The following is a 139,496-nucleotide window of genomic DNA, read 5'->3' as shown; positions in this document are numbered from 1 at the left end:
TCAGCATATAGAACTTGCACAGATGTTGGATACATACCAGAGTTTTTCATGGTTTTTTTGGTTTGGTTTGTTTTTCGGCGCTATTGTAAATTGTAGTGTTTCTAAAACTTTGACTTCTTATTGTTCATTGTTAGCATAGTTGAGTTTTGTATATTGACCTTGTATCCTGCAACCTTGCTAAACTCACTTATGATAAGTTCTGGTAGTCTGTAGATTTCCTTTATGTTTTGTATATAGACAGTCATGCCATCTGCAAATAGAGACAATTTTATTTTTCCCTCTTCAGTCTGTCTCTATTTTTATTTTCTTGCCATATTACACCATCTACGATCTCCAGTATGACATTGAATGGAAGTGGTAAGAAAAGACACCTTTGCTTTGTTCCCAATTTAGGGGAAGGATATTGAGTGTTCTTGCCATTAAGTATGATGGTACCTATAAGTTTTTCGTAAATGCCCTTTATTGGATTGAGGCCATTTCTTTCTCTTACCAGTTTGCTGAGAGTTCATCATGAATGAATGTTGAATTTTGTCGAATGTTTTTTCTGTATCAATTAAGATGTTTACATGTTTTTTCTGTATCTGCTGATATGATGGATTACATTGGCTGAATTTCTCATGTTGAACCAGCCTTGCCTTCAGGATAAACCTTCCTTGGTTGTGATGTATTATCCTTTTTTATATTTTGCCAGAGTTGATTTGAGAATGTTTTGTTGAGCTTTATTTTTTCATTTAGGTTCATAAGCAATATTGGCCTATGGTTTTCTTTTCTTGTGGTATCTTTTGTATTAGGATAATGCTAGCCTTATAAAATGACTTAGGAAATGTTCCCTCCTTTCCTGTTTTCTAGAAAAGTTTGTGTAGAATTAGGACTATTTCTTCCTTGAATGGTGGTATTTACCAGTGAAGGCACCTAGTCTGGTGTTTTCCTTATTAGAAAGTTGTAGGGGTGCCTGAGTGGCTCAGTTGGTTAGCGTCTGACTTCGGCTCAGGTCATGATCTCACACTTCATGGGTTCAAGCCCTGCTTCGGGCTCTGTGCTGTAAGCTCGGAGCCTGGAGCCTGCTTTGGATTCTGTGTCTCCCTCTATCTCTGTCTGTCCCCTCCTTGTGCTCTGTCTGTCTCTCTCTCAAAAGTTAACATTAAAAAATTAAAAAAAAAAAAAAAAGCCGTAACTGTGAATTCCATTTCTTTGATAACTATGAGATTATTCAGGTTATCTATTCTTTCTTTTCTTTTTTTTTCCCCAGCCCATCCCCCCACCCATCTCCCCTCTGGCAACCACCGGTTTGTTCTCTGTATTTAAGAGTCTTTTTTGTTTCTCTCTCTCTTTTTTTTTTTTTTTTTTTTGTCTCTTTCATTTGTTTGTTTCTTAAATTCCACATACAAGTGAAATCATATGGCGCGGTCGGTCCGGCTAGGCGTTTATCAATTTTGTTGATCTTTTCAAATAACCAGTTTTTTCTTTCATTAATTTTCTTTGTCATTTTCTGGATTTTAATTTTGTTGACTTCTGCTCTTATCTTTATAATTGCATTCCTTCAGTTTACATGTGCCGTTCTTTTTCCTGGTTTCCTCAGGTAGAAGCTTGGGTAACTCACTTGAGACCATTTTCATTTTCTAACGCTTGATGTTATAAAATTCCCTATGGGCACCACTTTATTTGCATTTTATAAATCTTGAGATGTTGTATTTTTATTTTTAGTCAGCTCAAAATAATTTCCACTTTCCCTTGAGATTCCCACTTGGATCCCTGGGTTATTTAGAAGTATGTTTAACTTTCAAATATTTGGGAATTTCCCAGATACCTTTCTGTTGGTGATTTCCAGATTTATTACATTATGATCGGAGAAGGGACTTTGTCTGATAGCATTTCTCTGAAATTTGTCAGGGTTTGTTTTATTGTCCAGAGTAAGGTCTACCTTGGAGAATGTTCTGTGTGCCCTTGAGAAAAATGTGTATCCTGCCGTTGGGTGGAATGTTCTGAAATGTCAGGTCAAGTTGATAGTATTGGCCAGGTCTTTTATATCTTTACTGATTTTCTGTCTTTTTGTTCTTTCAACACCTTAGAGAGGAGAGTGTTGAGGCCTTCAACTATAATTCTGGATTTGTCTATTTGTCCTTTGGGTTGTTTTTTTTTTTTAATTTTCATTTTAAGCTTATTTATTTATTTTGAGAGAGACAGAGACAGCATGAATAGGGGAGGGACAGAGAGAGAGAGAAAATCCCAAGCAGGCTCTGTGCTGTCAAGGCAGAGCCCCATGCAGGGCTCGAACTCACAAAACCACAAGATCATGACCTGAGCCGAAACGCTTAACTGAGTGAGCCACCCAGCTCCCCCTATCCTTCGGGTTTTTGATGCATATGTTTTGAAGAGGCATGCCGGCCTCCACTTCGGTCTCCATGTTATTAAGTGTTGTGCCCGTGCACTTGCTAAAATTGCCCCGCAAAGTTGCAAGGTGCTGAGAAATGAGGGCTGGAGACGGAGGCCTTGAACATAACGGCCACCGGGCGCCGGAAGGAGCCGACCCTCCTTCACTGCTGGTGGCAGAGCATTTGGGGCGAGCCTCCCGTAGGGCCTTTCAATCAGTGAGGTGGGGGAGGTCACTGCATAAAAAGAACTGATTCTAAACTGGGACTCAGGATCTGGAGCGGCCACGCTCACGTCCTTACCCCACCCCAGGTGACCTCAGGCAGAGCCCTCGACTGCTTGGACCCCCATTTCCTCAAGTCCCTCAACACGCATAAGCTGAATGCCTCTACTGGATGCTGGGAAAACCAAATGACATAAAGTGTGGTTGTTGCCTTGAAGATGCTTATACCCTCTCCTTTCTTTCTTTTTTTTTTTTTTTTAAGTCTATTTATTTATTTTGAGAGAGCGAGAGAGCACAAATGGGGAAGGGGCAGAGAGAGAGGGAGAAAGAGAGAATCCCAAGCAGGCTCTGCACTTGCAGGGCCTGAGGTGGGGCTTGAACCCACAAACTGCGAGATCATGACCTGAGCTTAACCGACGGAGCCACCCCGGTGCCCCGGTGTACTCTCTCTTTCCCTGAAGAACACACCAGCCCCCACCCTCCACCCTCCACCCCTGCGTGTGATATCCCGCCTCCTCTCTGCTGGTAAACCTTTAACAACCGCTTTGGGTGGGAGAACCCTATTGGCGGTGTTTGCCCAGATTCCATGGTGGAAATACCCCCTCCGTGGCACGTTTCAAGCTACCAGGGTGACTCAGAAGAGACACCCAGGCGCGCACCGTCATCCGGCATTTCCGCTGTAGGGCAACAACAGACGTCGATAACCCCGAGGGCATGGATAATAGGAAAGTGTCGCAAAAATAAGCAGGGAGTGATAAGTTCTGAGTATTTCATCACCTTGGGTTTGAATATAATTCATTTAATTATAAGCTTATATTATTGGATTTTAATCCTGGCCACATACACCAACCGATATGCAAAACTGATAATTCAGCCATCAGCTGTGCGGGTTCAGAGGTGCACAGAGACCCGATCCCGACTCGGACAAGGCTCAGACAAGCTCCCCCAGCAGGGAACGAATTGGTTCGTGTCACAGGACGGTCCACAGTAACTCTTCAGCAAGGGGTCTTGGGTTTTCTGTTTTCAACAACGTCTACAGTAATCTGGCTCCCTGCGGGGGGCGAGCGGCCAGCCTGGGAGAGCCTGGGGCCTGCAGGGCTCTGATTGGCCAGCCCTGGCCACGCCCCCTCCGGAGGGGCAGGGGGTGGAGTTAGCAGCAGGGGACCGGAGCCCAGGGCAAGCGTCAGGAAACCTCGGAGTGACGGGCGGGCGCGGGGATCCCCTAGTCAGCGAGGGTCTACCACGCACAGCCTCGGAGGCGCTTGGGTAACCGGAACTCCCTCAGAAGCATTCAGGTTGAGGCTTTGCAGTCTTGGGATGTTCTCAAACTTTCGGTGCTCAAGGGTTTCAGAGTCCAGACGTAATCCGTGTTTGTTTGCACAAAGGAAACAGTAAATATAAGCGGTGGATCCGAACGCAGTTATCGCCCCAGCCTCCAGCGCCACGCCCCCAACCCCCTTGCCCTCGTGGGCGCCCCGTCTGGGCTCTGCCTCCCAGACACACGGGCACGGGCACGAGGGGGATTCTGTTGCGCTTTTGCGGAAGTAGACCCAGACCACACACGTGACCCTGCAGCTTGCTTTTTCTCACCTTGGAGCTAAATCTTGGGGCTTCCCTCCCAGTCAGCAGAGAGAGCCCTGCAAACGCGAGGGGTGACTCTAGCCAAGACTGGCAGCTGGAGGCCTTTTCATTCATTGCTCCTACTGAAGACCTTTCGAGACTTCTAAATTTGGTCAGAGTGTCGGAGGCCGTGCAGGGTGCCTGCGTGCTAAAAATACCAGCCCCGGTCTGGGGTGGAGGCTGCCCCCGGGGTCCTCCACAGGCACCGTCAGTCCCCTCCTAAGACCCTTGGACTCTCTGTGCCAACACCGGTGCCCCAGGCCACGCAGATGGCAGCGCGGCACTGGTCCCCAGGTGACCAGGCTGGAATACCCAAACCTCGCCAAAGGGAGTCACTCCCCGCTGTGGTCTCGTGACCTCCTCGCTCGGTACGACCGCTGCAGGGTTTGGACCAGGTCTGGGTACCGCTTTACTGATACTTATTTTCAACTCGTTTTTTGCTTGTTTATTTCCTCTTTCTTTCTTTCTTTCTTTCTTTCTTTCTTTCTTTCTTTCTTCTTTCTTTCTTTCTTTCTCTTGTGAGAGAGGAAGAGAGTCCGTGCAGGTGAGAGGAGAGGGGCAGAGGGGGTGGGGGAGAGAGAATCTCAAGCAGGCTCCGCACTGTCAGCGAGAAGGCCTAACCAGAGCTCAAACTCACAAGCTGTGAGACCATGACCTGAGCCCAAATCAAGAGTCAGATGCTTAACCAACTGAGCCACCCGGACGCCCCTCAACTCACTTTTAAAAATTAAATACTTGTTGAGATGAGCACTGGGTGTGGTATGTAAGCCAATTTGACAATAAATTATATTTAAAAATAAATTAATTAATTAATTAAATTAAAATTAAATGCTTTTTTTAGTAGGCTCCACACCCAGCGTGGAGCCCAATGCAGGGCTTGAACTCATGACCCTGAGATCAAGACCTGAGAGCTGAGATCAAGCTGAGCTTAGTTCCTGACTGAGCCACCCAGACACCCCAAATACGTTTATTTTTCAATAAAACTTCGCAACACTATAGTAAATGGAAAATCAGTATCACCCGTCATACATAGTAATTATATAGAGATAGACATTATCGACCATGATAATAAATAATGTTGTTATTATTAGCCTTTTTGAGCCTTTGCTCTGTGCCAGGAGCTGTTCTAGACTCTATGATATTAACTCACTCAATGAGTTGCTGCGGTCCCCCAAGGGAGGCACCGTGTTGTCCCCTCCCTCTGTCATGAGTTAAGAGGCTCAGAGCGGCGGCCCTGAAAATGGACACATCACCCTGGAAACCAAAGGCGAGGCCACCTCAGTCACCCTGGCGCCCATGGGCGGGGCACCTCAGCTATGCCGGACTTTGAATCTGATTTGCTTCTTGCCTGATTCACCCATCTACTCAACAAGTGTTCGCTGAGCACCTGCTGTGTGACCTTGCTGGGGAAAGAGAGGATTAGGACTCTGTCCCTGCCCTGGAAGAGCCTGCCTGCTCGTCGGGAAGGGTGTGTATGGACCAGCATGTGGTTGGGGCTTCAGAGCTGGGTGCTGGGAGGGGAGAGGGCATTCTCCAGCCTGGGCTGGGGGTGGAGGGGTGATGCTGGGTGAAGGACGGTGGGAGACAGGTGACATAAGGGGCGGGGAGAGGGAAAGGGAACATGGCAATTCAGGTCCGTTAAAAAGATGGAATAAAGTAGGATTCATGTCTTCAATGACATCCCTGTTATTAACATACTAAGAGGATTTCACCTCAGTTTTCCCCATCTGTAGAATGGGAATAATGGGGCCATCCTCCTAGAGGAACACCCATGAGGATAAACATGTCACACAGCCTCCAAAGCATTCTGGTAGTTCCTGCCACACAGTCAATGCTCAAAATGTCACTACCCATAATGACGATGATGATTACTGCTTCTGGCAAGTGCTGGTGTTTTCCATTTACCATAGCAGCGTGGTAAAGGTGTTTTTTTCTTTAATTTTTAAAAATATTTTATTTATTTTTGATAGAGAGAGATGGAGCACAAATGGGGGAGGGGCAGAGAGAGAGGGAGACACAGTATCGGAAGCAGGCTCCCGGCTCCGAGCTGTCAGCACAGGGCCCGACGCGGGGCTCAAACTCACAAACCGTGAGATCGTGACCCGAGCCGAAGTCAGACGCTCCACCGACTGAGCCACCCGGGCGCCCCAAGTGGTTTTTTTTCAATGTATTTGATTTTTCAAAGTGAGTTCAGAAGTGGTACCCTCGCAGCGAGTTTAAGCTAATATCCACGTCGCTGTGTTTGTTCTCATTTGCATCCGCCCTGGAATTTTACAAGCACACAAAAAAATTCACCCGAAATGTCCACACGTCCCTTTTATCGTCCTGATGCTCTATTTAGAAAGAAATGGAAATCCAAGGCTATTCTTTTAAACTCATAGCAATCCACTGACTTGACGGGGAACTTCAATTCCTTACCAAACGGTAAAAGCAACCTAATAATGAGCAATATTTCTAAGTAGCACAGCTCCCAGTGTGGGGCTTTCTAAATCTGATCTAGACGGGCCAAACCTTCACCTTTCCCAACCGAAGCCTCTCTTTGCGGAGCGATACGGCTTTGCAAGGACATCTGTCGGAGTCGCCACGCCTCGACTAGGAGAAGATGACTTTTTCCCGCATCTCTCCCCGCCTCCAACTGTGCTCGGTGTGGTGTCGAGCAATATGGGGCTTTGGGGAAAATGAAAAATCTGGAGTTACTGTTTAATCAGGCGAGAAAAGAAAAGAGCACAGGCTGAGTGAGACCAGTTGGGTCTCAGGTTCCTGCTACCTCCTCCCATTTGTAAGGGACGGTGAGCCAGTTACTGTTTCTGGGCTTCAGTTCCTGCCTGCCTCAGTTTCCCTCTCGGTAAGGTCACCTCTTGGATTCTTGAGATTGTGCGTGCTAAGCAAGTATCTCCTATTATGATGACGATGATGATTACTGCCTGTATAGACAGGGTAATCCCCCTTTTGCTGCAAGGAGCTTTGGGGATCACATGGCATAGCCCCGGACGGCATCTGCCCTTTTGAAGCAGGCTTAGAACTCTGGCCAGAGCTGTGCTGAGGGGGAGGGGGCGGGGGTGAGATCCAAAGTCAAAGCCACCTCAAAAGGACTATAAAAGGGAAACGGAATCCAAAGAAGAGAAGGTTGAAGTTGCTGCTTTTCAGAATTTTTCTTCACAGGCAGTGCAACCTGGGGGAGACCCGTGCCAGCCCCCCCCCGCCCTGCTCCGTGTGCCCCGTGCCCCTGCACACACGAGGCCCAGACAGAGCCATGGCTGACGCAGGACGCCCGCCGAGCCCACAGGTGGAGTGTGAGGGTCAAGCATTTACTACTCTGCTGCCCCCATCACGCTAATAACAGTGGGATTACCGGCCCACGGGGAATGTTCCAGGCTCTCCCCAGTCCAAGCAGTCGGCCCTGATTCTCTCGTTTAATCAACCATCCCTGGAGGGAAATGCCGGCGTGACTCACCTTTTGCGAGAGAGGAAAGCAAGGCACAGAGAAGTGAAGAAACATGCTCCAGGCTGCACAGCTCATAGATGGAGCCAAGGTTTGAACCCAGGCCGTGCGGCTCCGAAGCCCAGGTGCTCCAGCCCCCGGTGGCCTGCCTCCCCGGCCGCTGCCAGAGCTGGGCGCTGATGTGGGCACCCCACAACCCGGGCCTCAATGGCACAACGACCCTTGGTCATTTGGTCCTTAGCTTCAGACGCACGGCCGCCCTCTGGTAGAGCCGGGCCGAGGGTGGACGGCGGAGAGGCGTTGCCTTGGGCACAAAATTTAAGGAGGCGTCGTCGGACAGGGAAGCGTGTGCCCCAAAGAGTGGACTGGCCTCGGCGAGCTGTGCGGAGGGGCAGGAACAAACTAGGGAGGCGGGGGACCTCCCGAGGCCGGAAATAACAAAGACCGGTCCGGGACGACTCGTACTCGGGGAAGTGACACTGGGGCCTTGGGCTCTCCCAGTGCCCCCCTGGCCGCCCCGCTCACGCCTGACCTCCTCGTCTGCGCGGGCCTCTGAACACCTTCAGACCGGATGCAGCTGGGAGCGTCACTGCTAGATGGCGATTCGGTTTCTGCAAACGAGTCCCGAAGGGACCTCACGGACGCTCGGGAATCCGTTCGTGCGGCAGGCAGACGGTGGCCTTCCGGAGATGTCAGGCCTCCAGCCACGGGGAACTGGATTCTGCCAACAGCCCCGAGGAGCGGGAAGCGGATTCTCCCCCGGAGCCTCCCGAAGGAACGCGGCCCGGCCGACGCCTTGCCGTTAGCCCCTCAAGGCCCCTGGGCGCCTTCTGACCTCCAGGTCTGTACGAGGAGAAACCCGTCCGTTTGAGCCACGGAGTTTCTGGTCATTTCGTACAGCAGCAGGAGGAAGCCCCGTGCCTGTTTTTACTCCTGTTAGAACGTTCGTTTGCTGGTGGGGCTGGCACAGTCTGCTAGGTGCCCTCTGGTCGTGTGGTCCAAAACCTGCATGTGAGACTGGCCAGGAGGAGGAGGGGACCCCCCGGGGACCCCATCTCCCCACGCCCCTCCGGAGAGGAGGTCTGGTCAGCCGGACGCACCACTCCCTCCGTGCACCCCTATTTGCTTCGTATACCACGACGTACTCTGGGTGTAAACACAGGCAGTCCTGAGACCCTTCCCAGGGCTCTGCTGAGACCCTGAACACCTTGTCATTCCACCGGAGTTATCTTGAAAAACGAGCAAAAGGAGGCCCGGAAGGGTCAAGGCCACACAGCCGATCAACTTAAACGGAACGAGGCTGTGACCTCGGGCTCCCACCCGTCATCAGACAGTCCTTCCGTTTTGGTTTGGCAGAACAGAGCAGAAACTGTGGCTTATCCCCCGTATCTGTGTGCCTCTCTCACCCCGGTTATGATTTTAGCCGGTCAAATGACCACCCAGGACAAAGACACGTTTCCCTCGCGGTGAGGCACGGCCATGTGACACAGCGGTGTGGGAAGTGTTCTTAAAAGGAGCAGGGGACACCCTCCTCTGCTCCTGTCTCTTTCCTCTTGGCTGGAAAGAAAATACGATGGCTGGAGCTCAGGCAACAGTTTTGGAGCATGAGGATGGCCAAGTCACACGCTGTGGAAGCCTGAGACCTTAAAAACTTTGTGAAGCCTCTCTAGCAGGGCTGTGTTCCCTCTGGAAGGCCTAGGGAAGAATCTGTTTTCTTGCCTTTCCTGGCGAGGCCACCCAAACCCCATGATGCGTGGTCTCTTCTCCCATCTATCTTCAAAGCCAGGAAAGGCCGGTCTTGTCTCTCTCACGCTGACGTTGGCCCTCCTGCCTCTCTCTTCCACGTTTAAGACCCTTATGGTGACTCCCAGCTCCTCCGGATAATCCAGAATAATCTCCTCATTGAAAAATCAGCTGATTAGCAACCTTCCTGCCATCTGCGACTTTAATTCCCCTTGCCAGGAGAGGTGACACATCACAGGTTACAGGGACCAGGATGGGGACATTTCGGGATGGGGGCACTATTCTGCCTCTAAAAGAGCGGGGATGTCCTAGTCCCACACTTACTACAGTGAAGAGAGAAGATTCCGGACGTGAAGCAAAGGCCTCAAAGCGGCCACCTGCTGGCTCGGTCCCACCAATGGGCACGCCTGGTCCTCCCCGCTTTCTTTACCCTGAATCAGCTGCTGAGGTCCCACTGGCTACTTTCACATGAAAATTCACAGTTCCTGTTTCCCTTGACTCAATAGAGGGTCCCGCACCCTGGGTCTGCTTCCTAAGACGTTGACATCAACTGCGTGGGCTGCGGCCGCCCCTCGAGGACAGGCCACGGCTTCCCCACAGTCCTCACCCTCCATTATGGCCTGTCGCCCAGTCTGCTGCCTCTGGTCACGGGGCCTGCCTGACCCCCGCAGGGAACGCAGTTTGTAACATTTACTAAAAAGCATCTCAGGGTGCAGAAGTTACCCAGTAAAGGGTCGTTAGTATTTCCCCTGTTCAAGAAGACACATCGACACGGCGATTCTCAACGTGGGATGTCCCTAGGAAACTTCTACAGATCTCAGCGTCCGGACCAGTTTCACCAGGACATCTGGCGTGGGGCCCGGCCCAACATTGCCACAGCTCCCCAAGAACTCCGGCCAGCAGCCAGGCGGAAAACCGGGGCGTTCGCAGACCTTCGCAGGCCGTCAGGGCTCAGGCGACCTCAGCACAACTGTGGAGCAGGCCTCTATCCCCAGCCGTCCCTCCCAGAGAGAAAAAGAGGGCACATGTGAAGATTGTGAAACCATTCGTGAAACGCCGGTGGCTGTAACCAGGAGCCTCTGCTGCCTGAGCATCCACTTCCCGCTGCAGATACTGGAAGGCTGGCTGGAAGCTTCTGGAAGCTTCCATCACCCAGGCATTCCTTCGCAGTGACTGGCGGGGGCTCCTCAGACCAGTGAGGGGCAGATTCCAGACGCTGTATGTAGTTCCCTTCTTTTTTTTTTTTTAATGTTTATTATTTATTTAAAAAAATTTTTTTAATGTTTATTTACTACTGAGAGACAGAGAGCATGAGCATCGGAGGGGCCAAGAGATGGAGAGACACAGAATCTGAAGCAGACTTAAGGCTCTGAGCTGTCAGCACAGAGCCCGATGTGGGGCTCAAACTCACCAACCGTGAGATCATGACCTGAGCCGAAGTCGACACTTAACGGACTGAGCCACCCAGGCGCCCCTGAAGGGAGAGGTATTTAAACAGAAGAGAGAACACTCAGCCGGGCTGTCCACGGGGGTTCTGCAGAGACATCACCCGTCCTACACACGGGTGCCCCGGGTGCCCTTCCCTGCCCAGCTAGCGTGTGACCACGTTCCTGCTAAGGCCCTCCCCCAGCTACTGGGCACTCCCCCCCCCCCCCCCGCCACCCCACGGGATGGAAACCTTCCAGGGCCACAATTCAAATGCCTCCCAGGCCAGGCAGGCAACCAGGATGGGCAGCAGAGAGAGGCAGAGTGCGAACATTGCCCATTACTCATAATACTGACATCCTGGATGCTAATTTGCAATTTTTAGAAACGTCCCCATTTGCTAGAAAACGCCATCGGCGGCTGGGTTTGCCTGGGGACCTCCATTTCCCCTCTCCGTTGGCTGCTCTGGGTTCCCTCTTGGTTCTCCTTAGAACACTGTGCCTCGGGGCGCCTGGGTGGCGCAGTCGGTTAAGCGTCCGACTTCAGCCAGGTCATGATCTCGCGGTCCGTGAGTTCGAGCCCCGCGTTGGGCTCTGGGCTGATGGCTCAGAGCCTGGAGCGTGTTTCTGATTCTGTGTCTCCCTCTCTCTGCCCCTCTGCCGTTCATGCTCTGTCTCTCTCTGTCCCAAAAAAATAAATAAACATTAAAAAAAAAAAAAAAAAAAAAAAAAAAAAAAAAAGAACACTGTGCCTCCCCGAGGCCTCCCGTGACCCAAAATAGCCACAAGCGGGCTATTTTTGCAGGACTCTGATAGCACAGGTCTGAGGGGCCAGGAGACGGGTCGGTGCTGGGGCTGGATCCTGTATTATCCTTTATCATCCGACGCTGCGTGGGCTCAGAGCGGGGGACTGCAGGCCTTCAAGAAGCCCAGGAATGTTCCCACTGGTGACTGCCGGGGCGGGAGGGGGCGGGGGGTTCCAGACAGCCCTCGGTGGCCATAAATAGGACAGCCCGTGCCGGTGGAGCCCAGCAGGCAGGTGGCTGCAGGGTGGAAAGCAGGTCTCTGCTCCACACGCACTCAATCTGGTCCTCTCCCAGGGCCTAAGGGAGACATTTCCCTAACATTTGCATGGCAGTTGCTGGGGTCCTCAGTCAAAATGCATGCAAATCCAAGTTCTGTGCCGCAAAGTTAATCCTTGATGGGCATTGTCTCTGACATGCTCCAGAGAGCTGGTGACCTTTCATCCCCCAAATGCATGCTAAGCACCAGCTTTGGGCGGGTGGTGAGCTGGGAGCTGGGTTACCAGGGAGAGCGGGACAGCCTGGGCTCGCCCGCCAGTGGGGGGACATGGCCCTACGGAACAGTTGGGGGCTATCACAGTGACTGGTGATGGCTGTCAAGGGTGAGGGTAAAGTTTATATTTTTATTTGTTTAATTTTAGTTAAGTTTATTTATTTTGAGAGAGACAGAATTAGAGAAAGAATCACAAGCAGGCTCCACGTTGTCAGCCCAGAGCCCGACGCGGGGCTCGAACCCACGAACCGTGAGATCGTGACCCGAGCCGAAGTCGGACGCTCAGCCGACTGAGCCACCCCGGCGCCCCGGGTGAGGGTAAAATTTAAAGAGGGTTCTGCAAGAATGTTCTTCACAGCTTTCCTCAGAAGACCCTCAGACTAGAAATGCTCATCAACAGGGGAAGGGGAAACAAATGGGGCTGTATCACGACAGAATATTCTAGATCTCTGAGAACAGGCGAGGCACCCAGCCACACATACTTGGTGTCACGAGAAGGAAGCCAGACCTCGAGAGCCTACTATCCGCTCCCACACGTGAATCTCGAAAGCAGGAAAGTCAATGTATGGGGTTGCAAATAAAGACAGTGGTTACCTTTGGGTGGGGCGTGGGGCCGGAGGGGCCCAGGGGAGCACCCGGGGTCACCTGCTGTCTCTAGATCTGGCCGCTGGTTACCCCGTGTGTGTACTTCGTGAAGTCTCATGCACCCGGTCAGTTAAGATGTGCACCCTTTTCGGGGCGCCTGGGTGGCTCGGTCGGTTAAGCGTCCGACTTCAGCTCAGGTCACGATCTCGCGGTATGTGAGTTTGAGCCCCGCGTCAGGCTCTGTGCTGACAGCTCAGAGCCTGGAGCCTGTTTCAGATTCTGTGTCTCCCTCTCTCTCTGACCCTCCCCCGTTCATGCTCTGTCTCTCTCTGTCTCAAAAATAAATAAACGTTAAAAAAAAATTATTAAAAAAAGATTTGCACCCTTTTCTGTATGTACATTTCGTGTCTCAATAACAAGTTTACACGAAATAATAAAGCAGGGAAGGGAGGAGAGGAGGGGAGGGTGGTTGGAAATTGCTAGACCAACTAGTGGGACTGTGCCCTGCCCGCTCCGTCCCATCGCGTGGCCAAAGGATGGAGGTTTGCCAACAGCACGTCTACTCCCCAGATGGGCCGCCTGGGGTGCTGCCCAAGCCGTGGACCGCAGAGCTTCGGGAACCCCCAGGGCAGCCGGGCTCTGCGCAGAGACCTGGAACTTGGGGGCAGGGAGTGGAAAACCCCAGCCTGCGGTCGCCCCAGGGGACCTGGCCGCCCCTCCCGAGGAAAACATAAGATGGGGATGACAGAACGATGTCCTTGGAGCCTGATGGATAACGTCCCCGTGTATGTCCTGAATGCTCCACAACAGTTAAGTGCCTCTGTTGTGACCAGCAGCATTTATTAGACGCCTACTGGGTGCCGGCACACGCCGATGTGATTCCAGTGCTTACCCAGAGGAGATGCTTTGTAAAACGTCAGTCGACTGAATGGTCTGTTGATTTGTTACAGTAACCCTTGCGGGGACTGTCACAGCCTCCGACTGTCACAGCCTCCATCTACCACTCAGGAGCCGGCTTCGGAACCCTCCCCTCTTGAGGCCTCGGTTTCCTTCCCTGCGAGACAGATCATGAGAGTGACTGACTCGCTTTGCCAACAGCCCCTTGGGCGGGGCGATTCTCTGCTGTGGGGACCGTCCCGCCTCGGAGGCGGCATAACCGCTGCCCCGGCCTCCATTCCCACAAGATGCCAGCAACACGCCCCTCCCGGCTGTGACAACCAAAATCTCTCCAGACATCAGCAAGTGTCCCGGGGGACGGAATGCTGGTTGAGGGCCTCTGGGTTGTAGACAAGAATGCCACAGGATGGTGGGGTGCGAAGGACGCGGCAGAACCCCCAACAATTAGTAATCACCGTCAAAAGAGCGGGCAAAATGCCGGGGCGAGGATTTGAGCTCAGGGCCATCTGACCTCACACCAGGGCTCGCTTCTGACCTTCACATTGCGCTTGGACGCCCAAGGCCTTGTCGGGGTGCGGGTCCTGGTGTGGCGGGTCTGGGGCGGTGACCCTTGCGCCTGGCAGCCCCCTCCCCTGCCAGAGCCCTTGAAGCGTTGATGGCCCAGAGTGGGGGATCCAAAGGGGCATCTGCGGGGGCGCCTGGTGGCTCAGTCGGTGAAGCGTCTGACTCTTGATTTCCGCTTGGGTCGTGATCTCGGGGTTTGTGAGATCGAAACCTGCACTGGGGGCGCACTCTCTCTCTCTCTCTGTTTCTCTCTCTCAAAAACAAATAAACTTAAAAGAAAAAAAAAGAGGCACGTGCCACAGGTCTCCACTGCACTAAATTCTTTTTTTTTTTTTTTTTAGTTTGTTTATTTTAACGCGGGGGGTGGAGAGAGAATCCCAAGCCGACTCCACGCTGTCAGTGCAGAGCCCGACTTGGGGCTTGAACACACAAACCGCGAGATTGTGACCTGAGCCCACCCCCCCCCCCCACCTGAACCCCAAGAGCGCCTGGGGGAGGGGTGCGGCCGCAGGGAAGTCGGGCTGCCGGGGGTTCGTGTGGTGATGAGGTGTGATTTCAGCAAGGAAATTGGCCAAGTCAGTGCAGGATGTCAGAGAAGGTTCCTCAAACTGAGGCAGCAAGGGAGGTAGAGAGGAGGGTCTGACTCACCTCCCAGCGCTTCGGGTCGATACAAATATACCAACATCTCCACGCAGCGTTGCTGATTCTTCCAGAATCGCTTCAAAGTAAGAAACAGTGCCAGGCGCAGATCATGCTACCCCGGGAGGATGGGACAAGACCACGTGACCTCTACGGTCTTCTTGCGAACACCCAGAGCCCTGGCCCAACCACGAGAAGAACGGCAGGCCGGCCCCGACTGGAGGACATCTCGCAAAACCTCTGAGCCGAGTCCCCAAAATGGCCAGATCAGCAAATCCAAGGAATGATGGAAAAAGCGTCACAACCCCGAGGAGTGAGGAAGCACGGCACGTGTCCCAGACGGGACCCTGGAGCAGGGAAGGGATGGAAAACCTGGTGAAGTCCACATAAAGTCTAGAATTTAGTGACTAATAATGTGCCGATGTCAGGTTCTTAGTTTGGACAAATGTAACCCGGTCGCGGAGAAGGGTAACGTTCCGGGAAATTCAGGAAATTCAAACCGAGGGAGGGATAATCCGGGAACTCTCTGTACAGCCTTTGCAACTTTTCTTCAGAGTTCAAGGGCACCCTTGAAGTGCACAGGGAGCCCAGGGAGCTTGTATGTACAGAAATGTGCAAAGTAAAAAATTCAAACCTGCTTTTCAGCCCTTCTCTCCCAAGTCCACACCCCAGGAGCTAAAATGTGATGTGTGGCTTTTCCTTACCTTCGAGAGTCCTTCTCTTTTCTTTTTTCCTTTCCTTTTCTTTTTTTCTTTTCCTTTTCTTTTTCCTTTTCCCTTTTTTCTTTTCTTTTTTTTCCTTTTCTTTCCTTTTCTTTTTTCTTTTCCTTCCTTTTTCCTTTCTTTTCTCTTTTCTTTCCTTTCCTTTGCTTTTTTCCTTTCCTTTGCTTTTTCCTTTGCTTTCCTTTTCCTTTGCTTTCTTTTTCTTTTCCTTTTTTCTTTTCTTTTCTTTTTTCTTTCCTTTTTCTTTCCTTTTCCTTTTCTTTTTTCTTTTCCTTTTTTTTCCTTTCCTTTTCCCTTTCTTTTCTTTTCTCTCTCCTTTTCCTTTCTTTTGTTTTCCTTTTCTTCTCTTTTCTAAGTTCATTTATTAATGTTGAGAGAGAGAGAGAGCTCACATACGAGCGGGGGAGGGGCAGAGGGAAATGGAGAGAGAATCCCGAGCAGGTTCTGCACTGTCAGTATGGAGCCCGATGTGGGGCTCGATCTCACAACCGCGAGATCGGGACCTGGGGCAAAATCAAGAGGCAGATACTTAACCAAAGGAGCCACTCGGGTGCCCGAGACTTCTTTTAAAAGAATCTTCCAATGCCACGTGACCCATCCTTGTGGAGGAGTCCTAAATCGGGGTGGGGAGGGTCTCTGGAAGAATCCACACTTGGTCACAGCTCGGAGACCCACGCGGTCTGAGCTTCCACCCCGCGTGAGGCCCTCTTCCTCCTCACACCAGGAACTGTCACTGGCCCCATTTTCAGGAGGAGGAGACTAAGGCCCTGAGTCACAGCCAGCGGTGAGGAAGGGAGGATGCGGGCCTAGGACCCCAATGGCAAAGCCCACGTGGGTCACATGACGTAGCAGCGCCTCCCGGGGCTTCTTTCCCACCAGGGGACGCACCCCCCTCGCGCTCCCTCTCCCCACGGACCTGGGAGCTGCTAGAAATGCCCCGGGCGCTGCCCCCGCTGGCTGGGTCAGGATGGGCATTGTAGGGAGCTTCTGGAGCCCATGGGCACAGACACTCTGAGAAGCCTGCTCGGACTCTCTCCCCTTGAAAGGGACTCCAGTGGGAGGCCCGGGCCCATCGTGACTCCAGAGGACACACTGAGAGCCGGGACAGCAATGCCAGGAGGCCCCGGGCCTGGGCTCAAGGACGTTCGGGTCTCACGCTTCAGCCGGGCACTTAATTAGCATCTTCCTCTTTCCAGCCCAGGAAATGGCTTTAAAAAGCTCCCTTAGAACCCAGCCCTGGGAACCCCGGCACACCAGTCCCTCGAGTCCCCGGGGAGGCTGCTGTGCCAGGCCGGACAAGGCCAGGAGAAGATGCATGTGTGCAGACGCCCGGGCTGGCTCCTGGTCCTGAGCACACATGGCTCCCGCTGTGGGTCCCGTGGGCGGCCGCCCTCCTGCCCCAGTGATGCAGGCACGGACCCCAGCACTACGGAGACTTATACCAACCCCAGCACAGAGGGGGCCGGGAGATGGCTGGGGAGGCGGGTGTGGACACAGGACATGCTCTTCTCTCCTCCGACCTCTGATCTTTGTGGACAGGGAAGCTTCTGGTAAGGGTCTAGGCTCCGCGGCCTGGATGCAGGACTGCCTCGGCCGCCCACAGCCCGTGTGGCCTTGGCAAGCTACTGCGCACACATCCCAGCCTCGACTTCCCCGTCTGCAAAATGGAACTCACAGGGGTGCCCTGAGGACTAAGACACTCGGTGAGAGAGACCGACAAGCACCTGACTCACACCTGATGACTGCTAGAAAGGTCGACAACTGGCGGAAAAGCAGGAGGAGCCAAATGGGGTGAGGCGGAACACCCGGATGGGTTTGAAGGCAGCTCTCGGGGGACCCTGAACCAGAGTGGACGAGCCACGTCAAGGGGGCACCACACAGGAGGACACAGTCATTCCTGAACGTGGAGGATAAGTGTTCTTCCCAGTTCAGAGTCCAAGGGCAGGGCCCGGTGAGAAATGAAAATTCAGGGCACTTGTTAGAAAAGTATGGGGAATTTTTTTTTTTTAAATAATTTGTTTTTTGATGTTTATTTATTTTGGAGAGAGAAAGAGAGACAGAGCATGAGCAGGGGAGGGGCAGAGAGAGAGGGAGACAGAATCCGAAGCAGGCTCCGGGCTCCAAGCTGTCGGCACAGAGCCCGACGCGGGGCTCGAACCCACGAACCGCGAGATCATGACCTGAGCCAAAGTCGGATGCTCAACCGACGGAGACACCCAGGAGCCCCAGAGGAAGGGGGAATTTCAAGGCAGTGACAGCAGAGCAGGAAACCGAGCGTGGGGGCCCCGGGCAGCTGACCGGGTCACATGCCCATGAAGCTGGCCTCGCCCAGGGGCCCGGCTGCCTTAAAAGTGAAATCTGGAGACCGCTGTCAGCAGATGCCTTTACCCACCAGCCAGGCCCTTCCAGCCCACCCCCCTCACCGCCCCCGCCAGCGGCTCCCCATTAGTCAAAGTGCAAATCGGTCTGGCAGTCAGCGTGGCCCGCACCATTATCAAGAGGGGCAGAGCAAGGAGGGGAGGGGACTCTGGGAAAAGTCACATCGTCAGCGGGCAGCCACGGGAGATAAGCCAGGCAGCGGCTGTCAGCCTCCAAGCTGCCAAACTTTTGCCATGATGCCAGAAAAGGCACTTCCCTGGTTCCCATGGTCCTAGAAGAAAAGCAGCTCAGACACAGGGACATCCACTGTCCCAGGCAGTGGCAGCCCCTCTGGGTCTTCTACACGTCCCCCGGGCACCGTGCAGGTGGAGCCCAGCATTGGGTAGAGCCCTGCAGCACGGGGGGCCCTTCCCAGGACATCCCTGGGGTGCCTCTGGCCCATGGCAGCCAGGAGGACAGGCCTTGAACCTGCAGACCGCGGGGTCCACACTGGGGAAGGCTCCTGCCTGAGGCCCCGGGAGCTTCTGGAAGCGTTCAGATGGGGGCACAGAGGGGAAGGGAAGGAAACAAAGCAAAAGAATTCTGGGGGTGCCCGGCTGGCTCAGTCCGTGGCACGTGCGACTCTTGAACTTGGGGTTGTAGGTTCGAGCCCCGAACCTCTGGGTGTAGAGATTACTTTTAAAAAGATAAGATCTTAAAACAAAACAGAAAAAGGATTCTGGCAGAGGGGTCACTGCCACAGCCATCAGGGGCCAGTTTGGGTGGGCGGCGGGGGGAGGGGGGAGCCAGGTGACAGGAGGAACTTGGGAAGGCAGGGCAGGGGGTTAACCCGTCACCTCACACCAAGAGAAACACCAAGAGAGGTGGCCGCAGAGCCCAGGCCCCATTCCCCGGGTGTCCACACTCCGGGGCCGTTACAGACAGCACCCCCCGCCAAGCACGCTCCCTGCCACGCCAAAGCCCCCCCAACAGTCCTGGTGACCAACCACAGAGCCCAGGCATGCGGCCGCCCCGTGGGCTCCACTTATCTGGCAACAGTTCTGTGACGTGCCCCTGTCAAACTAAGTCCTCTAGAAGAGGAGCCCAAGGGTCCGGGAGGAACCTTCTCTCTGGGCTCGCACAGCTGATCAGTGACAAAAGCAGCACGGATGCAAGTCACATTCAGGTCCTTTTGTCTCTCCCCTCCCAGCATCCGATGCTCTGTCTCTTCCTGCTGCAACGCAGAGAAGGCCAGGGTCCCCAGGGGGAGTGCCGGGGACGACAGGGACACAGCGGTGGGGGCAGGAGGCCTCACTTGGCTCAGTGCTTCTGAGTCACATGACATTCGACGTTTGGAGGGCAGCCTGGGGTCCATCCCGAGCTTCGAGGGTGGGCTGTCGGAGGTGGGGGGGGTCACACCCCCCGACGTGTGTGCTCAGAAGGGCCTGTGCTTGGTCTCATGCTCTGGGATTTTTTTTTTTTTTTTTTTTAATGAAGTCTGTTTCATTTTCTTTTTCTTTTAGAATATTTTTTTTTTAATTTTTTTTTCCACGTTTATTTATTTTTGGGACAGAGAGAGACAGAGCATGAACGGGGGAGGGGCAGAGAGAGAGGGAGACAGAATCGGAAACAGGCTCCAGGCTCCGAGCCATCAGCCCAGAGCCTGACACGGGGCTCGAACTCGCGGACCGCGAGATCGTGACCTGGCTGAAGTCGGACGCTCAACCGACTGCGCCACCCAGGCGCCCCATCATTTTCTTTTTCTTAATGTGTATTCGTTCTTGAGAGAAAGAGAACGAGCGTGAGTGGGGGAGGGGCAGAGAGCGAGGGAGACCGAGAATCCCAAGCAGGCTCCGCACTGACAGAGCTGAGCCCGATCCGCGGCTCGATCCCACGAACTGTGACATCATGACCTGAGCCCACATCACGAGTGGGACGCTGAACCGACTGAGCCACCCGGGCGCCCCAGCATCTTGAAATTCTCAACAGTGTTTGAACGCGGGCCTGGATTTTCGTTTCGCACTGGGCACCACAAATTCCACTGCCCATCCTGCCCCACCGTCCCGGGGATCGGGCAAAGGCAGGGTCCCGCCCGAGGTGGAACATTCCAGGTACTGGCTGCTCAGGCCACCCTCACCTTGATGTGCTCGTGTCCGGGGCAGGTCCGCAGCCTCTGGCTGGGCGGGAGCTGGGGAACTTGGCTGCAGCCGGACCCTCCCGAAGAAGGGTCGGGCCTTACCTGGAGTTCCGGGAAGAGGGTCCCCCCGCCCCCCTGCCCAGGACCTGCTGTCTACTCCCAGCTCCCACATGGAGAAGTTTCCAGCCCCCTCTCCTTCCCAGTCTTGGGCAGTCTCGTGCTCCCAGGGACGGCTGCGCCTCCTTCACCCCGCCCAGCTTCTTCCCTCCATCCACCCACCTCAGGGAGGGCCCGCTGCTCTCCCCCTGCACACGGCACACACATGCACAGGCTGTAGAAATTCCCTGCGTTGGCTTCTTGTCCCTGAGTGGGGTGGGATGCGGAGGCATTTATGCCACTCCTTTGTGTCTCACCAAATGCAGAGACAGCTGTCATTCTTGCCACCACTCTGCCCCGCCGCATGCCCGCCAGTGTGCACGCCCACATCTGGAAAGAGCACTTAGAATGTTCTACGTTGCATCCCTGTGGTTTGGCCGGGGAAAGCCCCACTCCCAGAATCCAAGGGTGCCTGTGCGGTGCTGGCCTGGCCAACCAGCTTATTGCATAGGCCTCAGCCTCTGGTTCAGGGAGAACATTACCCAAATCGACATGATCTGAGTTAATTCTGTGAAAGTGCTGCGGAGAAAGAATCTGACTTTCTCCTGGGAGGCCAGGTGGGGAGATGTAAACCTTGAGCTATCGGGGGCCAATTGGAGAGGAAGACAGAGCCAGAGATGGAATAAAATCAAGTCCTGATGACAGCATTTGAGCTCCCGGATCCAGCCGTGCCTGAAGTCCATTTCAGTTTGCATAAACATTATTTTTCTTAAGTCGGTTCCGTCGAGTTTTGTGTCACTCGTGGCCGAAAGAGCCCTGAGCAACATACTGTCTCCCTCTGCTGTGAAGGATACAGCTGCATATGAACAGAACTCACATTTGGCTCTCACGGTTGCTCAGGACTTGGAGAAATTCCTAAAGTTAGCCAAAGGAAGGCTTTGGAAAGCAGCCTGTGCCTCACATCGATTTTTTCTCTCTAAGGCAGTTTGGCCGGGAGTCCTTCCAAAGAGTGCTCTTGTGTTTTCTGGCAGCACGGAAGAGGCTGTCTGCCTGTGGCCGGGAGAATCCTGGCCCCGGGTACGGGCGCCCTGCAGAATTCCCTTCCCTTGAACGTGGGCCGGGCTGTGAATATGACGGAAGATCACTCCCATGATTCACCAACAGGGAGATGATCCCGGATGGGCCTGACCAAATCAGGTGAGCTCTTGAAAGGAACCAGGACCCTTCTGAGATCCGGGAGTGAAAGTGGGAGGGGGCCTAAGGAGGGCGGTCCCATGGTGGAGACTTATGGGTAGCTTCCAGAAGCTGAGAGCCGTCCCCGGCCAGCAGCGCGTGGGACAATGGGGTCTCGTTCCTGAGCTGGTCAACAACTCGAGGGAGCTTGGAGGTGGGTTTTTCTGCAGTTGAGGCCCCAGATGAGAACACGGGCCGGCCAGCCTCTCGTGTGCAGCCTCACCAGACCCTTGACAGAGAACCCAGCTAAAAGGTGCTGACTCCTGACCCACGGACACCCTGAGAGAATAAATGGGTGTCGTCTCAGCCACGGAGTTTGTGGTCATTTGTTATGCACTGAAAATTAACACACTTCTCTGCCTGGCTCTCTCTCTCTCACTCATTTCACTCAGGCCTCTACTCCAATGTCACCTCCCCGGAGGCTTTCCCCGACCCGTGTCAGGTGGGCCCCTGTCTCATCACCCACCACCCCCTTACCTGCATCAGTGTTCTTCACAGCCCATCCACCTGCCACGGTGTCTACACCACAGGCCTGCTGACTTGTTCCTGGAAGTCCAAGAAAGAGGCCTTGTCCCGTCCGTGCCGCTGGGCCCAGAAACTGGCACGTGAGGAGGCTTCTCTAAGCCCGGACCGAACAAGTGAGTGAGTGAGTGAATGAATGAATAAATGAACAAGGAAGTAAATGAAAACCACCAGCTTAATTGGCCACGGGTACTGCCACGCTGCAGCTCTTGTGGGGAGCTGATAAGACCGTGGTTTCCTGTTCCCCTCGAGCAGCTGAGGCAACTCCCCGTGACCCCTGTGGCCAGGGCCGTGACACCCCTTCTCACGGTGCGTGCAGACAGAAGGCTGGGGGACCTCGTCCCCAGCCGCCCCTGGGGACCCAGGCCTGCGTTTCAGTGCCCGTGCTGCCCGTCCCTCCCCCCAGTCTGTGCCATGCGTGCGGCCTCCGCTTGTTTACTGACCTCCCCAGACCTTGGCCTTCTCATCTACAAAATGGGGACACGAAGGGGCACCTGGGCGGCTCAGTCGGTAGAGCGTCCGACTTCGGCTCAGGTCATGATCTCGCGGTCTGTGAGTTCGAGCCCCGCATAGGGCTCCAGGCTGACAGCTCGGAGCTTGCAGCCTGCTTCGGATTCTGTGTCTCCCTCTCTCTCTGACCCTCCCCCGCTCAGGCTCTGTCTCTCTCTCTCTCTCTCTCTCTCTCTCCCTCTTACAAAATGAATAAAACATTAAAAAAAAAAACAAAAACAGGTACAGTCCAAGGTGGCTTGAGGATTAAATGCACTCATACGTGTCCAGGCTGAGAATGGCCCCAGCAGGTGCCCGGTAAGCAGGTGCCACCACAGAAACAAATCTGCAGTGCTGTGGAGGAGGGTGGTGTTCCATCAACCCCCCCCCCCCACTCCTCCCTTCTTGGGGCAAGCCGAGGTCCGTGTTTGGCCTGGTCTGGGGCACGGCCAAGCCAGAGCCGGGAACAGGACAGACCGTGAGTACGACGGTGTCCCAAGGCCACGGGCAGAGGGGCTGGTAATAAGAGAGGGATTTGGGTCACCATGCGACCGCCTCACCTTTGGGGGGAAGTTGCCCGGCAGAAGCCACAGGATCCCCCTTTCCTGCCCCGAGCAGACCCCTAGTCCGTCCATCCCCACCACCAGCCTCACTCAGGAAGACACAGGAAGAGACCGAATGCCCAGCCCCCGGCCAAGAGGCGAGGGAAACGCAGCTCTTCGGGGAGGACAGATCGGTATCTGCCGGCGGAAGGGGGCACAGGCCTGGGCCTGGGGCTGCGGTGGATGGGCCTCCGGGCACACTGGCTGGGCGACCCTGGTCAAGGGCGAACACCTGCCAGTCCCATCCCCGGGCTCGTGTCCCAGCGGGGACCACACCGTCCAGGGGTCGGGCTCGGGGAGGGCGGAGCTTGCGTATTTCTCACAGGTGGGGAAATACACCAGCCACGTTGCCATCTCTCGCCGGCTTCCACCCCAGGCTCGTCCGTGCCACCCTTTCCTTCCTTCCTCGAGCTGGGTCCCCAAGTGCGGGGCACAGCAGAAGTGTCCTGGAAATGCAGTGTCGACAGCGTGTTGCCTCAGACGGCCTCCGTTGCCTTATCTCAGCCCGGCTCCCAGGCCCGGCTGCCACTGCATTTCATCACCTGCCCCCATAAGTGAGCCGCCGGGACCACGGAAACTGTGCTCGGCACTCTCACAGGAAAAGAATGCCCAGTCGGTGTGCCAGCAAATCGGCCGCGGCCAAGTACAACTTAGGATCCGGCAGCCTGCAGGGGACTCCTGAGTATGGGCTCGTTCTCCCTCTGCCGGGCCCCCAAGCCATCCCCTGCCTCTGTCGGCAGCCAGCTCGTCACCCAGGAGGGACGCCTGCCATCCTCAGTGGAGCAGGGCCGATGGACAAGAGAGGCCCAGGTTCACGGACAGCCGATGTCGGCTGGTCATAAATCAGCCCTACGGCCTCCAGGGCAGCTGCCCGGTGCAGGCCAGCTTATCAGCCGCAGGAAACGTGAGCCCGGTCGCAGCCACACGGAGTGAGGAAACGGGGGCCCGTGGAAGGGGAAGGCACGTGTGTCACAGCCCCCGCTGGGCCTCGGTTACGCAGTTACGCCGGGCGGGCTCCCCTCCCTCCGTGTTACATAACTCTCTCTCTGACCCTGCCAGAGGCAGCTCCCACCTCAGCCCAAACTTGGAGTCACCTGGCGAGCCTAAAAAACCGCAGGTGCCTGAGCCCGCTCCAGAGATTCTAAGGCAACTGGTCTGAGGTACGGCCTGGGCATCAGGATGTCAGAAGCCCTCTGGATGACTCCAAGGGCAGCCAAGGTTGAGAACACAAGCTCCAGGTTCAGGGGCATAGTCCACAGGCTCGACGGCTGGATCCCACCCCACGGCAAGGTTCACGCAATCTGAGGTGTGAGCAGAGTCCTGCGGTTGTGCAGTGCCCAACACGTGCAACTGGACGCAGCAGTCCTGACGGGAGCGCGGGAGAAACTGAGCATCCAAAACCTTGGCTGAGAAATAACTGGGCAGAGGGGCGTGTTCCAATCCCGGTTCTGTTTGTTCAGAGAATCTGTGCTCCGTTCCTCCAACCACCAGCCATGGAGCTGATGGTCTTGGGAAGGAGACAGACAGAAAACAAAGAACGTCACAAATGAATATATAATAACAAATTTGGGACACGCACGTGGTAGAAAATGTCAATAAGGTAAGTGCGGAAGGCAGAATAATCGTCCCCCAAATTCGTCCACGGCCCAGTCCCCAGAACCTGCGAACACTAGGTTCAGAACCCAGAACACCAGGTTATATGGCATAAAGGAATTAGGGCTGCAGAGAGAAGGGAAGGAATTAAGGTCACCGAACAGCTGACTTTTTTTTTTTTTTTTTCACGTATCAACCAAATTCTTTTTTCTTAACTTTAACCGTTAGGTACGTTTGATATACGTGACAATTTCATAGGCGTAGATTGGAAGGTCTTAAAGCTGTGGGGCCGCTGAGGCCGCAAACAGGAGAAAGAAAGGCACGGAGCGAGTGGGGACATCTAGGCAAGTTAAAACAACCCACTGCCAAGGGAACAAGGTAAAAACCGTGTTTCTCTCTGTTTTTTGTTTTTTTTTTTTAATTCCTTCTCCTTATTTTATTTTCCATTTCAGTTTACGTTGAGGACATCTTGGTTTATTGTTTTAAATTCATTCATTTACTCAGTTATTTACTGAAGTATAATTAACACGTAACGTGACGTTGGCTTCTGGTGTGCGACAATCACAGTCTACTTAATACCCATCGCTATACGTCGTTACAGAAACTTCTTTCTTTATTTTCTGGGGGTGGCGAGGACTTTAAGGTCGACCCTTTTAGCAGCTTTGCACTACGCAATGTGGTGTTATTAACTATGGTCACCATGCTGGACGTGACATCCCGTGGCTTATTTATCTAAACAGCTGACCTGCGGGCTCTGTGCTGATAGCTCGGCGCCTGGAGCCGGCTTCAGGTTCTGTGTCTCCCTCCCTCTCTCTGCCCCTCCCCTACTTGCGCTCTATCTCCCTCTCAAAAATAAATAAACATTAAAAAAATCGTTTTAATAAAACAACATAAACAGCTGACCTTGAGGTGAAGGTATTTATCCTCGATGATCCAGGTGGGTCCGATGGAACCTTCAAAGTTGAAGATAATGCATATCTAATGTTATAGTCAATTAGGCCTCAAGGAAAAAGAAATAGAAGAGAAAACCAAAAGAGAGACGCAGACAGCAGGGGGAGGATCTCCCCGATGCCGCTGGCCCGAGGATGGAGGAAGGGGGCCGCGAGCCATGGCATCACATCCTGCCAACAACCCAGATGAGCAGGACACAGGTGCTCCCCAAAGCCTCCCGAGGGGAGTTCAGCCGGCCAGGACCTTGCATTTGGCCTTGTGAGACCCTGTGCAGAGCTGGGTGAACCCACTGCACTTCGGACACATGTGAACGATAGCAATGTGTTATGGTGACAAGTAGAAAACATGCATGGTGTAGTCTGGTTTCGGGGTCAGAGAAGGAGGCTTCCCAAAGAAGTGGAGTTTGAGCTGAGACCCACAGGACGAAAAGCATCAACTCGAAAAGGGAGGAGGCGGAGGTGCAAGGGCCCTGAGGTCAGGGGGACTGACTGGTATGAGGAAAGGAGGGAGGGAACGAAGCCCGATGTGGCTACAGGGCAGAGCACTCGGGGTGTCACTGCACTCTCGGAGCCTCGGTTTCCTCACCTGTGAAATGGGATTATAACAGCATTCCCTTACTGTGAGGATGGAGTGGGCCTGGGAGCCATGTAGCAAGTAGCTGGAAGGACGGGCTCTGCAGCGAGACCAGACCTGGGTTCAAACCCCGAGTCTTCTGGTTATAGCCCGGGGAACTTTGGCAGGCCGCTCCTCTCTCTGAGCCTCAGTTTCCCCATCTGTCAGGCCGCTGCGAGTTTTAGATAACAACGCGTCAGGCACACTCAACAAATACTGGCTGTCACTGTTAGCGACTAGGGGCCAGAGATGGAAAGGAATGTGTTCAAGGTCACACAGCCTGGGGGCTGAGCAGGGTGGAAATGAGTCTCCTGACCCCGGCCTTGGCCCGGCACAGCTTCTCGGTCTACAGGACCACAGCCGACTGAGGCAGTGAGACTCAAATGAGGAGAGGTGTGTGTGAATGTGCACATGTGAGTGTGCACAGCATGTGTGTTGCAAGAGCACGTGGGTGTGCTACACAATGCATGCAGGCACACACGAGAGTGTGCATGTGCGTGTGAGTGTACAAGGGGTGCATATGTGCAAATGTGTGAAATGCCAGCTGTGTCTGCATGTAAACAGGCACGTGTGTCTATGGATGTGTGTGTGTGCACATGTGGATGTGCGGGTATGTATGTGATGCACATACATGAGTGGGATCGTGCGTGCCTGCGTGAACGTGCGTGGTGCTGTTGAATGGAAGAATGAAGACACCTACGTGGCTTGGGGGACAGACAGACAGTCTGAGTCCTTATGCCTGATACACTTCAGTCCAGATGAACTGGGAGCGGGGAAGAAATATTTAACAAAAGGCTCCTGGCCCCGGTGGGTTTCTTGCAACTATATATTCTTCCAGAACGTTCCTCCAGAAAGCAGCTGAGCCTCCAGACATGTTTCACAGACACTGTCAGGGAGGGGCAGGGAGTCATCCTTCCCTTCAAGGGATCGTGACAGCTCCAGCTGTGAGCACGCACTCTGTTGGGCACCACGCGATGACTTCACACGCATTGTCTAATTTAGTTCACACAACAGCCATGTTGTTCACTTTACAAACAACAAGACTGAGGCTCAAAGAGCCACGTGAGTACTCAGTGTGGTACACTGAGTTTTGAAAAGAAGACCTCAACCCCCCCACCCCTCTCTCTATTCAAAACACTTTGCAAGTGACTTTGCAGCTGCAGCCGTCAAAAGGTGGTTTATTTCCTCACTCCTTGAATCTGGGTTGGTCTTGTGACTTGCTCTGGATACCACAATTGCTGGAAGCGATGTTATCCACGCCTCAGCTTGGGCCTCAAACAGCCTTGCATGCTTCAGTTCTCTCTTTCTAGGACTCCTGTCTCCATCAGAAGCAGAAGCCCGCCAGAGAAGGAGACACACGGCACCCGGCTGTCGCCATCACCCTAGATGATACTCAGCTGCCTCCCACAAAGCGTCTAAAGCTGACCCAGCAGCTGACCACAAATGCATGAGGGATCCCAGCTCAGACCAGAAGAACCATCCAGGCGATGGTTCAAGCTGAATTGTTGACTGGCTGAATCGTGTTGTCTTAAGCAACTAAGTTTGGGGATCATTTGTCACGCAGCAACACTAACTGATACACTCATAATCACGCAACTGTTAAAGGCAGAGTCAGGACTCAAAGTCAGGCTTGTTTTTTAAAGTTTATTTATTTACTTTTGAGAAAGAAAGAGAGAGAGAGACAGCATGAGTGGGGGAGGGGCAGAGAGAGAGGGAGACCCAGAATCCCAAGCAGGCTCCGGGCTCTGAGCTGCAGAGCCCAACTCGGGGCTTGAACTCACGAACTGTGAGATCATGACCTGAGCCGAAACCAGGAGTCGGTCACTTAACCACCTGAGCTACCCACGCACCCCTCAAAGCCAGGCTTTTTACTCCCAAATGCATACTCTCATCCCCTATATTCGACCTCCCCGAAGGGAAATAAGTAAGAAAGCCCAAAGCTGCTAAAAATCCCACGCCGGCTTCCCAAACGTCAGTCTACACCTTGTTTGGAACGTGCCTAATCCCTGCCGTCACCCACCTTGAGACCTGCCGGCTGGACCTGGCTCTTTCGCCCCCTCTGTTCCCCGAGCCCAGGTGGGGACGGAGCACTCACTCCAGCCTTGGATCCCCCCCGCCCCTCCCCCCGAGGCCTTCATTCTATGAGCACCATCCCTCCTCATCTGCAAAGTTTGTTCCGAGTGTCAGCGAAAGAACCCGGCGTTTCCACACGTACATATCAGCAGCCACGATAAAAACCAGCTGTAAGGTTTAAAAATAACCTCCCCAGCCTTCCAGAGATGCCAGGCTCCCGGTTGGGGAGAAGAATCAGCCCCACGGGGGGAGCACCACCTTCGGGGGAGACTCCCGGGCCAGGCCCCAAATCCTGCCCGCGGGCCTGGCTGAGCCCGAGTCCCTGGGAGCACAGCCCCTGCAGGAAGCACGAAATGGGGAGCCAGGCCCTCCCTTCGGGGAAGTCAAGGCAGGGCCCGCAGAGTCCTCCAGAGCAGAGACCTCATCTGGCCCCCTTGTCAGGGGTTTCTTTTCCCCTCTGCTTCTCTCTTCTCTTGTCATCCCCTGTATAAATAAAAGATAGGGCGTCGGGGAGGCACCTGGGCGGCTCGGTCGGTTGGGCATCGACTCTTGATTTCGGCTCAGGTCATGGTCGAACGGTTCGTGAGTTCGAGCCCTGTGTCGGGGTCTGTGCTGACAGTGCAGGGCCTGCTTGGGATTCTCTCTCTCTCCATCTCTCTCTGCCCCTCCCCTGCTCTCTCTCTCTCAAAATAAATATATAAACTTAAAAGAAAGTTCGAGCTGTGGAGGGGCGCAACCCAGGTTTCGTCCTCATGGATGACTTGTCCCCATGAGCCTCAGCTTCCTTGGTCACACGGGGCCATGCCTCACTGGGTGGGCCTGAGGACCCACGGGACACTGCAGGAGCAGAGCCGAGCACGGCGGCCAGCCAGTGAGCCGGTGCCTGGCAAGTGTCGTTCCTCCTTCAGGGAGGGTGACCCCTCCTCTCTTCCTCTCCCTGATCCTTGCCCTCCTTCGGGCCCCCGGTCCTCCCCCTGCTCCCCTCGGGCCCCAGACCTGGCCCCCGGCAGGCTCAGAGCTGGAGCCCGTCTTGCCGAATTCCACCTGCAGCCCGGCCCCGTTGCTGAGACTGTCCCCATATGGCTCTCAGAGGGCTCCTGGGCAGGCACGCTGCCGCCTTCCCACCCTCGTCACCTCTCACCACAACCCCTGGGGGCTGTACGGGTGACGGCTGTATCCCAGCATCCAGAGTGGTGCATGGCACACAGTAGGTGCTCAATAAGGAATATCGTTCCCATTTTACAGATGAGCAACTGAGGCTCCAAGAGGTCGGCTGGCATGTAGCAAAGTACAACCCTCAGAGGTTGAGGCAACCCAGGCTTGGGTGGGTGGAAGACACCGCCCGAGGTCCCCGAGGCAGGATTTGAACCCAGGTTCACGGGCACCGAAGGCCTGAGTCTTAACCATCGACGACTCCCCATTCACCCACCTCTTCTAGCTGATTTCTCCGACATCCTCGCCATCCAGACACTGTCATGCACGTGCTGTGTGGCCTTAGGTAACTCACACAACCTCTCTGAGCCTTGGACTCTACATCCGTACCGCAGAAAACCGACCTAGCTGCACTCAGGTAGAATTTGCCTCAGCTCATTTCTCATCTGGTTTCTCAGTGTGTAGTGCGGGCTGTGGCATGCAGTCGGTGCCAAATAAATGTTTGCTGATTAATTCATTGGAAAGACAAGTTTACTTTAAGAGCACAGAAGTCGGCCCAGAAGCTCTGGGTTGATTGTCTCCGGGAACATATTCCTTCTCTCTCCACTTTAATTTTTTTTTAACGTGTATTTTAGTTTTGACAGAGAGAGAGAAAGAGAGACAGAGCACGAGTGGGGGCGGGGCAGAGAGAGAGGGAGACACAGAATCGGAAGCAGGCTCCAGGCTCCGAGCTGTCAGCGCAGAGCCCGACGCGGGGCTCGAACTCATCAACCGCGAGATCATGACCTGAGCTGAGGTCGGACGCTCGACCGACTGAGCTGCCCAGGCGCCCCTCTCTCCACTGTAAAGAAAGAGAAATTCCAAAAGGCAGGAGAGCCATCGGGTGTGCGGTTTACGTGAGAAAGACGGGGGGGGGGAGCCCTTGTCAGCAGACCCCCCCTCACCCCAGGCCCTTGGGGAAAAAGCTCTTTCTCCTACATCAAAAAACAGGCGAGTGGATGGGCATCAGCAGGCTTTCCATTAAGATGAAGTGTGGAAGGTCTGGATCCCACGGCGGTTATGATCCCAGACTCAGGGGAGGGTTCTGATGAACGACGAACACCAGCTCCCGGGTCTGTGCTGTTTTCCGGGGCAGGTCCCGGTTCCTCCACCCGCGCGGGAAGCTGGTCATTCTTCCCTTCTGTGCCAGTGCCGTGCCAGGCTCAGAGACACCCCCCCACCCCCCACCCCAGCTGGGGGGCAACCCAGAAGGTTCTGAGCAGAATCCTGAGGCTCTAACAGAAGAGCCATGAGCTCCCAGTGAGCACGTTCAAGCGCCAGGGTGGGTGGTTTCTGGCGATCACAGAGAACTTTCCAGAAAGGTGGGGGCGCCTCCAGCAGGCTGTATCCCCCAGAGCCAGCATCAAAGGTGGCAGTCACCAGGGGAGCCCCAAGCCCCTTGCAGGGGCCCCCAGGTGGCAGCCTCCTCTTTCTACGCCAAGGAGAAGCTCTGGGTTCTCAGGACATCTGGGCTCCGCCCGCCCTCCACCTCCAGGGCCCCCCAGCTCCGCCCAGCCTGCCCCATCCAGTGGAGCCGATCCTGGCCACCCGGGACGTGTCGGGCTCACGGGCAGCCTTGCCCACAGTGTCCTCGCCAGCACCTACCAGGCCGGCCAACAGAAGAAGCTGCACACACTCCCTGCCCTCTGGTCCGTGGGGGCAAACCTCGCTCTGGTCGCTGGCACAGGATTTACAGACCCTTCCTGATGAACCTGCTGGCACTACGGGGCTGAAGGGTCCCTCGGGCCTGGCCAAGGTCACAGGCACAGGGGCCCCTGCTCAGAAGGGCACTCAGTGTCATGCTCAACTGCTGCCTTCTTGAAAGGCCTGCTCCTCCTTTAACAGGGGCTGCACGTTTTAATTCTGTGGCCGATCCCGGAAGAGGGGTTCTGGGGGCCCATCGGGTGAGCCCCATCCCCCTGAGATTCCCAGAACTGGGGAAGAGTCTTTGGAAACAGGCAGTGGAGCAAAGACAGTTCTCCCCGGCCGGCTCATGCCCGTACTGGGGCTCCAGGCACACCCTTCTGTGCGCATCCTTGATTGCAGAGCTGGGCTCAGGGGGGCTCCACACATCCACCCACACTCATGTGTGCTCACACACACGTGCAACAGCCGGTCACTCCAAGCCCCAGGCTTCCTGCTCAGGAGACCCCCAAGGGCCACTCCAGCCCGCCCAGGCTAACGAGAAAGCAGGGCAGGCAATGCAAAGCTGGGGAGGGGGGCTTCGGGGACAGAGGGAGAGCCCCTGCCTCCCCCAGTCTCCCAGGAAAGGAGGCATGCCCCCCCCTGGCTGAGGATCCCACTTGAGCCCTCCACGCCTCACCCCACTGAATCCCTGCAGCCGCTCCTGGGGTAGGGTTTATATTATACCCATTTTAAGGATGGAAAAACTGAGGCTCCAAGAAGAGAAGTTGCCTGCTGGCACCAAGGCGGGCAGTCTCGGGAGTTCTACACTCCATAGCGGCTCCTGAAACATGACAAGCCCCCCCCCAGCCCCCTCTGCGCCCCCAGCGGGCTCACCCCCTCTTTCGGGCCGCTGCCTGCAGGGTGCTTGTTCCCCAAGGGCTGCTCCAGCTGGTTCACAGGGGTGGAGTCCTCCCTCCAGGGTTCACAGCCCCACCTCAGTATGGGCACAGGGGGGGTGGGGGTCAGTTCCTTCCAGAGTCCCCGGGGCCTCTGCCCCAGGCCCTTGGCTAGCCTCGCCCTTTGACGTCACAGACCAGGGACCAAAAAGGGCTGAAGGGTGTGACCGGGGCCCCACAGAGGACGGGGAAACAGCGGAACATCCCCGGGGTGTGGGGGCAGGTGTGTGCGCACCGCGGGAAGGGGCTCCGGTGGCCGCGGCTGGAAGCCCAGGAATCTTTCTCTCAAGATTTGTTTTTTTTAAAGATTTTTTTAAATGTTTATTTCTGAGAGAGAGAGAGACAGACAGAGATGAGCAGGGGAGGGGGCAGAGAGAGAGGGAGACACAGGATCCGAAGCAGGCTCCAGGCTCCGAGCCGTCAGCACAGAGCCCGACGCGGGGCTCGAACCCACGGACTGCGAGACCGTGACCTGAGCCGCGGTCCGACGCTCAGCCGACGGAGCCCCCCCAGGCGCCCCGTCAAGATTCTAAATGGAGCTTCTGAAGGTTCCAAATAGAACATCCCGAGGGTCCTACACGGAGGCTGCTCTCCCCGGGGGGGGGGGGGGGGGGGGGGGGAGGGTTGGGGCTGCACGGACCACGGGCTCTTCTTGCGGGGTGGGGTCTGTGGGGAGCGTTTGCAGGCCACGCTCGCAGTGGCCAGGACAGCGCGGGAGGGCGAGGGGATAAGCGGACGAGCCCCCTGCCACCCGCAGACCTGCTGCCTCTGAGCCTGTCCAGGCCCCTCCGCCCGGGCCTTATTTGGTAAGAGCCTGCGCTGCCCTCCGCCGGGGCCCGAGCTGCGAGGGCACCGGGAGGCCCCGAGCCGCCGCCAGGCCCGCAGCTCGCTCACCCCCCCCCCCCACCTGGCTCCTCCCCGGGCCCCTGGGCCAGAGGCTGGCACTTCTGGAGGCGCGAGATCCCGCGCGGGTCGGGCCAAGACCGCGGCGGCCTGCCTCGGATCCCAGCCCGGGGACGGGAGAGGGATTCCCCAGCTTTTGCCCTTATATGGCCGAGGAGAGGCCGCGGTGCTGGTGCTCGGACGGGCCCCGCGGGCCCCGGAGGTATTGTCTTAAGAGGGTGTTTGGCACCGGGCAGCGAGGCCTTGGATTCTTGTAAAATCCTGGCAGGGAAATTGTTTGACAGCCTCGACGATGTTCTGGAGCCTCCGGGAGAAGCCCGCCCCCGAGGGCCGAGGGCACGTGGGGCGCCAGCCGCGGGCCGGGAGGGCGAGCTCTGGCAGCGGGCTCGGGGTGACGGGGGCAGGGGCCTCTGTGCCCCGATCGGCACGCAGGGTGCGCGGGGGGTACCGCCGGGAGAGCCGCCTGGCTTCGGCCTCCGACCGCGTGTAGCTCCCGTGAAAGGACCCGGCCGTCTTTGCCACCCCATCCGCGCCTCCCAAGCACCAAGGAGGTGGGCGCTCCTGTCATCCCCGCTGACGGACGAGGAAACCGAGGCTCGGAGGAGGCTGTAGGACTCGGGGCTCTTTCTCCAGCCCTGCGGGGAGCTCCGCAGGCCAGCGTTCATTGTTCACAAACAGGTTCACAGACGTGTCCGGAGCTCAGCTCCGGGCCGGGCATCGTCCCAGGCTCGCGGCAACGGCAGCGAACCAGGTAAGAAATGGCTCGTCCGCGAGGGAACAAACATCGTGCCAAGGAAGGGAGACAGAGAAGGTCTCTCTGTGCAGACAGTCTTTAAACTGAGGGCCCAAAGATGAGAAGGAGCCAGTCCCGGGAAAGACACAGGTGGTGTTCCAGGCAGCGAAAATAGCAGGTGCAAAGGCCCTGAGGCAGGGAGAAGTGTGGTTGGGCCTAGGCCAGCCAGGAGGCCAGCGCGGCTGGGGCAGAAGGAATAGAGGGGAGCAGAAGAAGCAGTCACAGGTGGTGATCACGGGAGCCTCAAAGGCTCCCATCAGGAGGGGGGTGGGTTTTATTCCAGGAGCGGGGGGCGGGGGGGAGCTCCATTTTTAGTAGAGATCTAATAGAATCACATGTGCTGTCACGTACGAGATGTCTACACTTTCCTAAGTGCTGTATATTCATTTTCTTATCTGATTCCTCAGCATCCCTGAGGGGAGTGGAATCCTTATCCCCATTTGACAGATGAGGAAACTGAGGCCCTGAGAGCTGAAATGACTTCCCGCATCATTGATATGGGATCGGACAGGACTTCCTCCCTAAGCTCCGCCTTATGTCAAAACCAGTACCAGTATAGGGGTGCCTGGGTGGCTGAGTCGGTTCAGCTCAGGTCGTGATCTCACGCTCTGTGAGTTCGAGCCCTGCGTCGGGCTCTGGGCTGACAGCTCAGAGCCTGGAGCTGCTTCCGATTCTGTGTCTCCCTCTCTCTCTGCCCCTCACTGCTCATGCTCTGTGTCAAAAATAAATAAAAACATGAAAAAAAAAATTTTTTAAACCAGTCCCGGTACAGACCGCCCTCCCCCCATCCCCGCAGGGCGGCAGGGCCAGAGGGGAGCAAGGCAATGTCCTTGGGGGTGGCCGATCCTGTCCCCTTTCCACCTGCCATCCCACCCACCGCCCCCAACCCACGGCCGCTTGCAGATGGGGGGACAAAAGTGCCCTCCTGTGCCTGGGACTTTCCCTGTTCGGCACCCAAGTCCTGTTTCCTGGGAAACGCCTTGGTCCCAGGCGCCTGAGGTCACTTGCCCCGCAGGTGGCCCACTCAGGGGCTCCGGGCACCACTGGTAGCTTAGACTGGGGAGCAGACCTCCAGGTCTGTGGCACCTGCACACCTGGCCCCACGCCCACCTCCGCCTGGACCAGGAAGGGGCCGTGGGGAGAGGAGCAAATAGCAACCTGTGTGTTGCCCGCCTCAGCCTCCCGCGGTGCCAGGGCAACGCCACCTGCTCCCGGACAGCCGGCGACCGCAGAACAAAGGGAGGGTTAGGGCCGCCTGCCAGGGGAGCAGAGCGCGGGAGTCTGCCCGGGAACTGGCCAAGCAGGGACGGCTCGTCCCCCAGCTGCAGACTCAGGGTCAAGGAGGCCTGCTTTCGACTCTATGGGCTCCATGACCTTGAGCACCTTGTGGGCCTCAGTTGGCCCACTTATTAGACGGGAAAGGGACAAGAGACGTCAACAGCCAGAGGACTGCTGAATGCCAGGCTCGCGGCCAACCATCACCTCCTGGAATGTTCCTGGTACCCTTGGAAGAAAGGGCTGTTAGCTCTGCACAAAGAGCAAAGCCCAGAGAAGCTGAGACAGCCACCCCAGGCCACACAGCTGGTAACTGTAGAGCAAGGATTTGAGCCCGGAATCATTCGCTTCAGCCCCACACACCTTCTCTGCAGAGGCGAAGGGAAGGGTAGAAAAAGCCACTGGAAAGGATCGGCCTCCTCCCCGGGCCCCAGGCCCGGGTCCCGCATTTATAACATCCATCTGGGCGGGCCTGTACCTTAGAGATGGGGAGGCCGGGGCCCCAAGAACAGGAGCCCCAGTTCCCTGGGGGTTCGAGGCACGTCAACACTCACATCAGCCTCGAATGTGCCACCAGGATGTGTCCGCTCCTGTCCCCTGCTCAGGAGGCAGAGGATCCCCAGGCTCTGCCCCGTGCCAAGGACATCTCCAAAATTTCATGACCTGGAAGCCATGCGTGCCTCGACTGTCGCTCTCTTTCCAGCACCTCCAACCACGAGGCCGCTGGCATTTCTGCCGAGGGTTAACGCTGAGAGATTCTAGGCACCCGAGCAGCCGCTCAGCTCCCACGAAGGCAGCGCCAAGGGCACTGGGTCGGTTCCTTGGGCAAACACACAGTGGGCTTGCTGGCCGGGCCTGTGGGCTGGGACTGGCTGCCTCAACGCCAGCCACCAATGGCAGGTCTCCAGGGCGGTGGCTCTCCCACATTCCAGAACCGCAGGCTGGGGCATGCCTGCCAGGCGGCCTCTTATGTACCGCCAGGCCGAAGCAGAAAGAAACGCTTTTCCCCTCAGATGGCATCCTGGTGACAGCCGCGTGCCATCTTCTCTTCAGTGGACAGTTCTGCCCTCGTGTTACAGGACAGTAGCGACACGTGGTCCCCCCCCCCTTCCCGTTTCAGGCGGGGTGGCCTGAGTTCAAATCTCAGCTCTGCTGCTAAGCACATGAGCGACCACGGAGACGGGGCCGGGCTCCGTGCCCCCCAGGTCCTCGTCTGTGCCTCAGGGGCTCATAAAACACACAGCTCTCTGAGGATTAAAGGGTAACACACGCTCAGCATTTCAAATAGTGTGAATGCTCCACAGACGTTATCCCGGGGCATCTGGGGTTTTCCGTCTTTGGTTTTCTCATCTCTCGCTTTGAAATAAGGCAACTATAAATGCTTGGGTCCTCAGGGACCAAAAGACAAAATGCTGGGCCACAGGGTATATTCCACGGCCCTTGTTTCTTGCCCGGAGACTGATCTTGAAACCTGGAATGTGCTTACAGCAAGGCCGATGTGTCACTTTCTCCACATCCCTGCCAGCACTGGGTTTTATCATTTTATCACTGTGCTTCTAATGTAATCAAAATGGTTTTGTCCGCATTTCTTCCTTTGCCTACAAGTCTGTGCATTCTTCCAGGTAACAGTCAACTGTTAACGGTTTCCTCGGGGATAAATGGCTCGTTGGCCTCCTTTGCATGGTCCTCAAGTGGCTTCTGCCCCTGTGGAGATGCCCCTACGGACGGGCATCGTGCCCCTGTGAGGTCCGCGCGGGAAGCAGCTTCTGAGCACGAGGGCGAGACAGGAGAGGTTGCGGCTCGGGAAGGCAGCGAAAGCCTCCGCCGCACCCACCCCTTCCCCCACCTTCCCTTCACCTGGGTGTCTTCAGAGCCTGGCCAGCTGAGGAAATCCTTTCCTGGGACTGGGGTTGCAGCCCCGGAGGCTGGGGGAGGAAGAAACTAGAGGAACTGATTGCATTTCTGGAGCAACAAGCCAGTCGGTGAGGCAGACGGAGACTCCATTCCTGTACCCGCGACCACCGCCCCCCTGCAGCCCCCTGCCGCTCCCCCAGGGCCCCTGGGCGCCAAGGAACGTTCCTTCCAGACTATGGGGTCAGAATAAACCCCTCCACCGAGCTGTGAGAAGGCGATGACTTTCTCTCCTTCTGCCTTAATCACTTAGGCTCCTGGTGCTGCATTAGCCAAACACCCAGAACCCCTTCTTGGGTCCTCCCTCAGCTGGAATCATCCAAGAGCCCCCCCAAATCTTCTTCAACAGGTGGGGGCGCAGCTGGTTCCCCACCAAACGTCGCTGCTGTTTACAGCGTCCTGCCACCACGCAGGGCCGCTGCTGGAAATGACGCCCGAACATTCCTGCAGATGCTCGTCTGCTCTGCGAGGATCCCCGGGCTGGCTAAGCCCTGGCCGGGGTTCTGGAGGCCACCCACACTTGGGACCTGAGTTCAGCTCTCAGGGGGCAGGCACTCCCAGACCCTCAGAGCGGAATGACAGGTCACATCCCCGTCCTACACGCTCCCCGGGGCCCCAACGCCCAGCACCCCGTTGACCCCACCCAGAAGCCCCGAGGGCACTAGACAGAGGCGTGGCCCCTACTTTGGCAGAAAGGAAACTGGGGCCCCCAAGGGGCAATGTTCCCAACGTCATCTGGCCGTTGGCCCCAATTCAAGCCGACACCCAGTATCTGGACTCCCCGTTCAGTGCTCTCACCGCCTTCGCATTTAAGGTCGCCGGTGAAAGTCGTCTTCTGGGCCCAGGAAACCAGGCAGGATGTGACCCCGCCTGCCTCCCCGGCTTCATCCGACTTCTTCACACAAATTCGAAATGCTTTCCCACCTGCCTGTGCACCTGCCTCCCTCTCCCCACAGGTCTCCAGGGAGGCCTCTGCTGTCACCTGCCACCAGAGGCCTGTCCCCACCTCTCTCCCCCTCCAGCCTCCTGCCACCGGCTACTCTGTTTCTGTTTTCCATTTGGTGATGTGTCTCTTTGTGTCTCAGCTCCACGGGGCCGGGGCCCGTGACCCCCGTTCGCCCAGCTCCCGGGGCCCAGAAGGCCCCTCGGGAAACCCCGAGTTCCAAGAACGAATGCACGAGACGGGTGGGCTTCTCTCGGCTCCTAGAAATGGATCTGTTCTGCCACTGTGGCCGCGAAGGTAGAAAGAGCCTGCCGGGCCAGACAGACAGACCCCCCCCGCCCCTTCCAAAGCTCCGGGCCCTGAGCAACCGCCCCCCACACACACACCCCTGCCCCCAGGCTTTTGGGGGTTCTTGGGGAACAGCGTGGAAACCCGTCCCCAGGGCCGGAAGCAGCCGGGGCCTGGCCCCACTCAGCCGGGGCCTGGCTCGGGCGCTGGGGCCCAGGGTCTAATTATAGAAGGCAGGTTCTGAGAGGAAGTAGCTACTCTGATTAACACCCTGGGGTTTGTTCACCCCTCACTGAGACAGTCCCCGCCGGGAAAGGAAATGTGCGAGGCGAACTCAGCTGCCAGACCAGGGGCCCTCCAGCGCCCGGCGCGGGGATGGCCTGGAGGCTGGTCTCCCACGGGCCGTGTCCGGTTGAGCAGGCCTTACCCCCCCGCAGCACCCCGCTTTAAGACAGAGCGACCTGGACTGGACTTGAGTTTCAAAGGGGCTGTGAACCGTGGCGCTTCGAGCAGGGCCACCAGAGCCAGGAGCCCTCTGAACCTCAGTTTCCCCATCTGCAGAATGGGTTGACGAGAACCGCGCCTTTCACAGAGCCTCTGGGAGGATTCAGTGGTGAGGTTCGTGCCGCCAGCTGGGCAGTGTCTGGCGCAGGATGAGGGCCCGGTAGGTGTTCCCTGTGGTCAGACGGGCAGGGCCCAGTCAAAAGGAGAACGTGGGGCCCCTTGTTCAAAAGACACTCAACATTTCAAGATGGAGACAGCACAGCATTAAACCTGGGGCGGGCGCCCTTCTGAGCCCCGCGTGACTGTCCGGGCCGCCCGGCTGTGAAGTGGAGGGGAGGCCCCGGCGGTGGGAGAGGGTGGGGTTGGGGGGGTGCTCCTCACGAGGAGGGATCCCTCCGCACAGCCATCCTCGGTGGACCTCAACACGACCTCAACACGCAACAGCCGTCGAGTGGAGAACACAAGAGCCCTGCGGGTGGCAGCTTCACACACAGGTCGTTAGAGCGGCTCGCACGAAACAATGCCGTGAGTGGACAGTCACCGCCAATATTGGGGAAAACACAGGACAGGAGGCTGAAGCCCCCGCCTTCTCTCCCCGCTGAGGCCGGCTCCGGGTGGGGCTGCGGGAGCCACGGCAGAATTCAGCTGCATCTGTAACGTTTTCTTTCTTAAACACAAAGAGAGGGGCGCCTGGGGGGCTCAGTCGGTCCGGCGCCCGACTTCGGCTCAGGTCACGATCTCGCGGTTTGTGAGTTCGAGCCCCGCGTGGGGCTCTGGGCCGACAGCTCGGCGCCCGGAGCCTGCTTGGGATTCTGTGTCTCCCTCTCTCTCTGCCCCTCCCCTGCTCATGCTCCGTCAAAAATGAATAAACCTTAAAAAATATTAAAAAGAAAAAAAGACAAAGAGATTAGCAACTTGTGACAAAATCATAAGAATGTTCAACTCGGGGGTGGGGGGGGGGGGCTTTGTTCTTTTCTCAAGTTCTCCATATCTTTTCAATTGTAAAAGCAGATTTTGCCCCTTTGAAAAGTTTGAAGGCCATCGGATTAGAGAATACCTATTCTTGGGACGCCCGGGTGGCTCAGTCGGTTGAGCGTCCAACTTAATCGTGATCTCTCGGTTCGTGGGTTCGAGCCCCGCGTGGGGCTCTGGGCCGACAGCTCGGAGCCCGGAACCTGCTTCGGATTCTGTGTCTCCCTTTCTCTCTGCCCCTCCCCTGCTCACACTCTGTCTCTCTCTCTCTCTCTCTCTCTCTCTCTCAAAAATAAATAAACACGAAAAAGAATTTTTTTCAAACAAGATACAATTCACATTCCATAAAAGGCACCCTTTACAATGTCCAATGCCGTGGCCCTTCGTAGGCACACGCTGGTGCACCTGTCCCCCCTCCGATTCTCCACCAGGGACCTTTCTCTTGTTCCCAATCTCTCTCTGCAACTCCACTCCTGATTTTCTTTCGGTTTCTCTTCGTGTGTCTGCCCGTGAGTCACTCCGTTGCTTCTCACACACGTTCTGGTTTTCTCTGTTTTGCCATCTCTCTCCCTCTCTCATTCTGAGGGGGGCACAGGCAAACCCAAGAAAACAAATAGAAAGCAACCCGACAAATAGAAAGGGCACGCTGGGTGCTCTGGAGACGGACAGGGTGGGGAGAGGGAACGTCCAGCCAGACGGGGCAGCCAAGGGGACGCCTCTGAGGAGGGGACGGTGAAGCCGATGCTACAGGAAGAAAAGCAGCCACTGCTGAGACGCATCCAGGCAGAAGGGCAGCATGAGCAAAGGCCCCGGGGCAGGAAAGAACCTGGGGACGAGCCAGGCAGCGACGGGGGAGCTGGACAGGGGCCTCCCTAGGCACCAGACTCATAGGCTCCGACGCAGGAGCCCCGGCCACCCCACGGCGAATGAGTCAAGGATGAACCTCAGAGAACCTTCCAGCACCCCCACGGGGGGGGGGGGGCGGGGACCAGACCACATGCTCAGCACGGGGGGCCCTGAGGTGGGCATGATCCACCTCTGCCTTGGAAAGAGCCTGCAGGGGAAAAGCACAAGCCGGGCTCCAAACAAAGTTCGTGGGTTGATGTCCTCGATTATCCAGTTCAGAAACACTGAGTGTTTGCTGCAGGCCGTACGCGAGCACGCGCAGCACCCGGGCCTCACGGGGCTCGCGGTCTAGAAGCTCTACCCCTCCTCCTGACCATGCGGGAGAGAAAGGCCGGTGCTGAGACGGTCATTTAGTCACCCAGCACGCAGCTGCTGGGGCTCCCTGCTCGGGTTGCTGCCCCAGGTCTGTGGGGAGTTAGTGGAACAGCCTTGGGCACATCAATCACCCTCTCTGAGCCTCGGTTTCCTCCTCGGTGTGAGAGCTGAGACAAAGAGCATCAAGTCCTCAGGGGCCCCCACCCCCCCGCCCCTGTGCCGTTCAGAGAGCCCTCCCTGGCTGGCTGGTGGGGGGAGCTGGCAGATGCGGGTGCGGGGGGGGGGTCCCAGCGGACTGGAGACCCGGCATCCCCCCCGGAGGGTGGGGTTCAGGCAGCTGGGGGAGGGGGGCAGCCCGTGCAACAGCTGGATACCGGCTCTGGCTCGTGTCCTTAAGTCACCGAGGGCAGCACCAGGCCGGCTGGCTGGAACCCAACAGCCTGAGTCTCATTTGTGATGCAAATGGCTGGCAGTGGCTTGGGGCCAGGGCACATGTCCCCAGCCAGGGCCCCAGCTTTTATTCCGGGCGGAGCAGGGGGGAAGGGAGGAGAGGGATCCCTCTCCAGGCGGCCTCGAGGGATCTTTCCAGGTGGGTTAGGGGTGAGCAGGGACCCCGGGGCCGGGAGACACGTTCCCGGAGGCTGTGACGCCCTCTGCTTGGTCAACGGAACGAGTGGGAAGGCGGCGGCTGGCAGAGGCCTCTGTCGGCGGGAACGCAACGGTCTCTCCGGCTTCTCCCCCGGGATCCCGCAGAAACCAGGGCACCCCCGCTTCCTGGCCAGTCCCCAGTGGCCGTCCAGCCTCCCCTGGATGCCCCGCGAAGCTCTGGCCACGCGGACCTTGTCTCCATCTTGCTCCGCTCTGTCACCCCCGGCCCTCCCACAAGCCGCTCCTCCTACCTGGGACGGACCCCAGTCCTGCTTTGGGTCTCTAGCCCTGCGGCTTGTAGGTACATTCTTCTTAAAGACGGTGCCCCAGATCGTATCGACTTCAGGCTCCACAAAACCTGCCTCTGTCCCAGTGGTGGGGAAATGTTCCCCGAGCCTCTCTTCCGCAGTCCTGGGTGACCCGAGTAGGTCACATCCCCGGTTACGTCATCCATTCATTCAACAAATATTTACTGAGCAGCTATTATGTGTCGGGCGCTTTTCTGGGCACGGGAGGTAGACCAGGGAACAAGACAGACAAAAACGCCTGCCCTGTGGACGTACAGCCTACCAGGGGTCGTTGACAGACAAGTAAGGAATAGTCAAGTAATAATAACTGGTAAATGTAGGCTTAAGGCGTGACGACAGCTACGGGGAAGGGAGAGGGAACGTGGGGCTGCAATTTGTTTTAATGTTTATTTATTTACTTTGAGAAAGAGAGCGTGTGTGTGCGAGTGGGGAGGGGTGGGCAGGGGAGAGAATCCCAAGCAGGCTCAGTGCTGTCAGCACAGAGCCCAATGCGGGGCTCGATCCCGAGACCATGGGCTCGTGACCTGAGCCGAGATCGAGAGTCAGATGCGTAACTGGCTGAGCCCCCCACCCCCACCCCAGGCACCCGTATGGGCTGTCATTTCTAATGGGGCAAGGTAAGAGGTGAGCCACGTAGATACCTAGGGATGAGCGGTCCAGGCACAGGGAAGAGCGGATGCGAAGGCCCTGGGGCAGGGGCTCACCTGGGAGGACACAACACTTCTCTGTGGTGTTTATCGGCCTGCAATTAATTATTCCGGTGACGGCTTACCCACTAAGACCTTGTATGTGGTAGGTGTTCGATAAATAAACGGAGAAGGCACTTCTGTAGGTATTTATTTGAAGGGAGGGCTTGGGGCTGGTGAAGCTATAAGGGAGCCCCACCCGCACCCCGAGGCAGCCCGAAGGTCACAGGCTGGGGCTCAGCGGGAGCCTGCGGGCTGGGATCTGGGCGGCCTGAGCAGCTGAGAGCAAAAGCACAAAAAGAACAGGGAAGACCCCACAACGTCCAAGCTTGGTTTGAGGCACCTGTGAGCCCCCTGCAGACACCCCAGAAGGACCCAGGAAACCGTTTCAGGGGGGCCAAGTTCCTGCCAGGTCGCCGAATTTGGAAACGAATCTTAAAAGTGTGGCCCGCAGGCCCCAAGTAGTCACTCCTACCATGTGCCCCCCTGGCAAGGCTCAGGCGCTCGGCGACGACATCACTGCCTTCTCCCCTTGCCCGAGTTAGCAGAAGACGGGACCTGAGTCCCGAGTCCCGCCTGCACCCCAGGCGACGGGCAGCAGAGATGCCCCACCCACATGGCAGGGCACCTCTGCCTCTGGCTGACGGGGAGGCCAGAGCGGGCTCGGTGGGAACCGAGGGGGGGCCCTTGGAGATGGTGCAGGGCACCCACACCTCGCAGGGCGCATGCACGTGCTTGGTCTGGGCGAGAACAGACAGGCGGGCTGCGAAAGGCAGAGGCACCGGATGCGTCCAGGGAGAAAAGTGGGGGAGGGGACAGGACGGGCAAGACTTGCCTTCGTGACCCCTGGTCGATGCATTGGTAAACAGAAGCTGTGCGACTTGGCCCGATCAGGATGCCACCGCTATTCGCAGCTGGGGGCTGGGCACACCGCTGCCAGCCTGGGGTGCCAAGGAGGCTCGCCCCTCAGTGGGACCTGTCTGTCCCCTCCCTTTGCACTAAGACAACCATCCCGGCAAGCCATCCCCACGGGAGAACGGCAGGGCCTCCCCTCCTCTGTGGGGAGGCTGGGGGGGGGGGGTGTGGAGACAGCCAGGAGGGGCACGTGGAAGCCTCCGGGTTGTGTCAGACGCTATTCTGGGCGGCCAGGCGGGAGCAAGAGCAGAAGTCATGCCTTGCAAATGCAGAGGTGCCGGCGGGGGGGGAGGGGGGGGGGAGGGGGGGGGACAGGGCGCAGGGAAGGGGACAGAACAAAGATGCCAGGGAGTGCTCTGGTGCGATCCCACACTTCCAACACCCAGGGAGCTGCTCCAAAGCCACGGCCAGGTGCCAGTTTTCATTGGGGTGGGGGGGGGGGGTTAATCCTTCATCCCCACCCGGTTGCTCTCCACCGTGCCGACCTCAACCTCTGCTCCCAGACCAGCCTCTCGCTTTGCAGGCCTCCCTGCCGTCCATCCTGGCTGGACACATCGAGCCTCAGGGCATTTGCACATGCTGTGGCCTCCTCTGGCAAGTTCTTCTCACTGCTGCCTCCACATAGGACTTCTGCCCAGTGAGCCTTGGGTTGGACCCACCTCTTACCCACACCCTCCCGTTCCTTCTCCACCGACTCCTTCACAAACTTGTAACTCCATGATCTCTTCGCGTGTGCTCCTGATCGGGCGACTTCTCATCTTGGAAGATTATTTAATTTAAATTCTTCAGAATCCATATGATCAGTGAGTATTCTGAGTCACCCTGCCGTGTGCGCGGCACGGGCACCGTGGCTGGCTCCGAGACGGGCCTGCCACGCTCCTGAGGCACCTCAGCCCCAGCCCGAGATGGGGCACAGACATCAGATGAGCCAACAACTAAATGCGCTGAGAGGCATAGATCCCGACGGTGCCTTGGAGGAGGCGGGTGAGCGGGGCGCAGAGCGGGGGGCAGGTGGCAGGGAGTCAGCTCGGGACGGGCACAGCACAGGAACTTCTGCGAGAAGGGCACCCCAGGGCAGAGAGAACTGCTCGTGCAAAGGCCCCGTGATCTCTATCCCAGCTCCTCTCTGGTTCTGCAATTCTGTTGGCTATGTGTTTCCTTGTTGACTGCCCGTCTAGCCCAGCCAACTGGAAGCCCCATGAGGGCAGGAATTTGTCTGCTTTGCTTTCCGCCATATCCGCAGAGCCTAGAACAAAGTCCGTACCCAGCCGGCGCTAACACGTATCAGCAAGGTTCGCTGAACGCAGAAGCGACAAGTGGGCTGGCTGTGCACCATGGACGTAAGTGGAAAAGCAAGCTGAGAAGTAGCGAGGTCCCACAGACAAAGTATTTATGGCTGTGTCACCCTGTTCTAGCGGAGAAATCTGGAGGGACAAACACACAAATGTTATCGCCAGGGCGTGGGACCGGAGGGAATTTCTCCCGGTATTTCGCAGGCTTCTGTGTCCTTCCAACATCTCGCCGTGAGATGACATTTATTTTTAATCTTTTGGTTTTTATCACTCTCATGCATTCATGGTACCACATTCAAACAAAGCATAGAGGAAGAAGAAAAGCCCACATTCGCCAGACATCCGCCCTGAATTCCGGGAAGGCTCCGTGCATCAGAGTCCGTCCCCCTGCCCTGCCCCCCGGCTGCACCTGATGGTTGGGGGAGACTTTGTCCCAAGATCCATGCACATGCCAGAGAGCAGGAGGCTCCGGGCTGGGGTGAGTGAGTGTGGGTAGCGGCCTCAGAGGGGGCTGGGTTCCTCCCCAGCCTCGTGAAACCGACCGCCTCCCTCCCTGTGGACCTGGGGATGCAAGCCCCACACAGGAACTCACTCCCTGTTGGGGGCCGTTCCTGCCCTGCTCATGGCCTCTACCCCGTGGGGCCAGCCGGGAGACCTCGGGTAGAAACAACGAGAAGGATGAGGTGACCGGCCAACACGTCACGCGAAACGGAAACAACACCCCCCCACAAGTCGGTGCAGGGAGGGCCCCCAGAATTCTGGGTTCTCCGTGGCGAGCTCTGTTGCTTTCTCCTGGAATATTCTGTCGCGGCCGTTCCTCATTTTTCCAGCATCACCGCCTTGCTGGCTTCCTAAGACTTGCCTGGTGACGTGTGCCTGGTGGGCGGCAGGCGCCCCCAGCCCCCGGCAGCCGTCTGTCTGGACTCGCCTCTCCTGGACACTTCGCGCCAACGGACGTGCACAAGATGCGGCCCCGCGACGGGCTTCTTTCATTTAGCCCCATGTTTTCAAGGTTCATCTGCGTTGTCGCATCTGTTAGGGTTTCATTCCTTTTTATGGCCAAATAATATACTTGTTGTGTGGACAGATGATGTTTGTTCACCAATTTTTCAACTGAGGGACATTTAGGCTGTTTCCGCTTTTTGGCTGTTTGCATAGTGCTTCTGTGCATGAGACTTAGTGTGGACATTCGCTTTACCGTCCAGGTGTCTCAGACAGACACCCGGGAGCGGAATTTCTGGGTCATATGGCAACTCTATGTTTAATCATCTGAAGCCCCTCCAGGCTGTTTTCTGCCTGACATGCCCACCAGTGACTTCCATCTCCTCCACGTTCTCACCCACCAACACCCACCAACCTACCAACAACCCCCAACTTACCAACACCCCCCAATCTACCAACACCCCCAACCTACCAACACTCACCAACCTACCAACACCCCCCAACCTACCAACACCCCCCAACCTACCAACACTCACCAACCTACCAACACCCCCCAACCTACCAACACTCACCAACCTACCAACACCCCCCAACCTACCAACACCCACCAACACCCCCCAACCTACCAACACCCACCAACCTACCAACACCCCCCAACCTACCAACACTCACCAACCTACCAACACCCCCCAACCTACCAACACCCACCAACCTACCAACACCCCCCAACCTACCAACACTCACCAACCTACCAACACTCACCAACCTACCAACACCCACCAACCTACCAACACTCACCAACCTACCAACACCCCCCAACCTACCAACACCCACCAACACCCCCCAACCTACCAACACCCACCAACCTACCAACACCCCCCAACCTACCAACACTCACCAACCTACCAACACCCCCCAACCTACCAACACCCACCAACCTACCAACACCCCCCAACCTACCAACACTCACCAACCTACCAACACTCACCAACCTACCAACACCCACCAACCTACCAACACTCACCAACCTACCAACACCCCCCAACCTACCAACACCCACCAACCTACCAACACCCCCCAACCTACCAACACTCACCAACCTACCAACACCCCCCAACCTACCAACACTCACCAACCTACCAACACTCACCAACCTACCAACACCCACCAACCTACCAACACCCCCCAACCTACCAACACCCACCAACACCCCCCAACCTACCAACACCCCCCCAACCTACCAACACCCCCCAACCTACCAACACTCACCAACCTACCAACACCCCCCAACCTACCAACACCCCCCAACCTACCAACACTCACCAACCTACCAACACCCCCCAACCTACCAACACCCCCCAACCTACCAACACTCACCAACCTACCAACACCCCCCAACCTACCAACACTCACCAACCTACCAACATCCCCCCAACCTACCAACACCTACCAACACCCATCAACCCACCAACCTACCAACACCACCAATACCACCAACACCCACCAGCGTGGTTCTGAGAAGCTCCGTAGAGGCAGGTTCCGACATGCAGCAGGACTAGAGCCCTGATAGCAGGGATTGCTCTGGCCAGGGGGCTGCCTGGGCCCTTCTGGTTCCAGTCTGCTTGGTGCAGACTGTGCGTCTGGGTGGCTCATACCTGTCCGGCTGGAGCCGGAGCCAGCAAGCAAGGGGTGCTACCAGCGTTGGCCCAGGGAGATCCCGAGATGCTCAGAACTGGAGGGGTGAGGAGTGCCGGGTCTCGCAGAGACTGAGCTGTTCTCCCAGGACAGGGCAGGGCACGACAGCAGCACGGGTAGCAACAAAGGACGGGCGCCCCTCGAGCCCCTCCCTCTGGCGTGGCCCTAAGTGCTCTTTCCATGCCGGTCCTGTGAGGCTCGAGGAGGTGTCAGTATCCATTTTGGGTTGACGAGGAAGCTGAGGCTCAGAGAGGGTGAGTGGCTTGCCCACGGTCACACAGCTTGTAAGGGGAGGAATTCCAGTTCGAACCCCAGTCTGTCTGATCCCAAACCCTTGACTTATTAACCCTTGCGCTAGACCATCTCCTGAGGCAAAGTCGATTTTGCAGGGGGGTGGGGATGGGGGTTGGCGGTCTATCTGTCCTTCCATCCACCCCTCCATCCATCTGTCTCTCCATCTCTCCACCCTGCCTTCAATCTCTCCTTCCTTGTCTCTGTCCATCTGTCTGTCCTTTCTTCCATTCATCCCTCCCTCCCTCCATGAAGACGTAGCTACCTGAATGCCCTCCCGCTAGACATCAGGGCGAGACAACATATGTGGCCCCTGCCCTTCTCCCCCGCTTGACTCTCTCCCGTGGTCCCTCGCTGGTGAGAGGCACGGTAAGGCCTGGTGGGGACTGTGGCAAACCGGGTCTAATCGTTACTGTAGGGGATGCGGGCCCAGCGTTCCCAGAGAAGCTTCTGTCGGCGGCTGCTCTTTTCTTCCCACAGGGCTCTGTGAAACACGCCCCCACCTCATGGCTCTTCATGGCCGCACCACACTTCACGTCTCGCTCCCTCCAACGGAGAGCCCAGCAGCAGCTTACGGGGCTGGCTTCGGGGTCTGCCAGCTGCTCGCTGTGTGGCCTGGGGCAAGCTCCCTAACGACCTCGAGCCTCAGTTTCTGCGCCTGCAGAATGGGGGTGTATACACGCATCTTACACAGAGTGGTGCGGGTTCCAGGGCCGACACCGTTGAGTGGTAGGCCCGGGGCCCGGCCCAAGCGAGGGGCCCAGGAAGCGCAGGGTTCCCGGTCCTGCCCGCCCCAGAGGAGGAGCACGGCTGCCCCACACCCCTCGTGACTCTGGGGGCTCCTGTTAAGCCCCGGCTTGAGACTCAGGACTGCGGCCTTTTGCACAAGCCTCAACCTGGGCCCGTGGGAGCCGAGCAGCCTGCGCCTTGGCCCAGGAGAGCTCACGATGCCAACTGGCCAGAGACCGGGTCCTGCCGCGGAGGGGCGGGCCTCTGGCGTGTGCTGACCGCTGGTAAGCAGGGGTAGTGGGAGGCCAAGGGAGCGGCAGGGGCGAGGCCCACCCTCCAGGAGTGGGGGCAACGGGGCATGCAGCCCAGGAGAGCCGGTCAGCACCAAGCACAAGCAAGAGGCGTCCCAGACTCACCCTTAGGACGCTCAGAGGCCGGGCCCAGGCCCTTGTCCCTGGACCATGGCAACAGAAAAAGAGACAGTTGCTTTAAAAAAAAAGAAAAAAGAAAGAAAAATGACAGAAACAAGAATGGGGGTGGGGAAGCAGCTTATACAAGGAGACCCAGGAAGGCACCGGGGGGCTAGGAGGCGGGGCCGATGTCTGAGCTGACACCCAGCGGCTTTTGAGCTAGGGCTGTGGACAAAAAGGAGCCAATCAGGATGTCTGACAGGAGGGAGGCACCTGAGAGCTGGCAGGGTCAGTTCGCACCAGTGGTGTAGGAACTGGGAACTGGGATTTTATTCCAGAGCAATGGGGAGCCACAGCGGCTTCTATGCCAGGAAGCAGCGTGTCCTGAGTTACCTTCTTAGAATATCGAGTGGGTTATGGATAAAGAAAATGTGGTACACACACACGCACACGCACTGGAATATTACTTGGCAATGAAAAAGAATGAAATCTTGCCATTTGCAATGATGTGGATGGAACTAGAGTGTATTACGTGAAGCGAAATCGGTCAGAAACAGATAAATATATGATTTCACTCTTACGTGGAATTTAAGAAACACAACAGATGAACGCAGGGGAAGAGAAGGAGACATAAGATAAAAACAGAGACGGAGAAAAACCACGAGAGATTCTTAAATACAGAGAACAAACTGGGGGGTCCCGAAGGGGGGGAGGGGGATGGGCTAGATGGGGGATGGGCATTCAGGAGGGCACGTGTTGGGATGAGCACTGGGCGTCGTATGGAAGGGATGAACCACTAAATTCTACTCCTGAATCCATTATTATACTGTATGTTAACTAACTTTGATTTAAATATAATTTAGAAAAGAAAAGAAAAGAAAGAAAAAGAAAGGAAAGGAAAGGAAAAGAAAAGAAAACAGAAGAGAAAAGAGAAAAGAAAAGAAATGAAAAGAAAAGAAAGGAAAGGAAAGGAAAGAAAAGAAAAGAAAAGAAAAGAAAAGAAAAGAAAAGAAAAGAAAAGAAAAGAAAAGAAAAGAAAGGAAAAGAAAGGAAAGGAAAAGAAAATAAAGGAAAAGAAAGGAACAGAAAAGAAAGAAAAGGAAAGGAAAAGAAAAGAAAAGAAAAGAAAAGAAAAGAAAAGAAAAGAAAAGAAAAGAAAAGAAAAAAGAAAACTGTGGGGGTTACCATAGACAAGGGGCAGGAGGGGGTAAGAGCAGCTGGCTTGGGCTCATCAGGGGCGCCCGGATCGATACAAGCAAGGCGACAGACGCCGGAAGAAGCCCTCCCCATTTGCATTTGCAGTGCGCACCCACAAACTTCTTTTCCTGCTTTTCATCACTCAGCCATAAATGATACAGAACAGCGTGAAGAACCAAGGCAGACTCTCGGACAGTCTTGCCACCGTGGACATCGGGCCGCTTCCTTCCTCCCACTGCTATACACGTACGCAGATGATCTCACTCAATTTACGCTATTTTAGAATTCTCCCCCCGCCCCCCGACGGTGTTGGTTCTATAACTTAGGAAAAAACACCTCTGTTTTGAACTTCTCTAAAAATGCCCCCCGTCGCGGGACCAGGGGAGCCAGCGGGCGGCACCCAGGAGCCAGCAGGAGACGACACGGAGCTGTCTCCGATGCCCCACGCTCCGTGGTCTGGTGGGCCGGGCTTGGGGAGATTCACCCCATCATTCGTGGCCAGGCTGCCGTCACCCCGCTGTGCACACCAGGCTTCGGGGAGAGCGGGCGGGGGAGCGGGGCTGATAAGCAGAGCTGGGCACTTATCGGCCGCAGCAGGAGGCCCAGGAGGTATCTGGCGGGCCAGGTGCCCACTCCAGGCCGTGCCCTGCGCAGACACCCGGCCCCACGGCGCTCTGGGCAGCTGCCCCCGTCATTCTCTCTGTGTCTGGACGGTCCCCAACCCAGGGGCTCCCGGTTTGGTGTTTACGGCTGCGGGACAGGAACCCAAGTGTGACTCAGCAGCCGGGGCAGGGAACGCAGAGGGCCACACGCCCGAGCTGGCTTCCCGGTGAAAGCCAGGGAAGGACGGGGCCGCTCCTCGGGGCAGGACGGCGTGGGGCCTCCGGAGCTGGACGTCTCGGGTCCAGATCCTGGCTCGGCCACGCACCAGCTCTCCGGCCCTGGGGCAAGGGGGGCTGAATCTACCCGGCCTTGGTTTTCCCATCTGCAAATGGGGCACAGTCGACCTCCCACGTTGCTGGGAGGGTTTGGGGGAAAGAATAGACACAAAACCATAGGAAGTAGTTTTAATAAATGTCAGTTTAAGTAAGTCCTGGGGCTCTGAGGACAACCTTGAGTTCCAGGAGGACAGACCAAAACATGCTGTGGCAAGGGGGGTGGCTGTCGCTGGGGGGGGGGGGTGGCTGTCACTTAGGGGGGTGGCTGTCGCTGGGGGGGGGTGGCTGTCGCTGGGGGGTGTGGCTGTCGCTGGGGGGGGTGGCTGTCACTTGGGGGGGTGGCTGTCTTACTGGACTGGAAACACGGGGTCCTTCATCCCCAGGCAGGACCCTGAGAGGTGGAGGGTGGGTTTCACAGGAACCGGGGTGGTTTCCTCACCTCCAGCCTCAATTGCTCGCTCAGCTTTCCTGCAGGCCTGGGGGCAGGGGGCTCCACGTGTGACAGCCCGCGCGGCGAGCCTACGTCACCCACACCAGGCCGACAGCCGGCCGTGTCATTTCCTCCTCGCAGCGGCCCGGGGAGGGCGGCCGTGCTGATGACCCCACAAGGCAGGTGACACAACCGCGATCCAGCTACCTGTCGCCCAAGGGCAGGCGGTGACGGGCCAGGGCACCTGGCCCTTTGCATGTCGCCGTGAGGGCCCGCTGGCACAGCCCTCAGAGCCCGGAACACCGACCTGAGCCTGGATCAGCCGTTGCCGCCCAGGCCACTCTGCCCCTCTGAGCGTCAGTCTCCCCCTCTGTAAAATGGGACCATTAACCCAGTCCGCATGGGAGGGTCCTGGCAAGGAGGGAACGAGCCGGCACGAGGGAGGATACCAAACCGCACCCCCGGGCAGCACTAAGCCCAGAGCCCCGCTCCAGGACCCCCAAGGTGGAAGCTGTGTGGGCCTCAAGTCCCGCCCAAGCATGACGTGCCCTGCGCGACTCTTCACCAAACTCGAACACATCGATGAGGAACAAGTGTGGCTGTCATCCCAGAACGGCCCCTAAGGCGCCAGGCGACCTCGGGCGAGTTCCGTGAGCGCTCCGAGCCTCGACCGCCCCACGTGTGACGTGGGCACGGTGAAGGACCCAGCTCGGCGGGCTGGTGTGCAGGGGGAGCGAGGACACAGGCGGGGTCAGGATCAGCCTTCGCGAAGCCCCACGGGACCGTCATTGCCCCGGACGCGCGGCATCAGCTTGAGACACAAACTGCAAGTCGTCCACGCAGTGGACGTTCTGCCTCCTTCCGTAGTAACGAAAGGCTTCCTGTATTCCAGACAGCTGTGCATCCAGGGAAACACCTACGTTCCCCGCCCTCCCTCGCGTTTAGGTATGGCCAAGTGACTAAGATCTGACCAATGAGACGGAAAAGCAACTTCTGGCAAGCCTCCCTGGGAAGTCACAGCCCGAGGTTCTCCTTTCACCTTCCCCTCCTTCCTACTGCTGCTTGGAACTTGGACATGACGGCTGGAGCTACCGCAGCCATCTTGTGCCATGCGACGGTCTCGAGAAAGTAAGCTATGGACTAAAATAGCATAATGGGAAGTTACAAGGAGTGTGAATTCCTGATGGCTCTGGACTGCCTGCCTCAGCTATCTTTTACGTGGGGAAAAATTAACTTGTAACTAGCTAAGAACCACTATCATTTTGCGCTCGTCTATTGAATGCCACTCAATCTAATTTTTCTTCTTTTTTTTGCGTTAATTTACTTATCTTGAGACAGGGAGGGGGAAGGGGCAGAAAGAGAGGGGGAGAGAGAGAATCCCAAGCAGACTCCACGCTATCAACGCAGAGACCTCATGAACCGTGAGATCGTGACCTGAGCCGAAACCAGGGGTCAGACGCTTAACTGACTGAGCCAACCAGGCACCCCTTGACCTAAGTGGACATTGCGTATGTGGAGGTTGTATATGTCCAGAGTCTTCGTCGCAAGGGATAGAAGAACAAAATTAACATGCAAAAGGGGGAATTTATTAGCTCTTGTAACAGAAAGGCCCGGGCATTAGCTTCAGGCACAGCTGGATCAAGGGCCCCCAACGGTGTCACCAAGACCCTGTCTCTTCTTCACTCCTCAGCTCTACTTGCCTTTGGGCTGCTTTCCTTCTCAGGCAGTGTCTCCATAAGGCACAGGTCGTCCCTCCCCATCCCCATCCCCAACAGCTCCAGGCTTATCTGCTCCCAGCCTGGCTTCCCAGCAGAAAGAGCTTCCTTCCCCAAGAGTTCAAGTCCAGGACTGACTCGCATTGACCCCAACTGGGTCACATGCCTATCCCTGGGAACCAATCGCTGGGGCCGGGGGACTAGAATATGCCCACCCTGTCTGCACCGTGGAGCTGAGCTGGGGGGTGGCCCCAGGCTGAGGCAGTCCAGCTCCTCAAGGGACAAAAGCAGGTGCTACTCACCCAGGAAGGCAGTGGATCCTGGTGCCACCCAGCGATCACCTCAGCTGTGCAAGAGACTGGGGATCAGAGAGGGCAGGGGCTGGGCAAGCCCCACCTCCACCCCAGGTGTAGGGGGCAGAGTAGCACGGAGGTGACATCGTCTGACCCCAAACCCAGCCCGCCCCTTCGTGATTACACCCCCAGAGCGGGAGCAACAACCCCGTGGTCTCAGAGGAGCCCTCTTCTCCTCTGTGGCCCTCGGTTTTACTCATCTGGAAAGTGGGATGACGAGGCTCCCAAGCAGTAAGGGAAGTGCCTTCCTGAGGCCCGCGTGGCTCACACCGAGCCTCTCCCTCCCTGGGCACCCTCCCCCGGCCCCGGCCCCCCACCAGCTCAGAGGGTAACAGCTCGGAGACCTGCCAGCGAACTGGCTGGGGGATCCTGTCTGCCCCTGCCTCTGCCGGGTGCCGAGGGGAGAAACAGGTCCCTCCTGAAGGACCCCTGAGGAGCAAGGGGGCCACAGGATTCCCAGCACAGCCCAGTGTGTGTTGATCCCCACGGCAGGGCTTAGGCTCCCCCCGCCCCCCGCCCCGGCTTGTCTGGGCAGGTGCCCCCCCAAGCGGTGGCTTCCTGGGATCCCCGGAAACGCAGCACAGAGGGGGCATGAGGTGGGAGGGAGGCGGGAAGGGTGTGTTGTGAGCCAAGCATCACGTGGGCAACGGGAGTCCCATCCCACCGGGGAACACGCACCCCAAGTCGTCCCCAACCCCCAGGGGTGAGGGGGCGGGGGTGCTCGCCCGGCCCCACCCGGCCCTGCTCCCAGGGGGCCGCTCCCGGGGGCTCATCCCCCCGAGGCTGGAGGAAGTGAGCCGGGCGGCGGGCGGTGGCCCTCGGCAGCCTTCCAGCGTGCCAGGAGGACGTGGGTGCCCGCGACGCCCCGAGTCTGCGGCCACAGCCCTGGGCACGTCCCGCCCTGCCCTTCGGGCCCCCTTCTCCTCTCTGCCCCGCTGGCCAGGGCCCGGCCCCGGGGGCCAGGCGTCCAGGGTCACAGCCCTGCCATCCCTGACCCCTTCCCCAGCCCCCGCCCCGCGCCCTCCGAGCCACCAGGCCTGGCTCAGGGCCTACTTCCCTCTTCCCCGGTGGGTCACAAGCGTGAGCCCTTCAACACACTGGCTGCTGCTGACACGCTTCACGTGGACCCCAGACCACGGTGGCGGCTCTGGGCTTGTCACCAGCACGTGTGCGAGTGAACACGTGTGTGCGTGCCTGGGAGTCAACATATTTGTGTGCCCACGTGTGCATCTGTGTGTCCCGTACACGTGTCCGTATATGTGTGTGTGTGTGTACAGATCCGTGAGTGTGTGTGTGTGTGTGTCTGGGGGGTGGGGAGAAGAGGGGACAGGGTGCTGTGTGTGCATAAACGCACACGTGTGTGTGCCCGGCCCTCTGGGCATGCGGGACCAGGGACGGCCTTACTGATGGGGACGAGGAAGGAGCGGGGGGGGCCCCGGGGCCCCTCCCTGAGCCCGCGCCCCAGGCTGGCTGCGGGGGAGACAGCTAAGAAGGGACTGGGAGCTAAGAAGGGACCGTTGCTCAAAGCGTCAGGCCCGCGCCCCTCGCCTCCCAGGCAGGTCACCTCCGGGGCCATGGGGACCCTCGGAACGTCCGCGAGAAGCGCCTGGCGCTGTGCCCGAGCCGGGTCAGCCCCGCAGACGTCCGCAGCTGTGCCCACCGTCACTAGTGACGACGACGACGACGGTGGCCGAGACTGGCGGCCACGGCCCCGGCCCCTCCCCCCCCCCAGCGCCACCGCGGTTCGCCCTGCTTCCCGCTTGGAGTGGGAAGTCCACTGGGACTTTGGCAACTCTGCCTGCCCTCCGTTTGCCACCATCCAGAGCCTCAGTCCTGGGACCCAGGAGGGCGTTTTCAGGGCTCCGAGGCCGGTCCCCGAGGCTGCCACCGGCTGATTAGCGACAGGAAATGGGCTGGCAGCGGGTGGCCCTCCAGATAAGCCTGGCAGCGCCCGCAACCCCCTCCCGGCCCCCGAGCCCTTATCAGCTGCAGCAAGTGTCTCTGAGCTGGGAGCCCCACGCTGACCTCCCCGACCCCTAGCCAGTGTTGGCAAAGCAAGACCCGGCAGGCCGGGGGAGGGGAAGGCCCGGGTCCCCGGTAAGAAAAGCCACACGCCCGGCAGGATCGCACCTGACTCGACCCTGGGAACCCCGACTCTTCCCTGGGCAGAGGCCGGGGTCCCGCACCACAGACAAAGGGAATTTGTAAATCTCAAAGTCAAAGTAACTGGAAAAGGCCCCAGGAGGGCCCTGGGGGACCACCGGGGATGGTGCAGAGGGGGTGGCCCTGGCCAAGCCCCCTCCTCCCATCGGGGTGACCCCATCTCACTTCAAAGCCAAGGGCTGACCAGCGGAGCAGTCGGTGGCTTCTGGGGCCACATCCAGCCTTGAGCAACTTCTCAGCTCACCACGCTTCCTCCTGCCCCATTCCATGTGAACACTGCCGTGACTGGTGTCTGTCCCTCCCTCTGTTCCCCTCCTGGTCCAGCCTCTCCTGGCTCAGGACCACCCCAGACACTCTACCCCGAATGGACGGTCCTAAAACTCCTGCCGGAAATCTCTGATGCCCACTCATCACCAGCCGGATCAGGTGATGCTTGCAAGCTTCAGTTTCCCTGAACTTAAACTTTTGGGCTGAGAGCTGAAGGAGGGACTCGGCCGGTAGAAGCTGCAGGACTCAACAGCACGTGCAAAGGGCCCGTGGTACGCTGTGACTGGTGTGTCCGGCGAACAGCGAGGAGGCCAGTATGGGCCTCACAGCACCGGCTTTTACTCCCAGGACAAGGGGAGCCACAGAGGGCTCTCAGCTGGGAGACATGACCTCTCTTTTGGTGACCGGGACCCCTCTGGCTGCATGTGGAACACGGACCGCGGGAAGACGAGGACAGAAGCAGCAAAGGGCCCACGGCGAGGGTCCAGGACAGGAGGGGATGGTGCCTGGGTCGGGGGCAGATTCCCGATAGGCTTCGCTGGTGGAAACGTCGGACCCGGCAACGGGTTAGATGTGAAGGTGAGGGAGAGAGAGGAGTTGAGAGCAGCTGGAATCTCTGGCTCGGCCAGAGGGGGAGGTGACGTCTGACAGGGTGGGGACAGATTGCACGTATGGGGCCCGACTCTGCTCTGCGGGATCAGGGGAGGATAAGCCTGGTGCCTGGAGTACATCCGGCCCAAAGGAGGCCCAACCCGAGACCTCCAAGCCTTAGCTCAAACCGGCCCCCTCACCAGGGTGCCCATTGCCTTCCCACTAGCTCCCCAGGAGCCCCTCCATCCCGCGCAGCCCAGCTGTGGTGTCCACCACCCCCCCCCCAGGCTCAGGGGCCTCTCCGCTGACAGCATCGATCAGACCACACTGTGCTCAGCTTGTCGGGTCACGTGTGCATGCCGCTATCCCTCCCCAGACTGCAGGCCACAGCAGGACCGCCCCTGGGTTTCCCCAGTTTCCTCAGCTCCGGTTCCATCACTACCCTAAACTTCGTCTCCTCCAGCCACACTGGCCTTCTTTTCCATGCATCCTACCCCAGGGCCTTTGCACTTGCTGCTGTCTGCCTCCAGCCATTCTCCAGCACCCTGTGACACCTGCTTCACAGGGCTCAGCGGTATCCAAAATTATCCCATTTGTAGGCTTGTTAGGTCACCCTCACTAGATTATAAACCCCAATGGGATAGCATCGTGTCTGTTTTAGGACTCTCTTCAGTGCTTTGCCTCTGACTGGCCCATGTTTCTTGGAGTGAATGACTTCATCCTCTTTCCAGGCTGAACACTTCCTCCGTGAGTCCCCCGTGATTTCTCCAGCATGGAGCTGTGGCTCCAGCAGAGTTCTGGGAAATGCCAGAACTATCCCTGGGCTGGGCCCCCTCAGCCCCAGACCAAGACTTCCCTTCCTTGGCCTCGCACCCTGCCTGCCTCCCAGCATCCCCTAGGGCAGCTGGCCCACACATCTGCTGTTCTCTCCTCTCAGCAGTCCTCACTCAGGTTCTTCTAGAAGCACTTCCCTTCTCCTGGGGACAGGTCCCCCCATCCCACGGGGTTCTGGGGAGCCACCACTCACACCACCACTCTGGACCCTGACCCCATTCCCAGGACACTGCACATAGCTCGTCACCTATGAGGAGCCAGTCAGCCCTCCCCTGGGCTTTAAGCAGACTGCAGGGGAGCAGACACCCAGGGCATGGGGGCGGGGGGCATCAGCTCCTTCCCTAGTTCGTGGAAAGGGGGGTGGTAACAGGACCCCATCTGTCCGGTCACTCTGGATGCCCAGAGGCCAGTGCGGGCAGGTGCTCAACAAACACTTGACTAAAATGCCCGGCTCCCAAGCTGTGACACCAAGTGATCACCGTGGCAGGGAGGGGGGTGGAGGGCGGTGGGGGGAGGGGGTGGGGCAGCGATGCCAGAGGCTCCCGTGCAAGAGAAAAATTACAGACCAAGTTTTTCTTTAAAGAAAACAAGTTTTATTTTTATAATCAGAACGTTCTAATAAAAATATTATTATAATATTAGCTACCTTTATTTTCTGGGCTTTGACTCTGTACCAGGCGTGCCGCAAAGTGCTTGCCCACGTCGGTCAGCCCCCTGAGGCCACCACTTCCCTGAGGTAGGTCCGAAGGAATACCCCCAGCGCCCCCCAACTTGGCGGCCGCCCTCCCCAAACCCTTCCACGGGTCTCCTCCGCGAGGCTGCCCCTCGGCTCACTCCCCCCTTCCTCTGAGTGGGGGCCACCACACGGCCCATGGTGCTCTGTCCGGGAGCCCCACCCCCCACCCCGCCTGGCGGCACCTCTCTCACCCCACCCCCCACCCCGCCCCCAGACCGAGACCCCCGCCAGGAGGCCGGACGTGTCTCTGCTCAATCCCAGGGCCCCAGCTGCTACACAGCAGGTGACGCCACGAGGGAGGGGGGCAAGCAAGGCCGGGTGGTCCTGCACTCGGAGCCCCGCCCACTCGCTGGCCGGCACGGTCGGTGCGCTCCGGCCCCTCGGCCAGCATCACCTCGGGCCACACCCCCTCCTGCACTTGGTGGCTTGGGGGGGGGGGGGGGGACACGCTGAGACCACTGCCCGTGGCCCAGAGAGACCTGCCTGGAGACGCCCACCCTCCGAGGGGCTCCCGGGGCCAGCAGATGCTTCGTCGCGCGGAAATACTGCCACCGTCGCCTTGGGCGGAGCCATCGACAAAAGTGAGTCTCTCAAAGTCAAAAATAGGTTCTGGATTCTTGGTGGTGGGAGTTCCCGTTGAAAAAATAGACTACGATTCTGAAATCATCTTAGTAGCAAAACAAGGACGATAAGAAAAAAGTTGCAGCTCGACAGAAGGGGATGTCGGCCGGCTCCCCGTCGCCAGCGTGGGGTGGGCTGTCATCTAGAAAATGAGAGTCCCGGAGGCAGACGGGCCCCCCGCACCTTCCACCACGGCTCACCGCCCGCTCCGGCGGCTCTCTCGGGCTTCCCCGGAGTAAGGCATCTCCGAGCAGGGGCGAAGGGCAGCCGGTCCGCGGGGAGGGGGGGGGGGGGGGGGGGGGAGGGCCCCGGCCAGGTGCGGTGGGGACAGGGCCGTGGGCGCCGGGGGTGCGGGGAGGGGCGGAGGGCGGAAGGCTGGCGGTGTGTGCGAGGTCTGGGTTGTGTCTTCGAAGAGCGCGCGGCCGTCCCTTTCTCCCGAAGTCCTCCCTCAAGACGCGGCGGGTCCTGGATTTCAAGAGAAGCGGTCTCCGGTCCATCCGGGGTCAGGCGGGGCTCCCGCGGGGTCTCCGGAGGTACATGCGCGGGCGCGCACCCCGAAGCCCGGCCGGCCGCTTGCCCGGCGTGGGGCCGATGGGGCCGTGACGCCAGGGGCGGGAACGGCCCTCACTGCATCCTGTCGGGCTGCAGCTGCGGAGGCTGGTACTGCACGAACGTGGCGCCCGCGGGGGCCGCGGCCGAGAGGGCCTGAGGCACGGCGGCCGGGTAGCCGTAGCCCACGAAGCTGGCGGCCGTGGCGGGCGAGGCGGCGTAAGGGTACTGGTCAAAAGTGGCCGGCGGGTACTGGGCGTAGGCCGGGCTGGCTGGCGTGTATTCGATGTAGGGGGAGGACAGCGACGGGACCGGGGCAGCCGGGATCACCACGCTGGGCTGGACGATGGCTTGTGGATAGATGTAGTGGGGGGTCAGCCTGCGGGGCCAAACACAGAAGGTCTGGGTCAGGGGACGGGGCGGTGGAAAGCTGGCTCCGGAGTGGAGGGGCTGGGTGATGCTGTGTCCCCGCTCCCGAGGACCGCTCGCTGGTCAGATGGCTATGGCAACAACACATCTTCCTGGAACACACCAGTCGTACTCCTACCACAGGGCCTTTGCACTGACTGTTTGCCCTGACTGTTCCCACTGCCCGTAACACACGTTCCCCGGCTCTCCAGAGCCCCCCCTTCCCAGGCACCCCCAGCCCAACCCAATGCTCTGCACTCCAGCCATCTCCCCACGAGGCCCCCCACAGGGCCAGTGATTTGGGGGACCCAGGTTTAAAAAGGATTTAGAAGTTTCAGACGGTGACGGCAGAGCATCAAGTCTAGCGTGGGCCTTCTGAGCTCAGGTCCCCGTGTGACTGCCAGGTCACACCCCGGCCCTCCACCTCCCTGTTCGTCTCCCCAACAAGCCATACCACCGGGGGACACGCTGCGCTGTCCCGTCCTCCTCCCCAGCTCCGGAGCTTTGCCCTGGTCACCGACAGCCCAGAGCCCGGCCCACGGCAGCTCGGCGAGCCTCACTGAGTGAGGACTGCAGGAATGAGGCACGAAGGACAGCAGTGAAGACGAAGAGGACGAGAAGCCCTGGGAGCAAGGCCACCGACCACGCCCGGCGCCCACGGAGCCGGGTCCGAAACCGAAACACCTTCACGCGGTGCCTGGTCGGACGCGCGCTCAGGCTGCCCTTCACATCACCATCTTGTTTCACGACAGAGAATGGAGCTCAGAGGGTCAGCGGCTCGGCCAAGGCCCCACAGCGATGAAGTGAGGGGACCCTCCTGACCCACGCGTCTGTCCCATGCCGCAGGCTAATGTGCAAAACTGTCACCGCACGCCCGGGATGAGTCCCACGTGTCACGGGTGGGGAGACGGGGGCACAGAAAGGCGGTATCGGTGTGGGCCCGCTCGGCCAACCAGGCGCTGGGCGGCCCCGGGCAAGTGGCTGGGCCTCTCCGGGCCTCGCGGCCTGTCTGCTCCACGTCAGGTACCCGGCAGCCCCATCGGGGCAGACGGCCCGGCCACGGGCATCAGTCTCTCCTCCGCGTCTTCTCGCACCAGCACGGGGCATGCGGGACCCAACTCCCTCCTGCACCTGTGGGGTGGGGCCCGGCTCCAAAGAGAAGCTGCTCGGAAAGAACAGGGCGCCCCGTTCCCGACACTCAGCCGGGGCAGACACCACGGCAGCACCCACAGGATCGGCGACAATCCCGAGAACGCCAGAGGGTCACCTGCAGGGGCCGCAGCGGCATCCGATGTCCCTCCAGTCGCACCACACGCGGTGGCAGTGAGACCAGGCGGCCCGTGCTCGGCCCCACGCCACTGCCCTCCACGCTGCCGGGAGGAAACCGAGCAGCGGACCCGAGATGCTGTTTATGCTGTGATATCACTGATGCTAAAGCAGCCAGATGCGTATTTATACGCGGGCCAAGGTGGCTGAGGATGGGCGAGGCGGGCCGTAGGGAGCTGCCGTTTTTACGGGTCCAAGAACCGACGTCCTACCGCACGACGTCCTACCGCACGACGTCCTGAGCGCACAGGCAGGGGCCGGGGGCCGGCGGAGGGCTCCGCGGGTCGTTACAGGGCAGATGGGTTCCCGTGCATAACCAGGAAGAAGGAGCGATATTCACGGGGGCCAAGCGCCCCCCACGGTGGGACAAACCAATGGGGTCTCCCCACGCGGCGACGGGGAATGACACGTGCCACGGCGTGGATGAGCCCTGAGGACGTGCTGAGCAAAGGATGCCAGACCCAGAAGGCCACTCCCCCGACAGGAAACGTCCACACGGGCAAACCTGGAGGAAACGGGACGAAGCGCCAGGGGCTCCGGCAGGGGGCAGGGCCGGGCCGGACGTGAGCGCTTGCGGGGCTCCTCCCGGGCTGATGGACAAGTTCCGGGTCAGGCAGAGCGCGCGTCTGCACACGGCTGTGAACACCCTTAAGGTCTGAAAACTGCTGTTCGGTTTCAGATGTTCAGATGCTCGGTGACCCGTCCTTTGCGAGAGACAAATCCCGCTGCGGAGTGAGCCGCCCGCGAGGGCACGGCGCGCAGGGCTGCGACGATCTGGCAGCAAAGCGGGCGGGAGTCTGGGGCACACCTGCCGGTGCCTGCGGGGCCCCCAGCGCAGGCCGCGCTGCCCTCCCAGCGGCAGCGCCCCAGTGTTCCCGCAGCAACACACACAGGCCGGCAGCGGCCGTGCCTCCCCACCCCCACCCTCTGCCGCGTGTGCCCGGGCAGCTTCTGCCGGGATCCCCGTGCTCTGGCTCCGGGCCACAGCGCCCATCCCCCTCCACCGACCACCTCCTTCCTCCCCCCATGCAAACCAGAGCCTTGAACAGAGCCGGGCCTGGGTTCGAATCCTGCTCGGTCTCCTGAAAAGTGCAACAGCGATCTCACGTCTGCCGGGGCCAGGATACGGCCCCCGCAGCTCAGATTCCAGCGGGGCAGACAGACACACAAACATACCAACCCATGACCTGGAGGCGGGACTGCGGGGAGTGGTCAGGGTAGGCTTCTCGGAGGAGAGAGCAACTGCACTGAGCCCCGAGGGTAAGACAGAGCTGGCTGTGGGGGACCAGCAAGGCAAAGACTGAGGCTGGAGCCAGCGTGTGCGCGGAAGGAGCCTGGCAAGGGTGCCAGGCTGTCGCTTTCAGACCACATCCCTGGGGGCTGCTGTCCCACCTCAGCTGCTGTCCTGTCCCAGCCGTGCCCTGCAGCACCTCCGACGCTCAAGGCCATCCCTACCCGGGTCTGTACCTGCCAGCGACCCCCTGGAGCCCTCACCTCCCCTGCATCTCCTGTGAGCCGTGGGGAGGGCTCTGCCCCGACCCCCAGGGCCTCGCCCGAGGCCTAGCTCTGGAACGAGCCGGGCACACAGCGTGTTGATGGAACAACAGGTCACGGGGAACAGGTTCTCCGCTGAGAAGGACGAGGGGCTCCCGCAGTCAGGACGCCGCCCGGGAAAGGAGTCGCACCCACCGGGACGTCCCTGGCACCACGAGAGCCCCCACCCGGCTCCTGGAGCCTCGGGAACATCTCTCACTTTGAGGCTCTGGAAGCCTGCAGCCCAGAACTTCTCCAAACATGGGCGGGGACGCCCCTGCCTTAGACACCCCCGAAGCATGTGCCAAAAAGGCAGATCCCCTGCAGACAGAGGGATCAGAAGGGGTGACAGGCCCCCAGGGATCCTGATACACACCCACACTCAGAGCCACTGCCTAGACCCGGGCCTCACCCTGTCCACACAGCAGAAGGATCCAGGGCCGCAAAAATGACATGTTTCGGGCGCCTGGGTGGCTCAGTCGATTGAGCGTCCGGCTCTTGACTTCGGCTCAGATCGTGATCTCACGGTTCGTGAGATTGAGACCCCGGGTCACAGTGCGGAGCCTGCCTGGAATCCTCTCCCTCTCTCTGCCCCTCCCCGCTCTCGAGCGCGTGTCCTCTCTCCCAAAATAAACTTAATAAATACACACGTAAGTAGGTAAGACAGACAAACAGGACCCTGGCCGTATTTCCCCAAGGTCCAGCCGGATGAGGCAGTGGTCACATCTGCCAGGTCCTGCACTCTCCCCTGTCAGGACCAGAGCTCTGTCCCAGCCTCCACGGGTGAGGGAGGAACTGTCTCAGGCTGGGGAGGAAGGGAGACACCCGGTCCCTGACACCCCAGGATACAGCCCACCTGCGTCCACTCACCTGCTTCCCTTGAGCCTCTGCCCCGCCCCCACTCTATGCAAAAAGTCCGAGATAACCCACAACGCGTTTTAAAGCCACAAGAGGTACTGTGTCACCGCAGTGGCAGAGTCTCGCCTCCTTGTCCATGCGCTGCCTGGTACCTGGGCCCACAAGGACTGGCTGCTGGCTGGAGCCTGTGACCGGGGCCCCCCTCGGGGGCCAGCTTGGGTCTCCAAGAGGCCACCCAGGTGGCAGGGCAGTCCCAGTCCAAGGCCCAGCAGCCAAGCTGCTCAGTGGATCCACAGAGACTGGACCCCCAACAGGTGTGTGCACCCCAGACTGGGATCAAAAGGAAAAGAAGGAAGGGGGGGGGGGCGGGTCCTGCCGCACAGTGGGGCCAAGAGTCAGAGGGAGCCACAAAGCCCCAAGAGGCAGGGCACGTGCCCCAGGCAGTTTCCCTCCAGCACGGCCGCCCCTCGGCTCTGCATGTGGATTTGCAGAGGCTGACCTCAGGACCTGCAGGGAGGACCAGGACCCCCTGCCAGAACGGCGGCCTCAGCCAGGGCGACTCTGCCCCTCCGAGGGACACCGGGCCACGCCTGGGACATTTCTGGGTGCCACCCTGGTGGGTGGAGTCCAGGGAGGCTGCCAATCCCCCACAAGGCACGGGTCGGCCCACCGTGGAGACTCCTCCAGGGTCACACCCCTCACGTGCAGACCCTGCCGTGGAGCAAACTACAAAGAGAAGGGCACGCGCCCGGCTCTTGACCGCCCTCGGGGCCCGACGCCCCAGCCCGGTGGGCGCGAGGAAGGAGGCCGGGTGGGGACGGAGGGGCAGAGCTGCAGGGGTGTGTGCACACACGCCCACGGGGACCCCACTGAGCCCCCGGGGGAGAAAGCAAGCCCAGCCAAACCTGCCTGGCGCAGCCTGGCGCCCCCCTCCCCAGGCCCGCACACACGGCAGGAACAGGAGGCCCTGGCCAGGGGGCAACGGGGGCAGGGCCCGCGTGCCCCGCACGTTCCTTGCCACCCCACCCACTCCCCAGAAAGGCTGGGGCACCACCAGCCTCCACGTGCTCGACCTTCAGACCTCTGAAAAGGCCACAGGCCGCACAACACTCTGCGGGCGAAGGCTGGTCTGCCACCAGGGCAGGAGCCCCCGGGAGGACTGTCCCGTCCACTCTCCCTCCGCTGCGGCCCAGGCCCACCCCGCTCCCCCCCCCCCCCAGTCCCCCAACTGTGTCTGTTCTCCACACCCCCCCCACCTCCCCAGGTCAGTCAAGCCTCCATCTACCACACCCCGTCGAAGCAGGTCCTCTGTGCCTGCTTCTGCCCCCATCCGGTGACCAGAGCGTCATCTTAAAAACATCCAAGATGGGGCGCCTTGGCTAAGTGTCTGACTCTTGATCCCGGCTCAGGTCGTGATCTCCTGGTTTGAGAGATCGAGCCCTGTGTCAGGCTCTGCACTCTCGCTCTCTCTCTCCCTCCCAAAATACGTAAACTTAAAAAAAAAAAAAAAAAATCCAAGAGACCAGCCCACCCCCAGGATCAGAACCCTCCAGCGGCCTCCACCCTCCCCAGAACCACACCGCTCCCCCTATGGCTTCCCACACAGCCAAGCCTCAACTCCCCCTGCAACTCTTCTCTACCCACTGTCCCTACTCTTACCACCCTGTTCCCCGGACGCAACGGGCACCTCCCCCAACGGGCCTTTACACCGGCTATTCCCTCTGCTTGCAGGCTTCTTCCCCAACCTCCAGCCTCACCTCCTCAGAGGCCTTCCCCGACCAACCCTCAGGTCAACGCCACCACATCCCACCCACCCCCGGCTTTATTTCCTTCTTACGACCTGAGACCCGTCATTTACTTTCCGTTCTGTTTTCTCGATGAAAATGTGAGCCCCCCGAGGGCGGGCACTTGGTGCCGACCGCCGGGTCCCGAGCACCTTGCACACCATCTGTGGAGTGCGGAGGGCCTCAGGCAGGCCGCGGGATCGCCGGCACCCGGAGAGCAAAGGAGCCTCCCTTGGACATGCTGCCTGGGTCCTGGGATAGAAGCTGCAGCCCTTTAGAAGGCAAAGGAAGCAGCCCAGCTGGAAACAGCTATTGCCGGACCGGGCCCTGCTCGCAAGTGGGGGGCGGAACCTGGCGGCTCGGTTCAAGGCTGGCTCTGGTCCTCGCCAGGTGCCGGGCTGTGTCAGCGCTGCCTCTGTGGGGTGAGTGAGGTCACCCTCACCGCTAGGGCTGCGTGAGGATTTAACGCTCTGCACGCCCCAGAGAGCGTGGCAGCACCAATGACCTCCTCGGGCCTGAGGGACGACAAGGGAGAGCCCCCAAGCCGGCCAGGACGCACAGAAGGTCCTCCCTCTCACGGCCACCTGGCCCCAGCCCCAGGGAGAGCAGACCAGGAACCCTGGAGGGAAAACCGGACCAGCCAGCAGGACAGCTGGGCCCACGGTGGGAACCTAAAGGTCAGGTGGCCCGACGCTCTCCAGGCTTGCTCCGACCAGGCGTGACCATGACCTGCAGGACCGGGGGCTCGTGGCTTCCTGACGGCACACGGGGGAGCCACGAAGTCTGCCGGGACCCAAGGCACGGCCAAGGGCACCCCAGCGGACTTGGCCCAGCGGAGGTTCAGGGGCAAGAGCCCTGAGTCTGGACCCTGGCCATGCCTGTCCAAGTCCCTCAGTCCTCTCTGGCCTCAGTTTCCCCATCTGTAAACTAAAGGTGCCAGCCACAGAGCCCAACAGGGCCTCTGCTGCGTCCCCAGAGGCCCCTTCAGGAGACAGAGGTCTCGGGAGCCTGAGTGGCCCAGTTGGAGAGGCGGCTGACTGCTGCACACACTCAAAGCAAAACTCCACTAAAAGGAATCACTACAGCCTCGGAGGACTCATTTTCTGAAAGCAAAGCCACCCCCAAAAGTATGAACAAAAAAGGCAAATGAGCCCGTTTCACTTTTTCTGCTCCCTGGAGATTTTCGCCAGCCGTGCTGGGGACCCAGGCAGCCACCGGGGGCGCAACTGCAGGCTTCTGGAAGGAAGGGGCGCGGAGTGGGACGCCAGCGCAGGCAGAAAAGCAGGTCCGGGGCTGGGAATCCCCCGAGGGGGCACGTGAATGCTCCCTGGGGCCACCAGACAGGAGTAGGGCAGCGGCACAAAGCAGGTAAGCCGTGCCTCCGTGGGACACCGCCAGGCCTCCCCCGAACTTGTCCAAACCCCGACCCACACCTGCGCCCTCTCCTCCAGGCCTATCCGGCCTTCCACGTGCTCAGCCCAAACCTCTGGAATCTTCTCAGGCTCCTCCATCACACATTCTTTAAAATGTATTGTATTTGGGATCCCACAGCTGCTCACCCTGGCCCGAGCCAGCGGCCACCCCAGCTGCGTGGGGACCACGGCCTCCACCGCACGGGCCACACAGCAGCCAAAGGGATGCTGTAAAGACACAAGTGACCCGGCCCTCAGCCACGCAGGGCCCACCTCAGTCCCGCGTCACTCGGAATAAGATCTAAATGCGCCCCTGGGCCCCCCAACTCCCCCACTTCCTCCCCCGGCTCACGCTGGCGTCCCCGGCCCGGCCGCCCCTCCCCCCACAGCGCCTACCGCCACCGGGCCTGCCCACACTGCCGCCAGGCTGCAGGCCACTCTGCAGCTACGATCCGGGACGGCATCCCCACGGCATCCGCGGCCTGCCACAGAGCTGGCAAACATCTGCTGAACAAACGGGCCGAACGAATGCCCAGCTTCCTGCTTCCACCCACGTGGGAAGGGTCGGGAGCACGAACGCTCTGCTGAGCCCTCGTCGCGTTCACGCGGGAGGTGGGGAAACTGAGGCTCAAGGAGGAGAAGTCACGACGATGAGGGATCACACACACAAGCCACGGAAAAGCGCCTCCGGGCTCTCGGCCCAGTGCTCTGGCCACGGCAACGCGAGGGGGCCGGCTGGGCCACCCGGGAGCCCTCCCGCCCCGTTCCCCCTGCTCCTCCCGCCCCAGGGCACACCCTTGGGGGTGGTTCAGACACCCGCAGGCCTGTCTGTGGCCAGGCCTCTGTCCCTCGGCTCCGGGCTTCCGGACGAGGCTCTCCGGCCCTCAGGCTGCCAGGGCAGCGGGCCGGAGCGAGGAGCTCATCCTTGAGAGGAACCCAAGAGCCACCCCGGAGGCTGGTTTCTGTTACGGCAGACGGGGACAAACAACAGGTGTGCACCGGCGGCCCACCGGGAGGGCCACGCGCCGGCCCACGCCTCGCTCCAGTGCCAAACAGGAAGCTACGGTGTGGGGAGCAGGGCCACCCCAGGCACCCTGAAAGTAAAAACAAGCCATGTGACACCACAGCGGGGAGCAGGCACCAGCTTCCTCCCAGCCCCCACAGCCTCCCGCTCTGACCTCACTTCCTGCCGCGCCCCCCCCAAAGGTGCTGATCCCGCGCCCGCCCCCCCCACCAGCCCCCCAAAGCAAAGCTCTGCGACTCACCACCCCTGCCCCGCCCAGCCTTTAATCTACTTCGTATTAGGAAACAGCGGGAGAATCCTGAGAAGTTGCAAAAACAGCACAGGGAGGTCCTGGGTGCCCTCCTGCCGCGTCCCCCAGTGGTGACGTCTTACACAACCCAGCGTGCGACCAAAACCAGGCACCTGATGCTGGCACAGTGCTATTAACCAGGCTGGAGGCCCTGGTCAGGTTTCGGCGTTTTTTGGGGTGTGTCCCAGTGTGTCGTCTGATGGCCTTCCCATGGCTGCGGTCCCCCCCCCCACCCCCGACCCTGGTGACCCAGGTACTGGGCTCGGGCCCCTCGGCGTGCACACACCTGGGGCCTGGTGATGGCGGGGACAGCGGGAGCCTGCCCAGAGAGCATAGGCGTCCCTGGACCCACAAGGCATGTACCGCCCCAAGAGGGTCCCATAGTGGGTGTCAGTCCTGGGGTGTCTGGCTCGGATTTGCTCAAGAGCTGGCCAGAGGGAGGTGCTGGGGCCTCGTGGAAGGAAGGAGAGTGCTGGAGCCACCCAATCGGGCCCCCGGCCCCACACTGCGTGAGCTCAGACAAGTTTCTCCTCACCCGGTGCCTGCACGGGGCAGCTCGGGCAACAGGCCTTGTCGGAGGGCTGCTAGGAGCTGGGTCCCTGACAAATACAAGTCTCTCTGTGGGCCAGGCCCCCGACCCACCGGCTCTGCACAAAGGCACCCACTCAGTGCTCAAGTCAGCCCTGCATCCTGGTCTCCATCCTGGTCATCTCCGGGGAGATGAGCCCAGGCAGACCCTGGGATCCTGGCTCCAACACAGGATGACCCTGCTGTCTGGGACCTGGGGCCTGGTCTCACCCTGGCCACAGAACAGGACTTGGCGGTGAATGGATGTGAAGGCCCCAGCAAGGCCCCCTTAAGAAAAGGGACGGGGGCTGTGCCCAGAGAAGCAGCTGGCCCTTCAAAAATAACCCAAGGAGAGGTTCCAAGTACAGCCAGGCCCAGGACAAACCTCAGACCCTGGCAGGTCTTAGGTCTAGCCCTGGACATACACCCTCTGACACCAGGAGGTCCCTTCCAGACAAGGCTCAAAGCTCTGCCCGGACATGTGCCCTCTCCAGACCACTTGGAACTTTCCTGCCTACAGGCTGCTGACTGTCCCACCCGGGGGGGTCGGCCAAGAGATGCTCAGCTGGATGGTCTATGGCCTCGGTCATGTCCTCCCTCTCATGGTTAAGTCACTGGTCACCTGCCAAGGAAGGATTCTCCAAACCTCAGACCTTGGCCCCACACACAGTTACAGGACAGGAATGCACAGCCCAAGTTAGGTCCTGAAAGACCCCATCCCCCTTAAAAAAAAAAAAAAAAAAAAAAACCCGAGAGCCAGGGAATCCAAGCAAAAAGTGTAACTTGTTAAGAGATTCTTTGGCGAATCTCCCACGCTGATGCTTACGGCCCCACAGGCGAGGATTCCGCAGTGGCCTTGCCCAAAGGTGGGGCCGTGCAACCTTTAGACCTGTGCAAGGCATAGGATCGGAGGCAGGAAGTCCGGGGGAAGTTCGGCCAGGCAGGAGAGGGGTTAACTGGTTGAAAAGGCCGAGCTGCCCAGCCCTGGCTCCCACCGTGCCCTCGGCCGGCGCAGGCCCAGCCTCACTGCCAGCCCGCAGCACACAACACTGACTGCTGAGTCAGGCCAGCCGCGCTCCCGCCCGATTGTTCTCGTTTGCAAAGACAAAAGACAAAAGGGACGCTGACGGCCCAACTCTCCCAACCGAGGGGCACTGGGGGAAGGCAGCTGACCCCGGGCCAGCCCGGCCCTGCCTCGCTGGGAGAGCACCCCCAGGGGCCCCTCCCGCCACCCTGGACCTCTCAGCGAGGCCTGGTGGGAGGCGGCGGGACCCTGAGAAGCTTTGGGCCACCGGCCGCTGGCAACGAAGACCTGGACGCTCCCTCTGACCCCTTGTCCCCGCCTGGGTCTCCGCCCCCTGGCAACCAACAAGAAAAGCCCGAGGCCTCTTCGTCGTCACAGGTATTAGATGCCAGCCAGAGATTTAGTTACAAGACACGGTCACGTGAAGTCGGGAACGCACGGCGGTAAGATCTGCACCGACCCCCAAGCACCCTCACGTGGGTGGCACTCAAGGGACCGTGAGAGGAAAGGCTGGGGCACCCTTCCTACCCGCCCACCCCAGAGAGCGGCGGCTGAGTGTGGGCTCGGAGCCAGTGGCCCGGTTTAAGTCACGTCACTTAGGTCACCCCGACAGACTGTTAAGCGCTCTTCGCCTCAGTTTCTTCATCTAGGAAGCGAAGGTAACATCAGCCCCAACCTCAGAAGGCTGCTGCGAGGACAGGAGAGGATGGGGGGCAGGGGCACAGAGCACCCGGTCCCGCGTGCCGGCACCGTATGTGAAGAGGTCATTATTTCCGTCAAGGAAGTCACAGACAAGGAAACCGGACGCTCAGGAAGAAGACGCCACCTGCCATCTGCCAAGCGGACCCGGCTGGAATGTGGCAGAACCAGGATTTGAACCCAGGTCTGCAGGCTCCAGGGGCCAAGTCCTGACAGTGACTGGAGTCCTAGAGGCAGCTGCAGCGGATCCGAAAAGAGCTCAAACGTGCTCGGGGAAGGAGCTGCTACATGGTAAGCAGGACAGAGCCGCTGATGCCCGCCCCCCTCCACCCCCGGTTCTGTGCAGCTGGCCCCCGCTCCAGGCCCTGCCCCTGGCCACCTGGGACACACCTGGGGAACAGCACCAAGGCTATGGAAAATGAGGAATGCCCTCCTCACGTGACCTGGACCCCAAGCAGGAAGAACTTCGGATGACGGCAGATGTCCCCAAATACCTCCCAAGACGGCTCCAGACATTTATGAAGCAGATGCCAGGGTGAGAAGGAAACCCAGAAGCACCAGCTCCCGGCCGCCCCCGGGCTCCCTCCCAGGAGAACAGACTGAGAGCTGGGCTCCCACGCATGCCAATCCACGCCAAGGCCACCAAGCAGACACAGACGCCGCGTGTCCGGGCGAGCACCCCCAGATCGTGGGCACGCAACAACTCCTCAGCCATCTGTGTGACCTGCCCGGTCCACCTGAGCCCAGCTCCCAGCCCTGCCAGGGAAGCCAGGTGGTTCCTCGAACTGTGCCTCTTTCTAGGGCAGACACATGCACGTGAGACACACACACACACGCACACACGCACACGCGCAGCTTGAAGCACAAAATCCAGAGCCTGGGATTTGGTTCTGACAGCTTGAGAAGCACCAACGTTCTAAAAGGGGCTGTCTGTGTTCTCACCGCCCTCGCCACCCCCAGGAGCACACCCCACCCCCGTCGACACGCTGCCGGCACTGGGACACACAGCCAACATCGATCACGGGGCTGGGAAGTCACACTGCATGGCAGGCCCCTTTGTGCCCCTGAAGTGTGTGTGTCCTTCCACAAGCAGCTGCCGGGACTTATTAGAACTTTAAAAAAAAAAAAGCCAGGCAAGGGTGGGATGCGCTGAACCACAGCACGTCGGACAAAAGGCCCACAGGCCGGGCCCACTGGGGCTGGACAGCTGGCCCCGGTCCCGTCTCACCTGCTGCAGCTTTCATAAATACCAGACCCCGGATGGCAGTGGCCTGCTGGCACCATCTGTCAGGCACCAGAGCGGGTCACCCGGCACCCTGAGAAGAACGCAGCCGCCGGGCCCACAGAGCACGGGCAGCACTTCCGGAGCGTTCACTGCCCTCCCTCCCCACAGGCCTCTCCCGAGGTCTCGGCTCACAGAACTCAGAGAGGCCGCTACCATCCCCGTTCCACAGAGGGAGCTGGGGGAAACTGAGGGACAGACGGCTGTGCAGGTTGCCAGAGGTCACGCAACTGGTCACAGGGAAGCCAAGACTTGAAACCAGGCTCCGGCGGCCTCCGTGGTCTCTGGCAGGACTGGAGGAACGCTCTCGGCCTTCTCTCCGTCCTCCCGGCTGGCCCTGCCTCCCCGCCCTCCGAAGGCAATCAGGTTTATGGAAGATCGGAGAAGGCGACGGTTCGCAGACACGGAAAGGTAGATGCAAAGGGCATCCCGTGGGGCTGGCGGTCCTCGGATGAAAGACTCCCTCAGGCCAAGGGGCGCCCGGGGCCTGCTTGGCCAGGTCTGCTCACCACCCCCCCCCCACACCCCCCCAGCCAACAGTGTCCACTCACCCGTAAGTCCGTTGGATCAAAGTGGGGTGCAGCTGCTGTACTCCAATGGCAAAGCCTGAAATGAGAGGCAGGGGCTCAGCCTCACCCAAGGGAGCAGAAGCACACAGCCGTGCCCTCCCCCAGCGGAAGGGACAGATAACTGGCTTCCTCTACACTCCCAGGCCACCTTCCCTCAAATCCCGAAGCTCCCTGCCTAAGAAAGCCGACGGAGAGGGGTAACAGCGGCCTCCGGGTGTCTGTCCCCCTGACCGCCAGCCCCGGGGAACAACTTCCTCCTTCCCTGGCGGACGGCTGACAACTGGCTGATGCGCCCTCCTCGCCCTGTCCCGCTGGCACATGCACCTGGACGACGGGGTCCAGCTCCCAGGCTAGGGGATGACTGCCCAGGGACAGCTCTGCAAGCACATGATAGCTGACGGCCACTCCTGGGGCAGGGCTGGGGAAGGGGGGGCCCTTTCCACCCCACAGATACCAACACTGAATATAGCAATCAAGACGAGCCAGGAAAGGAAAACACAGGCTCTCACCCGTCTGGAGGCTCCTCGGCTTGGCACCCAGATACGCCAGGTTCACGTTGGCCTTGCGGCCATCGATGTTGGGGTTCGGGTCTTTGCAAGCTCTCTCCGCCGCCGCCCGGTCGGCCATGGTCACCTAGAGGAACACAGATGCATCAGGGGTTTCCCTTACCGGTGGGAGGAGCAGAGCCCTCTGCTCCCGCAAGAGGCACTCACTTCCCCCTCCCTGGGGGGCCAGTTATTCAGAACCTCTGACCCAGTCCCCACTCCCCCCCCCACCATGGGGCCCTCCTGCAAAGGTGCCCCTGGATTCCAGTTCCTCCATCCAAGTTCATGTGCTGGGAAACCTAGCTTTACCGACAGAAATGATCCCCAGGGGAGACAAGGAACTTCCCCCTTTCCTCCCCAAGGAGGGCAGGGGCCCCGAGCTTGTCCTGCCTGCCTGTGGGGGTGCGAATTTCCTCGTGGGAGGGGTTGGGGGACACCGGTTAGAAGGAAAGTAGGAGACGTGCCTTCAAACCGTTTTTTTTTTTTTCTTTTTTTACTTAAGCCGTTTGTTCTGGGCGTTTAAAGGAACTCTTGTAAAATACTGGAGGGGAGGGGGTGCTAAAGGCCTCCAAAGCGCCCTGAGGTGAAGCCTCTTCTGCTTGTTTGTTGCTCCAGGAAGTCCTGGGAGTGAGCCGACTGTCCCCAGAATCTCTCCACAAACTCCGAAGCGCTAATTGAACACAGCGGCTCTCCCTTTTAACCAAGGAGTGGGGTGGGGGCAGGGAGCCGCGGCCGAGTAGCGGCGGCGGGACGGGCTGGAGCGTGAACCTCCGCCCACGAGCCCAGGAGGGGGCAGCAGGTGCCGGGGCAGCTGGGCGTGCGCCCGCCGGTGGACTCGGCGCCCCCGGCGCGGTAAGTGCGGGGCGGGGTGCGCGCCCGGCCGCGGGGCCACTTACGAAGCCGTAGCCGCGAGACTTGCCCGTCTGGCGGTCGGTGATGACCACGGCCTCCTCGATGTCCCCGAAGCCCTCGAAATACTTCCTGAGCGAGGCGTCGGTGGTGTGGTAGGGCAGGCCGCCCACGAAGATCTTGGTGAACGTGGTGTCCTTCTGCGAGCCGTGCATGGCGCCGGAGGCGGCCGGGGGCCGCGGGAAGCCCGCGCTCGGGGCGCACGGCGCGGGCTGCAGCAGCATGGGGGGGGGCGCCCCGCCGCCTACGGACCCGGGCCGCGCGGCGCCGCGCTCATGGGCGGCGGCGGAGAGCGAGCAGGACAGCAGCGGCACCGGTCCAGCCGCCGGGCCCGTCCACTGGCGGGCCGCTCCCACCGAGTGCGCCTCGCTGCGCTGCGCTGCGCTCCTGCCGGCGCTGCGGGCACTCTGCGCCCCGGCGCCCGCCCCCGGGCTTTGTAAACGGCTCCGCCCCTAGTCCGCCGCAGCCACGCCCCAGCCGCGGCCCCGCCCCGCCCCGGGCGCGCGGGGCCTGCCGGGAAGCGTAGTCCCGGCCGCGCCCCGCGGCGCCCGGCGGGCGGGGAAGACTTGGGGCGGGGCGCGCACGCGAGCCTGAGTGAGCAGGGGCGCGTCCCCGCCGGCCCTGCCGTCCCGGGGGGCCCTCTGCGTGCCCGCAGGGGTCTAGTGAGTTAGAGTCAGCGACGGTCAGCATGTTTATTGAGCCAGGGTGAGATGGGATACAGCAGCATGTATTAAAAGCTGAAATGATTCTTGTTTTATATGCACATATGATTCACTCGATGAATATTTTTCAGGGCGTTTCATGCGACACTCCAGGATGGGGGCTGCAGGGACGCACAGAACTTACGCCCTAGCTCCGTGGAGCCTCTATGAATAAGACAAGTCAGCGCTAAAAATACAGTGGACAACCCGGAGGGACATAAGCCAGGGATCTGCAATCCAGGGGGGTCCAGAGTGGTCCCAGAGACCCCCCTGGAGGAGGTGACTGGGCAGAGGAAGTTGTTCTGGCCTCTTCCAGCTGATATCAGGGATTCCTCCCTGTAGGTGGGCGACCCTGGGGGAAATGCAAGCTGAGGGCAGTCCTGTCTCTCTGTCCTTGTCCCCAGCCATGGAAACAGGCCATCCCGGAGCCTCTGTGTGCTCCACACCAGGCAGGACGGGCTACGAGAACTTGTTCAGAGTTGTTAGGAATTTCAACGAACAGGAGAGCAGTAAACCAAGCGTGGGGCCTGAGCTTGGGGCCCTGGAAGCTGGCCCTGGCACCAACATCCCCCACTGGTGGGTCACAGCTTGGTGCAGAGGCCGACTCTGGGCACCTCAGATCCTCTGCTGTCCCAGCACAGCTGTGGTGACAGCTCCAAGTGAGGTCACTCCTGACCCTGACCCTACGGCCTCCTCTGGGACAGTGGGATACAGGTGGGGCCCGGGGGGCTGGGAGTGGCACCTGGTGGGCTGGGGGGCGGGGCGAGTCGTGTTCCCTAGTCTTTCAGGATTTCACCCGCCACCTAGGGTGCTTGACTCCAGGCCCAGACAGACTGTCTCAAGTCCCTGGACCCTGACCTCGCCTTCCTTCCCTCAAGCCTCTCTGCTCTAGGCCCCTTAAGCTGGGAGGGGAGCCCTAAATTTTCAGCAGGTCTCCCCGAAACACACACTTCTCCGTCCCAACTAATTCCTCCCTTGTCCTTTCGCACACGTTCCTGCAGCACCTCAGGCACACTCCTGCCTCCTTTGGGGCCTTTGCCTCATCACTTGCCCTTTATCTTGCCCGTGTGTGTGTGTGTGTGTGTGTGTGTGTGTGTGTGTGTGTGTGTGTGTGTTAACGTTTTATTTTCTGAGAGAGCATAAGCAGGGGAGGGGCAGAGAAAGAGGGAGACACAGACTCAAAAGCAGGCTCCAGGCTCCGAGCTGTCAGCACAGAGCCCAGTGCGGGTCTGGAACCCACACTGGAGATCATGATCTGAGCCGAAATCAGACCCTCACGCGACTAACTCATGCAAGCACCCCTATCCTGTTTTTTTTTTTATTTTTATTTCTTTCAATGTACTCCTGTTTCCCGAACCCCTGCCCACCTGCTCATTTACAGCCTCTTTCTCCTGCTAGGTGGGCGGGACCCTGGATGTTTTGCTCCAGCTGTAAGGCCTGGCAAGCAGAGGGCCCTCGGGAAATGTTTGTTGACTGAATGCACGACGGAATGGAGGTGAGAATTCTCCACCAGACAAGGGGCACTTTTAAGAGAGCCCTTTGGAAACTTTGATTAAAGTGTGGCCTAGATTTTTTCCTAGAGGCCAGGGAAGGCGGCCACTGCCCGGCCACGTGGTCTCGGGCAAGCTGAGTCCCTTCCCCGGGTCTCAGTTTCCCCTTCCGTGACAGACAAGGCCTCTCTGAGGCCGCCCTGGCAGTGGCCACGAGGGGCTCCGGCGGGGTGGGCGGTGCCTTTCCCAGCGGCGCAAGCCGCCCAGGCGTCCCGCCTACAAGTCCCAGAGCCGCCCGCGCGCGGCCCCGCCCTCCCGCGCGCGGCCCCGCCCGCCCCCCCCCCCCCCCCCCCCGCGCTCCCGGAGACCCGCCGGACAAAACCGGGAGGCACGCAGGACGGGAGCGCAGTTGCACGCGGGGCGGCTGGCGTCTGTCTAGCACGTGCTGGCGCTGCGGGGGCCTGGGGTCCCGAGCCAGGGCGGGGACACAGGCTCCGAAAGGGGGAAAGCGCGGGGCTCCCGCGGGGCGTTTGTGCACCCCGGGCCAGGCGGGCTGGCTGCGTGCACCTCGCGCTCCTGCCCGGCCCCGGAAGGGGCCAGGGGGCCGGGGGCCATGTGTGTCTTACCGGGCGCTTGCCCGGGTGGGGTTTCGTTCACTCGTTCATCCTGTGCCCCCTTATGCTTCCGCATCCCCGACCTCTCTGCCCATGGGGTGGCCGCACTTTCCCACTGCAAATAGGAGACCAACATAACGACCCACCACCGCCCTAAGAGCTTACATTTCAGGCGGAGTGGAGAGAGGGCAAATGAATGAATAGTGAATATTAGGTTTTATATTTAGGTAAATTTTTCTGGTTAGGCTGTGAGAAGGGAGCAAAGAGGAGACGAGAGATGGCCAAGAGAGAACTGTTCTTTAGAGTCAGGGAAGGCCTGTGGGAATTGGTAAAAGCCACAGCCACTGGAGGACAGGGAACAGAGAGAACAGAATGAAAAGGCTCAGAGCGACTAACGTTTATCCAATATGTATTTTTTTGTTTAGTTTTTATTTATTTTTGAGACAGCAAGAGAGAGAGAGAGAGAGAGAGAGAGAGAGAGGGGGTGAGCAGGGGAGGGGCCGAGCAAGGGGGAGACACAGAATCCAAAGCAGGCTCCAGGCTCCGAGCTGTCAGCACAGGACAGGACAAGGGGCTTGAACTCACGAATGGTGAGATCATGACCTGAGCTGAAATCGGCCGCTTAACCAACTGAGCCACCAAGGCGCACCCCCCCCATATGTTTTTTAAAAATTTTTTAATGTTTATTTTTGAGACAGAGAGCACAGTGGGGGAGGGGCAAAGAGAGAAGGGACAGAGGATCCAAAGTGGGCTCTGTGCTGACAACCCGATGCAGGGCTTGAACTCATGAACTATGAGATTTTGATCTGAGCCAAAGTCAGACTCAACCAGCTGAGCCACCCAGGTGCCCCATACCTAATGAGTACTGGGCACTTTTATGTGGTCGATCCTCACGCACCACTAATGATAAAAGTCATTTGTCCTGGCATACCTGTTTGGGGTCAGGTCCTTGACTAGGTGACTTACTATTAGATGATTTAACCTTGGGGTGCCTGGGTGGCTCAGTCAGTTAAACGTCTGACTTCGGCTCAGGTCACAATCTCATGGTTCGTGGGTTCAAGCCCCATGTCGGGCTCTGCACTGACAGCTCAGAGCCTAGGGCCTGCTTTGGATTCTGTGTCTCTCTCTCTCTCTCTCTCTCTCTCTCTCTCTCTCTCCCCCTCCCTTGCTCTCACTCTCTCTCTTTCTCTCTCTCAAAAATAAATTTTAAAAAATTTAGATGATTTAACCTCAAAACAGCCTTGTCATATGTAGGTACACCCAGTTTTAAGGCAGTGGGCACTGAGGCTCAGAGTGGCTTCCCCAGGGCCACCAAGTGAACGATGGCCAATCCATGATCCCCTTTTATTCTCCCCACAGCATTTAAGGAAGATTTGTCTCCCCACTTTGAGGGCTGGGCAGGTGAGACCTCAGAGAGGTTAAGAGAAGTGATTAAGTGGAAGTCTTAGGGGGAAGGCCCAGACTTTCAGGTCTGGAAACATTGGCCCTTATCTGAGACCGTGCCTGGGTGTGCGCGCTTGTCATGGGTTGAATTGTGTCTCCCCCAAAACATGTTCAAGTCCTAACCCCTGGTGCCCACGAGTGTGACCTGATTTGGAGGTAAGGTTTTCACAATCTAATCAATGTAAGAGAAAGTCACATCGGATTCGTATGGGGCCTAATACCGTGACTACTGTCCTTACAGGAAGCCCATGTGAAGGCGCAGACTCGGGGAGAAGGCCGTGTGACAGCAAGTGGCGGAGAATGAAGAGATGTACGCACAGGCCAAGGAGCGCCATGATCCCAGGAAGCACCAGAAGTCACGAGAAAGGCACGTGCGGAACAGATTCTCCCTTCTTCGTGCACTCGGAGGGAGTACAAGTCCTGCTGCCACCTTGAGTCTGGACCTCTGGCTCCAGAACCACGAGAGAATAACCTTCTATTGTCCTCAGCCACCCAGCGTGTGCTCCTTTGCTGCGGCAGCCCTGGGAGACTAACGCGATTGGAGAGAGGAGGAGGACAGAGCCCTGAGCAGGTGGAATCACACAGTTTGTCACGCTCGGGTCTCAGAGCCGTCTTCAGAGCCACGCGGGGGTCCTGGGACTCCTGGGTGTCATTCCAGGCCCCAGGCCTGAGAAGCCGCCCTGTGCCTCCCTGGGCTTCAGCTGCTCAGCCGGGAAAGGTGGGGATCCAAGAAAGGATTCTTCTGCTTAAAACACCACCAGTTTATGTCCATTGCCGTCCTCACTGCCCAACCCCTACTGGGAACAGAACCGGCAGCCGCCTTCCCCTGTGCCCCTCCCAGGTGTCTCGGGAGCCTGGGCTCTTTCCCACAGCGACAGCCAGGCTAGGACCTCACCATCCCCACCTGCGTCTCGGAGGCACCATCTGGATGCAGCCCGAGGATCGACTCAGATCTATCTTTAGTTTTCTGTCCATCCCGGGACACCCGGCGTTTGGGTCAGTGGCCGCTGAGCTAGATGCTCCCAGAGCCTGGGACTCAGGCTGCATCCAGGCCTCTCTTCTAGCATCCCTCAGAAGCCCGTGTCCCTGCCCCATGCCGTCCTACACCTGCATTTGCCTCTCTATGGACTGGCAGTCTCCCCACTAGAGGTCACCTCCAAGAGGCTGCTGGCTGCTTTGTTCACTGCCACGTACCCAGGGCCCGGCACATGGAAAGCACATGATAAATGTGTGCTGAGGAGGGCGCCCGGCTGGCTCAGTCGGTTGAGCGTCTGACTCTTGATTTCAGATCAGGTCATGATCTCAGGGTTCATGAGTTCGAGCCCCGCGTCAGGCTCTGCCCTGATCGCCCGGAGCCTGCTCATTCGTCATTCGTTGTCTCTCTCTCTCTCTCTCTCTCTCTCTCTCTCTCTCTCTCTCTCTCTCAAAATAAGTAAATAAACTTAAAAAAAAAATCCTTTAATAAATGTATGCCGACTGAGTGAGTCTTCTGAATGAACAGAAGACTGGGATTGGAGGTGTTGGCGGGGGGGAGCCCCGAAGCCTGTCTATTCTAATGGAGACCCAAGCAACTCAGGCTTTCTGCGGATCCAAGCCAAGGTTGCCCCTTGTCTCCATGCCAGGCTGCAAGGTAGAAGCGTGCGGGCCACCTGCACCCACCCCACCCCCAACCAGAGGCCTGAGGAACCCTGAAAGAAAACATCAACACAGCAAATCGAAAAGGATTTGCTCAAGTCTCTCTGTGGGAGACTTGAGGCCCGCAGACTTTGACGCGTTAGTGGAGCCCCATCTACCCGCCTTTTCAAGGTTTGCAAGGCTCCTTTCTGCTTCTCGTCACGTGGTAAAAAGCCACCCCGTGTTCTTCGCGAAGGCAGCGGCAGGGCTGTGAGGAGAGAGCAGAGGGCAGGCCAGGAGGAGCCGGCCCTACGTTTGTGAGCCGTGCCCATCGCACCCATCGCAAGCCTGCCGGCAGCCACCTCCCCGGGCCTCGGTTTCCTCGGCTATGAAATGGACGTGATGGTAGCAGCTTCCTCGTGGGGCTCCTGCGGGGCCGGGAGACACAGAAAGTGCTGAGGTCAAACTCATACCGAGTAGGCGCTCAGTAAACGCAAACTCCTGCAGTTTTCGGTTTTTTAGCAGCACCCCTCAGTTTCCAGCCGACACAGCAGCAGTCTGGGCCAGGTGGGGAGGTGGGGACCTTGTCAGCCCTCCCACACATGCTCCTTCGGCGACTCCCGGTGCCTGTGGGGCAGAGTCCCAAATCCCTTTGTTCGAGATGCCCTCCCGCCCCCCCCCCCCCCCCCCCGCCCAGTACAGAAAGGCGCCCCTCCCCGCCTCCCCCAGCCGTGTCCCCTCTCAGGGGCCCTCCCTTCTGTGTGGGCCTGGGCCTTCCCCCTCCCCCTGCAGTCTGCCAGGACCTGAGGCCTCTCCTCCGATAGATGGTTCCAAACAACAAATGGCTAGAAATGTCACGGAAAACAAGCACGTTCAAAAAACGCTATTAACGTGTTTACAAATGAGCAAGTGATACAGGAACGTGTGTGCCCTTCCGTTGATGCGTAAAGTACCAAGAACCAGCAGTGGCTCGGACGATGCCAACGTTGTGGACGACCCGGCAAAATGGCCGGGACACCCGTGCTGTGCGTGTGGCTCAGAGCCGCTCAGGTTCAGGGTCATGGCGGCTGCTGAGGCTGCACGGCCTGTGGCCTGCGTCCACGGCTCGTCCGCGTCGGTCGGACTCTGCCGAGGAAGACTTTTTCCCTCGCCAAGTTCACAGGCCCTGAATTCTGTCCACGGGCCGGGTGGGTGTGGGGGCCCCAGGGAAGAACTCCTCCGCGTCAGTTCCTTCGGTCGTAGTAACGAGTTACGCACACTTCGTGGCTCCGGGTAACACAGATTTATTCTCTCATTCTGCTTACTCTGGAGGTCAGAGCCCAACAGGGGTCTCATGGGCCAGAGTCGAGGTGTCGGCAGGTCTGGCTCCTTCCGGAGGCTCTAGGGGACACATCCGTCTCCTTGCCCCTTTTCGGCTTCTGGAGGCTGCCGCCTTCCTTGGCCGGTGACCCCTTCCCTCATCTTCCAAGCCGGCTGCCGGGTGGGCTCTCCCATGCTGCATCACGGTGACACGCTCTCTCTCTGCCCCCGTCTTCCAGCTGCTGAGTGGAAGATGGTCCCCCCCCATCACCGGCATAATCGCCCCATCTCAAGGCCCAGAGCCCCGGTCACAGCTGCAAAGCCCCTTTTGCCACGTGCGGTAGCTCGGAAAGCAGCGGCCGTCTGTGGGGCTAATGAGGGTGTTTCATCAGTAGACAACCTGGGGCACTGCCTCCGTCCACCTTAGAAAAGTGGCCACTGCTGATCTGGAAACGTGGATCATAAGCAGGGCAATTCCCCCACTGGAGGCTGCATGCTTTTTACTTTTTGGCACTCCGCAGGCGAGCAGGTGTGTGTGCCGGGAATTTTCAGGAAGTCGCGTCCTGTAAATGGAAGCCTCTTTCCCCCCACCCCACCCCCCACCCTGTGCGGCTAATCCCGGAGCTGCGAGAAACCCGTGAGAGCCAGTGCTCGGGAGAGGGCTGAGCCTCTCTGCAGTGGGAGTGAGGTGCCTGCCCCGGGGGCCGGGTTTTCCCAGCGAGCACTGGTCCCGGGACCCTGCCCCAGCAGGTGCAGCCCGGCAGGTGCATCAGAGGCTGGCTCTAGGAGCTGGGGGGTGGGGGGTGGCGGTGAAGGTACAGCACGGACGTGGAGTCTATTCTGGGGCGGTGGTGGGGGCAGGGGGTGCCGTGTCACACAGCTGGAAGGCAAACGGCTCCCTGGGAACACTGTCCTAGTCAGCTCCGGCTGCTGTGACTAAGGACCACAGACTGGGGGGCATGGATGACAGACATTTATTTCCTCACAGTTCTGGAGGCCAGAAGTCCAAGATGGAGGTGCTGGGGGGCTGGCAGGGTGATTTTTGGGGGGAGGCCCCTGTCCTTGGCTTGCAGATGACTGTCTCCTCCCTGTGTCCTCACATGGTCTTTCCCGGGTGTCTGTGTCCTAATTTCTTCTTAGAAGGACAGCAGCCATATTGGATTAGGGTCCACCCCGGTGACCTTATTTATTTACTTTTAATTTTTAATGTTTATTTGTTTTTGAGAGAGGGAGACAGTGCGTGAGCAGGGGAGGGGCAGAGAGAGAGGGAGACACAGAACCCGAAGCAGGCTCCGGGCTCCGAGCTGTCGACACAGAGCCCGACGCGGGGCTCGAACTCACGGACCGCGAGATCGTGACCTGAGCCGAAGTCGGACGTTCAACCGACTGAGCCACCCAGGCGGCCCTGTGGTGACCTCATTTAACTTCATCACCTCTGTAAAGACCCGGTCTTCCCGTACAGTCACCTTTGATGCTCTGGGGGTTGGGACTAAACATAGGAATTTGGTGGTGGTGGGGGGGGGGACACCGCTCAGGCCATGACAGGCACCTACTCTGCTTTTGCAGGCAACTCTCAATCGAACAGAATCATGCTTGGGGCCTCCCACGCTGGTCGAGGGCCCCCTGCTAAGTCCCACTGAGGCGGCCAGGAACTGGGGTCCTTGTCACACAAAGTCCCAGGAGATAAAGCGACCCCTGGCACCGCGAAACACGCGACGAATCCGAAGACAAGGGGAAAGCCATGCAAGTTGTTCTCTCAGAAAAGTCCACTTCCATGGCACTTTGGCTTTAAAGGTCACCCCAGAATCAGAGGCGATGGTGGACGGGGCGCTGGAGGAAGCGGTGGGGCGCAGCCCTGCAGAGACGTGCGGCAGGGGCAGGCCGGAGCCCGCAGGCACAGTGTCACGGCCAGCCCCTCCGGGCCCCAGAGCAACGGTGACACCAGGGGCCATCTGTGCTGAGACTCCAAAGCCGGGGAGTGTGGCCTCTTGCTTCTGACCCGCGGTGGAGAAGAACCGGGGACGCAGGAAGCGATGCCCAGATGACCCAGAGGGCAGTGTGGGCTGGGCCCCGGGCAGTGCTGGTGGATGAGTTTCTTCTTAGCACTTTTGTTCTCTCCCCTCCGCTGCCTTCCCCCATCCCTCCCCCGGGGGAGAAACTCAAACTGGTAAAATAGCTACTTTTCTTGAGGGGCTGACTCATGTGTTAAGGAAGTATGCAACCAGCGTTTTATTTGCTTTGGAAACAGCCCTTCCCTTCGAGAGTCTTTGTCTGTATTAGTGACACAAAATTCACGACGACTTACACACGCCAGGCTGTAGAATGGTTCACTCTGCTTATGTGAGCCTCGTGGTGATGAAAAACTCTCAAAAAAAAAAAAAAAAAAAAAAAAAAACCAACAACAAAAAACCCCCAAAACCCAAAACTCTCAAAACTACAGCCGCCCAGCTCTCCTGCCTCCTCCCACCTTCTGCTGCTTGAGCTCCATGAAATCGGGGTACCCTCGCTTTGCAGGCGATCCCGCTGGGTCTCTGGGGGGGTCAACCCAGCCCCTCTCTAGGGAACAGGGTGCTCTTACTGAAACTGCTCCCGACAGCCTGCAGCCAGGAGGCATTTCCCACCCACTAGCCCAGGTAGGTGGAGAGGGTTCAAAGGCACCAAAGTTAGTCTCCAAATGGCCCTTTTGGCCACCAGGGTCCACCTGGGAAGGAGATTTGCATTTCCTACTCTTTCCTTCCCAAACCAGGGCAGAGGGATGCCAAAGGGTGAGTGGGTTCTCAGGGTCGCCCACACCGACGGGCAACAAAACCCCAATGTCCCGTAAGGGAACCACGGCGCGGGGGGTGGGGGGGGGGGAGGCATTGAATTTTAAAGTAGGGAAGTCAGGAATCGGACCTCTGAAAAAAACATTGACTCCAGTATTTCCTAAGGAGGCCATCACTCTCGGTAAAGATAAAGTGTATAGTTTTAAAGAATATTTTTCTAACGGGGTAAATACTCCTTCAACCCCACTGACAAGCTTAACGACACCACCAAGTGGGGAGCCAACCCTCGTTTCCCGGAACAAGTGCAAGGAGAACACAGAACCGCCCTCCCGCCCCCAACACAGGCGCCGGAGTCGCTGGCGCCATCTGCCGGCCGCTTTGAAACACGCACCGGAGATCCCAAGACCGCCCAGCGTGTGACTTCCGTCCCTGTAGGGCCCCCCGGGGGGGTAAAGGGAAGCTTCCCACGGATGTCATCCCACCTGGAAGTTCCAGCGGTGGCAGCAAGAGTCTGAGCACGTGCCGTGGGCCTTAACTCTGAATCCTCAACGCCGGTCTTCTGCGAGCGCTGCTTTTAACGTCTCCCGCTCCGCAGATGCGGTCACCGGGGCTCAGAGAAGTAGAGATGACACGCTCGGGGCGCCAGCGCTGGGATTCGTCGCTGGGCAGCCCACGTTCCTCACTACGTACAACGCTGTGTGGACACTTCAAATGTCACATTTTAGTCGACAGTCCCTCTCTCCCGTTTTGGGGGCAAAATGCAAGGAAACCATTACGGCAGGTACTCATGGCGGGTACTGCTTGAAGTTACTGAACCTCAAGAACTCGTCCTAAACCGTGTAAGACGTAGCAGGGAGAAAAACCCCAGCCCGGGATACGATGAACGAACGTACAGAACGTGCATATGCGTAGACACGCGCACACACGTGTGACGGTAGCACAAGTTACGCCGAACGATACTGACCGTTACTGCGAACGACGTAGCGGAAAATAGAAAATAAATATATTTTGGGGCGCCTGGGTGGCTCAGTCGGTTGAGCGTCCGACTTCGGCTCAGGTCACGATCTCGCGGTCCGGGAGTTCGAGCCCCGCGTCGGGCTCTGGGCTGATGGCTCAGAGCCTGGAGCCTGCTTCCGATTCTGTGTCTCCCTCTCTCTCTGCCCCTCCCCCGTTCATGCTCTGTCTTTCTCTGTCTCAAAAATAAACATAAACATTAAAAAAATTTTTTTAGAAAGAAAATATATTTTAATACGGCTCCGCTACAAAAACACCAGTAGCAACAACTCCAGTCACTTCACAACCTACGAATGGATGTTTAATTTGGAAAACGCTGGCTCACACGTTCCCTAATGTGTTTGGCTCATTTCTCACAGAACCCCCTTCTTCAAAGGAAAACCAAACTCCGGGGGCGCTGGGTAGCTCAGTCGGTTCAGCGTCCGACTTCAGCTCAGGTCACGATCTCCCGGTTCGTGGGTTCGAGCCCCGCGTCGGGCTCCGTGCTGAAGGCTCGGAGTCTGGAGCCTGCTTCCGGTTCTGGGTCTCCCTCTCCCTCTTGCTCTCTCTGCCCCGTCCCTGCTTGTGCGCAGTCCCTCAAAAATAAATAAATGTTTAAACAAAATCAAATTTGGGTTGAATGAAAAAAAAATGGTTTCCCAGGTCACTCCAAAAATGGCAGAGCTCCTACCAAACAGCCTAGAACATACGGAATAACGTCCCCTTGAGAGAATTTTCCAGAGCAGTACATCGTCCCTTGAAGATGGCTTTACGTGGTACGTTTTACCTTCTGTCGTATTATTTCATGGCTCGTTTTTACTGCTTTATTTTCATTGTGTTAATTTTTATGGTTACCTCGGGCAAAAGAGAATCGTTTTCCATAGACTTCCTTTCTTTCTTGAAATTGATGGCGGTGGCTAATTTTTTTGCAAGGCAACCATGTTTTTCAAAAGCGGATCAACTGAAAGAAGTGAACAACAGTGAAAGCGGTGACCAGAGCAGCATGCGCCTGGGACACTGCGTGACAACCGACCCCTTCCCACACGACCAGGCACTCGAGGAGCTTCTCGCTTGGCAGAACCCCCCTGCTCCACAAGAGCAGCCGAGACGCGATGTGTAAGCAGGGGGCTCACCTTGACCTACCGAATCCCACCCACGGCGTCCGCTCGTCCAGGTGCATGACAGACGAAGCCACCCCGAACACGGGCTGGGCAGGCAGGGGTCAGGAGACCCCCTTGGCTGCAGGGGGCTCTGAGGAGGCTCCCGGACGCAGGACACAAAGCAGGCCACGTTTTGCAGGCCGCTCCCGGCGTCTGTGCCCCCAGGACGCGGCGTCAGACCAACCGCAGCAGGAGCAGGGAGGGGTGTGGCCACCCTGTGCCTGCAGGACCCCACCTCGGACCCCCGGCCCCTCTCGTGCAAGGTCTCGCCACCAGGCCGCGTCCGCGGCTCCCGCCAAGCGCGGGGTCACACGCAGAGAGGAGAAAAGGCCCAGCGAGACCAGAGGGGAACATACGTGAAAGCAACGTGCCACCTTTGGAATCTACGTGGCAGGTCCGCGCTCACCTCCGTTTGGGACTTTGTGACGATCCAATGCCGGAAAACGTTAAGTGAGCGAGACGACTGGTCCTCTCCACGAGGCCTACTCTCTCCTCGCTCAACGAAGCCGGGACCTCTGGTTCGAACCGCGTGTGCGCAGCGGCCTGACACTGGTTAGAAGAGTCACGATCACACGCGTGGCTCTCTGGACTAGAAGATGCCAGCAAATCTCTTCCGCATACCTACCGCATGCAACGCACAGCTCGGGCGCCTGCAGCGATGACGTCTAAGGTGCGGAGTTTCTCAAATACTCCGTGTGCCTTTCAGGAACCGTGAAAGCAAGCATCTTTTTTTTTTTTTTTTTAATTTTTTTTCCAACGTTTATTTATTTTTGGGACAGAGAGAGACAGAGCATGAACGGGGGAAGGGCAGAGAGAGAGGGAGACACAGAATCGGAAACAGGCTCCAGGCTCCGAGCCATCAGCCCAGAGCCTGACGCGGGGCTCGAACTCACGGACCGAGAGATCGTGACCTGGCTGAAGTCGGACGCTTAACCGACTGCGCCACCCAGGCGCCCCATGAAAGCAAGCATCTTAAGTCCAGTGATTCAATAACTATTTCCTGGTGCGTCAGCGAACCCCAAGCACGCTTTAAGGCTCTAGGTTCTGGGCCCCGGCCCCGTCTGCCAGGGTTCACATCTCTGCGGGCGCCAGGGAGCCCCCCTCACTCCTGGTTCCGCCACCCCACAGTAATTTCGGTAAATGGACCTTGATAACCACGTTTTAAGTTGGCCAGTGACTAAAACTACCTAGCCCCTTGGTCACGTGACAAGGCCCAGTCTTGGAAAAGAACGCTCTTCGAAGCTCACGACTCGGGCCGTTTCGAGGTCCTTTTCAAGCATCGCCAGTCACGGACATACAGAGAATGAAGAAACTCCGGGTAAACGAACACTGATAAATCTTGTCCACCTGCCATGAGGGTCAGCCACCGAGATAACCGAGCTGGACTCGGCAGAGCGGGCTACTTGCTGTGTCCCCCCCACAGGCACAGATCATAAAGCCGCACGGCTGATTCGTGCAGCAGGGAGAGAAGGGAGGTGGAAACGATTAACTTGAAGATTCAGACTTTTTCCCCCGTGCACCTGCCTTTCTCCCTCAAGAAACACATCTTTCAATGCAAAGAGAGCTGAAGAGTTAAAGGGCCTGAATTTGCTTGGGATCTGACTACCAAAGAATTCAAACCATTGAGTGCAGGTGATCTCTTTCAGTAAAAAACTTTATTTTCATTGCTTTTTACGAGTAGGCAAACAAGTCTTACAATATCATGAAAGCCAGATTTCCAAACTCAGCAAGCCAGTTTACATCCCAGTCCCAGACAGTAAAGCGTAAGATGCATTTGGGATCGCAGGGTAGGAACACAACAACGGACTCAAAGGTCAAATGTCGAAGTTGAATTTCATTTCAGATACTTACCAACCAAGAATTTTCAAGTACGAGAAATAAATAAAATAAAAATTAAAAAGCCACGCCTGAAAACAGTTACTGGGCGGGAGTTCAGCGCACGTCTCATGCAGGGGGCTCGCTCCTAACTTGAGGGCCACACAAACATCACCCGCTTGGGTCTGCACGCGGAACAGGCCCCGTCCCAGCCACCAGGACGTCCGCCCGCAGAGCCAAACGACACCGGGAACGTGGAAGACGGAACGAAAGAAGCCGGTGCTTGGAGAAGCAGCGGCCGGCCCCCCGCGCACGGCTCAGGATTCCCGCCCTCCTCAGCAAGACTGCTGCTCCCCCAACGGCGTCTCACATCACAAATCAAAACCCATGATCATGCTGGGCAGGACAACCATGTGAGAGCTTAGGGGGCAGGCCAGGGGAGAGAGAGACAAAGGGAGCTTAGGAGGCAATCTTCAAAATATTTTATTACAAAATACAGTACAGCGTCCGTAGAATGTTCCCCAATGTTCTCTAATACAGACGTGGCTGAACGAAGCGCTGAAAAATGCCTGGCAGTCGCCCACAGGAAGCTGACTTCTCTAATGACTTCAGTCCCCTCAGGGCCACAGCACAGACCTGTGACAGGCAGTCGCCGTGGCCGGCTGGGCTCCCGACTGCTGAACAATGATCGTTTTCTCCAGGGGTTGAAATCCACATCCATGGCTGACAACCTACCAAAAACTGGGACCCAAATTCGTACAAAGACGAGGCAGAGTGAGAGAGAACGACTCCCGACGGCCCAGAAGTCTCCGGCCGCTACTTCTTATTCCTGGGTTTTAGTTCTTCGGCTGCGTTACGCAGGAAGATGTAATTTTTCTTTTGGGGATTATAAAATTCATGTCCCTAAAGGGAAAAAGACACAACAAGCTTATTATGAAAAAGCAAAAGTTAGCATTTTGTGGGCACTCGGCACACACCAGGTCCTGTGCTTCGTGCATCAAACAGAATCTCTCTAGGGGAACAAAACAGGTTTCTGGCGAGAAAGAAAAGGCAAACAAACGTTAAGCAGAAACCGGTTTCGGAGGAAAGGTTAAGGGCGTGGAGGAAGTCCGTCTTCGGTGTCCCCCTCGGACGGACCATCTTTTATGGATTTTCGGCACGGAGACTCTTCAGCCCACCCCCACTTCAAGGCCCGGAGGGCCGCCCACGGGAGGAGCAGAGCCTCCCAGGAGGACGGGGGAGCACTGGCCTGGACTTGAGGCCTTGAAGCAGAGCGGACGTCTGCTCTGAGGCTTCCCGGGCACGAGGGCAGGGTCCGGGACAAGCCTCCCCACGCAGACCCATAGAGAAGTGGAGGCACGCACGGCCGTCAGTGCGTCTGCTCGTGCCCGTGCTGAGGTGGAAGGAGATCGGTATGACTCTGGGGGAGCCAGAAAAATCTGGACCAGGCTGGACTCTGAAGGGCTGGGAAGGGCAGACAGGGGGGCTTTAAACATTATCCCACAGGGAAAAGGAACAGCAGCCACCAAAGTCATAAGTGGCATTAAGAGTGATACGGGGTGGCTCCCGGGTGGCTCGGTCGGTTAAGCGTCGGAATCTTGGTTTTGGCTCAGGTCGTGCTCTCACGGTTCGTGAGTTCGAGCCCCACATCGGGCTCTGTACTGACAGCGTGGAGCCTGCCTGGGATTCTGTCTCCCTCTCTCTCTGCCCCTCCCCTGCTTGCTTGCTCTCTCTCAAAAATAAACCAAAAACAAAAAAAAAAGAGAGAGAGAGAAATGTGACAGACCTGTTTCAGGGAGATGATGGGGGCGGGGCAAGGCAGAAAGGCAGCACTCCAGGGACCAGAAGCGTGGGAACAGGGAGGTGGGAAGGGACACTGACTGCCCTCTGCCTCCCCCGTGACGACAGGTTTTTGCTCATCCCTGGGCAGATGTGCCAAGGTGGGTCTAGAAGCTTTGCTCAGTGGTGACCATACGTTCTCATTGTAACACGCAAGGTGCAGCTCTTCCGGACAGGTACACTCGGGCAGCAAGCTGAGAGTATTAATCGTAAGTGATCACGGTCGCATCCCAGAGACAACGATCCTTAGACCAGAACAGGGTGAAATTCCCAAAGCAGCTCCTTCCAAACGAGAACGAGGATTAAGCAGCGGGCGCCACGAGCTGGCGCAACCTGTTCGGACAAACTCATCCTGAGCGGCTTTCACGGCAATGAACTTTCTCACTTCCTTCCACTACCAATGTTTCCAAGCCCGAGACACACGGAGCCCCGCGGAGAAATCGAGGCCTCAGGCCACCACCTGGCTCCAACACCAAATCAGGCAGAACCGGAAGTGCACACTTTGCAAAACTGAGCGTGTGGCTCCCAGGGTGGATGGACAGACATGCGGGGCACGTCATGCCAGGGGCTGCTACACAGTGAAAAGGATGGACCAGGGATACGCTCCACGCCATGCGTGAATTCCACAATCATCACACTGAGTGAAAGATGCCAGGCAAAAAAAAGCGTGTGGTGTAGGACTTTTTTTTTTTTTAACTGTTTATTTACTTTCGAGATAAGAGACTGTGTGAGTGGGGGAGGGGCAGACAGGAAGACGTCGAATCCGAAGCAGGCTCCAGGCTCCCAGCTGTCAGCACAGAGCCCGACGTGGGACTCGAACCCACAGACCATGAGATCCTGACCTGAGCTGAAGTCGGACGCTTAACGGACTGAGCCACACGGGGGCCCCTGTAGGACTCCTTTTACATAAAGCTCTAGAAACTGCAAACTCATCTATAAAGACAGAAAGCAGATCGCCGGTTGTGTGTGGGGAGAACGATTCCAGCAATGCACACGGAAACTTCTGGGGGTGATATAAGCACTCTCTCGACTGCGGCGAAGGCTTCACGGGCATATATATGGATGCTGAAACTGATCACTCCGCACCACGACGACTGCATCGCAGGGACACGTCAGTACAGCTGCCTGACGAGAACCAAAGGGCGGCTGCACGGCCCGCATCAGCAAACGCTCAGCCACAGGGGGCACATCTGTAGAGGCCGGGGCAGGCATCGAAAATAACGTGCTGAAGGGCGCCCGGGTGACTCAGTCGGTTAAGTGTCCGACTCTTGATTTCAGCTCGGGTCACGATCTCATGGTTTGTGGGATCAAGCCCTGCGTCGGGCTCCGTGCTGACAGTGCAGTGCCTGCTCGGGATTCTCTCTCCCCCTCTTTCTCTGCCCCTACCCCGCTCGTGCTCTCCCCCCTCAAAATAAATTAAGCTTAAAAAAAAAATTAAAAATTACAAGAAAAAATAACAACGTGCTGAGCAGGCAGGGCGGCCACAGGCAGAGCGGCCAGAGACAGTGACTTCCGGCTCTTCTGAGAAAAAGAGAGAATCGAAGCTGAGACCGAGACCTCTGCCCCAAGAGAGAGGATGGTGACTGACACAGAGGTTGGACACGGGAGAGGCAGCAGGCCTGGAGGATAAAGGATGCGTGGGTGGGAGTCAGCAGGACTGTTCTCCCAAAGTGAAGGTACCCTAGGGCACCAGGTACACACATCCTGTCGGGACCATGATACCGGAAGAGCTCAGGAGTCAAGTCAGAAACCGAAGGGTCACTGGTTCACGGTGGAGAACCCCGAGCAGAACCAGTCAGGCTGAGAGCGGACCAGGAGGGGCAGCATCCCGGAGGCGGCCAAAACAACAGAAGCTGCAGGCGTTAACCTCTTCCGACGGGTCTATCGGTCAAGGGAAACGCGGCTCCTCCGCGAGCGCTGGCACGGGCCCCGGCTGGAGGACAAAGGAGCTGGCGGGGAGGGAGAGAAGGCGCTGGGAGGAGAAGAGGATGGAGTGGCTCGAGGGAGTCCCGTGCCTGTCTGCGGTGGCAGGAGGGCAGAAGGAGGCGGGCCAGAAGACAGACACGTGTGCCGATGGGAGGGAAGACACGGTGGAAAGGCTGCTGGGGGAGGGGACGAGAGAGACAAGGGCCGAACAATCCAGGAGAGCCAGCAGCTGAGAAGCAAGCCCGTGGGCTGGCCGAGAGACAGCAGACATCAGCCAGCGGCCCGGAACTCAAGCACCCGAGTCAGGTCCCCTCGCCACTACGCCGGGACGCCTCAGAAACGCAGCCACAATCCAGTCAGCCCCTAAACCCCCTCCCCAGATAACACACAAAAAAGCCACGCCTCCAGCCAAAGCTCGGTGACCTGGCCCTGCGGCCCCTGCCCCCTGCATGGCCACTTCCTCTCTGGCCACCGCCCCAGCCACCACTGAAGGACGTGCGGCTTCCAGCTCCCCTCTGCTTCTGGGCTCACGATGACCAGACCCTGCCCAGGGGCAGGGTCCCAGGGAAAGGCTCTGTGGGTATGACTTCACGGGGTCTGCACACCTGGCGAGGAAGGCCTGCCATTTCCCTTGGAGGTGATGTGACGGTGACCTGCCAAGGTCACCAGCGAGTCCAGAGAAGAGTCACAGCTCGAGCCCGGGCCTTCCGCCTCCAGCCTGGCGTTGTCACCCGAGAGAGCCCAGGGCAGGACTGGGAATCCTCACCTTTGACCAGTCGTAGCTGGAAGCATAGGCAAATATGTTCCCATTGTGATTGAAGCAGCAGGCCGATATGGGCTGATCTAACTGTTCCGAAGTTTTTAGCTTCGTTCTGGCATCTTTGTCCCAAAAGCTGAATCTGCCATCGGATCCCACAGTGGCAAGGGTGCCGTGAACAGGATGGAATGCGATCCCGTTTACCTGAAGGGATTGACACGCACAGTGAGAAGTGGACGACGGAGGAGAAAGCACATCTCTACCAGGACGTGCTTCCTGCTGCACGTACGAAACAAAACGTACAGACTGTCACTTTGTGAGAGCCGGCTGCCTGCTGATCACGGAAGAAACTAGCCATGCTTCCAGAATCAACGACCAGCCCAGAACTGAGTCACGCCTCTTGTTAGGGACACAAGTCAGCAAAAATCAACACATATGCGGCTACTGACACTGCGGAGAGGACCCCACAGGAATGCCTTTTTCTTTCTCAGCAAACAGCAATTTCTGAGTTTTAGCTAAGCGAATCAACTGCCTACCAGCACCCGAAAGGAGGTGGATGGCCCCGAGAGCCCAAAGCGAGAGCCCGAAGCTTGCACCCGAAGCAGCAGGCGGAGAGCAAAGACAGTGTGTGTCATAAAAACAGAAACCCGGGCCCTACAGCAGAAGTCATCTATCTCTGCCTGTGACCCCTAATGACTCAGCCACCCACCTCCAAGTCTAGTTTCTAGACAGGTTCTCAAGGTTAAAGTTTCTAAAAACATACCGCGTAGATGTCCTGAGGAGCTGAGGTATTGGTTCCGTTCGAGCGGTGACATTTGAAGGTGAAGTTGTCTTTGGCACTGAAAAGCAAAGGCCCAACTGAGTTTTCCTTTCTGAAAGAGTCTCCGGTGAAAATTCACAAGCGAATTGAGCCCACTTACGGATTTGGGGGGTTGATGTAGTGAATAGCAACCCTCCCCTCGATACTTCCCAGAGCGAAACCAGTTGGCTTGTTCTGTTTATCTTTGAAAATAGCCACGCATCGATGCTACCGTTTGTGGAGACAGAAAAAGAGAACGTTATCACAATGTAAAAGACAAGATTTCGTAACTAAGTGAAAATAAGTAATTTTCACCCTTTTTGGGTTTCAGAAGAACCAGAAACATATTACACAAATATGACACAGAAGTGACTGCTCGTCCTCCAGTAAACATCACTGTCCACCTTTTGGGAAACCACTTGTACTCGGCCACGTGACTTTGTGGATAAACCGCAGACGGCGTGCTTCCGTCCGGTGCCGCTCGGCCTCTGGCGCCACAAAGGCCTGTCACTCCCGCGGTTCGTGTGACCCTCGGAGCCCCACCACATCCTACCCCGGTGCCACCCCATCGTGGGGCAGGGGGCGCACTCGTGTCTCTGACCCACGGCCCACCACCAGGTGGGCTCCCTGCGGCGACTCACCCAATGCTTCTGAATCCGCTTTCCCAGGCAGAAGAGGGAAACGGCGTCTGCCCGGCAACCACAGGGGAAACCAGGGCCGAGCGGGACAGGGGACGCGACCAGCACTTTCTAACTGTGACCACACTATGCAGAAGCAACACACCGCACCCCATCTAACGCTGGGTCTGGGGACCCAAAGGAGGGTCTCCTGGACTCTATAAAAGACCCCACCAAAGAGCCCGGGACCCAGCCCCCATGGCAGAGGACCAGGGCCTGGGTCTTCGTGCCTCCTTCTATGCTTTCATCTACCTTGAGAGAAGAGCATGCCGGCGAGTGGGGGTGGCGGGGAGGAGCGGGGGAGACAGAGAGAGAGAGAGAGAGACAGAGACAGAGAGACAGAGACAGAGGGAGAGAGAATCCCAAGCAGGCTCCGCGCCGTCAGCACAGAGTCTGACGCGGGGTTCTATCTCACCGACGGTGAGATCGTGACCTGCACCGACATCAAGAGTCAGACGCTTAACCGCCTGAGCCAATCAGGCACCCCGTCACTTCCTCCTTCTAGATGTGACAACCTGGCCTACCCCCGAGAACCACCCACCCGCCCCAAACTGGACATTTCATCTTCCTAGAGGGGTTGGGGAGGCATGAGAGCAGCATCAGAGCCTGGGACGAAGCCATAGAAGAATGATGGTAAAGAGCAGTTTCTGTTGTTGTAACACTTATTAGAGCGCACAAATTTCCTAAGTAAACAGAAAAGCACATGCTAGTTCTATTTCTGTACCGTTTGCCTTTTTTTGAACAGAAAGCCCATTACTTCTGCGAGTAGAAAAAAAACTAATATAAAGAGACAAAATCTGTAAGTTCTTAGAGGTCAGCAGGAACCATGGCTCGTCAAGCTGTGCCTCCCATGCTCAGCGCAGAGCCCAGGAACTGCACACCTCTAGGGGGCACCATCTACAAGAACACAACCACACAGCAGCCCTAGGCAAAGGCTGATGGCGTGCCTCAACAAATGAAAGGCCAGGGTGCCTAGAAGCAGGAAGTAAAGTCAGATCAGACTAGGTTTTGTCAGGGAATCTGGGATTTATCCAAAGGGAAATGAGAAGTCACTGCTGGCTTTTCGGCAGAGGGGTGGCAAAGTCAGACGTGCCACTAGAAGAAAGAGCCCCCCCAACCCACGCGTGGAGAGCAGATCGAAGGAGGGCACAGACAGAACCTCTTACAGTCATTCGAGGAGATTTGGATTAGATGTGGTGGGAGGGAAGGAACAAAATGAACAGATTCTAAAACACCTGCAGAAGTGAACCTGGGGATCAGGGGGACAGGCGGAAAGGAGGGGGAGCAGATCAAGGAGATGCCTTTCCGATTCGCAGTATTGACAACAGCAGGTGGCTCTCATGAGATGCAGAGCACCTGGGGAGGAACACGCTGGGGGTGGGGGGCGGGAGCAGGTGAAGATCGTTGTTTTGCTCAGCAAACATCTACAGAAGCCTTCTACCCGCCAGACCGGGCTGTAGCTGGGAACGAAGCAGCAACAAAGAGAAATCTCTGCTCTTACTGAGTTTACTTTCTAGTGGGCAACACAAAACGAAACACATGAAACACATCACGCGTTTATCTCTAAGGTATATACACACATGCACACACGCAGTTTGGGGGAAAACGGCCAGGGAGAAGCCTGAGGAGAGGTAACACCCAAATAAAGATCTGCAGAAAGTCGTCCCGGGTTTGGTGACGGATACTGTTGGGCGGAGACGTCGGGAGACACGTCAAGGAGCTGTCAGACTGGGGGTGTCTTGCAGGCATCCCGGAGGCGAGGTCTGTGGGGGGTCTGAGTCCCCAGCCCACAAGGTTTACCAAAATGACAGCAGGGACGGGAGAGGAGGTCCTGCTTCAGGAGAGGAGGCAGCGCGGCCAAGGGCAGACACCCGGGGAACCCGACACGCAGCAAGCAGCGGTGAGGAAGACGAAGCAGCAACTGCGAGGCAGGTGGTAAGAGGCTGGTGTTGCGGAGAACAGGGACAGGGCGTTTGAGAACACGTAGGGACAGTGGTGAATGCTGCTGGGCTGACAGAAGAGGACGGCTGGTCAGCGTCCACCGGAATCACTGACGAGGAAGCCCTCGGTGGCCAGCCAAAAGCTGTTTCAGAGGAGTCATGGAGGCAGAAGTCTCAAGGGAGTTGGGTGAGAAGTGAGTGGGAGGTAAGGAAACCAAGAAAGCGCAGGTGCGATGCTTAACTGCAGAGGAAAAAGGGGTCCGGGTGGGACCAAAGGATGTGGGCCAAGAGTGTTTCCTCGGGTGAAGAAGACTAGGGCACATGTCAGGGCCGGTTGTGACATCAGGAGGGGGTGGGAGTCCAGACAACCCCCGCCCTGGAGGAGATGGGGACCACCAGCACGAGGCTCCACAGACCCCCTCCACACGATGGGCCTTCCCAAGGGGCACACGTCCCCCGACTGGCGGGAGAAAGCGGGGGCAAGGTGCAGGCACAGGGAGACTTCTAGGTTCGGCGGGAGGAAGAGAAGCTCCCCACCGCTGGTCCGTATGCTCTCTGAGCAGGAGCCGAATGGATGTGCGGAGACAGAGGTAGGGGAGGGAGGGCCTAGGAGTTCAAGTGAAGAAAATCTAAGAGTCTGTGGCAGGTGAGCTGACGAGAAAAACCCGGTAACTGGGCGGGATGAAGGCACAGCGGAGGCTGGGAGCGATGCCCACGATGGAACCAGTCCGTGGGGGTATGCGATCTGATTCCGCAGCATCCAGCTGTCCGGGGCATGTCTGGAGAGGACAGAGAAGTCTGGCTTGTCCAGGGATGGACAGCAGTTACTCACTAAATACTTGCTTATATCCTCAACTTCACCCCCTTTGAAACTACTTGCCGGGGCGCCTGCGTGGCTCAGTTGGTTAGGCATCCGACTCTTCATCTCGGCTCAGGTCATGAGCTCATGATCTGGGAGTTCAAGCCCTGCATCGGGGTCTGTGGTGACAGCTCCTGCTTGGGATTCTCTCTCTCCCTCTCTCTGCCCCTCCCCTGCTCATGCTCACTTTCTGCCCAAAGAAATAAACCTTAAGAACTTTAAATAAACAAACTTTAAAAAAAAAAGAAAATGCTTACAGGTGTTTGGAAGCACAATTGTATCCCAATCGTGCGCAGTGAAGTGTGACACAGGCTCGTAAGTATGTGCGTCCTGGTCACGTGACTCACCTGATGTTTCAGCGGGGATTCTATCCTCCTGAATTCGGAGGGCTGATTCTCTAACTGGTAGACGATCAGTCCCCTCTCTGCAGTCGCCACCACGGCCATTGGGTAGATCTAGGGAATGGAGGAGGCAGCGGCGTGCTTAAAATGAAGGACTGTGGTTTTTTTACAAAAAACTATTAGATCGAAATTCTTTCAGAGTCACAAAAATAAGTCTGAATTTTTTTTAACTTAAAAAAGACCACTGGTATCAACATGTTTCATGAAAATCTGTAGAAACCGTATCTGCAAGTAGAACGTCCGTTTTTAAAAGGCTCGTTTTTTAAAACTATAAAATACAATCATTTGAAAAGTACACCGAGGAAGAGAGGAGAAATCAAAGTCACCTACACCATCCCTTCAGATGACAGCTGTTGTCACTATCAGTGTGTTTACTCCGGTGTTTCTTTGAGCATTACGCACATATAGGCACGTATGTATGTTCCTGCATAATCCGGATCCTTCTCTCGAGGTGTGTGTTCCGAGAACGCTACTGATGACTGTGCAATATTCCCTCAAACAAACACAGCACCAGGTTCGTTTAATCTCCCTGGTCCTGTTGGCCCATTAGGTCACATCCAAGGTTTCGTCGTGTTACACAAAACAAAACCCATCTGCGTCGTTTTTCTCACAATAAATTCCTAAAAGTGCGATTACTGGTAGTTCGCACAAAACTTTAAGACTTATAACCAGATGGACAGAGAAAGTTCTTCGGTTTCTCTTCCACTCACGGTCCCCAAAGATCCGGTGCCACACCACAAAGTTGTTGCCAGTTTCTCTACAGCAACCAAAAAATGTTATAGACTGATGGCACGTGGCTTCCTGCGTATGTTCAAAACACAAGTGGCAAAAAAAAACCCGGCAGCAGGATTCAGTAATTTTGGAACAAATCCAGCACAAAAATCTCCTGATTCAAGACGACAGGAGGTCTGAACTACATCCTCTGGGAACTTATTATTAAAATTCGAGGGATTTTTACATTATCCTCTAATTGCAAGACGTCATCAAGTTTTGTATTTCTCTTAAAAGGATACATATTAAGTCAGAAATTCCTCACCACATCGGCGCAGTAACATCTTTCAGGGAGTTGCAAAACCATCATGGGATTTGATGATCGTGTATCCCAAAACTAGAAGGAAGAAAAAACAACAAAAAGCCAGTAACTGACCATTCAGAGCTTTAGTGCAAACAGCATGAGAAGTAAATGTCCATCCTGGTCAGGCCATGCAGTCCCCTCAATGGCATAATCATACCTTCAAAGTCTTATCCCAGCTGCCAGTCATCACACAGCTGTAGTTTGGAGCTTTGATCCAATGGATGGTCTTAACAGGCGCGTCGTGCTTTCAAAACAAAATCAGAGCAGATCAAGATAAATGTAACCATGTGCCGAACGGGCCTCAGTTCTGGAAACTCAAAGACAAGGAATGAACTTAAATATCAAGGTCGTACCAGACAAACACCAAAGGATATCCAAGCCCTTCCCAATGACCGTGACATCCAATTTACCCCGAGAACTTATATCTACTTACCATCCTGACAAATGTTAGTTTTATTTTCCCCCTAATTAGCGAGCACGTGAGAGTAAAAGCAAGCCCCTTCCCAGGGAGGCGTTCAGAAATGACAAGTAGGGACTCCACCACTTTTGTTTATACTAAGGTGGTACGAATCAAGAAATCAAGGAGATGCTTCTGGCACACAGCCCCGTGATCTCGGAGTATGCGATGCCTTTCTGAAAACGTTTCCACGTCAAGGGGCCCTTCTCAAACAGGTCAGACCCTCTGGTTCTTGGCCCTCTTGCCTCCGTTACTCCTGCCTTAGCAGTCTTTCCACAAGAGCGTGCCTGCTGTCCCCGAGCAGGCTAACAGCTCCACGGGCGCGTGCAAGCATCCTTCTTACTTGCTGCCGTGTCTCTACCCCTACGGAAAGTCCTGGGATACAGCAGGCATTCAATAAATACTTGTCGAACAAACGAGTATCCAAATACAGTTGGGAAAAGGCAAGCCGCACACGGGTGTCGGAATGTCAGATACGTGAATGTTGAGGCCCACGGGCACCAGCCTTTTGTGGACGGCGTTTATTACCTGTGCAATCTGTATTGCTTGATTACTGTTGAGGTCCCACATTTTGGCAGTTTTATCACATGATGCTGTAAATACTTTGCTCCCATCCTAAAAGAAAGTGAAGAAAATTTGTCATTGGAAAAAAATAAAATTTCTATCTGTATATTAAGTTGATCATATTGAGGCAGGTTTCATTTTGCAATTTTTAAAAAATTTTTTAAATGTTTATTTTTGAGAGAGAGAGGGAAAGAGAAAGAGCACAAGTGGGGAGGGGCAGAGAGAGAGGGAGACACAGAATCCGAAGCAGGCTCCAGGCGCTAAGCGATCAGCACAGAGCCCGACGTGGGGTTCAAGCTCAAGGACCATGAGATCATGACCTGAGTCGAAGTCGGACGCTCAACCGACTGGGCCACCAGGTGCCCCTGCAATTTTTATTTTTCTAATTATCTGGGGGCTAGTATATTATAAACTACGCTGTCATACCCAAAACGTGTTTTAGCTTCATTTCTTTATTACTGATTTATTTTTCTAAGAAATACCACATAAACAGGATGAAAACCATTCAAATAGCTCTTGAAGTTATACAGGGAAGATGAGGTCGCCCACCCCTGACCTGGCTCCTTCCTTATGGGCCACTCACTACCCTCTGGGAGTAGTTTTTGGGTATCCTCCATCTGTGTGTATTACCAGGGGACGTTTATACATTTTTTCTTGTTTTGATTAATTTTAAGCTGTTTTTTTTTTTAAATGAATTTCAAGCCCTCACAAAAGTTGCAGGAATAAAACCATGAAGATCCGTAAACACTTCACCTAGAATCACCAATGGTAAACACATTTACGGTATCTCTCTATGTAGACACACGTGTATATCCATAATCATTACACATCTGTTCACCTATGTATCCGATAACATTCTGAAGTGCACACCCTAAGACTACACTAATCTTTATTCTTTAAATTTCTTTAATGTTTATTTATTTATGAGAGAGTGAGAGTGAGCACATGTCGGGGGGGGGCGGGGCGCAGACAGAGAAGGAGACACAGAATCCAAAGTGGGTTCCAAGCTCTGAGTTGTCAGCACAGAGCCCGACACGGGGTTCGAAGTCCCGAACCGTGAGATCCTGACCTGAGCCGAAGTTGGCACGTTTAACTGACTGAGCCACCCAGGTGCCCTTACGCTAATTTGCAAAAATCACTGGTCCTATGTAAACTATAGAACAGCTTAAAAAATTAGCAATCATGGTGTGGTGATTTTAAAAATATTCAAATACAGGGATGCCTGGGTGGCCTAGTCGGTTAAGTGTCTGACTTCGGCTCAGGTCAGGATCTCACGGTTCGGGACTTCGAACCCGGTGTCGGGCTCTGTGCTGACAGCTCAGAGCCTGGAACCCACTTCAGATTCTGTGTCTCCCTCCCTCTCTACCTTTCCCCAACTCACACTCTGTGCCTCTCTCTCTCAAAAATAAACAAACGTTTAAAAAAATTCAAATACAGAACTCATAAATTAGGTCAAATACGAAGAAGCACAAGATAAGTTTTAAAAAGTACTAAATGGAAAGTTCTAGACCAGCGGTTGGCAAATTTTTTTCTTTAAAAAACAATTTTTTTTTATGTTTCTATTTTACTTTTGAGAGAGAGAGAGAGCCACACAGTGAGAGCAGGAGAGGGGCGGAGAGCGAGGGAGACACAGAATCCAAATGGGCTCCGGGCTCTGTCAGCACAGAGCCCGACGCGGGGCTTGAACTCACAGACTGCGAGATCATGACCTGAGCTGAAGTCGGACGCCCAACTGACTGAGCCACCCAGGCGCCCCACAAATTTCTTTCTTAAAGGGCCATTTATTTAGTGAATTTTCGTCTTTATAGGTCTCCGTTCCAACTCCTGAAGTGTTACACTTGAAGGCAGCCATACACACTATGTACATGAGGGAGTGTGGCTGTGTTCCAATAAACTTTATTCCCAAAAATAGGCAACGGGCCACAGTCTGCTGACCAGTGACCCAGATTATGTCATTTCTGGTTCCAAAGCTCCAAGATTTACTGCCATCCTTCCCCAGCAAAAGTTTCTTCCCATAGAAAGTCACCAGTTCTGCAACTGAAAGACAAGATACAACCTGCCTGTGTCGGTGACCTCGGAAGGCTCACTCTGTAAACCCTCAGAAAGACACCGACGCATGCGATGGCCACCCCCAGACCGAGGGACGCGCCGGCCTCTCCATCGCACCGGCAACGCCCGTCCTACCAGCCGTGACCAGCACCACACGGCAGCGGCACACGAGGGCCCAGTGGGCGCGTCGACCTCGAGGCTAATCTACCCGAAGGCGGGGCAGACGACAGCACTCGTGTTCCTGGCCCTGTGTTCTCCACCCAGCTGCTCTCCACGCTGCTACGGCCACGGAGCGAAAATGTCCTCAGAGGGCAAAGAATCATCTTCGCCAAGTTTGGTTTTTATGCCTCCACGGTCGCTCTGGCTCTTTCGTGCTTCCGTGCCGTTACGTACGTGGCTTCCTCTCCCGGACGCTCTTCCCACGCTGGCCCATTTCCCTTCCTGTAGGCCTATGAGGGAGGCGGTCAAGCACATGGGCTCTGGAGCCAGGAAGGTCTGGGTCTGGGCCTAGACTCGGCCACTCACTATGTTCCCTCAGGCAAGCCTGTCGTCTAACACCGTGCCCGTCGCTTTACGTACGTGTGGTCTAGCTGTCACAAGTTCTGCCACCTGGAATTCTTACTTGTTTCTACAGGTCTGTCCTAAGAGACCAGAAATTCCATGAATACGGTATTTGCCTACCTGGCCTACTTTGTTTTCCACTCTATCCCCAGGGCTTTAGTTTACTAGAGGAGCCTGATAGTTATTTGCTGAATTAAATATGACCTGTCGTAATTATTATCACCTTCATTTTACAAACGAGGAAACAGATGAAGAGATCAGGTAACCTGCCAAACTGAAAACACTGAAGAGTAGAGCCCAAATTTGAACCTAGGCCTGGACTGGATGACACAACGCTCAAAAAACTAGAGGCCTGTGTGCAGTTCGTTTCTCTAACTCTTGTCTCTTCAGTGAAGCCTTCACGGCACCCTCCCCAAAATTTACAGTTGCTTTCTGTGTTCCCCACTACCCAGCACCAGCACACCTTCTCAGAACTCAGAACCCTTCGTTACGGTGCTCAATCCCTCCAGCAGATGACGCACAACTCGGGAGAAAGGAAATAAGCTGTTCTCGTTTTTATATATCCCGAAGCCACTCAACACATCCTCTACCAGTTCATTTTACTTCTTCCCTACTTTATAAGAAACTTTACATTCTGATCCATCACCAAATCAGAAAAAAAGACAGGCAAAATAAATCAAGTATTTTAAATTTACTCAAGTTATTACTTTTCCACGTGCAAATTAAAAATAAGTTGTGGGGCCCCTGGGTGGCTCAGTGGGTTTAGTGTCAGACTCTTGATTTCAGTTCAGGTCACGATCTCACAGTTCATGAGTTCGAGCCCCACGTCAGGCTCTGTGCAGACACCGCACAGCCTGCCTGAGTTTTCGGGTTTTTTTTGGAGAGAAAGAGAGGGCATGTGCGTGAGCAGGGGAAGGGCAGAGAGGGGGACAGAGGATCCCAAGGGGGCTCTGAGCTGACAGGCCAACAGCAGAGAGACCAATGTGGGGCGTGAACTCATGAGGCTCAAACTCATGAAACTGTTAGATCATGACCTGAGCCACTCAACCGACTGAGCCACTCAGGTGCCACCCTCCCTTCCCTGGGATTCTGTTCTTCTCTGCCCCTCCCCTGCACGTGTGCTCACTCTCTCTCTTTCTCTCTCTCAAAACAAACTTAAAAAAAAACAAGTTGTATCTGTAAAAAATGCATCTTTTCAAATTGTTTTCACAGATCTATTATCAGTCTCATACTAACCCAATCAGATATGTCAAGAAAACACCTTCAGATGACAAAAATGCTCAGAGAAGACCATCACAGTTAATGATGAAAACAGGAGCAACTCTGGCTCCTGAACCATCCCGAAATATGGATGAGTAGCAGACTCCTTTCTTAGTTAGAAACTAAGTAAGATCACGTCGTTTAAAAACGACCACATAAAACAGGAGTAATTGGCAATTTCTCATAGTTAAACATATACTCACCATACAACCCAATAATCCATTATCTACCCAGGAGAAATGAAAACTTTTGTTCGTGGGAATTCCAGGACCCAAGTGTTTACAGCAGCCTGATTCCTGACCAAAATGGGCAACAACCCAAACGTCCTTCTCCTGGTGGCTGGGTGAGCAAACGATGACCCGGCCACGCAGTGGGCCAAACCACTGGCACGACCACCTGCACGGGGCTCAAAGGCACCACGCGGAGTGAAGGGGCACTGCGGGGCGGGGCTGTCTGCGCAACCCGGCACGGGGAGAGCCACGGGCACCAAAACCACACCAGTGGTTTCCAGGGGCTGGGATCAGAGGAGGACGTGCCCACACAAGGGCGGGGGGGGGATTCTGGGGGGAATCTGGGGGGATTCTGGGACATTCTGTGTTTCGACCACAAGTCTCTGCAGCCTCAAAAACTGACAGAATTACACGCTAAAAAGGTTCCGTTTCATCGTCTGCAAATCATGCCTAATGAATCTGACCGAACAAATGACACAGAAGGCCTGGGAGGGGCCGGAAGGCCTAGCCTCCCCCGCATGGGGGTACATCCGTCTGCCCGTCAGTCAGGCCCCTGTTTTCTTGCCTCCGCTGGGCTCAGCCAACCGGGCCACAGCGGTGGCGGGAGAGGAAGGCTGAGCTGTCCGTGCCTCAGGCCCTCCTCTCCCCGGGGGACCGGCCTCTCCACAGCTGCGGCCCGCCACACCCACCTTCCCTTCTCTGCTGGGCCTTGTGAAAGGTCTCTCCATTTAGACTCTCCCCAATCCACAGCAGAAGCTCAGAGCCACAATAACTTGGACATATTTGTTTATATGACTGATGTTCAAGATTCGGAAGGAAAAACAGAATTCTAAAACCCTAAAAAAGACTTTAAACGTCTGTTAATAGAAAAAGATTATTTTTTTCTCTAGCATTTATTTTCTGAGATACTAAATTTCCAATTTTAAAACAACATAAATTTATGGCATAAAGGTAAAAAAAGGTTTCCAGAAATTATTTAATCCTTTGCCCAAGGTAACGTGTCAGTAAAATGAAGTTGTGTTTTTTTGTTTAATTTTTTAAAATGTTTATTTACCTCTGAAAGAGATAGACAGACACAGTGAGAACAGGGGAGGGGCAGAGAGAAAGGGAGACACAGAATTGGAAGCAGGCTCCGGGCTCCAGGCTCCGAGCTGTCAGCACAGAGCCCAACGCGGGGCTCGAACTCACAGACCGCGAGATCATGAACCGAGCTGAAGTCGGACACTCAACCGACTGAGCCACCCAGGCACCCCTAAAATAATGAAGTTTTTATGCAAGAAAAGCTTTCAGATTAACTAAAGCTAACGTTAACGGACCCCCTTAGGAACATCAACGCATTCAGAAACTCAGAATTTCCAACAATGTGTACAGATACCCGCTATTTGTGGTTTGGGTTATATAAAAGTTGAAACACAAACTCTGGATTACACACGATTTTACGCCACAGAAAACACGAAAACTTGAATGAGACTCACATCACTCCAGCAGACATCTAACACCGGCCCCGTATGCATCTGCTGGGCTTTTGGGATCGTCTGTCCGCTATCTTGAACTTCCCAGCAGCGAACCTGAAGCGATACGACAAATGAACACAAACAGCAAGCCGTGGCACACTGCACGCAGTAAACACCTGATAAGGAATGGGGGCAACTTAGGCATACAGAAACGTCTCCTATCAACCTCATTAACTTTAACAACAAAGCGATTGAGGGGCGCCTGGGTAGCTTCCTCGGTTAAGCATCTGTCTATTTTGGCTCAGGTCACGATTTCATGGTTCGCAGGATCAAGCCCGGAGTCGGGCTCTGTGCTGACAGTGCAGAGCCTGCTTGAGATTCTCTCTCTCTGCCCCGCCCCAGCTTGTGCTCTCTCAAAATAAATATTAAAAAAAAAAAAAATGTTTGCTGTGCTGTCTTTCTATGCACACGCTGTCTTCAAGAAACTAGATTACAGGGGTGCCTGGGTGGCTGGCTCAGTTGGTTAAAGCATCCAACTTCAGCTCAGGTCACTATCTCGCGGTCCGGGAGTTCTAGCCCCGCGTCAGGCTCTGGGCTGATGGCTCAGGGCCTGCTTCCGATTCTGTGTCTCCCTCTCTCTCTGCCCCTCCCCCGTTCATGCTCTCTCTCTGTCTCAAAAATAAAAATAAAACGTTACAAAAATATATATAAAAAAAAAAAAAAAAGAAAACAAACTAGATTACAGAGTACCTTCACTCTCGTCAGCACTTTTCTCCCTGCATCATTAGTTGCCATTACACGTTCTTCTGACGTTTTTTAGTGACTCATTTGAAGTCTTTCCAGAAACTACATGTAGAAACCAAACCTGCTCAGCCATGGCTACCTTCCTCCCCTTGCTGTTCTCCTCTCTTCATCCCCCTGCCGCCCCACTGCCTCCCTGCTGCCGAAAAATCTTTTCCAAAACCTTAAAATGGCAATCCAGCATACAAACATACCACAGAATACCATTATTAGTGGACTAGCAGGAGACTTCTTAAAATGAGGCAGTATCGGGGAGCAGCCAGGAGTCTAGACCCTGGGCCATATTGCGCGGGTCGGCAGCCCCGCCTCGCTCCTCCCTTACATGTGGGCCCTGGGCCAGTTATTCTACTCCTGAGCTCACGAGCTGCTTCATAAGACGGGCAGGACAGTGAAGAGACTGCTGGAGAGTCTGCAAGAGACAGCCTGGGGACGTTCCTCATGCCCCACAGTGGAATCACTAAGATGCAACGTACAAACTTAAGGATTTCTCACAGGTATGGCCGATTACCTTTCAGGAGCCCCGTAGCAATCTACACACTCAGCAGTGGTACATGTATGGTTTCGGCTTATCTTTGCCGAGACCGACCGTTATTCTTTTCTGCTTTTAATTTTCGGTAACGTGACGGAGTCTATCACCTAAGTCTGGATTCACCTGCTCAGGAGTGTGGCCGGATGGCTCCGGTCCACACCAAGGGGCCACCTGCCCTCCCTCTGTCAAGTGCCTCTTCACATCCTTTGCTTATTTTTCTACCAGAGGTTTTATCTTTCTGTGATTTTTTTGCCTTTCTTCTTGTACGCCACAGGCTAAGCGTAACACCTACGCACGATCTGTGCTTTGCCCGAAGTTAAACAAGTTTAACGTGTGCCTTAAGAACGTTTCAGGATAAGAAAAGAAATTTATGTATACTACCACAGATAACGGTCATTCTCAACGATACTACATTTGATCTGGGAATCCACGTCAAGTTACTGAACTAAGGTAGGAAATTTTTTTAAGGTCGTATGTATGTACGTACGTATGTATATGTACGTATGTAAAGTAATCTCCACACCCAACGCGGGGCTGGAGCTCACAACCCTGAGATCAAGAGACATGTGCTCCACTGACTGAGTCGGCCAGGCCCCCCCAGAGGAGGAAGTTTTGAGTGATGCCTATGATCACGCTTTCTTAACAAAAATCAGGGTAACAAATGACGTCAGTGCACTCAGAAGGGTCACACCCTCTAACCGATTTCTTTCTTCATTCACTTCATTCACTTGGGAAAGAACGGAGCCAAAAGGAAAGCTAACCCTGTCCATACAAAGAGAGAGGACTTCTAGAACATGCACGTAAGGAGCACTTACATCATTAGCCCACGATCCTGCAATAAGAAAGTTCCCGGGCAAGGTTGGTGGGCTAAAAGATAGACAACCAATGCTATCATCAGGAGACGATGTTACTTCAATATCCTGGGGGGAAAAAGTCAGCGTTACAAAGTATGCATCATTAATTTCATTCAAAATTGTTTTCTTTCTCACTAAGCACTCAGGGTAGACTTTCCTTGTGTTCAGGAACTAAATGAACTGGACCTCTCTTACTTTGATCCCAAAGGGGAAGCTATGGGAAGGACCAGCATAGATGGGAGGGACCAGACCCAGCACTCTCTATGAAATGCCCATCATGATATCTTCCAAGCGACGGCCCACTGGTTCACTGTGGCCTCAAAGTGCTTGATCAAAGTCATCGCCTGTCCCCACCCCAAAGGAAATTCTAACTCAACAGTCGTGGGCTGGGCCCTGGGAACCCACAGTTTTAACAAGCACTGCGGTGACTTAAGAGATGGGGAAAGTTAGGGTGCCCGGGACACTCGGGCAGTGGACACAGCTGCCGTGCTCCCGAGTTGGAGAAAGTGGGCTAGACAGAGTTTCAGAGCTTTTGCCCCAAAGGAGGCTCCCACACCACTTCAGTGTCCCTCACTCGGGGAGGCCCTGGCGAGTGATTTCCTCCAAGTGCCGTGAAGCTTTCCGCGGTACCTTCATGGGGTTGTGGTTATCTGTGCTTGTGCTGCCAAACATGCTGGTCCCACTGGTTCCGAAACCCGAGGTTGTTCCGAACAGACTCATTTTGGCCCTGAAAAGTAACGGAAAACGTTAAGGACGGGTCCTTTCTTCAGGAATCAAGATCACTGAGAGCTAACTTAAAGCTAATTCAGCCACAGAAGAAAAAGAAGACTCTAAATGAGTTTCTCTCTTCTCAAGACATCTAAACATGTGATAAGCAGGTACTTTTTAAAGATCAACTTTCTACTTTAGGACTGTTTTTGACTTACAGGGAATTGTCAAGACAGAGTTCCCACACACCACACAGCCAGCTTCCCCGTTTCCCTCGCACGTTTGCCACCGTTAGTAAACCAAGACACTACGGCCGAGTGCTTTTCAGTCACCAGCCAGAAAATAAATTCACCCATGTTTTACGTAGTTTGAGACGCTGCCCTTGGCACCAGGAACACAACAGTGAACCAGCAAAAGGCCCCACTCTTCAGGTCACCACTCAGTGGGAGTTTCCTGTCTTCTTACTAACTTCTACGCTGCTTTAGGTCGGCATCTCCGAACGAAGTCACTAAGACAAGCAACCAGTCCCGGCAAAGTTCAGCAACTTCTCCGTACAAGAAGTTTTAAACAGTACTCCATCGGGTCTGGTCGAGTACCCAAAGGTCTGGTATTACATCCTGGACAACACAGAATGGGGAGACCGCTAGGGGTTCTGGAAAGGCATCTGGGCTTCCCGACCTCATGAAGCAAGCGGGCGCCCAGCGACTCGGTCAAAGCAACGGCTATGATCCCGTCGGCATCTGAGAACAACTCTGTGAGAGGACGTTAAATGCGAGCAGTGCCCGGGCAACGCCAGCTCACTGCATGAGAACAAAGGAGTAACAAGGCTTCTGCAGGCAGAGTCCAGGAACCGGTGGCTACACGGCTTGGGGCAGGTGACTTAGCCTCGATTTTCTCATCCCCGAAAACAGAGCCACGAATGCCCACTTCACCGAATCACGAAAAACAAGGGAGGTCGCGTGCACACACGCACGGCGCCTGAAAATTCTCTGTTCCTTCCCTCTCTGCAGCTCTCAAGTTGGGAGAGAACGTTTCTGCCACGTGGAACCCGGGGAAGGAGCAGGGGTCATGCAAGCATTAACCAGGCTACGTGGACCGCGTGTCATACAGGACGCTGGGACCCCTCAAGCTCGGAGGACCCGCGTACAACTCAACCGCACCTCCCCGCCTGCGCCACCCGCTGCGTTCCAGCCAGGCTGGCTCTGCTGACGCCCTTCCTGCGCGTGGACACAGCTAGGTCCACCCGGCCTTGGAACATTGCTGCTACCTGTTCCTTCCGCCTGGGGTGACTCGCCCTCCCCCATCCTCCCGACGTCTCAGGCTGAATCTTCAGACCCCCAATTCAAAAGCCGTCTCCCGAGCACTTTTGGGGGGCGATGGAAACGTTCTAAAACTGGACTGTGGTGATGCTGACACAACCGTAGGCAACTTCCCAAACCCATCGAAAAGGTCCGCTTTAAAAGGGTTACAGTAGGGGCGCCTGGGTGGCGCAGTCGGTTAAGCGTCCGACTTCAGCCAGGTCACGATCTCGCGGTCCGTGAGTTCGAGCCCCGCGTCGGGCTCTGGGCTGGTGGCTCGGAGCCTGGAGCCTGTTTCCGATTCTGTGTCTCCCTCTCTCTCTGCCCCTCCCCTGTTCATGCTCTGTCTCTCTCTGTCCCAAAAATAAATAAAAAACGTTGAAAAAAAAAAAAAATTTTAAAAGGGTTACAGTAGAAGGCCGCTAGACCCGTCTGTTGCCAAAAGGTCACCTCCTCAGAGGCGTCCCTGTTTTCCTCATCTGACATCTCCAACCTCGGACGACATCACCCTGTTTTCTGGACGGCACCTGTCAGGATCTGACACTGTTTGCAACCAGGCTCTTCCCCAAGAGAAGGTCAGCTCCGGGAGGACAGAGGGCTGTCTGGATTCTTCCCTGGCACACGCCTGACCCTCAGCACAGTGCCTTGGGCACGGCGGCTGGGACCGGACAGATACTTGCCTGGGGGACGCGTGTCTCCGTGTGTACAGCAAACACTTGGCAGAGAAGGCCGGAAACAAAGAGACAGATCAGTTTCAGACAGTGGTCAGTGCAACGAAGAGAGGTTAAAGCGGGAGAAGACTAAAGGGGATGGATGCCCTTCTACCCTGGTCGGGGAAGGCTCCTCCGAGGAGGTAGCATGCGTCTGATAAGCCAGACCTGTAACCGGGGAGGACAGAGGCGACAGACGCTGCCATCAACTCCGCGACCCTTCCCAGTGCCTCAGTTTCCCCACAAGAAGGACGAGGGGGTTAGACCCGAGATGACTCCGAGGCCCCTTCCAGCTCTGGCGTCCCTCCCAGGGGCCGGTAACGAAGCCCGCTAACCGGCCGGCTCGCGCCCCGGCACCTCGCTGCGGGGCTCACTCCGCCGGGGGACCCGGCCTCGGAGGCGCCATGGCCGCGGGGAGCGAGGGAGGCGGCACGGGGCCTACCTGAGTCACGCCGCGGCGGGGGGGCAGGTGGCGGGGAGCGGGAGGAACTCGGGGGCCTGCGAGCCCACCCGGGCGAGGAGGAGGCGAAGGCGAGGTGGCGCGAACAGAAAACCCAAAGGCCGAAACTCCCTCACGCTGGTGGAGGAAACTGCCCCAATTACCGCGGAGCCACTGCGCCTGCGCCCCGGGGCCACTTCCTGTGCCGCCCGGAAGGCAGCGAAGAAAGAAAAAAAAAAAAAGCCTTCCCCCTCTCGCGAGACGATGACGCATGCGCAGAAGCGTTATTGACGCCGAGAAGCAGTCCCCGTGCCAGCAATTTGCGGATTGGTCGTAAGTTGGTGTGGCCAGCCTGCAAGTTGCCAAGCAACTGTTTTAATAAATTCGCCGCTACCGCTCCCGCCCACGGAGGATAGTATTTTCTCTCGAGAATTAAATGTCTAGCAGAATTCTGATTGCCGCCAATTCAAGTCCAAGGCCATCCTCGGAGAAGCTGATGGAATGCTGCCTCGGGCTGCGGTGAAGTCCGCCAGCCTGGGGCCCTGCCCTGGCCTCCTGTCTGCCGTCCGGGGCTCTTGGGGCCTCAGTTTCCTTTTGTAAAATTGGCGTAACGATGCCTGACTTCAGGGAAGTTCTTAATTGGGATCGAGTGAAGTAACACACATGAAAGACTTTTGCGAAGCGTAAGATTCCATAAGAATGCTAAGGGGTTGTTAGGACACACACATGGACGCGTGCCAACTCCAAAGATTTCAGCTGGTGGCTGAATTTCTGAAGGAAGAGAGAGGGATCTCCTGACTCTGTGGGACATACACTGAACCTTCTCCTTTGCTATTCAGTGTGGTCTGCGAACCAGGAGCCTTAATATCTGCAGGGAACTTTCAGACCCACAAGACCTTTTTATAAAATGCAGATCGAGAAGGCCCAGGGGGTGCTGAGCAAATTCCCAGCTGAGCTGGCCGCACGGAGTCTAGATGAGGTATTTGGAGTCATTTGGGGTACCTTTTGTAAAGCTGTGCTGCCTGGGCCTCCCTCTCAGAGATTTCTGATTTAGTTGATCTGTGGTGGCACAGGGGGTTAATAGTTTTTATAAGCTCCCCAAGTGATCCTAAGGAGCAGGCAAGATTGAGAACCTCTAGTCTAGATCGTGATAATAATAAGAGCTCTTTATCTCCTATAATTTCCAGAGCAGCCCTATAAAGTAAGTACTGTAATCCCATTTTATAGAAAGGAAAGCGAGGCTGAGCGAAGCAACCTCCTTGTCAGACATCATACAGCCGTTAAGCAGCAGAGCCAGTGAAGCCTGTCCGGTACCGAAGTCCCCCAGCATAATCTTGGAATCATCTCTGACAAGTACTCCCTCCTCAAGGACACCTTTCTTCATTCTTTCCCAAATGGATCATCTCATACCATCGCTTCTTGAAGACTGCTTCTCATATTCTGCCTCATAAAACGGCAGGCATTTGCCTCGTCTGGCTTGCTAGACTTTAAACTGTGTCTTACTCCCGTGTGTATCCTTTGCAGCACCAAGCTCTCAGTGTCTTACACACAGCTGGAGTGAAATCAGCGTTTGTTGAATTATATTTCCCACACCTGAGGAATACTCCAGAAACCTCTATCATGATACAGAGTCTTGCAAAATCCTGGTGCTTCATCATATTTTTAAAACGATCTTTCTGCTGTTCCGGGGGAACTAATTGACAAGCTGCTTTTGCATCGACCACCCGGGGAAGAATAAAAGCACGTGCACGCAAATGTAGCAACAGCGAACATTCCTTGACTTTTCTAAAGTGTCATTCCAACAGTTTACGGGAATTATCTCACTTAGTCCTCACAATGAGACTACGGGGATATTATTCTTGTTATCTCCAATTCGCCGTTGACAAAACCAAGGCCAGCCACACAAGAAGCGAGTAGAAGGGGGAGCTGAGATGCAAGCCGCGTGCCCCCCAAATCCGACTCCGCAGATGGCAGGTGGCAGCAAATCACCGCCACTAGCAGTGGCATCTTTTCCACTGGCAACAAGAAGGGGGATCAAAACAACCTAAAAGCAGGGATAGAATTATTGAGCCATAAAGTATAGGCAAAACATCATTAAAAATGAAACAAGATTAAATTTCAGCTACGGCTATCATTCACATTGGTAAACACTTGCGCGGTTATTACACAAGACAGGCTTTATGAAGGACCACACAGTTTAGATTACATTTCTAGGTGAATACAAACTAAACAGGCTTATAATTTTAGTATCAATTCCTTTTCATTTAAGGTGACCTTTAATTTTGAAATTATGAATTTTTTTTCATGTTTGTTTATGTTTGAGAGAGAGCGCGCACGCACAGGCAGGAGAGGGGCAGAGAGAGAGGGAGACCCAGAATCCTAAGCGGGCACCAGGCTCCGAACTGTCAGCACAAAGCCCGACAGGGGGCTCGAACTCAAGAACCGCAAGATCCTGACCTGAGTCGAAGTTGGACGCTTGACCGGCTGAGCCACCCAGGCGCCCCTGATTATAAAGTTCTAATGTGTTGTTTAAGGTTTTGTAAACAGCTCAGTTGCCAAGAAGCACAAAGTGCAGCTTCACAAGGAATCGGCAACATCCAGAGCTGATGACACAGAATGAATTTTTGTCAAGTAGTACTCAGCCTCACACAGGAATCTTCGTGGTTTCCTCAACTTCTTTTGTCGCATCTCAGACTCTTCTGCTCCATTCCTTCGAACGCTGACTTGAAGATGTTTTAAAGAAACATCCATCCAAGAGTGGAAGGATCTGAGAGAACAGTAGAGTTTCTGCCAGCAGAGGACGCCCTTGGCTCGTGTTTACAGGACTGTTCCCCCGGGTAACATTTTACCGGTGCACAAAAGTCCAAACAGATTAATGTTTCTCGATACTTTACTGCAAAAACATTCTGTTGCAAATATCTCTTAATGCACATGTACATGTGGCTTAGCTTTGAGAGCAACCGTTCTTTTTGGCACCAATAAACAGGTGTCTACATCCAACAGTTCAACTGAGATGCTCTCATTAAAGGAAGGAAGTCATATATGGAAATCCCAGAATGATTTTGCTTATTCTGCAGAAACTGCAATATTCTCTCCTCACATTTTCTTTTCCCAAATAACTGAAAATTATTTTAAGTAAATTTCCAATCATAAACTTGAAATGACTGTAATTGTCTAAACTGAATGTATCTGCAAGCCCCTTTCAAATTTATTTTCCAACTTTTTTAAAGTTTACTTATTTTGAGAGAGAGAGAGCACGCATGTGCATGTGCAGGGAAAGGGCAGAGGGAAAGGCAGAGAGAGAGAGAGAGAGAGAGAGAATCGCAAGCAGGCTCCGCACTGTTGGTGTGGAGCCCGACATGGGGCTCCACCTCACAAACCGCAAGATCACGACCTGAGCCGACATCAAGAGTTGTCCACTTAATCGACTGAGCCACCCAGGCGCCCCTATTTTCAAACTTTAATTAGACTACTGTAGATGTTTCATTCCTTTCCATTCGATAGTCTATCCGAACGAATCCAGACATCGTGCAGCTTGACCATGTATTTCTAGGTTAGTAATGTTCTCCTTTACACGACATGTCAAACTTCAGCGATATGAGATGTAAAGGAAGGAAGTAGGGTATAAATTCAAAGCAAAATTTGTGATTTATAAAAATGTCTTTACAATTTGCGATAGTCTCACAAGTCAATTTGGTAGCCTCACAGAATATTCTCAAAATGAAATACCTGGTTCTGAGGCGACCAGGGAAAATCACATAATTTTTGACATTACAGGCTTGGCATCAGGAGGACCTGACTTGGCCCCCAGCCAACAAGAACTGTGGACCCTCTCCGAGCAGTGTGCATACTTGTGCTCCACACGTGGAGCCCTTCACATGTACTGGTGTCGTGATGAGAGCAGGAGCCTCGGAGCCAGACTCTGGCGTTAGGTCCCAGCTCCGCTGCTTAGTAGTTGTGTGACTTTGGGAAAAGCTATTAGCATCTCTGTACCTTTGTTCTCTTATCTGTAAAGTGGGGCTGATAAAAGTACCTAGCTCATAGAGTTTCTGTGAAGATGACGTTAATGTTCAACAGCACCTAGAAAAATACCTGGTGCGTAAGTGCTATACAAGTACTTAATTTTCTTATTATATTACCTCATTTAATACGTACCAGAACCTCTTGAGTAGGGCCACCTTCGTGGGTGTGCAGTCACGCGGGCCCCAAGGGCGCTTTAATTCCCTGCTGCTGATAACTTTTGAATGAGGACCCTACAATTACATTTTGCCCTGGGCCCCACATATTCGGTAGCTGGTCCTACTCTTGAGGTAAACAGTGTCACTGTCCCCTCTCTGCCATGTCCTGGCTATGTGTCCCAGGAGAAGCAACATCCCCCGTGTTCTCACCTGTAAACTACAGATGTAATTAACTACAGACCTGACGGGGCTCTTGGAAGCCTTAAGTAAGATCACGTGTAAGCAGTGATCAGCACATGTAAGTTCTCAGAAATGGCATCCACTACTATCATCGATAAAACATCATCACTTGATAAAATCACCAACATTTCTGTTCTCCTACAAATCTATATTCTTGCTTATAATTACAAGCAGTTCTTCAATACAGGGAAAAGCTTGCTGAAAGTAGAGAATAAAGTCATAAAACCCAACTCTGGAAAAATTAAGATAGGGTTAGGAGGGGAGAAGATCAAATCTTTACTGTCACAGAAAGACCTTATTAAAATTCGAGGCTTCTGCAAATCTTGAACATGTTCTGTGTTTCATAAACACGGACTAGAGGAGAAGTCAGGGGACTTGATTTGGGGTGAGAACGGATAAAGCCCTGGAGAAATTTTCAAACAAATTATTACTAATAAGAGGCATACTCAGAAACGAAATTAAGTGCTTCGGTCTGCATCAACCCAAATATTTATTCATAATAAATTTTACCACTTTCACAAGTGAATGAATGGGCTACAGCCCCTACACCAGGAAGGAAAAAGAAAAAACAAAACAAAACAAAAAGCAGCTAAAAAGGAAATGCCGGACACTGTGATTCATTTGCAACCTCTCAAATCTAGGTTATTATTTGTTTTGATACTGAAAAGATACTTCGTGCCTTAACATTAGTCGTACTGTAGAAAGTAAATAAGGTATTTCTGTAGACCTTGATGACATGTACACATTTTTTTTCAAGTAGAATTTAAAAGTCAAAATAACTTCTACTTTCTTTTATAATTTACTTTAGAACATAAGATAGAACTCAATCTCTACAGAGAAGGCCAAAACAAAGACTTCTAGAGAAAACTGTTTTGACAAAAAATATAACTAACATAAAATTATTTTACCTCTACAAAGTTAAGAATATACATTCTTTCCACAACAGCATCTACTACTGAAAACTAATGAAATGCCTCTTGGAATCACAAGGTATATTCTGATACGTTTTATATCCATCCTCCAAATTTTAATTTGTTAGGTAAGTACACTCTGGAAAGGTAATCTGATGAAAGGAAGGTCAAAGCTTGAATTTCTGCCTTCATTTTAGAGTCCGCCATTATTTCCATCTGCCAATAAAAGTAAAATACAGCCGTAACAGGGTCCCGTGTGACACTTCTGTTGACTCAAACTAGTAAGTCTAGACTTGTTTTATTCTCCAAAACCGTGGGCAATAGCTTTCGAATCAGCCAGGATATTCCAGAGCTGTCACAGCAAAAAATGTCAGAAGAATACCCAGTATGGCTGTGTGTGATAACTAGGAATGGTCTGGGGTCTTTCTGATTTCTTTCTCTTCTTCCCCCACATCCCCATAAGCTATGGTAAAGCCATAGACAATGGGTATATAACTATGATGAGGATAAATAGATCAGCTCCATCCAGCTGATCTTATCTATTGGCATTCCTAATTCAGTGTTTCAACAACCATTTACCGCCACACAACACCTATGCTAGTTGTTGGTAATATAAAATTTCAAGGAGGATATTTTCAAGTTATGTGAATAGCCACTATGGAAGTTAAAGGCAATAAAACATACAACACTTGAACTTTAGAAAAAAAAACCTACTTCTTTTCTCCAAAATGGCTGGCAAGTAACATAAGGTCTTTTCAGGACACTGTCCAGTTTCATCTGGTCCCGTTTTGTCAGTGGAATTAAAGTATCTCTAGGTATATTTAATCTGGAAAAATATAAGAAAAAAATCAGCAAAAACAAAGTGTTCCTATAACTTGAAGAACACATATTTGTTTGTATTTATTATACTATTTCAAGAAACTCTAAAATAACAGATAAGCAAGTTATTTTAAATTCGGAATTTGGGGGATCTGGCACGTCCTAGACCAGCAAGTATTCAGGTTCACAGTGGAAGTCTGCTCTAAATTGTTTTTCTTCACATCACACTCACATGACAGTGAGAAGAAGAACACAGACACTGGTTACAGACACTAATGCCAACAGCGCTCACATCAAGCGTGTGGACACCAGTGTGGCTCCCAGAGCACTACGGCCTTGAAGCAGTGAGCTATTTATTTATTTATTTATTTTTAATTTATTTATTCTTTTTAATTTTTTTTCAACGTTTATTTATTTTTGGGACAGAGAGAGACAGAGCATGAACGGGGGAGGGGCAGAGAGAGAGGGAGACACAGAATCGGAAACAGGCTCCAGGCTCCGAGCCATCAGCCCAGAGCCTGACGCGGGGCTCGAACTCACGGACCGCGAGATCGTGACCTGAGCCGAAGTTGGACGCTCAACCGACTGCGCCACCCAGGCGCCCCGAAGCAGTGAGCTATTTAATGTGTGTGGCCAGCAGCAAGATTCACTGTGGGATCTTAGGCTCCACTGAGCGCTTCGTTCTTTGCCATTCGTCGAGAATTTTCTGGGCCAAGGAAGTTAGTCTATCACTCACTTCTTTTCACATGTGCACACACACACACGCGCGCGCATATCTAGTTTTAAATTTTCGAGAAGTAGGTTGTAATTTTTTTTCTTGGTGTGTGTTTTAAAAATAGAACATGAGGAGTCCAGGATTTATGGTATAGACTAACTTTTGAAGTGACAAATCCTGGATTTCCCAGAAGAGCTCCAGTTTCAAACAGTCGTTTTCAATGTCCCCACAATTATGATCATTTGCCAGTGGCAGCTCCCGGATAGGGTGACAATTTGATTAGAAAGGGGGGCCTAGAGGATTTCCCATGAAGCTGTTTACATAGCTATCACATTTTTCCCCTTACTTCGTTGTACATTTATTTGGAGTGGCTTTGAGGGCACTGATGGAATTTAGGAGACGCAGCTACAGTTTCTCCAAGGCCCTTCACCTTAGTAATTATCAGATCATTTGTCCCGAATTCGTTCGGAAAGCTTTTCATACAGGCAGATCACCCCGAAGGGATTTTGACCATACACGTACACCAAACTGAACAAAACTTTGAGTCAGTGGAGCACTACTATTCAAAAATCAAAAACTGAATGTTTTATGCCCTTATTTTTGAAGAAGTGGCAATCACCCAAAACCTGTTCGTGTTCCAAACTTAGGAAATTAAGGAGCAGTTACCAAGGTTTGCTCACTGCTTAAAGAAATCCGATAAACATGTTCTCAAGTTCATTCATGCCGGCCAATTAAAACAATAAAATATTTTTAAATATCACATTAAGCAGAGATGAATAAAAGTGATGATGTCCTATGCTGAGGGACAGGCGGGCTCTTCCTCTCCCGGGAAAACAATTAACCTATCCAGAGGGCAGTCAACGTCTTAAAAATGTGCATACCCTTTGACCCAGCAATTCTGGGAATTCAGCCTTCAGGAGTAAGGGACTAATTAAAGATGTGGGCAGAGATTCAGTTACAGCAGGGTCCATCAAAGCACTATTTATCAGATTATTTGGAAACCACCCAAATGTCTGACTATGAGGCACTGGCTGAATAAACACTGGTACATCCAGAATTGGAACTCAGTAATGGAGGACATTAAAATGAGGTCACGGAACTGTATTTATTGATACGGAAAAGTGATTTCATTGTGTTGTTGTGTGAAAAGAGCAGATTACAAAATAACAGGGTATGACCCCATTTTTGTGAAAAAGTGATGGCTATGTACAGAGAGCAATAATAACGTACAAGGGTGAATAATAACGTACAGATGAACGAACACCGTTCATCTGTAGGTGATTTTTATCTTGTTACATAATGACATTTTTCCTATAGTGAACATGTTATGTTCAACTCGCCAAAATTGAGGCTCCCAAACTTTAAGTAATCTTAAAATGAGATTTTCTTATGAAATTAAAAAATTTACATCTATGGTAAAATGGATTCAGGTGCAACCAATGATGTTGTCAATTATTACCATTTAACTACATGCGATGTCTTATACTTTCTGTGTATAAAAATGCCACAAAATCTCTTAACCATAACGGTAAAACAAAAAATATGTTCCGAGAGTTCAATTAACCAAATTCATTGAAGTTTTAGAAATTGAAACAGACATGGTGACTTTAACTCCTGATTCTCTAACCCTGAGTCACAGTGAACAACATAAAGACGACACATGAAGAGCTTTCCCTTGTAGTGACTTTTTAGGCTCGTTGTTACATATTATGATGAATCATCATTTCAAACACCCTGATTTTACTAAAACCATCTAACCGTTTAATATCAGAAGGGAGGAGACCAAGCCATCTAATAGCTGGAACTGTGAGATTATGGGCTTCAAAAGACATCGCCTAAAATAAAGAACAAAGGTACATTTTTGAGGCTAAAATGCAGAAAGCTAGCATACTTGTTTGTGCAGCCTAATTTTTTACACATTAAGAAAGACGAGTACTAACGACTTCACATGCCCCGAGCCTATGGAACTAAGGAAATCACCAAGAGTTTTGCTAAACTGGGCTTTCAGTGAAGGTTTTAAAACTGCTCTAGTATTTCCACATTGGTTTTATATAAAGTGAAACCATAAATAACCTCTCTGACCTGCATTTATTGTTGTTTGTGGTTCTATATTTTAACATCTTGCTTCACTATCCCTTTTATCTCAGTATGTAGGTCATATACGTCAGGGATACTCCACGTGCATACCAGTGGTTCCCAAACTTTATCATGCAACAGAATCACTTGGGGCCCAACCCTAGACATTCCAATTCAGGACGCCTGGATGGGGACTGAGATACGCATTTCTAGCAAGTTCCCCGGTAATGCTAACACTGCTTGTCTGGGACCGTACATTGAGAACCACTGATATATGGTAGCTGGGGACTCCGGGGGTGGAATTTGGGGATGTTTTCATTTTACCATCTGGTGGGAGTGAAGGGAATGGGCAACGTCAGAATTCAAGGCTGTATATAACTTCCAGAGTTTATTTGGCAATGAGACGTTGTTGTTACGGTGAGGCCCCACAGTCACTAGAACAGGCTGGGAGAGCAGAAGATAGTAATGCCTCTTGCCAACAGCTAATCCCATTCTGTCATCTGTGGTCACATTTGGCGTGCCAGAAGCTGGAATCACAGCCACTGAAACAGAATGGCCTCAGACTAGGAGAGTAGCTCCCCTGTACATTTTGGGGGTCCTCAGCTAACAAGGGGCCAATACGTGGATACAACAATCACTCTGATGACTATGAACTACCTCAACAGTAGGAGAGGAAAAATACTTCTACTCACCATAGATCCATACTTATAGATGCACATTATTTCTATGCCTGTTAAAAGAAAGTTACCTTTACAATTAGTTTCTTTGTATATTGCAGGTTAGATCATCATCAACGCTATATGTAACATCTGTAATTCTTATTTTCACAGATACTACCAATAAAAAACTTATGGTTTGGCTTCCTATGGCAAAAATAGCAAGAAATTGCCTCACGTGATTAGAGTCATTAATTTTACTCTAATAACCATATTCTTTTACAATAATCTACGGAAGTGTTCTAAGAGCAGAAGAGCACAACTATGAATATTGTAAACAGGATTTAGTTAAGACAACTGCTTCCAAACATCCCCAACGATAAGTCACCATGTGGGTCGGCATCCACAAGAGTGAAAACAGGAATGTGAAACGTATCCCACAGCTTCTTGACTAAAAGTCTCGTGTTCAGATCAGGTACCCCCTTTCCCTAAAAGCAAGATTGAAATGACGCAACTTTAGTTCCAGCAGAAGAAAATGACAAAATCTTTTCCTTATTTTATTAATAATTTAAAAGTTAAAAAGTTAGAGTACTTTAAATTTCAGGTGGAAGACTGGTGTAGACTGTGAAAAAAATGCAGTCTACACAACAGAGGGAAAAAGGCCCACGTACGTTCCTAACTATGACTCTACTATCCCAGTCCTGGGAAATAATCCTAAGGCAACATTTCGGCAGAAACGGGAATGATAACAAGTCGGACACATATAAAGATGTTCACTGCGGTCTTATTCAAGATGACAAAAACTACCGCAAGTAGCCAAAACAGGTAACAACAGGGACACTGGGAGGCAGCGCTGCACACACCTCACGCTGCCTTAGTCCAGCAGGTGTCATGGATTACGCCAGTTTTGGTTTTCTTTTAAGTTGACTCACTTTTGAGAGAGAGAGAGAAAGTGAGCAAGGGAGAGTCAGAGAGAGAGAGAGAGAGAGAAACAGAGAGAACCCCAAGCAGGCTCTGCAGTGTCAGCACAGAGCCCTACACAGGGCTCGAACCCATGAACCCCGAGATCATGACCTGAGCTGAACTCAAGAGTTGAACACTCAACTGACTGAGCCACCCGGGGGGCCCTGATTATACCAGTTCATCAACTTCTCCCACACTACCCCGTAGCAGGAAGCTTACCCCCCTCTGCTAACTGATGCCTGTGGCCGCCTGTGTGTCATCTCAACTTCTGCGTATACTTCTGCGTTCTTGGCCGTCTGGGGCGCGTATATACATGTATGCATATATATGTATATAGAATCAGGCTCCCTTTGATGGAATTAATGCAATTACATGATATGCAAACCCACGGGAGGCATAACAGAGCAGCTCTTGTGCGTTCAGTCCTCTCCTCCCCGAAGCCCCAGTGTTACCATATCACAGTTGATGCCAGCGGTGGTAGGGGAACGGCGAGTAGGTGACTGAGAGCCTGTGTAAACTCGCTGTGTAAAATCGCTGGTATCTAAGAATTGGGAGCACTACCTTGATTTCAGTCAGATTTGAGGATGCTTAAATAAACACACTGGGGTGCACCTGCGTGGCTCAGGTCACGATCTCATGGTTGGTGCGTTCCAGCCCCACGTGGGGCTCTGGGCTGACAGCTCAGAGCCCGGAGGCTGCTTCGGAGTCTGTGTCTCCCTCTCTCTCTGCCCCTCCCCCACTCACGCTCTGTCTCTCTCAGAAATAAACATTGAAAAAATCTTAAAAAATGAAAAAAAAAATAAACACCTTGGAAATTTTTACTCTACAACCATAAAAGATACACCATATTGCTGACAGAACGTTGAGCAAGCTGCACAGATGTTATAAACCCCTCTGGCCAATCCCCAAAGTAGCGTGCTAGCCTTGGAATTGAGGTCAAGGTAGGTAACATACCGTAACCATAATGCACGGAGACATCCTGTTGCAAAAGTTGTCATCCAGGAGTCGCTGAAAGGTCGCATCTTTTTCCACAATTAACAGAAATTTTGCATCTGTAATTATATCTGTGACATTAAGGCTGATAATTTGAAGGGAGGAGTATTGCAATTTAATCACCAACTAAATAATGATGCCACATAAATCCATTCCAAAGCAGCTATAGATATAGTATTTTCCTTTTTACCCTCAACTATATAGGCCTATTCACATATTTAGATATCTGTCTCTCCTACTAGTTGGGGATCTCCTAAAAGAATCGTAAGGCAGAAACCATGTGTGTTCATCTTGACCACGATAGGGTCTAGCTTGATGGTTACACATTATGAAGGCTTGGTCTATCAAATGAATGAATGAATGCTCTATGAGCTTAACTAGTTTCCCCACTCAAAGGATACTTCGAATACCTTGAATATTAGATGGCACGGCAACAGCCTAAATAATAAAACAAGATAGCTTTTATTTTAAATAAAAAGCAAGTATAACCACATTCAAAAAATTTATCACAGAAGCCCTACATTTTCATTTTCCTCTGGATATACCAGGCATCAGAGGTTTACTCCTCAGAAAAGAAACAGTAGGAAACAGATACACTCCTCAGTAAGAAAACAGACACGCCACTCAAACTACTTCCTTGCAGGTGAGAATCTCTTGGAAGCTTTGTGGAGATCTGGCTTAGGCAGCAGAAAGGTATGAAATTTAAGGCCTCCTTCTCTTAGAGCGCATGAGTGTCATCTTGTGTGTTTCTAGACTGCTGTGCATGCTAGTGCTGTGGGCTTTCTAGGTGCCCAAGCCTAACAAATAGTTTAGCATTAAAGGTATCAATTTAAGAACCAGAAAACTGTGTAAAGATTACATAAAGAATCATGCTAAGATAGCCAAGCTACGTTCTACCTGAAAACAAAGGTACATTTTTTTTTTAAGGAAAGCGTATCTTTGTTTATTTCACTATGACATTGGACAATTGGCGTATTCTGAAACTATGTAATGTGCAGGCCCAGAAAGCATATGCCTACTCACCATTCAGTTTTATTTGAAAATCTTAAACTCCAAACTACATAAGAAAGCAGGAAATAAAGCACATTTCAAAAACAAAGGATCCACAAGGGAGTTAAAGCATGTGAAAATATCAATATGCTTACTGTTGTACCACAGGTACAGTGCACTTTGGTCCCGTCTTCCTCGATATACCTTAAGTTGCCAGCAATTAAACCTTTTGACGTGGATGACTGAAAAAATAATAGCCATACTTGAACACTTTTTCACTAACATATTTTATACTGCTAAGTCAATCCTCATGCTCACCCACCTGACTACATGTGTTTTAGCTCTGACTGGAATTTAAGACGTGAAGGAGAAAATACATAAGGTGTTTAGGCATAAAAAATATTTAGTAATTCACCTGTTTTGGTCCATTCATCCAAGGAAATATATTGAGAGTCGATCATTTAAATTCATAGTGAGAAAAATGTAGTACCAAATAATATCAGAAAAAGGCACAGATTACATTTATTTTTCTATTATAATTTTACACAAACTTTTATTTTTTTAAGTTTATTTACTTATTTTGAGAGGGGGAGGGACAGCAAGAGAGGGAGAGAGAGAATCCCAAACAGGTTCCATGCTGTCAGCACAGAGGCTGACATGGGGCTTGATCCCACAAACAGTGAGATCATGACCTGAGCTGATACCAAGAGCTGGACGCTTAACCAACTGAGCCACCCAGTGCCCCGCAAATCTTCTATTTAAAAAAAAAAAAGTTTTGTGTTTAATGGTACTTACGATATGTAGACTCATCCTCGGCACTTTTAACATACAAGAAATGTCATTGATAATATTGTCCACAACCGTCTGGTTACCAAAAAGTTGGCTGTCAGTATAATATATGTCTCTATGAAAATTAAATATATATTTTTAATTAGCCATGCTCTCTTTGGAGTATTGGAGTATTATTTGCAGGAAGCTTCAATTGGATGAAACACAACATATAAAGAAAGTAATTTTTTACCCACAGTAGACTGTGGCTCTTATGTACCATTTCAAAACATAATAGGAGTTAATCTAAACTAACTCTCACATTGTGTCTTAGCAATTTACCAAAACAAGTATTTACCTTTTGGTTGCGTGAGTGTTGCTCTGTACCAATTTATAAATTATGGACAATATTTTAAGAATGAGAGCTGCAAGATAAGGTGCAACAAACAAGTTACTCATCATTTCTCTTATTAATTCAAAACATACTGCTATCAAAGATTTCAACTGCCCCCTGTCACTATCCATGACATTAAAAAAACTGTCATTCCAAAATAGAAGTATTGAGTACAGAATAATAATTTCCTGAAGCATCAGATAAAATGAATTGCTCTCTGAACAGCAAAACCAAGAGAACACTTTTTCACTGATTCATGTACCTTGTAAATCTATTTGGAAATTATAATCTATTTCCATGGTTATTGACAATGCAAGCTTCGGTAACTCTACTTCAGGTGTAAGGGTGGTCTATGAAAGAACAACTAAAATTATTCAACTAGGAGCAACTGAAACCCAGAAAACAACCAAACTTATTCATTACTAAAAGCTAAGAAAGATTAATTTACCAAAATTTTTAACTGATTTTGGTGAATCACTTTTGATTTTTCTCCTGGTACAATGAGGGACCATCTGAAGACCCACAGAATCTTCAAACCTGTCATTTTGTTGAAAGGTAATAAAATAAAAAAAAAATAATTAACTTCTAATCACCAAACAATATACACTTAGTGTCCTCTTCCGCACATAATCTAAATCTTTATTTCTTCTCAGCAGAAGCTTTAGGACAACTTCATTTATAACCTTAGAGAATTCCAAGTGTTAATTAGGTAATTAGCTTTGCGACACACAGAGGTACTAAAATAAAGTGTTTAAAATACGTGAATTAAGTACCTTTAAGTATAATGTGTGTATTTCTTTCCTGGGAAGACATCAACTGTATGTAAACTATTTTCAAATATTTCACAATTTTATTAGCATTTTTGCTTATTTTGCCCATTTAATAATTTTGCTCAATTTAACAAGTTTTGAAATATTGTATTCCTGATTTATCCCCAAAGTTACACTAAATGAAATGACAATTTGTGTTAGGTGGTTACACTGAACTGCCAGGCCTGTCCTAAAGGTGGCAGAAGGGCACCAGGCAAATAGGCCAGGTCTCCGCTGCTTCTGGACTCGATGAAACCTCTCTTGCAAAATGATGTAGAATGTGATTCAGAAGTTTATAGTTTGTATTAATTAATGACTGTAAAAGAGCATTTAGTGAGTAAGGGGACCCCAAATTACTTTTATTCTGTTTCTGTAACCCTTATGAGAGCTACCACAGTGCTTTTTGCTATTTAGATTCTACAGGCTGAGCCCCTGAAAAAAAAAAAAAACAAGCTATGTGAGTAGGTCAGAAGGCTTTGACAAAGTTGTTTGCTCATTTTAACCTCTCGGACACATGACTTAGCAGGGGGGAGACCAACCAGGAGGAAGAGCCTCTGAAGTGTGCTCTAGGTTCCAGATACATTTATTTTCATTTCAGTATCAGGATTGGTTGTAGCTCCCCTGAGCAAGCAGTTCACTTTTACAGTATTTTTGCAGAATCCCCCTGGTGGTGTTTCCCCGCTTTGAGTGCTAGAAAAGCTTAGATCCAAGTTTGGAGCCTATTTTTAGCAGGACTGTAAGACTTCATCATATGCGTTTTGACTTCTAGCCTCTTTTGGTGCTTCCTTCATGGCTCCTAGCATTGTTTCCCTTTGCCTTACCTTCCACATCTACTTCTGGTTTAAATGACCTGCCTACGACGTACGTGTTTTTGTAAGCACCCTTAAATCCTTCCAGGAAGGGTAAACACGGTAAAAAGAATGAAATCGGACTAGAATTCTAACTCGAGTAAATTAAAATAATGACATAGATAACTGTATTTAAAAATTAAAAAGGCAACATGCCCACTTTATATTTTCCCAGCTCGATCTGTTGTCTATTGTGAACACGGGAGCTTTATTTCTTGCCAGGCTGCTGATGACGTCTTGAATAACACTTTCTATAGATGCAAGAACCTCAGAACTGAAACAAGAAACACATTATGATTCAATCTTAATTCTAAATTAGGCCTTTTACAACATGTACCATTCCCCCAGATCAACACTAAAGTAAGTTCTTGTCTCCTTGATTGTTTTTTAAGACAAGGTAATTTCCCCTCTATACCGCTCTCTCCCGCTTTTGACATCAGCACTGCATTAAAACAACTGTATGGATAGCGGTTACTTACAGAGAAATTTCATTTGCTTGTAATTTTACTTCCCAAATAGTTACAACTGAACTAAAATCTCCCTTTTAGACAGTGTTAATGACTAGACAATAGAATTTATAAATATATTTTACATCTCGTCATATTAACCTACTTAAATCCAAACTTGTTGGCTTGAAATACTGCTGATAACTGTTTTAATTAAAAATGATAGAATATTGGCTTTGAGTTGAATTTCTTCCCCAAAAAATGCAATGCAAAAACATTCCAAAAGCAATATTTGTTGTAGCACATCGCCCTGATTGATCTCATGCCTTAAATCTGCCCTTATGAATTTTAGTGATAGAAAGAGAAAAAAGTTTAATCACTACCATGAAAAGACTTGGCAAAACCATTACACCACTTTAGAGCAAAATATTAAGACTTAGCCCAGTTTTCTGTGAGCTGACTTTTAATTTCACAAGCCATCAGCTTCAAAAAAATGTTGTTCGGTTATAAATACCATTAGCGTGCTGCCTAAGAAGGGAGATCAAATTAAATGTAGAAAATGGGCAAAATGTAGAATGTTCTAGTTTCCACAGAAACTTCAGAGCTTGCTTTGAAAATGCACAAATCAGAAAGTAAGTTTCAAAAGAATCAGTATTTTCTAACATGGGGAGAGAAAAACGGACTCACATATCTCATTCATTTTTCCAGTTTGGGGGAAAAAAAAAAGTTGCAAGATTAACGCTGTGACAAACCTGAAAATACAATTAGATTACTTTACATCGCGACCGTAAACACGGGACTTCCATACCCTCCTTCCCCTCACCCTCACTTCTCTCCCAAACTCATTTCATAAAAATTGGTTTGCTTGTAGGTATTCCACTTTTGTTGTTGTTCGTTTTGTTTTGTTCTGTTTTGCTTTTGGTAGTCAGCTTAGTCTTAAAAATATGCCGGTAATTTGTTTAGGCTGAAAAACTTTGCGAGGGGGACCTGGACGGCTCAGTGGGTTAAGACTCTGACTCTTGATTTCGGCTGGGGTGGTAACCTCATGCTTCATGGGATCTACCCGTGCGGTGGGATCTGCGTTGCCAGCGTCGAGCCTGCTCGGGACTCTCTCTCCCTCTCTCTCTGCCCCTCCCCCTCCTCTCAAAACAAGTAAACATCGAAAAACAAAAACAAAACAAACTTTGCCGATAAACCACAAAAGCCGACCTAGGAAAAGAACAACAGAGCACTTTAGGCAAAAACGATCCAGAACATAGTCTCTATAGTTCATTCCAAGTTGAGTAGCTGGAGACGCTCCGTAATGATTTCATCAACACCTCACTCTAACCAACTAAGCCAAGCCGCCAACTGCTTTGATTTTCATTGAGGTGCGAACATCCCCTCCACTTCCAAGTTAAGTAAATCCTTGTCGTAGCATAAACACCTTCTCGTTCACTTTGCAAAAACCCCCTAATTGAGCGGCAACTCCCAACATTCATGTTCCCTTTCTCTTCCCCACCCCCACCCCCACAATCCTGAAAGCTTTTTAGGTTAAAATGCTCTCAAAAAAAAAAAAAAAAAAAAATTTTTTTTTTTTCCTAACAAAGACAAAGCCAAAGTTTAGGTCAGCCTAAACTCCTCGACTGCAGAGAATCTTAGGAAACCTGCGAGCCTAGCTGTGGGGACGCTCCTGGAACATTCTAGATGGCGAACATTCTAGAAAACAAGGGGGGAGGGGCTCTGTCACGAGGCTTTTTGAGTTCAAAATGAGAGCTGAGAGCGGAGGAGATGGAGCGCTGCCGAAGGACTTCTGTCAGGGTTCATGGGTGGCCTGTGAAGGAGGTCGTCCTGCGGCCTCAACACCTCAACATCTCAAGGGAGAAGGGAAGGGGCACCAGCCACGTCCCTCCGGAGCGCCTCACGCCCCCACCCCGGGGCGACTGGGGACCCCCGGGGACCCCGCTGCTAACCGCCCAGCCTGCGCGCCCCGCAAGGAGCCCTTCTACCTCGAGGCCAGGCGCGTCCCCCCGTCCGCGGGCTCCCCACCGCCTCTCCTCAGGGCGGCCAGCAGCGAAGCCCTGTGTTGGTCCAAAACCTCGAAGAACGAGGCCTCAGGCCCCACCGGCGCAAACGCCATGGGGGTCAACAGCGACAGGAAGCGCCAAGCGCAGGAACCCCACCAGCGCCCGCGACGGCCCTCCCTGGTGCTTGCTGCGCATGCTCCCTGGCGGCGCGTGCCCTTGGTTGGCTTTCTGACTGGGGCTGCGCATGCGCACTGTCGGGCAGGCGTATAACGACTCTCGCATGCGCATAATGACTTTCACGGAGTTGAATTCGGAGGCGAGCAGGGCTCGTTCGCGTGCGGTCCCACCTCGGGAGGCAAAGTGATGGGCCCGGTAGGGACCCGTGTTTGGACTGTTGGACCCGGTTTTCCTTGAAATGGATTTATGGGTTATTTGGGGGGAGGGTGGTATCTAGGGAAAATCGTACCAGCAGTTTTTCATTAAAAGAAATAGTTCTGGTGATCCACCTGTACACCAGATACAGTGCTAGGCACTGGGTTCAGCTGTGATCAGGGCAAACAAATCTCCTGGCCTTACTAACATTCATAGAGCAGCCTCTTTCTTAATTCTCCTAACCATCCCAGGAGGTTCCTGATGTGGTCATGGCGCTTTAGCAGGCGAGGAGGGAGTGAGGTTCACAGCTCAGTCGGGCTACGGTAACATCCCAGCTCGATCACTTGCAAGGATCGCCAGGTTTAGCAAATTGAAATACAGGACGCTCCGTTAAATTTGAATTTCAGATAAACAACAAATACTTTTTTTTTTTTTTTAAAGGATAACTAGGTCCCATGCCATCTTTGGGACATACTCTTACTAGAAGTTTTCCGACATTCAGTATTTCATCTAGCAATCCTCACATTGGACCACACCCTTGCCTGGCAGATTGGAGATTGGTGAGTTGCGTCTCCCCCCCCCCATCCCCCCACCCTCTCTTGAAACCTTTGAGCAGAAGGACTCTTGATTCAGGGGGAATGGTGCCTTTGAGAGAGAGGACAATGGGGAGAGACCCTAAAGCAAGGTAGGTCCCAGGCCTCTGGGGGCCTGGTCCTACATGGATGGGAGCCTGAGGGCTTTGCCACGGAAGAGCCACCTGACCGCAGGCCCGCTCCAGAAAACACTTTATTCCCTCACTTGCTGGGTATTTGATAGTTTTGAAACTAAAACTGCTTTGCTGTCAGAAATGACAATGAACTCCCTCTGTTCATAATGGGCACTGAACTGAGGGCCTTTGTTATTCTTATTATCACAAATACTTCCTTACTGCCTGCCCTGAGCTAGGAATTGTCGGGAACTGAGGACACTGCTGTGAACAAGGCAGGCAGAGTCCTTGCCCTTTGGGAGCTCACCATCTAAGGAGAGGATAAATAAGTGAACGCTTGAGTAATCAAGTCGGCAGGGTGCGTTTAAATCAACAACGCTAGGGGCGCCTGGGTGGCGCAGTCGGTTAAACGTCCGACTTCAGCCAGGTCACGATCTCGCGGTCCGTGAGTTCGAGCCCCGTGTCAGGCTCTGGGCTGATGGCTCAGAGCCTGGAGCCGGTTTCCGATTCTGTGTCTCCCTCTCTCTCTGCCCCTCCCTCATTCATGCTCTGTCTCTCTCTGTCCCAAAAATAAATAAACGTTGAAAAAAAAATTAAAAAAAAAAATCAACAACGCTAAGAGGTAAAAATCATTACCCCCATTTCACTGAGGAAGAAACCGAGGCTTGGGGAGCCATCAGTTTGTGCAAGATTGCACTCTGGTATCTAACAGGGGTGAGAGCGAAATCGTGACCCCGAATTCAAGCTTTTTATCATGGGGACAGGAGGCACCACTACAGGTCTGGCTGGGGAATGTGTAGTGTAATTTGTAGAGGCTTCTCTGGTGACAGAATTACCCCGCTGGCCTCCGTTTTCTCCACTTTGAGATGAGGGCGGTGCCACAGGTGGGCTCTAATTTATCATCCCCAAACGAGGAAGAAACAAAAGGCCTTTGAAGGGAGAGGGCAAGTCAGTGACACCAGCTAGGCTTGTCTGCTGGGAAGTGCCTCTCTCCTGGGACTAGAACCGTCTGTCCAGCTGCCTCTGGCTCTCGTGAGGACAGGCCATTCTGTATCACAGAGCGCTAGGCTCAGCCAGGAGCCGGCGGCCTCACCAGATCTATGGAAAGTCCTGAGCTGGGCAGGGGCACGGGGAGGGGAGGGGATCGACACGGAGAAGGGAACAACCCATAGTAAACTTGGCATTCCTGCGGGGAGAAACCACAAGGGGCAGACTTGAAAGGCCTCGCTGTGTTCCCACCGCGGCAGACCAAAGCGGGAGGCGTTAGCTGTCTTTGCAGGAGGCTTTCAGGTATCCGGCCTGCACTCGGGCGACTTGCCCTGTGCCCACCACCTCCACATCAAAGTCACCTAGCCCAGCCCCGGGGCCCTGCGAGGAAACCAGAAAAACAGATTCTGCCCCTAGCAACGGATCGCAAATGAAACCGGGCAAATGCCCTTTGCGCGTTGCGGGGCAGTCTTGGTATGGGGTTCTGCCTACCTGCTGGCCAGCTGTGCTCGGCACAGGGACAGAGAAGGGTCACAAAGCCGCACTCAAGCTGCTCTTGGGAAAATGAAAAGCTTTCCCCCTACACCCTACTAGTGGGCCTTTCCTCCGAACCCAACCTGACATCCGGAAGCTTGTCTGAGGGCCAGAACCTCCAAGTGGGCTGGAAAGGAGCATTATTTAAGTCAGGCACAATGATTGTAGGGAAGGATGGGGAGGCCTTTCTAGCAAACTGGACAGGAGACGATGCCCCACTTGTTACGTTTAAGCAAGGTGGCTGCTTCAGCAGCTGTAAGTGGATTTTAACATCATATAGAGTGTTGAGGAAAAAAAAAGTAAATTCCACAATAATGTCTTTATTTGGGGGGCTTTATCAGGTGTTTTTATTTTGTATGTATGGGTTTTTTTCCGCTTTTAAAAAAATTATAAGAAGGATATATGCTTTTCGTAAAATATTTACATAATTCAGAAATTACAAAATGAGAAGGGTTTTCTTTTTTTCATTATTTTTTTATTAATTTTTTTTTTAACGTTTATTTATTTTTGAGACAGAGACAGAGCATGAACGGGGGAGGGTCAGAGAGAGAGAGAGGGAGGCACAGAATCTGAAACAGGGTCCAGGCTCTGAGCTGTCAGCACAGAGCCTGACGCGGGGCTCGAACTCATGAACCGTGAAATCATGACCTGAGCTGAAGTCGGACGCTTAACCGACTGAGCCACCCAGGCGCCCCTGAGAAGGGTTTTCAATTAGCAATAATTGCGCCTCGGATAAACCTCGTTGGCTACAATACTGCCCCCCGCGCAGAGCCTGAAGGTATGAGATGAAAGTGAAAGGAAGCCCCTCTCCCAGCATCTACTCACTGCAGTACCTTCATTTGTCCTACTAGGCACTCTGCCCTCCTCCAGACCCTGGAAGGATTCCTTCTCGCCCCGGGGCCTTTGCACATGCTCTCTAGCAGTTTGGAATGTTTTGTCTTCTCTCCTACTCTCCGCCCTCCCTCCCCTAAAGCCAGCTTTGCTAATTCTCCTGTATCCTTCAGATCTCCGTCTGGATCTCCCTGGACCACCCCCAAGTCTTGACCCTTGGTGCCCCCTGTCTCCACATGCCTGCATTCCTCTACCCTGTCAACCCCAGGGACTGAGCTCATCCGGTACCCCACAGTCCCACTGTGCCTGGCACACAGAAGGCACTCCGCAGTATTTGTGGAGCGAATGAATGAATGATCCCTTGCGGGATTCTGTCTGTTATCTACTTGTAGTATTTCTGTACATCTTTCTGCACATGCCCACATAAGCATCGTTTTTTATATGAATAAGACCCTACATTCTCCTGGGATTCTGCCACCGGCCATAATAATAACTGCGGTTTGCTGATGCTCAGACCCTGAGCCGAACTCCATGCACGAAATCTCATTTACTGCCTTTCATTGTATGGGGAGAAAGTCGAGGCTCAAAGAAGTACAATCCGAACTCCTGGCTTCACAGAGGCATCTGGCAAAGCTCCGATCCGACGAGAACAGTGTCTGTGCTGTGAGCTACTATATGCTATTGCCTCAAAGTCAAGGTAATTTGGTGCTGATGAACGGATCCGTTCATTTTTCGTAGGCAGGGTGATTCTAGAACAGGATATATGATGTCAAGCCGATCAATACAAGGAAGATGATGCAAATAAGATCAGCAAAATATTCGTGAGCATGTGGGTTATCTTACTGATGAAGGCCTGGAAGTTGTTTGTTTGAGAAAGAGACTGTGCTGTAATATGTACCCCCAGGGACCCAGCATGAGCTCCTGTGACTCTGGCCAAACCTTTCCATCTACGTCCACCCCCTTCCCAACCCTCCCTCCAGATTCTTTGGAAGCAAATCCTAGGCATCGTATTATTTCATCTTCAGTATTTGAATGCGCATCTCTAAAAAATAAGGACTCTTTTAAAAATAACTAGAATCTGGGGTGACTGGGTGGCTCAGTTGGTTAAGCATCTGACTTCTGCTCAGGTCACGGTCTCATGGTTCGTGGGTTCGAGCCCCGCGTCGGGCTCTGTGCCGACAGCTCGGAGCCTGCAGCCTGCTTCAGATTCTGTGTCTCCTTCTCTCCCTGGCCCTCCCCTGCTGAAGTGCACTGGCTCTCTCCCTCTCTCTCTCTTTTTCTCTCTGTCTCAAAAATAATAAATAAACATTTAAAAACTAAAAAAAATAATCATAATCCCATTTTCATACCAAGAAGAACATATTTTACAATCATCCTTTAATACTTCCTAATATTCTGTCACTGCTAAAATGTCCCCAGTTACTCCACGAATTGTTTTTATAGTTTCTTCTCATCAAGGTGCAGATAAGGCCCATCCCTTCATGGCTGTTGGCTGATACAGCTCTTAAATTTCCTTAATTCTACACCTTCCCCCCCCCTTCCTTCCTTGCCATTTATTTGTTGAAGATACCGAGTCATTTGTCCCAGAGAGTTTCACGCAATTAATAGTTTGTGGATCGCACCCCTGTGGTGTCATTTAACATGTTTTTCTGTCCCTGGTATTTCCTGTAAGTTGGAAATTAGATTTAGGGGCTTGACCGGTCTTGCTTGGACCTTCCTTTCCTTTCCTTCCTTCCTTCCTTCCTTCCTTCCTTCCTTCCTTCCTTCCTTCCTTCCTTCCTCCTTCCTTCCTTCCTTCCTTCCTTCCTTCCTTCCTTCCTTCCTTCCTTCCTCCTTTCCCTCCCTCCCTCCCTCCCTCCCTCCCTCCCTCCCTCCCTTCCTCCCTTCTTTCTTCCTTCCTTCCCTGTATATATCATAGGTAGTTTGAAATGTGTATATTTCACTATATTTCACTCCACTATAACCTCCTAGGCCCTCTATGGCTGGAGCTTCCAGGTTGAGAAGCTCAGAGCTGGCCTGAGCCTCTCATTAACAGAAAGAGAAGCCCAGCCCAGGAGGCAAAGTCACTCTCAGCAAAAACCCTGCAGGGTTCAGAATCGCTCCACAGAAGACCAACCCAGAGGAGGAGATCCAGGGAGCGATTTTGCAGCCACAGTTTCCCTCCACTTCATGGAAGCGTCCTATGGATTTGCAGGGAAGGCTCTGCAACCTGGCTCCCTCCTGGCTTGCCAGCTCGCAGAGTGGCTTCTGGCCACGGCCCAGCCTGACTCATCCTCTCTGCTTTTTATTTCTTTCTGCCTCACACCCCAACTGGGCTGCTAATCACTCCCCTCCACCCACTAGTGTGTGTGTGTGTGTGTGTGTGTGTGTGTGTCGGAATTGCTGTAGCCATGGCCTAGAGACACCCCACCACAACTGTTTCCCAGCCCTCCTCCAGCCTCTAGTCTCTGCTTCATTTGAAAAATCAGTTGACACTAAACAGCGCCTTGCTTTGATTTAAGGAGACTTAAAAAAATTTTTAAAGTAGTTCTCATCGTCCCTCTCTGCCACTCCTTTTTCTTCTTTTATTGTTTGTGTTTCATTCTAAAGCCCTCTTGGCAACTGGTTTTGACAGAAAGAGAGCTTTTACCAAAGACCAGAAGGCACATTCAGTGCCCAAAACCAAGGTGATAAAACTCCTAAGGTGTTTTCTCCTCCAGCTCCCTCTTTACTACGCCCAAGTCCATACCAGAGGGCTTCCGGATTTACATATTGACCTGAATCATCACACACACACAGACAAGCGCCTCCCTGGTGCCCGGGGCCCTTCTTGACACGAAGATTACAAAGAGGAAGATCCCTGGGGCACCTGGGTGGCTCAGCCGGTCGGGCGTCCAATTCCGACTTCAGCTCAGGTCATGATCTCACGGTTTGTGAGTTCGAGCCCCGAGTCAGGCCCTCTGCTGACAGCTCAGAGCCTGGAGCCTGCTTCGGATTCTGCGTCTCCCTCTCTCTCTGCCCCTCCCCTGCTCACGCTCAGTCTCCCTCTCTCAAAAATAAACATTTAAAAAAATTAAAAAAAAAAAAAAAAGCACGATCACCAAGTGCCATGCACATGTTGCTGGTATTTTGGTGGGGAAGACAGATCTTAAAGAGAAAAACGAACACACGACATAGAGTCAATAATGCTGTGTTGCCTGGAAAAGAAATGCCAGTGCTTGGACAGGAAAGAGTGAAGACGTGAACACAGAGAAGTTGAATACTAAGGAAGGGCCAGCCGCAGGCTGGGGGGAGCAGCACACACCAAGCCCCTCGGGACAGATGGGATCAGAGAGCAAGGCAATGTTGGTGGAGGGTGAGAAGGACAGGAAGGTGGTGGAGAGGAGGGGCCAGACCATCAGAGGCCTGTCCACCAGCAGGAGGAGTTGGGACTTTGCTATAAGGCAATGATTCCAACTGGGGCAATTTGCTTCCACGGGACATTTGGCAATGTTGGGAGGTGTTTTTGGCTGTCACAACCTGGGGGGGGGGGGTTGCTACTGGCGTATGGTAGGAAGAGGGTGGCGTTAAACATCCTGCAGGGCACAGGGCAGCCCCCACAGCAGAGAATGAACCTGTCCCTGATGTTAATAGTGCCAAGGTTGAGAAAGCCTGCTGGAAAGGCAGGCGGAGGTCATCAGAGGGTTTAGAGCAAGGGAATGACATAAACTGAATCAAGAAAGGAGAATGGATCCCGGGGAGTGAGGGTGGAGGCAGCCAGACCGGGGATAGGAATTGCATCTGTGCAGGCGAGAGGTTCTCCTGGACCAGAACGCTGTCCTCCAAGGTGGAGAGAAGGCACAGGCTTGGGGATGCTTTTCAATCAAAGAAAGCCACGGTCACACATGTTTTGGAAATGCTGCATACTCCACCAAGATAGCAGTCTGGCATGAATCCCACAGCGAGATTGATTGGGTTCAAACCTGGGCCTTGCCACCTGCTCAGGCTGTGTGATCTTGAGTAAGTGTCTCAACCTCTCTGTGCTTCAGTTTTTTCCACTTCTAAAATAAGAATAAGAATAGTACCTACCTCCCAGGGTAGATTGTTAGTATGTGGGTCGATTTGTTAGTATGTGTAAATGAGTTCGTATACGCCTGGCACATCGTGGACACTCGACAGACTTTACCTGTTATTCGAGCGCATCCCCATTAAGGGTGCCACCACGTGTGTCTACAAATGCAAGGCTGTGCATAAAAATCTTACTGAACCTGTATAACCCGCATTTGCCAAACTTCCGTTTTTCATGCCTCTTCCTCAGTGACACGCAGAAAACCAGAAATCCATAGAACATTTTAAAATCTGTAGAAACTTTTAAAAACAGCTATCCTGAGGTGTAAGTCACCCGGCATGAAATCCACCCTCCCAAAGTTCACAGGGTGCGTTCACAGAGCTGTGCAGCCGTCATCCCGATCTACTTGGAGAACGTTTTCGTGTCCCTCCACCCGCCCCCCAAGAAACCCCCTGTGTTAGTCGCTTCTCTCTCATTTGCCCCCGGCAACCTTCCGTCTTTATATATCTGCGTGTTCTGGACAATTCACACAAATGCAATCCTACAACAAGGGGCCTTGTGTGACTGGCTTCCTTCACTCAGCGTGTTTTCAGGGTTCATCTACGTGTATCTGTGCTTATTCTTTTTCCTGGCCAAGTAAATATCCCACTGTATGGAGAGCACCATTTTCGTTTGCCTGTTCCTTACTTGGTGGGCGTTTAGGTGGTTTCCACCTTTAGGAATGACGTCGCCACGAACATTCCCGTACAAGTTTTCACATGGATGTATGTTTGCATCGCTCTTGGGTCCAGACCTCGGACTGAAGTGGCTGGTGCGTGTGCGGCATTTTGCAGAAGAGGGCACTCTCGGAGATGGGTGGGTGCCGTCATTTTTGTCTGCTCTGCCAATTTCCTTCCTCCTCTTTCCTTCCTGCGCCCCCTCCCCCCACTCCCCTCAACCGCCTCCACTCTCTTCACCATCCCGGGTGCAGGTCAGAATTTTGCCACTTCCCAGATGTGTGGTCTTGAGCAAGAGATGTGCACTTCGCTAAGCCTCCGTTTTCTCCTCCGTAAAGTGGGAATCTGACGAAAGGAGGCGGTTTGCGGAAAGCGCTTGCTCTGGTGTCTGAAGCCGGTATTGTGAGACTTACTGAGAGAAGTTTCCTACCTTGTAGACGTGGTTGCAAACGTGTAAAGGGTTCCTGGGCTTGTCTCTGAACAGGACACGGGACGTGCACGTCCTCACCTCTGCCAGCTTTTGCCAAACGAATCTCTGAAGTGACCACCCCGATGTCACTCCCCTCCTTGTCCGTGTCCTTGTCTTTTTTCCTTTTTGCCTTTCGGAGGGTGTGAAAAGGTGTGACTTTACGATTTTGACTTGGGTGCCTGCCTCTTCCCTGGGACTGTTTAGCACCTGCAGACACCCTGTGAGGCAGGCGCTGATCTCCTCCCCATCCTGCAGATGAGGAAACCAGCTTTGAGAGGTGAAGGGCTGGCCCGCGAGTTTCGAGCTCGGGCGGTCTGGCTCCGATGCCTGGGCTCCCTGCCTCCGCTTCACTGGGCCTCCTGTGGAGCCCGGCACTGGCAGATAAACACGAGCGAGACCTCGCGGTGACTAAGACCATTAAGAAATCTAAGAAACATGTGCATCCTTTCATTCGACAAATATTTATTGAGCATTTACTCGGTGCCAGGCTCTGCAAACAAAATAAAGTCCCTGTCGCCAGGGCTGGCAGTCCAGCGGGGGAGGGAGAGAGAATAAATCTGTACCGTCACGTAAGCTCTGCGAAGAAAAACAAAGCAGCGTTAAGGAAGCTGGAGAGGGAGAGGGGCGCTGTTTCTGTCGGGAGGTCGAGGAAGTCTCGTCAAGGAGGTAGCATGCGTACAGAAACACGATGAAGTGGGTCGTGAACCACACGGGCACCGGCCAGGAGAGCTGTTTGGGGGGAGGGGATAGCACATTCGGGCTTCGAAGGAGAACGCGGTTGGGATGTTTAAGGAGTTCGAGAATCCTCCAGCTGACCTCCCAAGATCCCCGCCCTCTGCTTATTCATCCAAACATGAATCTGGGTGCTGCCGTGCGCGGACTTTGTGTTTGTAATTAAAGCCCCAAGTCCGTTGACCTTGGGATACAGAGGTAAGATGGGCACATCTGACCTCGTCAGGGGAGCCCCTCGGAGGCAGAAAGTTGGCCCTCTGCGGCTGGAGGCCGGAGGAAATGTCAGAGGGCCTGGAAGCCGAGAGGATTTGATGTGCTGTGGCTGGCTGAGGTACAGGGGACCGTGACATGGTGGCCTCTGGGAGCTGGGAGCTTCCCCGGGGCTGAAAGCCACCAAGGAGATGGGGGCTGCAGTCCTGCAACCATGAGGAACAGATTCTGCCAATGACAGGAATGAGCTTGGTGGGGCGCCTGGGGGGCTCAGTCGGTTAAGCGTCCGGCTTTTGATTTTGACTCAGGCCATGATCTCACCGTTCACGAGTTTGAGCCCCGTGTCGGGCTCTGTGCTGACAGCTTGGAGCTTCCTTGGGATTCTCTCTCCCACTTTACCCCTTTCCTGCTCAAGCTCACACACACACTCTCAAAGTAACTAAATAAACTTTTTTTTTTTTTTTTTAAAGGAATGAGCTTGTAAGAGAACCCTCAGCTCCAGGAGAGAGTGCAGCTGGCCAACACCTTCCCTGCAGCCTGAGCGAAGGACCACCACGCTGTGCCGCACTTCCAAGCCACACAACCGTGAGCTCGTAAAAAGGTGTTGTTTTAAGCTCCTGAATTTGAGTCGTTCGTCACGTGGCACAGAAAACGGATATAGAGGTCGTGTAACTACCACCGGGTGAAGCCCGGGAGGTAACAGGCCAGACCCTGCAGGGCCATCGGCCGCGGGGAGGACTTTGCATTTGTGCTGAGGGACCCAGAAAACCACGCCAAGTGTGTAACTCTCACATCCTCGCCCTCTGTTCCCCCTCGCCCTTCTCTCATTTTCCGTCCTGCCCGGTTTTCATTCCATCGCCACCCCCTACCTCCTTATATCTGTCTACCGAGGTGTGTGTTTGCGGATCTCCGGGGGCACTGTTGATTGTGAGTGACGGGAAGTCTCACAAATTACTTAACCCCCAAATCCGGGACTTCAGGAATGGCTGGATCCAGGAGCTCAAGGATTACTTTCACAAGTCTGCGTCTTTCCCTCCCTCTACCTTGCTGTCTTCTGCCTTGTCTTCTGCCTCACCTTCATTCTCTGGTAGGCCCTCCCCACATGGTGGCTGAGATGACCACCAGCAGTTGGGAGTCGAAGCCTGTCATTTTAACAATCCAGTCAGAGACCCCACCTTTCCACATGGCTCCCCTAAGAGTCCTGGGATGACCCGGAAAGGAGCAGCTTGGGTCACATGACCGATGCAGAACCAATCACAAAGGGCGGGGGAAGGGTCACTGCAGAAGGGAGGCCTCAGCCCCATACCTGTTCCTGGATGTGGGGCTGGGGGGTGGGGTGCGGGCTGGGGAGCAAGGGGCCTGCAGAGCTACCTTGAAAGCCCCCGGACTGAGAAAGGGGAGGGATGGTCCTTTGGGGCCTTTCCGGGGGGTCACTGGGGTGCTGTGGATAGCGAAGGGGGGGGGGGAGACGCTGGTGGGGCAGAGCCAGCACCCAGCACCCACTGGCGCCCAGCTCCGCCCACGTCTCTGGGCGCCGCGGGGGCCCGGGTGCGTGGGCGATACGGCTTCTGCAGGGAGACTCCAGGCCACCCTGTGTTCGCTCCCGCTCCGGTCGTGGGGCCCTCGCTTCCCCCCTCGTTATCTCTGCATCCTATTAGATCCTGGCACAGGCAGCGGGCGGAGGTGGAAACGCCACACCAGCCTGCCTTTGCCCCGGTTGTTTACTGGGGAAATAAATAGAAAAAGAAACTCGGCAGAACAGATGCTTGGACCGACGCAGAGGCCTTGGGAGGCTCGCGGTGGAGTCGTCTTCATAAACAGACGCCGAGAGGAGCAGCCCGGAAAGTCTGTCCAAGCTCCAAACAAATGAGGACCCGGAGCCAAGCATGAGGCCAGCCGGAAGGTCCCAGCCAGGGAGGGAGAGCCCTGGGGTGGGGGTGGTCCAACAGGACGCCCAGCCCTTTGCTCGCGAGTGGGGGCGGGGAGGGGGGGAGGGGTGCCAACATCGGTATCTTCCGCTTGCTGCTTTTTAAAGGCAGTGTTGGAAAGAGGGCTGGGAGGACAGCTGTGCTGGTTGGCTCTGAGACCCTCCCCTCCCCAGACACCGGCATGCACTGTGCTTGGCCTGACAGTGGCCTGTGAGGACCTGATGGGTGCCCCTCCCCCTGCCCCCCAACCCCATTCTGCTGCTGCAGCTACACCAGCCTCCAGGGCCTCCTTGGCTGTTCCAGAAATACACCAGTTCGCTCCTGCCTCAGGGCCCTTGCACCTGCTGCTCCCCCGCCCACCCCCCCCGCCCACCCCCAGCAACACTCTTCCCACACACTGTCCTGCGCCTTGCTCCCTCACTTCCTTTAAGCTTCTGCCCTCTTAAGTCATAGGACTTTGGATGAGGCTTAGTTATGCGGCAATTAGCAACCCCAGACCCTCCAAGTCTGCGCACGGTGAAGGGTCACCTCTCACACACACTACACATCCTGTGTCATGGCCTGGGGGGCGCTGTCGGTCACTCAGAGCCCCAGGCTGACCCAGGCGCCTCTGTTTGTATTTTCATGGTCACCGGAGCTGTGGGAAGTCACGCAGCGGCTCTGCAGTTCCTCCCAGAACTGGCACCTGTCACGTGTCTTTGGCCAAAGCACGTCACAAGGGTCCGGAAGACATTTGGGGAACAGCTCCGTGTTACCCTGTTCCTGAGACACCCTGTGT

At 54.6% G+C, this 139,496-nt stretch overlaps 3 protein-coding genes, 5 long non-coding RNA genes and 1 pseudogene across 10 annotated transcripts in view; 4 read left to right on the top strand and 5 right to left on the bottom strand.

Moving 5' to 3' along the window:
• Window positions 1-22,530, bottom strand: part of LOC147582834 (uncharacterized) — a 27,553-nt gene extending 5,023 nt beyond the window's left edge. Inside the window, exon 1 of the long non-coding RNA XR_015248800.1 lies at window positions 21,827-22,530. This is a non-coding gene — a long non-coding RNA (uncharacterized LOC147582834). The remainder of the gene's footprint in view (window positions 1-21,826) is intronic.
• LOC147582835 (uncharacterized) lies at window positions 5,054-15,441 on the top strand. The gene is made up of 2 exons (XR_015248799.1): window positions 5,054-5,681; window positions 14,506-15,441. It is a non-coding gene; the product is annotated as an uncharacterized LOC147582835 (long non-coding RNA).
• Window positions 22,531-57,748: 35,218 nt separating the features above from the next.
• Window positions 57,749-73,727, bottom strand: RBM38 (RNA binding motif protein 38). The gene is made up of 4 exons (XM_086702553.1): window positions 73,301-73,727; window positions 72,369-72,492; window positions 71,842-71,896; window positions 57,749-59,463 (listed from the first exon to the last, which is right to left on the bottom strand). Exons 1-4 carry the CDS (start codon window positions 73,535-73,537, stop codon window positions 59,160-59,162), a joined length of 720 nt encoding a protein of 239 aa, XP_086558679.1. The 5' UTR covers window positions 73,538-73,727; the 3' UTR covers window positions 57,749-59,159.
• LOC147582833 (uncharacterized) lies at window positions 69,258-79,040 on the top strand. Its single transcript, XR_015249558.1, has 3 exons — window positions 69,258-71,701; window positions 75,413-75,509; window positions 77,803-79,040. It is a non-coding gene; the product is annotated as an uncharacterized LOC147582833 (long non-coding RNA).
• Window positions 79,041-87,666: 8,626 nt separating this feature from the next.
• On the bottom strand, window positions 87,667-109,591 carry RAE1 (ribonucleic acid export 1). Of its 2 annotated transcripts, XM_086702551.1 has the most exons (13): window positions 109,398-109,591; window positions 108,926-108,960; window positions 106,870-106,966; window positions 106,201-106,305; window positions 104,077-104,169; window positions 98,466-98,552; window positions 97,638-97,724; window positions 97,442-97,513; window positions 96,352-96,459; window positions 92,650-92,756; window positions 92,493-92,568; window positions 91,739-91,933; window positions 87,667-88,110 (listed from the first exon to the last, which is right to left on the bottom strand). In XM_086702551.1, the coding sequence occupies exons 3-13, from the start codon at window positions 106,957-106,959 to the stop codon at window positions 88,024-88,026; spliced, it is 1,107 nt and encodes a 368-aa protein (XP_086558677.1). In that variant the 5' UTR covers window positions 106,960-106,966; window positions 108,926-108,960; window positions 109,398-109,591; the 3' UTR covers window positions 87,667-88,023. The 2 variants fall into 2 exon arrangements, with proteins under 2 accessions (XP_086558677.1, XP_025787796.1); XM_025932011.2 differs by lacking the exon at window positions 108,926-108,960 and having other exon boundaries at window positions 109,398-109,536.
• A 51-nt stretch (window positions 109,592-109,642) lies between these two features.
• LOC147582832 (uncharacterized) lies at window positions 109,643-111,153 on the top strand. Its single transcript, XR_015249557.1, has 2 exons — window positions 109,643-110,373; window positions 110,622-111,153. It is a non-coding gene; the product is annotated as an uncharacterized LOC147582832 (long non-coding RNA).
• A 3,117-nt stretch (window positions 111,154-114,270) lies between these two features.
• SPO11 (SPO11 initiator of meiotic double strand breaks) lies at window positions 114,271-127,405 on the bottom strand. Of its 2 annotated transcripts, none has more exons than XM_086702550.1 (13): window positions 127,189-127,405; window positions 124,915-125,028; window positions 123,546-123,634; window positions 123,062-123,128; window positions 122,731-122,839; window positions 122,091-122,177; window positions 121,347-121,383; window positions 120,907-121,004; window positions 119,378-119,477; window positions 119,026-119,063; window positions 118,016-118,092; window positions 115,438-115,549; window positions 114,271-114,939 (listed from the first exon to the last, which is right to left on the bottom strand). In XM_086702550.1, the coding sequence occupies exons 1-13, from the start codon at window positions 127,317-127,319 to the stop codon at window positions 114,820-114,822; spliced, it is 1,179 nt and encodes a 392-aa protein (XP_086558676.1). In that variant the 5' UTR covers window positions 127,320-127,405; the 3' UTR covers window positions 114,271-114,819. The 2 variants fall into 2 exon arrangements, with proteins under 2 accessions (XP_086558676.1, XP_025788088.1); XM_025932303.2 differs by having other exon boundaries at window positions 120,907-121,016; window positions 127,189-127,404.
• Window positions 127,173-138,078, top strand: LOC147582831 (uncharacterized). The gene is made up of 3 exons (XR_015249556.1): window positions 127,173-127,578; window positions 128,020-128,138; window positions 137,261-138,078. It is a non-coding gene; the product is annotated as an uncharacterized LOC147582831 (long non-coding RNA).
• On the bottom strand, window positions 130,500-130,578 carry LOC112869776 (U4 spliceosomal RNA; annotated as a pseudogene).
• Window positions 138,079-139,496: the final 1,418 nt, after the last annotated feature.

The sequence above is a fragment of the Puma concolor genome, chromosome A3 (genome assembly GCF_028749965.1).
Source record: "Puma concolor isolate L17-30 chromosome A3, mPumCon1.1.hap2, whole genome shotgun sequence".
NCBI lineage: Eukaryota > Metazoa > Chordata > Mammalia > Carnivora > Felidae > Puma > Puma concolor.
Note: the sequence above shows the minus strand (reverse complement) of the source record. Positions and strands in the feature narration are given on the sequence as shown.

Excerpts from the sequence above, each read along its gene's own strand:
- RBM38 (XM_086702553.1), bottom strand. The coding sequence starts at position 73,537 with ATGCTGCTGCAGCCCGCGCCGTGCGCCCCGAGCGCGGGCTTCCCGCGG. Across the intron at positions 72,493-73,300 it reads AGTCTCGCGGCTACGGCTTC|GTGACCATGGCCGACCGGGC; the intron begins GTAAGTGGCCCC and ends GTGTTCCTCTAG. Across the intron at positions 71,897-72,368 it reads GCCGAGGAGCCTCCAGACGG|GCTTTGCCATTGGAGTACAG; the intron begins GTGAGAGCCTGT and ends CTCTCATTTCAG.
- RAE1 (XM_086702551.1), bottom strand. The coding sequence starts at position 106,959 with ATGAGTCTGTTCGGAACAACCTCGGGTTTCGGAACCAGTGGGACCAGC. Across the intron at positions 106,306-106,869 it reads ATAACCACAACCCCATGAAG|GATATTGAAGTAACATCGTC; the intron begins GTACCGCGGAAA and ends TTTTCCCCCCAG. Across the intron at positions 98,553-104,076 it reads TAGATGTCTGCTGGAGTGAT|GATGGGAGCAAAGTATTTAC; the intron begins GTGAGTCTCATT and ends ACTTTCTTTTAG.
- SPO11 (XM_025932303.2), bottom strand. The coding sequence starts at position 127,319 with ATGGCGTTTGCGCCGGTGGGGCCTGAGGCCTCGTTCTTCGAGGTTTTG. Across the intron at positions 119,064-119,377 it reads TGTGGATGCCGACCCACATG|GCATAGAAATAATGTGCATC; the intron begins GTGACTTATCGT and ends TTCTTTTAACAG. Across the intron at positions 118,093-119,025 it reads TCTATAAGTATGGATCTATG|GCGATGTCTTTTGAAGCCCA; the intron begins GTGAGTAGAAGT and ends TCTTTATTTTAG.